Below are 141667 nucleotides of genomic sequence, written 5' to 3'. Positions count from 1 at the left end.
CACAAACATCCCAAAATCCTCTCGGTTTGGGGTCAAAATGTTGTCGCTCATTAAATCCCATAAGAAACGTCTCATCGAATAAATGTGATTGAATTCTCCCCGTCTGGACGAGCGGGATTGAATGGTGCAACTGATTTTGCTGTGCTGTGTTAAATAAGATATTTGCTTTACTGCTTTTGTCTTATTTTGTGAATAGCAAAAAGCATTCAACCCCGTAATACATGTTGTTTTATTGGTCGAGCGTCCATTTTATATCCCATAGCTTAACCACTCATATCTTTGGATTCCTCTCGATGAGGCGAGCAGTACGAATACCACCTTGATGGGTCTGCGACGTTTCCTTCCAGAGTTATTACAAAAAAAACCCACAAACATCCCAGAATCCTCTCGGTTTGGGGTCAAAATGTTGTCGCTCATTAAATCCCATAAGAAACGTCTCATCGAATAAATGTGATTGAATTCTCCCCGTCTGGACGAGCGGGATTGAATGGTGCAACTGATTTTGTTGTGCTGTGTTAAATAAGATATTTGCATGACTGCTTTTGTTTTATTTTGTGAATAGCAAAACGCCTTTAACCCAATAATACATGTTGTTTCATTAGTCGCTCGTCCATTTCATATCCCATAGCTTAACCACTCATATCTTTGGATTCCTCTCGATAAGGCGAGCAGTACGAGTACCAACTTGATGGGTCTGCGACGTTTCCTTCCAGAGTTATTACAAAAAAACCCCAAACATCCCAGAATCCTCTCGGGTTGGGGTCAAAATGTTGTCGCTCATTAAATCCCATAAGAAACGTCTCATCGAATAAATGTGATTGAATTCTCCCCGTCTGGACGAGCGGGATTGAATGGTGCAACTGATTTTGCTGTGCTGTGTTAAATAAGATATTTGCATGACTGCTTTTGTTTTATTTTGTGAATAGCAAAAAGCATTCAACCCAATAATACATGTTGTTTAATTGGTCGCTCGTCCATTTCATATCCCATAGCTTAACCACTCATATCTTTGGATTCCTCTCGATGAGGCGAGCAGTACGAATACCACCTTGATGGGTCTGCGACGTTTCCTTCCAGAGTTATTACAAAAACAACCTCAAACATCCCAGAATCCTCTCGGTTTGGGGTCAAAATGTTGTCGCTCATTAAATCCCATAAGAAACGTCTCATCGAATAAATGTGATAGAATTCTCCCCGTCTGTCCGAGCGGGATTGAATGGTGCAAGTGATTTTGTTGTGCTGTGTTAAATAAGATATTTGCATGACTGCTTTTGTTTTATTTTGTGAATAGCAAAAAGCATTCAACCCCGTAATACATGTTGTTTTATTGGTCGAGCGTCCATTTTATATCCCATAGCTTAACGACTCATATCGTTGGATTCCTCTCGATGAGGCGAGCAGTACGAGCACCAACTTGATGGGTCTGCGACGTTTCCTTCCAGAGTTATTACAAAAAAACCACAAACATCCCAGAATCCTCTCGGTTTGGGGTCAAAATGTTGTCGCTCAATAAATCCCATAAGAAATGTCGCATCGAATGAATGTGATTGAATTCTCCCCGTCTGGACGAGCGGGATTGAATGGTGCAACTGATTTTGCTATGCTGTGTTAAATAAGATATTTGCATGACTGCTTTTGTTTTATTTTGTGAATAGCAAAAAGCATTCAACCCCATAATGCATGTTGTTTTATTGGTCGCTCGTCCATTTCATATCCCATAGCTTAACCACTCATATCTTTGGATTCCTCTCGATGAGGCAAGCAGTAGGAGTACCACCTTGATCGGTCTGCGACGTTTCCTTCCAGAGTTATTACAAAAAAAAAACACAAACATCCCAGAATCCTCTCGGTTTGGGGTCAAAATGTTGTCGCTCAATAAATCCCATAAGAAACGTCGCATCGAAGAAATGTGATTGAATTCTCCCCGTCTGGACGAGCGGGATTGAATGGTGCAACTGATTTTGCTGTGCTGTGTTAAATAAGATATTTGCATGACTGCTTTTGTTTTATTTTGTGAATAGCAAAAAGCATTCAACCCAATAATACATGTTGTTTTATTGGTCGCTCATCCATTTCATATCCCATAGCTTAAATACTCATATCTTTGGATTCCTCTCGATGAGGCGAGCAGTACGAGTACCACCTTGATGGGTCTGCGACGTTTCCTTCCAGAGTTATTACAAAAAAAACCACAAACATCCCAGAATCCTCTCGATTTGGGGTCAAATTGTTCTCGCTCAATAAATCCCAAAAGAAAAGTCGCATAGAATAAATGTGATTGAATTCTCCCCGTCTGGACGAGAGGAATTGAATGGTGCAACTGATTTTGCTGTGCTGTGTTAAATCAGATATTTGCATGATTGCTTTTGTTCTAGTTTGTGAATAGCAAAAAGCATTCAACCCCATAATACATGTTGTTTTATTGGTCGCTCGTCCATTTCATATCCCATAGCTTAACCACTCATATCTTTGGATTCCTCTCGATGAGGCGAGCAGTACGAGTACCACCTTAAGGGTCTGCGACGTTTCCTTCCAGAGTTATTACAAAAAAACCACAAACATCCCAGAATCCTCTCGGTTTGGGGTCAAAATGTTGTCGCTCATTAAATCCCATAAGAAACGTCGCATCGAATAAATGTGATTGAATTCTCCCCGTCTGGACGAGCGGGATTGAATGGTGCAACTGATTTTGTTGTGCTGTGTTAAATAAGATATTTGCATGACTGCTTTTGTTTTATTTTGTGAATAGCAAAAAGCCTTTAACCCAATAATACATGTTGTTTCATTAGTCGCTCGTCAATTTCATATCCCATAGCTTAACCACTCATATCTTTGGATTCCTCTCGATAAGGCGAGCAGTACGAGTACCAACTTGATGGGTCTGCGACGTTTCCTTCCAGAGTTATTACAAAAAAAACCCAAACATCCCAGAATCCTCTCGGGTTGGGGTCAAAATGTTGTCGCTCATTAAATCCCATAAGAAACGTCTCATCGAATAAATGTGATTGAATTCTCCCCGTCTGGACGAGCGGGATTGAATGGTGCAACTGATTTTGCTGTGCTGTGTTAAATAAGATATTTGCATGACTGCTTTTGTTTTATTTTGTGAATAGCAAAAAGCATTCAACCCAATAATACATGTTGTTTAATTGGTCGCTCGTCCATTTCATATCCCATAGCTTAACCACTCATATCTTTGGATTCCTCTCGATGAGGCGAGCAGTACGAATACCACCTTGATGGGTCTGCGACGTTTCCTTCCAGAGTTATTACAAAAAAAACCACAAACATCCCAGAATCCTCTCGGTTTGGGGTCAAAATGTTGTCGCTCATTAAATCCCATAAGAAACGTCTCATCGAATAAATGTGATTGAATTCTCCCCGTCTGGACGAGCGGGATTGAATGGTGCAACTGATTTTGCTGTGCTGTGTTAAATAAGATATTTGCATGACTGCTTTTGTTTTATTTTGTGAATAGCAAAAAGCCTTTAACCCAATAATACATGTTGTTTCATTAGTCGCTCGTCCATTTCATATCCCATAGCTTAACCACTCATATCTTTGGATTCCTCTCTATGAGGCGAGCAGTACGAGTACCACCTTGATGGGTCTGTGACGTTTCCTTCCAGAGTTATTACAAAAAAACCACAAACATCCCAGAATCCTCTCGGTTTGGGGTCAAAATGTTGTCGCTCAATAAATCGCATAAGAAACGTCGCATCGAATGAATGTGATTGAATTCTCCCCGTCTGGACGAGCGGGATTGAATGGTGCAACTGATTTTGCTGTGCTGTGTTAAATAAGATATTTGCATGACTGCTTTTGTTTTATTTTGTGAATAGCAAAAAGCATTCAACCCCATAATGCATGTTGTTTTATTGGTCGCTCGTCCATTTCATATGCCATAGCTTAACCACTCATATCTTTGGATTCCTCTCGATGAGGCAAGCAGTAGGAGTACCACCTTGATGGGTCTCCGACGTTTCCTTCCAGAGTTATTACAAAAAAAAAACACAAACATCCCAGAATCCTCTCGGTTTGGGGTCAAAATGTTGTCGCTCAATAAATCCCATAAGAAACGTCGCATCGAATAAATGTGATTGAATTCTCCCCGTCTGGACGAGCGGGATTGAATGGTGCAACTGATTTTGCTGTGCTGTGTTAAATAAGATATGTGCTTTACTGCTTTTTTATTAATTTTGTGAATAGCAAAAAGCATTCAACCCCATATTACATGTTGTTTTATTGGTCGAGCGTCCATTTTATATCCCATAGCTTAACCACTCATATCTTTGGATTCCTCTCGATGAGGCGAGCAGTACGAGTACCACCTTGATGGGTCTGCGACGTTTCCTTCCAGAGTTATTACAAAAAAACCCACAAACATCCCAGAATCCTCTCGATTTGGGGTCAAATTGTTCTCGCTCAATAAATCCCATAAGAAAAGTCGCATAGAATAAATGTGATTGAATTCTCCCCGTCTGGACGAGCGGGATTGAATGGTGCAACTGATTTTGCTGTGCTGTGTTAAATAAGATATTTGCATGACTGCTTTTGTTTTATTTTGTGAATAGCAAAAAGCATTCAACCCAATAATACATGTTGTTTTATTGGTCGCTCATCCATTTCATATCCCATAGCTTAAATACTCATATCTTTGGATTCATCTCGATGAGGCGAGCAGTACGAGTACCACCTTGATGGGTCTGCGACGTTTCCTTCCAGAGTTATTACAAAAAAAACCACAAACATCCCAGAATCCTCTCGATTTGGGGTCAAATTGTTCTCGCTCAATAAATCCCATAAGAAAAGTCGCATAGAATAAATGTGATTGAATTCTCCCCGTCTGGACGAGAGGAATTGAATGGTGCAACTGATTTTGCTGTGCTGTGTTAAATCAGATATTTGCATGACTGCTTTTGTTCTAGTTTGTGAATAGTGAGTTCAACTGAGTCGCATACGTTCTCTTGGAGGCAACACATTTATTTAACACCAACACACGGTCACCAAAAAAATGCCTTCATGGAACCCAGCTTTCATGTGTGCTCCGCCAGGGCTCAAGTTGGTTCAGTGAAGGTCCGAGGTGGTATCTCTGGCGGCACATCTTCATCCGGGATTGCTGTTGGGCGTAGCTCCTGCATAGGCGAGGTGGTCAATGTCCGCGATGCAGCTTGTAGCAGCGGCCAGAAAGGTCGGTCGGCTCCCGCCTGATGTGCTGCGAGGGGGAGCGGTGGCTGCATCCCTGGGGCTCTAGCTCACTGCGTATCAAGTGGTGGCAGCGGCTGTGGCTCCTGTGTCTCTGTCCGCTGCGTGGCGGTGGAAGACGAAATGTAGCAGTCTTTTGAAATACGTGGTCAACCAGGTTAATGTCTTACTGTGTTGTTGGCCTATTGGTTTTGCGTAACATTTTGTTTGAAGGTTTGTGGAGTTCTCGTCTCTCATCTTCTTGTTGTATTTACCTCCGTGCAGTTTACCGTTCTCTATGTGCGTGATGTCCACCCTATTTGTTCTCTCGCTATGTGTTTTACCCCATGTCCACCTGATGATTATCGCTTGTGTTGCATTCGAAACGTAGTGATATTTTTAAATTTAATTTTATTTAGTTACTTTTTTTATTTGATTTCTACATATGTGACTTTACCGAAATTAACAATGAGTATAGGAATTTGGTGTTGTTCTGGCTTGTCGACCTCGGCTCCTAGAACTGCGGGGATCGGCGGCTGCTCAAGTTGCACAGTATCTACTCCTTTCCCCTCTCTCTCCTCAACGATCGCAGTCAGAAACCAATCAAAGACGCAGTCATGGCGGTCCAGTCTCTTAACTATGTGTTGCTAGTCTTTTTGTCTTAGCGATACTTGTTCCCTAGTCCGTGGCGGGGCCTCCACCTCTTTCGGGAATTTAGCTATCAGTGGGTTCCGGTTCCTGATGGGTTCCAGTTCTCGGGGACCGGGGCACTTAGGGATGACACCTCTTCCTCTATGGGAGCTCCCCTCCGGATCTTTATTCGGGATACGCTAGACTGAATCCCACCACTGCCACCATTTTTTTTTTTTAAGTAGAACCTTTATTTCTATTGAAACGTATTTAGTGCCGAGTGTAATAACCGCCACACTCGTAATTACTATGACTATCTTCAGCCCCGATGGTTTCCACCAAATTGTTTCATGAACAGTCAGTCCCAATGATTTTCATTCAGTTGTTTCTCGAACAGTCATTCCTGACGGTTCAATTTAGTTGTTCTCGAACAGCCGGCCTCAATGTCGTCCACCTTGGCCGTCGATTAGTCCCTGAACAAGTGCCCCGTCGGCGGGCCTCGCTCCTCCTCATATACTTGCTCAGCCCCGCCCCTATCGGACAATGGCCCCTCCACTCGACTGCAACACGTATATTCTTTATTGAATGAGTACAGTGCCTTCCGGCCACCTGTTCCCAATTATCTTAACGTGTGCTTTCTAGCACTTTCTTTGTAAAGTCTTCTACACATCGATAGGTGTGTGTACACTTTCCCATGTATGTGGACGTGGATAGGTTTATGTATGCGTGTGTATTTTTGGATAAGTGCACGTGTGTGTGTGTGTGAGTACATACGCATATATTGTGAGCGTTGTCTACGTAGAGGAGCAGGGTGGTAGAGGGCAGTGGTAACATCTCGTGTGGCCTCACAGCAAGAAGGGGCCTGGGTTCGATTCCCGAATCGTCACACGCAGGGATGGGTGGTCAGCACCACGCCCGGCCGCCTTTGTCTCCCCATTGACGAAGTTTACACAGCACTTGAGGCTAAGTAGATCTAGGGGACGGCTAGGACCGGTTAATATAATCGTGCTAACTGCCCAGGCTATGGTGCAGTTACACAACGAAAACGCAACAAGCAAAAAGTGACAGAATAAGAGCATAGGTAAGGCACCAGAGTTTTATTACAAGTTTAGCAATGCAAATGTGCAGATCAGAAGTTCGTTTCCAATTCCCTTGAAGAAGTTGTGCAACGCCTCTTCGAAACAAACAAAGCCACCGTGGCACTTACTGCGACAGCCATCACTAGTGCAGCCACTCCCAGAACAAGGACTGGAACAGCACTTACCACATAACCACAGGAGACGTGAAGAGAAAGGGAGCGAGTGACGGAATCCATTAAACTACGGATTCCACGTACCGTGTAGATCATGGGGGGCATTTTCCTTGCCTCCTATTTCGTAAACGGGTGCAACAGGCTGTATTCAAAAAGGCTGCTCACCACCAAGGTTAGCCATTGCCAGGAATATACCTCTGGTGGCTGGGTTTGGAGCTCGGCATGGAAACCACTGCATTCCCAAATGTAACCTCCCAAAGCAGGGGAATGCCGAGAGTTGGTAGAAAGAATCGGTTAAGCGTGCTCCTCTGCAGGGGTTCACCCTGGCTACACGTAATAGACCACGAGGAATACAGTCACTGTGGACGGTCTCATCACTCGCGAGCTGTAAAGATGGCAAAAACCCTCCTCCAAACTCCGCTACACACAGGATCGACGCTATGGGGAAACAGGACACTGAAATTGGGGGCTAAGTCATACTATGGACTGCACTTGTTCATCGATTATCTGGCGCGTGATTATCTGCCGGTCCTGGGCCTTTCTGGCGAAACCGGCATTCAATTGAGAAATCACCAGAAAACGTCTCCAAAGGCTCTACCAGTCTGGCGATCCGCACCAATTGCGTGACAAAAAAGTAGCTACGCTTGATTTCAGTGTCAAATATTATCATACAGTACTTTATACACGACATACATACAACCTAAACAATTTAAAACACTGCACGTATATACATTTTTCATTACTAATAACTGAAGCAATACAAACAGGAAATATATATGCAGTGCGATCTGGAGAAAGTGCGTGTATTCACTGGAGTCCAGCGATCGTAAAATGAGATTGTAACAAGAGCATAGTACGTATATTACCCTATTCAGTCTTCGAGATTGCAGTGGTATGATAAAGTAAATACAGTAACTGTTTGCAGTCGGATATTTATTTTTGTCTGCTTGCATGTTTACTAATGTTAATTTCAGTTTTTTTGACACAAAAAATCCACACACCAATAAACATGCCATACACAAATTTGCCAATTGTATTTGTTAAATAACTACGTGAAAATCGGGCGCACCCTTCCCCGTTAAGCCACCGGATATTCTATTGTAGTTGGGACTCTGGGCTGGAAAGGGTTTATGACCTCTTTCATGCAAACGGGAGGGTGGTCTTTTAAAAGCTTGCAGACGCTCTAATATCCCCACTCTCAATTTCAGAGACCTTCAGATTAGAGAAGCCATAAATCAATCAATCGATAAGAGGGGGGCTTTAGTTTATCCAATCATTCACTGTTTTAAGCACTAAAGGGTTAAATATAGACATTTCGAGACATTAGCTCAACGGAGGAGGGGTTTCTGTCATTAGGTTTGGGTCCAAGAAACTGTGGGACATATTTGTGCCCTATGAGATTATACCGCAGAGATATGGACAGATCTGGCGAGCCGCAAGAGTTGGTCCAAGAGCTCTGTCACTTAAAGACTCATTTAGTTTAAATTCACACACGAGCATACTTGACGAATGCGGAAAAAAAATAATTCATGGAGGACTCACCAAGCTGTCCAAGGTGCCCTGGTCACGGAAGAAACATATCCTCAGGCCTTCTGGCTCTGCCTAGATTTTTGCAAAAATCCACCATGAGATCACAAGCTTTTTTTTAATGATCTATGTGGCACAAACATCTCCTCGTCCATAGGAGACACTTTGGGGGTCTAAACGTGGCACGGTAACGGGACCTCAACATTCCCTGCTCCAGACTTTCACATCATAGCACGAAAGACTACATTAGGCAACTGGAAGGCTCACGCCCCCCCCTCCCCCCCCCCCCGTTTATGCACTTATGATTCTGCAGTCTCTCCAGTGTTGCCGCTTGTTCGAAGTGGAGCGACTTGCAAATGAAAACATCACCCCTCGCACTTTCCTGTTTTATCGCCAGCCAGCCCAGGCCTCCCAGCATACTGGAGCTGGCTTCTCATTATTGCTGAGGAGGTCGAATTTAATCCAGGCCCCGTTTTTCCCTTGTGGCGGCTGCGGCAAGTACGTCAATGCAAATTCTATCCAATGCAATGGTTGTAAAGCTTCGTACCACAAACGCTGCACTACTTTAGCTCGCATCCCCAGTTCAAATTCCGGCTGGTTCTGCAAATATTGTATATCATCCACTTCAACAACTCCACCTTGCACAACCACACTAGCACCACCACCTGAACCACAACAAAACGTCCACAACAAAAACGACCTAAAAATCCATCAACTAAACATTAACGGCATCAACAACAAATCTCTTGAAATCAGCATCTTCCTACAACAAAATTCCATTAATATAAACCTCCATCCAAGAAACAAAATTAAAATCCACTTCTTGCCCGCCCAACTTTCAAAATTTCACTTTCCTCGGTCGAGACTGACCAACAGCTGGTGGCGGTCTAGCTTTCCTCATCCATAACTGCATTCAATTTGAAGAAATTAAAATCCCAATGCCTCCTTCTGATATCACCACAGGAGTCTTAAGCATCCGTATCAAATCCCATCTGGCCCACTCACTATAATCAATATCTACATCCCACCGACCAGTTCTTGTCCTCGCAACTATCAGTTCAATATAAATCGACTTTTACCAAACAACGACTCAATTGTTATTGGGGATTTCAACGCCCACAACAAACTTTGGCACTCTTCCCTTTCAGATGCACGTGGCAACCTCATTGCCGATATCTTGAACGGCTCTCTATGTCTATGGGGTACTCAATGAAAAGAAACCAAATTAGAGTTCCATCATCTGGCCCTTCATCCTCACCAGATATCTCAATAGCGTTAGGAAATCTCTTTTCATCAATCGACTGGCAAATCTTTACGGCCTTGCTATCAAAATCTTGCCATCCTTGTCTTACCAGTTTACCTTGGTTTGTCGTCTTGCTCATTGTATTATGCCATGCTGCTACACTACTCTCTCAACCATTCCTAAGTCTTGCTCATGACCTTGTCTCCATTGCATTTCTTTTTTTGTCTTTAGTCTCAGTCTCATCAGTCTTATCTCTAGCATAATTGTTCTCCTCCTGTGCATAACAGTAAAAGATTTGCCATATAGACATCCATGTCACCAAGTGGCCACCTTGATAGAGGGAATATGTGAACGGTTAACTGTACGTCACAAAGCACGGCAAAACACGCTTTCAGTTTATGTAATTCACGCCTGCCAATGTATGCAGCTTTCACAATACTACTCGATGCAAAGATTAGCATCAAACTGCTTTGATTCCAGGTATAGAATAAACGGCACTGTATTACTACAGAAGGTCACTATCCAAGCTGGCCTCCTAAGAGACCAGCGTAGATGTAAGAAAAATATTGCATACAAGGCGAATTAGGACATGGATGGTGTATAACAGCAAAATGTAAGTGGCAGACCTAACCAACATACGAGCTTTGTGCCAGAAAGATGTACAAGTAACCTCAAGTAGTGCACAAGACATGAAAGTGAAACCAAATAACAAATGTGTAGTTGACACCTAATGGGATGTCTGCCCAGGGATCGTGATGCCCATGTGAAGGTGTTTGTGGCAAGAATAATGGAGGTTTTGTGGTACGGTGAATATGGAAAATGATATTACACGTAGAGCAGGGCAGCGTCCGTTTGTACAATAACGGTTAACCTGGGGAAGTTATTTTGGACCCAGGAATGCAACCCCCATGTGGTCTGCCTATCTTAGTTTGGCTGGCAGGTGGTGACGGGTTTCCTATTGAGTCTTACTTGTCGTTAACCTGGCCTGACCCAAACATTTAGAATGCACTAAATCTACTGATTTGTTTGAGCCTTCCTGGAGTACTGGTCCTGAATCCGATTTGAGGACTGCTGATTTCACCAGGACGGCAGGAGGAAGGTCCAGGTGGAGCTACAGGAGATGTGGAAGGGGCTGAATGGACTCGTCTGGGCTTTCACCATCGACTGCCCTGAGAACCTAAGATCGGCGAGGGCCGGAGGTGAGTATCATTGACTCTGCTAATCGGACGTACAGACTTCACTACCTATGACTTAGTGCTATAGAATGGGTCTGCTGGGTCAACGGCTGCCTTTTGTATCGACCTATATCGTTTCTCCTGGTGCTTTTGCTTTTCCTGCAAGTGCGTTTCATGTCCTTGGATTTCACTGTACCAACTTTGCTGTTTGAATCCTTTTCCGATGCAATTTCCCCCAATGGCTGATTGCAATAGTTGCACCATATAAACGCGTATTCCTAATGCACTGCTGATTGGTGCTGCCCCTGGTTCTTGAGGGTTAATTTGACCATGCTTCACCACGCTGCTCCTCGTTGGCAAAGATTGAGTGGCACTGACCTGCACTGCAACGAACTGTGCTGCACTGCCATAGCCTTTTACAGCCAGTGAGCATGGTCTTTGCCTATCTTTGCTGTACACTCAACCCTGTTCCGCTTCCGAGATTGCGTGCATTGCCTGGGTAATTTGGTCATGTGCCAAGTAACACTCATTCACATACTTGACACGTGGCTCAAACGATGACTTATTTAACTACGTGGGGTTTTTGTACGATCACCTGTTGTGCTCCTGCTGTTGTTAGAGATCGCCACGTGCTCTGGTCAAAGCAGGAACTTCCCATGCAACTCTGTGCAGAGTGTCCCGAGCGCGGACGTCTGTGCACAGAGTGGCTGCTGCTACGACACCACTCTACGCCGCTGCTTCTACAGTGAAGCTGGTACGTAGCTGACTCAAAACGGAGGTTAAATAATTCGCTACCTGAACTAGGCTCTATTTATTCTTCGGTCTTTTATTATGTATTTTTTAATTGTTTCCCTTCTACATGGCTTAACCGAAAGAACCAAGAATATGAATCCCTGCAGTCACGAAAGCTTCAGATCAAAATTTAGGCACTTGCTGTGAGTGTCTATGTTGGTGCACAGTAGCATCCTGCTATGCTGGTTTCTTGAACTTGTTGCATCACCACGGGCTACATGGGGCATCTTTCGTGATTCACCGAACTCGCCCATACCCTTTCTCCCACCATGCTCCACCCAGTGTGCACCACAGAAGGGCGCTTTGTGGTGCCTGTGTCTCGGAACCTGACGTCTCCACCGCTGGACCTGAGCACCGTGCACCTGACTGGCGGTAGCGGTGCGCAGTGCAGTCCCGTCCTGGTGTCTGCAGACCTTGCAGTCTTTGACGTGCCCATGGCAGCGTGTGGTGCCACTGTGCAGGTACTGGGCTCCTGGACTCTGCTTTGCCCTGCCCCCATCCTGATGTAGTTAAATGTGTAACTTGTGGTGCTGTGACCATGCTGAAACCCAGCGACCAGTTCACCGCACTCCTAAAACTCTATAGCAATTGACGTACCTTTACGTCAACTGGAGTGGGATTAAATGCATCACATGGGAGTGCTGATGTGCAGTATCACTGGCATGTGCCAAATTGTGCAGTCATTGAGGTTGCTCTTTGAAGCAATGTGCTTTGACCCCGGGACACGGGAGTCGATTCTGACACTTTCGTTAAACAATCCCAACGCGTTCACTCGTGGGCGAGTGGACTTATGCCTGGTGCAGTTGTGTATCTGCTGCCATATTTGCCTTCGTGGCTTGCACATAGTTTGCTTATTGCATAGGATTTGACTTGAGCAAATGAGGTAACGATCAATTCTTGCAAGAAAATTTCAATTTGTTCTGGTTGATGGTCATGCTTCTGGTACACAGGTGACCATTGCAATGGAGCATACATTAATCGAATGACTTCACCTATTAGCCAAAAGGCAATGCACCTCGGCAAGCACTGGACGGACTTGGTTGGATTTTGCAGTACCCATGACGACACGTGCCAAAGCGCTTCGTACACTTTGCAGCTTGTTAATGTTTCTACCGGATGACCTGTAGGATGGAGAATTGCAATAGTCACGCTTTGTCGATACGATGCTGTATGCCACTTGGCTGTGACGACTCAATGATGGTCTAGTATGTTGTAGAGCCCTGATATGCAAATGTTTTTAAGCCCTGACTATATTTTGCATAAGGTGGTCGATTGAACTATTCGAGTTGTATGGTGCCCAAGGCTCTAAAAGAGTAGGCAACAATCTTGGAATCGGCGACTGCCATGCCTGATCATCCCACAAATGTGCTTTCCTATGCCAACCAGCAGAACCTCCGATAGTTTTCTCGATTCATCTGTTTCGTGTACTGCTAGTGTATCTACGATTTTCCTGAGACTCCGTAATTAAAAATATTGACTTCACTGCAATGTATTGTTGGCATACTGATGGCCCTGTCATGCAATAATATAATATTGGCAAACAAAGACCTACGATTAAAAATAGGAGGGTCCCGAGGATGGATCCTTGTCGTACACCAACTAGGTGTGGCGTAGGTGTTGGCCATCCAGCTTGATGAATTGATCGACCATATAGTTATGAGACGATCCACCCAGTGCCATACTGGATGAACCTAACCTTGGGCTGCCCGATTTTAGTAGCTCTCGGTCAATGGTGTCAAAATATCGCGTGTAATCCAGTCATATATGATCTTGTAGAGCACTGGGGCATATTTTAATTTTGATTTAAAGCTTTTGCAGCTGCAGGGATTCATACTTGGTTCTTTCGGTAAAGTCATTATCGTTTTGGTGTGTCCAGTGGAATGGGCAGGAGCTCGTGTACGAGTTACTGTTGGCCTCTGAGCGGGAGCTCTGCGTCGATGGAAACGTCGCAATCACCAAGTCGTCCACATACAAGTAAGCACTGCCACCACCCCTCTGCAAGTGCTCTGCTCATGAGGGTCAAGCATGAGTCTTGCAGAGGAGACCCACCCCCGTCACTGGCCACTGTCCCTGCGACGTTAAATATTTGCAGAACCATGACCAATCTGAGCTTCCGTATTGAAAGATTTAATTTTAAAATTGGGACATTCAACGCACAAGGGCATCTTGTCTGTCACTGGATCTTTAACGTCTCCTGAAGTAGTAGAAATACGGTTTATGGCTAATGTAAACACAGGTGTTAACCAAGGTGGGTCCCTTCACTGGTACATCTGCAAAACGCCCTGCAATCTTTCTGCCGTGAGGGCGTGGTGCATACCTTTGGCGGGTGGTGTCTGTTTTACCAGGATGGTTCTTCAATGCCGCTTCCTTGGAAGTGGCGACCTGCAGCTTGGAGTGCAGGTGAGCACTCTCCCACCGCCACCTCCAGCCACTGCCACTGGACCCCTCTCCCTGCTGCTCCAGGTCTTCACTGGTGAGTGCTGCCCTCTCCCACAACCTGTGCACCTCGGAGCAAACAAATGCACGTTAGGGAACACGGGTTGTGATGTCGCTCTACTCAGGAAAGACTTTGGTCCGTTTTCTCCGTATTAGCTGTGGCTCGAGCTTATTTTATCCATTGCTGAGATGGAGCTCGACCCTGGTTTAATGTCCACCGATTGCAGGCTGCATGAGATTTTTGGATGCATCTGCAGCATTAATCGGCAGGGCTGCTCGACTTGAATTGCAAACCACTGCAACAAACGGATGACATGCTAGGCTGCGCGGCCAGAGTATTGTGAACCTGCTAACAGAGTTCATAGCCACAAGTGAACTAGAACGCCTTGCACATTCTCCATGGTACGACGTGCAACTTTAAATGCTAATTTCTGCTGAGGTTTTGAAGCTAGCAGCTACCAGCTGAAACCATTTTGTTAGTGGAGCCGACATTGAAAGGGATGACGATTCCCTTAATTGCCATGGCACTACCAAATGCGTCTTTTGCACAACCCATCAACCAAAACGGTCTCCTTGAGGGAACTTTGAAGGAGAATTGGACTGCTTTCTTGGCCTCATTTGTCCAGGTCACCTTTGCTTGAACGAATGCTTTTCAATAGCTTAATTAGTTACCAATTGGCTAAAAATGGGACTTGGAGCTTGGCCAACTGTTGCCACCCGATTCCCACCACCTCCGTGTGAAACCGCGTGCCCCTTATAACATCTACAGACATTGAGAGATGCTGTTGTATACACATCATGTAGCCAACCATGCTAAACGGAGATGAGGGTGACAGAGTTTATTCTGAAAATACAAATGAAATGTTAACCACTTTCTATGCCAGGAAAATGTTGCGATAATGTGTGCCAGAGTTACAATTCAAAGTAATGCGCACGTTTTAGAGGGCTTCGTGCTTTTGCCTTGTCCATGTGCTGTAAACAGGACCTTTTACACCACTAATCCACATGCCTTGTGAACCGTCTCCGCACGCTGCCAGACAACTCCTACACCACGCCGTACCAGCCCTGGCAGTACCCGCTGGTGACGCTTCTGGGCACGCCGCTCTACGTGCAGGCGTCACTGCTGCACCGCTCTGACCCCACGCTGGCGCTCTTCCTGAAGGACTGCTGGGCCACGCCCACGGCAGATGACGTCGACCCCACGCAGTGGAAGCTTGTGGCGGATGGGTAAGGCTGGGGGCGGGGTAGTGCTCTCTAAACCCTCTCTCACTGCCACAGCAGGGCCTGCAGAGGCAACCTCGTTCAAGGCATTGGTTAGCTGTTTTTCCCCAACGTATGCAGAGTTGTGCTAATTACGTCCCTTTTCCAATGACAACGGTTCGTGTAATGGCGACCAAGTACTGGCGTCGTTTTAAACAAGATTACAGTGCCATCCCCAAATGTCGATGACCACAATGCTCCTTGGGTTGATGTTCTGGATGTTAACACAGCCACCATCTGCCTCCCAGAGATGGTTGTTTGTACAAGGCCGACCACATGCAGTGATGGTTGCATCGGACATGGTGCACTGCATATTGACATTTGGGCTGCCTTGCTGGTCGTGAGCACGTCCTGACTTTAAAGCTGGCCTTCATCCTCGCGTGCAGATTTTAAATAAAGATGCGCGAATTCCATCCGATGCATGACACTTGCTTGGAATTGAGGGTTTAACGGCACTGTTTCCTGTGCAGCTGCCCCGTGCAGTCTCCTTGTTGCAGTGTGTCCTTCCCTGGTGTCGCTGACCTGCCGCTGCCTTCTCACTACAAGCGCCTGGCGCTCCAGGCCTTCGCCTTCATGAACTCTGACCGCCGCACCACCCGTGACCTCGTGAGTGCCCGATTCTTTCCATCCATTAGAAACCAGGTCCCCATGGAGGGATGAAGACGTGAACTGTATTTTTAATTTCGTTTTTTAAAGCTTTTCATAACTGCAGGGATTCATATTCTTGGTTCTTTTGGTGAAGTCGCATAGAAGGGAAAAAATAAAACCAAAAAATTTCACGACGTTTCGATTACAACACAAGCAATCATAAGGTGTGAAAACCACAGCAAGAGAATTTGGCTAAAACCGACACTTTTTTAAAATTCTTTGGTTTTCACACCTGATTCCTTGTTTTATTTGTATTTCCCTTCTACGTGACTTTACCGAAAGAACCCAGACTATGACGTGTACTTTGTACAATTGGACGGCCAGAAGCACTACCTAAAACATGGGCACATTTAGTTACTGCAGCGATGCATTCTGTCTGCCACAGGTTTACCTCCACTGCTCTATCGTGGTGTGCGACAGCTCCAGCCCCAACTTCGTCACCGAGTGCAATCGGCAGTGTGGGCAGACCAGGCGCTACAGTGAGCACCACCGCGACCTCTATTGAATATCTTGCGCTTGTTTACCTTGAAAAGACTCGCAGAGTAACCCTTTGTCAAGATGAAAGGGGTTTTCATTGCTTGTGGTAATGTTGCTATGTTATTGTTCTTATTTAGATCACATTAGCTGTGACTTTGCAGACTGGTCTTTGACAAGCCGTGGCATGCCATTAATGACCTACACTTTTTTGCTAACTTGACCTGAAGCATATGGCGTCCTTTTGAATGGGTCCGTGGTCATCAACCAATTTCTGTTCTTGTTCCAGAGCGCAACACCGTCTCTGACGCTTCCAGCGTGGTAGGAAAGCACGTGGTGTCGCTGCAGGGCCCCGTGCTCTTTGAAGAAGCTCCTGTTAACGATGCAGCTCTGCTGTTGCTGGAGACTCCCTCCTCATCGTGGGCCAAGGCTGGGACTCTGTCCTTTCTCCTCGTCATTGCCACAGCCGTCGTTGCTCTCCTGTCTGCTGCCATTGCCGTCAGGAGCCGCAGGAGCCGGGCTGTGGCGCTCGACGGGAGTGGCTATTGATCACGACTATTTGTGATTTGCTGGAACTTGCATGTCTTGCTGACCATTGTGGTCAAATAAAATAAAATGCTGAAATTCGCTACTGCTGTTCTGACCTTTCACAAGGATTGTATGTGTGCAGTATTAGTGCTGGATTTGGGCAAGTCCCTCAATAGCGGCAACTTGTACCACCGTTTAGGCTATTGCCTTCTTCAAACAAGAGCACCTTGCCATGCTTAAAGAATCTGAATCCAGATGTATTTTATTAATTAATGAATCGTTCTCCCCTAAAACGTGCAAATGTGGACATGTTACAGAGATTTCTATCACACAAACTATATCAAAGGTACATGAAGAATGTGGGGCAAGGGGTAAAGGTATACTGTTAGCTTTAACTAGCTTTAAGTAAAGGTTAGGTTGTGGCATTACAAAGCATCTGTCCACATTGTCAAAAGTGCTCTTCCCCTGGAAAAGACAACCACCCCACCATGCTATGGAGGCTTGACTAGACATTCTTTGTGGCCTTGTGCAAGAGCGGCTTGGTCCTTCAGACCCCTGGGTGCTGATGCAGTGGCGACGCGTCCGTCTCTAGCTACATTAGGGTGATTGCTGGAGAAACGCTGCCTCAACTCGGTTCCTCAATGATTAATTCCTTGTGCATGGCCACCACAAATGCTGATAGCCAGGATTCTCATGTCTACAACTGCCTGAACTGTTAAACCATCTGCCTGGAAAACTCCGCTGTTATGAAGGCCGCTGCATCAAACACGGCCTGGAAATCATTTGTCCATCTCCCTGGACATGGCCTCCCTTCCTGAAAAGTAAACTTGAACGGCGTTTCTCCTAAACGCCCTCACACTGTATGAAGGACGGACAACCTGAAAATATCATATCTCCTGGCCTTGCTCAATCTTGCATAACTGACATGATAACGAATGAACCAGTACTCTATTTTCATCGGTAATTTCCTGCTAAGTCCTACCTGGTAATATTAGAAATTACACGAACCACAACTTCTTGACCTATAACCTGAAATATTATGGTATAAAATAACGTCCTGAACTGAACGTTTGTAATATAAATGCCTAATGGCACCCATATACACACCCTCTTTGCCTAATGAACATGATTGTCTTCCTTTTTGACGCTTTAAACGAACTGTTGGGTTTACAAAGCCGACAAACTAAAGCCCCCGAATGAACTCGCTATTTGTTTGTATCCTTGGTGCAAGATGAACTAAATACATCAAACTACAATGTATGCTTATTTTAATGAGAACTGAGCCACAGGATGCATCTTGTTGTATATGTGCCTTTTCCAAAATTGATATTAACAATAATATTTGCCGCTATATATCATATTTTTTTAACAAACGAAAAAAATAATCAATAAAACCCGTAAGCCAGGCACACGAAAAACCAGATGTCGGTCATAAACAGGCCATTAATAAATAAAGAAATAATAAAACTCTCGAGGCGAGGATGTTAGCAGCTATCTGCGAAGATCTCCAGATGAACAAGAGTTTGTTGTGCCCTAAGGGAGGTCACGCAGAGGGAAGCCTTCCGCAAGCCAGAAATGAGGACGCCCACGGGTTAAACCATTTTTTTTAAACAACGGTTAAAATTTAAAATGCAATAACAAGAATAAGCTAAAGTTAACGGTCCTCGCGCTCATTCCAATTAAGACCAGGCCACCAGATACATCAGTGAATTATTATCCAATAATTAATTCGCTATCAAATGATTTTCACCTTTAATACTTTGACTGTTAAAACAAAGCTTGGAGACAAAATACAGAGTCACATCAAAGGTTTTCGAGAAGGAATGAGGCAAACGGGCAAACTTACGAAAGAGTTTAAACAATATCCCAAGCAACTCCGACCACCTTTGTCTCTCCCGAAGAGCACGAGAGAGGAATTTCACGCCAGGGCAAACAGATCGTTATCGCAGGAGCCATCTGTACACACACGAACTCGCACACAGACCCTGCCCCCACCTTTTCCACTGCGCAGAGATAATGGTCTTTGAATATAACCGTCAGCCGCATTTTCAAAAGTCAGTGAAGTTAAGTCAAGAGTCAAGACAGATCAGCGAGTCAAGACGTCCACAGGATGAGCAGTCGCATGGAGCGGCTGGCTCTGAGCCTCGCTGAGTAGCGGGATCACTGAGTCGCGATTTATCAACAAAAGTGAGTCATACAGCAGTGGAGGAAACCTGCTGTCAGCGAACCAGCACGGGCGCGTTCGCGCACTTCAACAGAGAGAGCACGTGCGACTCAACTCACTCAACTGAAGAAAAAGCTTGGCCAGCCGCCAACAAAGTATCAGCGAATCAGCGCTGAGAGCGCTTGAGCATCTCCACAAAGAAAGCACGTGCAACGTGGCTCAACCAGCAGCGGAAAAGCACGAGCAGCCGCCAACAACTTCAGCAAACCAGTGACCAAGCGCGTGCGACTTGAATCATACAGCAGTGGAGGAAACCTGCTGTCAGAGAGCCGCCAACAACCTCAACAAAGAGAGCGCGTGCGACTCGGCTCACTCAGCAGAAGAAAATCTTGACCTGTCGCCCGCGAGCGCAGCGTCAGATACTACAGCAGCGGAAAGAGCGCGCTCCGGCGCAGATCATCCAGCAGTGGAGGAAACTGCTGTCAGCGAATCAGCACGGGCGCGTTCGCGCATCTTCAAGGAGAGGGAGCGCGCGCCAACAGCGCGCCACCAGCGCACCACCAGCGTGCCACCAGCACCAGCGCGTGCCAACAGCGTGCCACCAGCGTGCTACAGCGCGCAACTTCGCGTCACCAGGGCTGAGAGGGAAGCGGCCCTGCAACTCAACACCCATCGGCGCGACGACGGCGAGCGTCGTGCTGACTCATCCAGCCAGCGGTGGACAGAAACTGGCAGTCGTTCGTATGCCCCTCCCCCACACTCCTTCCTCACTCCCCCACCGCTACACAACGAACAGACATTTTTTTTGACGAGGAAATCAACCTAGGCGTTTGCTCAACGCAAGAAATCAACAACCCTCCCATTAAAGATACAAGACTTATGATAACTGCGTCAACTATTAGCTGATAACGAAAAACATCGCCACCCATTGAGTTACGTTGATGAGGCAATCAGAATTATTTCAGTCGAACGCTTTAATTGCATAATCGTTGATGAATCAATGAACGAACATTGCCGTGGTACTGTACTGACGATTTCAAGCATAATAATTTCTCATATCAGAATGTGTTAAGGATTGGATACGAATCAAAGACCGAGTGCCGTGTTGTGTAATCATTCAAGAATACGAGTTTGCATATTATAAGGTTAAGGTTTTGATAGAATAGTTCGCTTGTTTTTAATCTCTCTCTCAACAACCGATCAATTGCGTTATGCGTCGGGAATTAACCACAGGTGCCGCTATCGAGGTGAAACAACGCAATCGTGATGGTATCATGTTAACGCTGTGTTGAAATTCCAACATCCCGAGATTGAGTTTTCATATTATCCAAAAATTAAAGTTAGCTAGAAAATAAAATTGATCAAAGCAGAAGGTTTGTATGTGATTCTTCCTGAAATTCTGCTTAATATTGATCTGCGTATGAGATCTGAATCCTGGGGACCTATCATAACCACACTATCACCACACATAATCCATAACACACATAATTCGTAATGTTCAATCGAGAGTAATCGTATCCTTATCGATAATACGGAATTAAAGAGCAGAGTCGAATCGACTCTCTCTCATTCACGCTCCCAACGCCTGCGTCACTGCATACGATTAATTGCGTTATTCCAATTCATAACACAATCCTCGTCACCGAGGCTCGACCTTATAATCCATAACGACCTGCATTATCATAACCAGGCCCACTCGCATAAATTAATACGATTATATCTCGAATCAGCATAATTTATGTGCATAATTACATTGATTAACATAATTTCGGATAAATTATGCAAATCTCAAATTTCATTAAATTTTCATTATTTTCATCAATTTTCATAACACCTATATATACAACAATCTGCACATTCGTGGTTGCCTCGAGCAATACAAACGGTTGCTTGGTGTTGACGGGAGGTTCTGTGGCGCTAAAGACTCGGTGGCCATTTTGTTTACAAAAAATGACTAAAAAAACCTCCCAAACAAAAAGTGGCAGCGTTTGGCGTGAAAAACAAAAGGAGGAGCTGCGGCTCTCAACAGCAACCAAACAATGAAGTTTGGCAGCACGGGCTGAGTGTAAACTGCAGAGCAGCCTGCATCAAGACAAGCCGGAGATAGCACCATTAATGTTGCAAGAGCACAGGCTTAGGACAATCCTGGACAGCATGCAAGGAGACAAGCCAGACTGCACAATTGCCTCTGCAGCACGGGCTAAGAAAACACTTTCTAGCTCATTCTTGGTTCTTTCAGTAAAGTCACGTAGAAGGGAAACAATAAAAATATTGTCATTTTATTTTTTATTATTTTAATGTTTTCTTTCTACGTGACTTTACTGAAAGAACCAAGAATATGAATCCCTGCACTCACAAAAGCTTTATATCAACTTTTTAGCTCGTTTGGAAGGCTTTTTGGTGCTTTGTACCTCGCTTGTCGCTTTCCAACACTTACTTTACTTGGAATGACATCTTTTACAAACAAAATGAGGGTACCCCCATGGGTTCCCCCTTGTCGCCAGTGATACCCAATGTTTTCATGGAGAAATTTGAATTGGACGGCATCCTCAAACCTTCCCTGTGGAAGAGATATGTAGACGACACTTTCGTCATTTGGCCACATGGCCTCCCAGCTTTGAACATTTTCCTACACCACATTAATTCCAGACGCCCTGCCATCAAATTCACCATGGAAGTCGAGAAAGATGGCAAGCAACCATTCTTGGATGTTCTGTTTGAGAGGAGACCTGATGGCTCATTGGGGCATTCTGTTTACAGGAAACCCACCCACACAGATTCCTACAAGAAACCTGATTCCCACCACCACCCAGCCCAAAAGAATTATTTCATCAAAACGTTATACCACATGGCTCATTGCATTTCGGACCAACACCACCTGGCCAGTGAATTAAAACATGTACATCTGGCCCTCAAGAGGAACGGATACTCTGACCGTACCATCCGCCAAGCTGTTTCTCCCTCCATACAGAAACAACCACTTGATACTCCGATCAAAACCATCACACTACCATATATAGCAGGCGTTACTAAAAAGATTTCCAAAATTCTAAACAAACACAAGATCCAGTTCCGGTTCAATAAGTACACAAAATCCGTGTTCTGATCCCATCCGTGAAGGATGTCATTCCTGACTTACAGTACCCCGGGGTTTACAAATTGAGTTGTACCTGCGGTTATTGCTATATCGCAGAGATGAAGCGACATGTCTCTGACCGAATTCGCGAGCACAAATCAGATTTAAAACACGGCAGAACGAATTCTTCTGCCGTAACTGATCAGTGTTACAACGCTGTGGGTCATCACGATATAATTTTCTCCGATACCAAGGTTATTTGCAAACCCACGGGTTTTTATCAGATATTTGTTCACGAGGCAATTCAGATTTACAAATTGACACAATTTCAACCGAGAAGATGGTTTCAAATTAAGCAACCATTGGAAAGATGTTCTAAATCGAACCAAATATTAAACTAATTTTCAATGGTACAGTATATTTTTTCAAGTAGTGGTACCCCAAACTTTCGCAACTTCCCTTTTCTTCCCTTTTCACACCTCCCCCCCTCGCCGGTCTGCACATGTTCACCCTTTCTACACCGTTCATCATGCTAAGTCCGCCAATTAAATGCTAATTTTTATGCTAATTCCTTTGTCAAGGCAGCTTGATTCCTCTCACACAGCTTTAAGGTCGCGGTCTGAGCTTAGCTGTGTTCACTCCAGCTCTGTCCTCGAGACAGTCTGGTCCCTTCACCTGATGAAGGCTGCTTGTGTTGTGGCCGAAACCTCGTGATTTTTGTTTAGTTATTTTTTTACCTACGTGACTTTACTGACTAGAACCAAAGAGTATACCACTTCTAATTTGGTTTGCAAAGTGATCACCTTCCTAAACCTTTTGGCGATTGAAGCAGAACTTTTTGGTCATTTACCTCTCGTTGTGATGCAGTGAAAAAATAATTCTGCAAATTAAAACAAAGACAGCATACAAAGAACATATGAGGGTATGCCCCTACGTACACGATCATCGCACGTATTGTATCGTGTCGCTCAGCCACTCATTTCAATAAATCGAGGACTTACCATACATTATGTCCGCATACGCTGCGAACGGAAGGAGCATTGCCTCGCAACGCTCCTGTTGGCAGTGACGTTATAGCGATACTTTGCGATGTTAAATTTATGGCGACTCTTTGCATGACACTGGCATTTGATGGCCGAGGACTCTGCAGAGGTGCGTTGAATATTTCAGTTTCCACCTGGCTGAGAAGAAAGTGCCTCTGTTTGGGTTCATGTGTCGTGCTGTAATTGGGCTGTGGGCACTTACCTGCAGTGGCATAAAGGGCCCATCAGGAGCAGTACCTTGCACCGGCAGAGTGGTCGCTACGTTCTCCAGCCCAATAGCAGGATGGGGCTGCGGGGTGTTCTGGGATTCCCCGAGACCCCCACCCCCTGGAACTCTCTGGAAGGGAGGCGTGGCCAGAGACGGACACACCTGGGAGGTGTATAAAAGCGGACCTCTCAACGAGTCCTCGGCTAGTCCAAGTCAAAAGCCAGAAGAGCAGCTAGCCAGGACCCTGGGACCCCTAGCCCCGCTGTCTATGTAAGGGCCGGTACTCTGTGGGCCAGTGGTGAGACCCTGGGAACCCCCGGCCCGATGTCCTTGTAAGGGCCGGGTCCAAGTGGGCCAGTGGTCGGGACCTGTACCTTGGCTATGTCGGGTCAAAATAGGCTCCCCTAGGTGACTCTTAGCCGGAGGACCTGAGAGCGGTAGCCCGGTGTTAATACGCGCTAGTCCGGATGCTGTACCTCCCCAGGTAATACATTAAAAGGGCTGAGACTGTTGCTGTTAAGCGTTTATTGAATAAACGCGTTGCCTCTACAAGTCGTCTCCGAGAACTCACTACATATGTACCAGGTGAACAAACGAATACATAAATAATGATAGAAAAAAATACGCAAGTGTGGTTTTTTTTTGCAGATGAAGTTAATTTAGTAAATCTAATCAGTCTCCATACCCCACACCACAGTCCTCCGATTTTGGATAACCTTCATTGTAGGGATGGTCGAGAGGCCAAAATGTTACAAGTCATTTGGATCATGCAAATTCTTATACCCCAGCATATGCCACGACAAATAGGACTTTTTTTTATTTAAAGCTTCCGTGATTGCAGGAATTCATATTATTGGTTCTACGTGACTTTACCGAAAAAAACAAGAACATAGGACTTTAGTTCAGCTTTTTCTAAGTTAATTGAATTGATTTGTCGGATGTGGAGCCGATGAATGTTTCTGGACTGTCGGGGCTGCACATTTGAATGCTTGTCCAGCAATTTATTTGTTTAAGCTGTGGGGTGGACAGCAAACATAGTGAAGCAGAGTGGTGAACCCAACGTGGGGAATAAACTGAAATGCGATGTGAAAGATAGATATTTAAAAACAGTAAGTGCAATCTTAAAATGTATTCTGGACTGAATAGGTAGTCAGTGGAGGGACCGTAAGATGGGTGTAATATAATGACGCTTATGGGTATGAGCAAGTACTCTTACACCTGCATTCTGCACATATATGTGTAGTGAGTTCAACTGAGTCGCATACGTTCTCTTGGAGGCAACACATTTATTTAACACCAACACACGGTCACCAAAAAAATGCCTTCATGGAACCCAGCTTTCATGTGTGCTCCGCCAGGGCTCAAGTTGGTTCAGTGAAGGTCCGAGGTGGTATCTCTGGCGGCACATCTTCATCCGGGATTGCTGTTGGGCGTAGCTCCTGCATAGGCGAGGTGGTCAAGGTCCGCGATGCAGCTTGTAGCAGCGGCCAGAAAGGTCGGTCGGCTCCCGCCTGATGTGCTGCGAGGGGGAGCGGTGGCTGCATCCCTGGGGCTCTAGCTCACTGCGTATCAAGTGGTGGCAGCGGCTGTGGCTCCTGTGTCTCTGTCCGCTGCGTGGCGGTGGAAGACGAAATGTAGCAGTCTTTTGAAATACGTGGTCAACCAGGTTAATGTCTTACTGTGTTGTTGGCCTATTGGTTTTGCGTAACATTTTGTTTGAAGGTTTGTGGAGTTCTCGTCTCTCATCTTCTTGTTGTATTTACCTCCGTGCAGTTTACCGTTCTCTATGTGCGTGATGTCCACCCTATTTGTTCTCTCGCTATGTGTTTTACCCCATGTCCACCTGATGATTATCGCTTGTGTTGCATTCGAAACGTAGTGATATTTTTAAATTTAATTTTATTTAGTTACTTTTTTTATTTGATTTCTACATATGTGACTTTACCGAAATTAACAATGAGTATAGGAATTTGGTGTTGTTCTGGCTTGTCGACCTCGGCTCCTAGAACTGCGGGGATCGGCGGCTGCTCAAGTTGCACAGTATCTACTCCTTTCCCCTCTCTCTCCTCAACGATCGCAGTCAGAAACCAATCAAAGACGCAGTCATGGCGGTCCAGTCTCTTAACTATGTGTTGCTAGTCTTTTTGTCTTAGCGATACTTGTTCCCTAGTCCGTGGCGGGGCCTCCACCTCTTTCGGGAATTTAGCTATCAGTGGGTTCCGGTTCCTGATGGGTTCCAGTTCTCGGGGACCGGGGCACTTAGGGATGACACCTCTTCCTCTATGGGAGCTCCCCTCCGGATCTTTATTCGGGATACGCTAGACTGAATCCCACCACTGCCACCATTTTTTTTTAAAGTAGAACCTTTATTTATATTGAAACGTATTTAGTGCCGAGTGTAATAACCGCCACACTCGTAATTACTATGACTATCTTCAGCCCCGATGGTTTCCACCAAATTGTTTCATGAACAGTCAGTCCCAATGATTTTCATTCAGTTGTTTCTCGAACAGTCATTCCTGACGGTTCAATTTAGTTGTTCTCGAACAGCCGGCCTCAATGTCGTCCACCTTGGCCGTCGATTAGTCCCTGAACAAGTGCCCCGTCGGCGGGCCTCGCTCCTCCTCATATACTTGCTCAGCCCCGCCCCTATCGGACAATGGCCCCTCCACTCGACTGCAACACGTATATCCTTTATTGAATGAGTACAGTGCCTTCCGGCCACCTGTTCCCAATTATCTTAACGTGTGCTTTCTAGCACTTTCTTTGTAAAGTCTTCTACACATCGATAGGTGTGTGTACACTTTCCCATGTATGTGGACGTGGATAGGTTTATGTATGCGTGTGTATTTTTGGATAAGTGCACGTGTGTGTGCGTGTGAGTACATACGCATATATTGTGAGCGTTGTCTACGTAGAGGAGCAGGGTGGTAGAGGGCAGTGGTAACATCTCGTGTGGCCTCACAGCAAGAAGGGGCCTGGGTTCGATTCCCGAATCGTCACACGCAGGGATGGGTGGTCAGCACCACGCCCGGCCGCCTTTGTCTCCCCATTGACGAAGTTTACACAGCACTTGAGGCTAAGTAGATCTAGGGGACGGCTAGGACCGGTTAATATAATCGTGCTAACTGCCCAGGCTATGGTGCAGTTACACAACGAAAACGCAACAAGCAAAAAGTGACAGAATAAGAGCATAGGTAAGGCACCAGAGTTTTATTACAAGTTTAGCAATGCAAATGTGCAGATCAGAAGTTCGTTTCCAATTCCCTTGAAGAAGTTGTGCAACGCCTCTTCGAAACAAACAAAGCCACCGTGGCACTTACTGCGACAGCCATCACTAGTGCAGCCACTCCCAGAACAAGGACTGGAACAGCACTTACCACATAACCACAGGAGACGTGAAGAGAAAGGGAGCGAGTGACGGAATCCATTAAACTACGGCTTCCACGTACCGTGTAGATCATGGGGGGCATTTTCCTTGCCTCCTATTTCGTAAACGGGTGCAACAGGCTGTATTCAAAAAGGCTGCTCACCACCAAGGTTAGCCATTGCCAGGAATATACCTCTGGTGGCTGGGTTTGGAGCTCGGCATGGAAACCACTGCATTCCCAAATGTAACCTCCCAAAGCAGGGGAATGCCGAGAGTTGGGAGAAAGAATCGGTTAAGCGTGCTCCTCTGCAGGGGTTCACCCTGGCTACACGTAATAGGCCACGAGGAATACAGTCACTGTGGACGGTCTCATCACTCGCGAGCTGTAAAGATGGCAAAAACCCTCCTCCAAACTCCGCTACACACAGGATCGACGCTATGGGGAAACAGGACACTGAAATTGGGGGCTAAGTCATACTATGGACTGCACTTGTTCATCGATTATCTGGCGCGTGATTATCTGCCGGTCCTGGGCCTTTCTGGCGAAACCGGCATTCAATTGAGAAATCACCAGAAAACGTCTCCAAAGGCTCTACCAGTCTGGCGATCCGCACCAATTGCGTGACAAAAAAGTAGCTACGCTTGATTTCAGTGTCAAATATTATCATACAGTACTTTATACACGACATACATACAACCTAAACAATTTAAAACACTGCACGTATATACATTTTTCATTACTAATAACTGAAGCAATACAAACAGGAAATATATATGCAGTGCGATCTGGAGAAAGTGCGTGTATTCACTGGAGTCCAGCGATCGTAAAATGAGATTGTAACAAGAGCATAGTACGTATATTACCCTATTCAGTCTTCGAGATTGCAGTGGTATGATAAAGTAAATACAGTAACTGTTTGCAGTCGGATATTTATTTTTGTCTGCTTGCATGTTTACTAATGTTAATTTCAGTTTTTTTGACACAAAAAATCCACACACCAATAAACATGCCATACACAAATTTGCCAATTGTATTTGTTAAATAACTACGTGAAAATCGGGCGCACCCTTCCCCGTTAAGCCACCGGATATTCTATTGTAGTTGGGACTCTGGGCTGGAAAGGGTTTATGACCTCTTTCATGCAAACGGGAGGGTGGTCTTTTAAAAGCTTGCAGACGCTCTAATATCCCCACTCTCAATTTCAGAGACCTTCAGATTAGAGAAGCCATAAATCAATCAATCGATAAGAGGGGGGCTTTAGTTTATCCAATCATTCACTGTTTTAAGCACTAAAGGGTTAAATATAGACATTTCGAGACATTAGCTCAACGGAGGAGGGGTTTCTGTCATTAGGTTTGGGTCCAAGAAACTGTGGGACATATTTGTGCCCTATGAGATTATACCGCAGAGATATGGACAGATCTGGCGAGCCGCAAGAGTTGGTCCAAGAGCTCTGTCACTTAAAGACTCATTTAGTTTAAATTCACACACGAGCATACTTGACGAATGCGGAAAAAAAATAATTCATGGAGGACTCACCAAGCTGTCCAAGGTGCCCTGGTCACGGAAGAAACATATCCTCAGGCCTTCTGGCTCTGCCTAGATTTTTGCAAAAATCCACCATGAGATCACAAGCTTTTTTTTAATGATCTATGTGGCACAAACATCTCCTCGTCCATAGGAGACACTTTGGGGGTCTAAACGTGGCACGGTAACGGGACCTCAACATTCCCTGCTCCAGACTTTCACATCATAGCACGAAAGACTACATTAGGCAACTGGAAGGCTCACGCCCCCCCCTCCCCCCCCCCCCCCGTTTATGCACTTATGATTCTGCAGTCTCTCCAGTGTTGCCGCTTGTTCGAAGTGGAGCGACTTGCAAATGAAAACATCACCCCTCGCACTTTCCTGTTTTATCGCCAGCCAGCCCAGGCCTCCCAGCATACTGGAGCTGGCTTCTCATTATTGCTGAGGAGGTCGAATTTAATCCAGGCCCCGTTTTTCCCTTGTGGCGGCTGCGGCAAGTACGTCAATGCAAATTCTATCCAATGCAATGGTTGTAAAGCTTCGTACCACAAACGCTGCACTACTTTAGCTCGCATCCCCAGTTCAAATTCCGGCTGGTTCTGCAAATATTGTATATCATCCACTTCAACAACTCCACCTTGCACAACCACACTAGCACCACCACCTGAACCACAACAAAACGTCCACAACAAAAACGACCTAAAAATCCATCAACTAAACATTAACGGCATCAACAACAAATCTCTTGAAATCAGCATCTTCCTACAACAAAATTCCATTAATATAAACCTCCATCCAAGAAACAAAATTAAAATCCACTTCTTGCCCGCCCAACTTTCAAAATTTCACTTTCCTCGGTCGAGACTGACCAACAGCTGGTGGCGGTCTAGCTTTCCTCATCCATAACTGCATTCAATTTGAAGAAATTAAAATCCCAATGCCTCCTTCTGATATCACCACAGGAGTCTTAAGCATCCGTATCAAATCCCATCTGGCCCACTCACTATAATCAATATCTACATCCCACCGACCAGTTCTTGTCCTCGCAACTATCAGTTCAATATAAATCGACTTTTACCAAACAACGACTCAATTGTTATTGGGGATTTCAACGCCCACAACAAACTTTGGCACTCTTCCCTTTCAGATGCACGTGGCAACCTCATTGCCGATATCTTGAACGGCTCTCTATGTCTATGGGGTACTCAATGAAAAGAAACCAAATTAGAGTTCCATCATCTGGCCCTTCATCCTCACCAGATATCTCAATAGCGTTAGGAAATCTCTTTTCATCAATCGACTGGCAAATCTTTACGGCCCTTGCATCTGACCACCTACCTCTTGTGTTGATCCTCAATGCCGCCAAGCCTTCACAAACTCCTAAAAACCTCTTGTATTACAACTTTTTAAAAGCCAACTGGCCACTTTTTACATCAAAGCATTAATTGCCCAAAATATCAACCACATATACATATCCGCACATAACTCTGAAAATATTTTCAGAAACATCGCAACTACGACCAAGCACACCATCTCGGCGGGTTGCTGCAAGTAACACCTTCCCTGCCTCCCTAAAGAAGCCTCAACGCTAATAAGCCAAAAAAACACTATTAGCACTAAAAATGACTACACCACAAATCCCAGCCTTCAATATTGAAATCACAAAGCTAATTAATCGAGCCAACACAGAACGCTGGCACGAATTTGTTGAATATTTTGACCACCGTCAAAACTCATCAAAACTTTGGAAGACCATCAAAGCCTTAGACGGCCACTCCAAACCGCCACCGAATTGCGCAATCAATTTCAACAACAAATCCGTCAAATAACAATAACATCGTCCACCACTTCAGCAAAGTTCTCATCAGTCGTCCCACACTCTTCCAATAAATCCGCCCGTCAAAAAATTGGTCATATCAAGGAAATACCTCTAAACGACGCCTCCCAATTTAGATTTGAAGAGGTGAAACGAGCTATCAAAAAAGCCAAATATAATTCCACAATTGGCCCCGCTGGCATAGCTATGCCCCACCTCAAACACCTCGGGCCCCCTTGGCAAAAGGTTTCTCGCCTCCACCATTAACACCTCACTCCAGTGCAACCTCATTCCAGGCCATCTATAAATAATCGACAATCCCTACTTTGCCCATCAATCAAGATTTTAGAGGTCCTCATCCTTCCAATCATCACCACCAACTTGCCCCCATCTCATCAACATGGCTTTCTCCCTGCACACTCAACAGCTCTTCTCAACCTCACCACTCAAATTGCAAACGGTTTCAATGAGAAAAAGCCACCATCCCGCACTATCGTCGCTTCCTTTGACCTTCCAAAGGCTTTCGACACCATTAACCACCTCACGCTCATCAACATCATCTAGAGTTCTATGCTACCATTAGGCCTTGCTTGCTGGCTTGCCAATTACCTAAGGGGCCGCCAATCACACACTCTTGCGTGATATTTAATTATCATCACGAAACATCCATGCAGGAGTACCACAAGGTTCCATAATATCCCTAGCGCTGTTCAACACCTACCTCCACGATTCACGAACTCCTCCAAAATGAGTACAAGTAGTCCGATATTCCGACGACAGTTTACACTTGTAATCAAACTATACCCAAAACGGTAAACTCCATGAACTCCTATTCTTGGTACTTTCGGCAAAGTCACGTAGAACGGAAACAATAAAAAAAAATATAAACCAATAAAATTCTCACGTTTCGACTGCAACACAAGCAATCAGGAGTGAAAACCACAATAATTTTTTTTAAAAAGTGCCGTTTTTTTTACGTTAGCACCATGGATAGCGATTTGACAATTTGCTCAGATGGACGAGTCCATATATCCATATATGTTCGGAAAAGGGGGAGACGAAAAATAATGGACGTGGTCTGAAAGCCACCTTAAGCATGATCACTCAACTAAGACCCGAAATGGTTTATCAAATCCTTCCAATGATTGCTAAGCCAGAATCCATCTTCTCGGTTGAAATCGTCTGTGTTTGTATATGTGGATAGCCTCATGAAAGAATCTCTCATGGTAGCCAGATGGCTTGGAAAGAACCTGTCTTGGAGAAGCCAATGTCACTATTTTATTGTTTCCCTTCTACATGACTTTACCAAAAGAACCAAGAATATGAATCCCTGCAGTCACTTAAGCTTTAAATAAAAATCCATCAACTCCTATCAAAACGGCTCAGCACTTTCCTAGCCAATAAATCGCTTCAACTCTCAACATCCCAATCAAGTCACCCTTTTCACACCTGATCCTCATCAAGCCAACTTACATCCCAACGTCATAATAAACCAACACCTCCAACTATCGAAACCTCCCAAAATTCTAGGTGTAACCTTTGACACCATGTTCAGCTTTGCTCAACACGGCAGAAACGTCCATGCAAAAGTTACCAAACGAAATTACATTTTACGAGCTATAGCCAGCACAACTTGGGGTCAACAAAATGAAACGTTACTCCTAACCTACAAAGCCATTGGACGTCCCATCATCAATTATGCCAGTCCCATTTGGTGCCCAAACCTCTCCTCTGCAGGTTACCAAAAGCTACAAACCACCCAAAACCCCAGGCACTTCACCTAGCCACAGGATGCCACATCATGGCGGCCATTAATCTCCACCAAGAAACCAAAGTTCTTCGATTCAAAAGCACTGCAAGCTTCTCACCGATCAATATCTGGATTCATGCCACTCGACAACGCATCCTTGCAACCTGCTAGGAAAACGAAACACCTTGCTTTCTTTCAGCTCTGCCAACGTGCAATATACTTAAAACGCTCTTCCAAATAACACCACAATCAATTTTGAACCACTTGCACACCGCTGCCACCATGCGCTGCCTTTAACGCCCCCAATTTTGCTCGATGGGGTTGGCTCCCCACCCATAGTAGACCACGAAAAATCCCTGACCCGGGCAACTCGCACAAAACTGGCTGGACTATGTTCAGGTTACTGCTCCATGTGCTAGCCGATCAACAAAATGGAATCGACCCAAACTGCTGCCCTTTGTGCCAAGCAACGCGAGAAAACGTCTCCAATTTTCTCAGTTGCCCAAAACGCGGACCAAAAATGTAATCGATTGATCTGTGGCCAAACCCATTCGAAGTGGCTACAACGCCACCTATAAACATAAAGTCCGAAGAAAGAAACAGCACATGCAGTCCTTGAACATTTGAGTTCTAAGCGTAAGGAAAAGGAGAGGTTCTAGGCCAGGTGGTCCCCTCTTATAGAGCCCGATATGAGCTGGCCGGATTGGGGGAGCCAGGGACCGAAGAGGGGTCTAGCGCCTCAGTGGTAAAGCAGGAGCGCAACACGGAATGGTGTATGGATAGTATAATATGCCCATCAGCTACATGCTTTGATTTTAGGGGCCTCCTTTGCCCACCCCCTTTCCACTCTTCCTTCTCCGCCCTCAGTCTCCCACATTCGGTTCGCTATATTTCCCCTCGCACCCTCCATTTAAAATGCCCATCTACCCCCATCCTATTATTTTGCACGGTTGTTGTACCTTACACATTGCCCGTCTTTGTAATGTACCAACAATGCCCAATTACTGCAACCGTTGTAAACTTCAGGGGCCATTTTATGGCAAAGTGGCATAAGAATGCATTTCTTACGTGAAATTGGTCAACTGCTCCATTGTACATGGCAAAGAATGACTGCCAGTTAGGACAATTGGGAAGGTTTAAAAAAATTGTGCATATTTAGGTACATCCCACTAGTCCTGGCACGCATGAATTGGTGACCACCTAATCGTTTCCATACTCGCCCTCATGAACTGGGGTATAGCGTAGTTACACGAAGTGCTCGCAACACCAAGCAAAGACCCCACAAGACCAGAAGCAGTAATGCACCAGAGTTTTATTATCATAGGTTAAGCAAAGCAACTGAAGATTAGAAGTTCGTTTCCAATCCCTTTGAAGGAGTCGCGTGACGCCTCTTCGAAGCAAACAAAGCCACCGTGGCGCTTGCCGCGACAGCCATCACCAGCGCAGCCACTCCCAGACCAAGGATTGGAGCAGCACCTGTAAAACACCAATTGAGAGAAAGGGCTGGTGGCCAACTGCGGAGCTGTTAAGCTAGGGTTTCCACATGCCGGAGGTTGTGGGGGCATTTGACCTGTCCAAGTATTTTGGTCAAGGAGTGAAAGGCGTGCCGTTCAAATATGTCACTCACCAAGGGTTTGCCATTTAACACTGGTGGATGGGTTGAGTTCAGCATGGTCATACATCTTATGTTATTAAAAACCAATGACAAATATCATATTAGGTCTGTTAAACGGCTTGCCACCTTAAACATATATTTACATTTGACGACCAAAGGACATGGCAATCTGTTGGGCACTGCTGATATATTCGTGTTTTGTTCTTTTTCAACGAGTTATTGGGGAAGGGGATTGTTGTTGGATTTGGATGTCATAGGCCATTACAAAGGAGGAAGCAAGAAATCGAAAAACAAAAATTGCTTCCTCCCCAAATTGCATAAAGTTCCGTATAGAGATTAAGTATTACAGACTGCTAATCCAAGAGGTCAACCTCAGAGAGTCATTGCCTCATGGACATCCTGGTTTAGCCATAATTGAATCAGCTGGTATGTAAAGGTTTTATCCTTTCTGGCAATAAAACAGGTGTTCATATATTTACACCAAATAGATACCTTTAACAAGGAATTAAGTCTGCATTAACCACACGTACTTTTGGTGAACAGTCTTTTTACATAAAGGTATCATCTTTGAAACGAATTGGTCTACAGAGACAACCTTCATGGCCTAATCCGAGTCAAACCAGAAAACCGCAAAAGGCGAACAGTACAAAGACAATCCATGCATCAGAGCATTTAGATCTCTGGGTGAGCAGATACATCACCTTCATGCCAGCATCAAAGTATGAAAACTAATCGCTTTTACCCTGAGACTGGAAAAGTGCCATGAAAAAATCTGGTAGCTTTACCTTTGGATGCAGAAACCCGTGGCTGCTGCCGTTTTGCAGGGCTGCTTGGCTCAGCATTATCTGAGAAGGGCTTGGCAATCACGATGGGGCCCAGCATCACATCTTCAACCGCATACGACGGTCCTGAGTAAGATAATCATATTGGTCATGTGGCGAATGCCCAGGCTTAAGAGCTTGGTTTTTTGTAGTCCATATTACCAGGTTTCAGTCAATGCATTATTGTATATACAGTGTCCAAAAAAAGTGATTCTGCCTATTTCTTTTTCATCACGATTTAATCGGCTTGTAGCACTGGGGCTCATAAATGGTCAGTCACATTCCCCCCCCCGCCTCCCCCAGACTAATTGCTGCTGAAAGTTGTTAAACTAGAATTACTTTGGGGCAATTTAAAGCATACGTTTCCACAGATGGCTGGAGGAAGGGGGGGAAAGAGGTGCCAGGCCTTGATGCGATTTATGAAATTACTTGAAATATAAATTCGAAGGCACACCGAATAAATGATCACAATGGCTGGCCGAAAATCAAAGGAATTCCAGTCCGTGAGAAGATGAGCCGAGGTGGGAGAAATTCGGATAAAATTAAGAAGCCAAATAAGAAAATCAGTCTTGCTACGGCAAGCTCCCGTGCATGGTCCGCGAAAGCAACCATGGATGTGGAGTCTCGCAGAAGAGGGGCGTCGTGTTGCCAAGTGCGGATCTGACAGTATCGCCGAGTTTTATTTTACATTCATCGTGATGTTTGAGTTGCGGACTGCCAACAGTTGTATTGCACCAAGTTCAAAGAGTTGCGAGAAGCTAAGATGGCGTGCAAATACATGTTTAGAAGTCTGCAAATTCAGCGAGGACCTGTGAATAGCAGCCGACAGCGGCAGGAACCCTCCTGAAGGAAGGGTAGTCACGCTAGCCAGCTGCTACTTCGGAGGACCAGCAACGCAACAGCTAATGATTAACCACGCGCGTGCGGACTTGCAAACCCGAGCAGACTCCAGCAAAGGTCGCGTCTACAAGGATCAACAGGGTGTGGTGCCAAGGAGGGGGGGGGGGGCTTTGCAGCCATTGGACGAGCTGCGAGTGCCGACGTCATCACCCACATTTGACGCAGCCCGAGGCAGACCCCATCATCCCTGCCAGCACGAGCATCGTGGCGCCTCAACCACCCAGCAGTTGAGACTGACAAACAGCAGGCGAGGGCGCCGTGTATGACACGCCGACCAGAGGTATTTTCGGTAAAAGGAACGCCTCACCTCGGAAGCTGCCAACTCAATTGGCAAGACGCGCACACAACGGGACTAAGATTGTTACAAAAAGTTCTGCGTTTCAAAGAGGGTTGCCATGCCAAGGTGGTATGTTAAGGATTATCCAATCATGAAGAACATTGTTCCGTCTCATGCGTTACACAAATACGGGTCGTTTAAAAGCATTTTAGCCATGCGTTTCGTTAATTGCATAAGCTTAGGAATCAATTCATTGCCGACGCTAAAACATGTATAAGCATCTATCTTACGAATCTACCACTCATTTGAATACTATGGCGTTGAGGTTCTTCTTTTGATCAGACTCTTGCCCACGGAATCATTGATGCCCCATTAGCCAATTGATAAGCATCTGTTAGCCAAACAGATACACCCATTAGTGTTTCAGGGTATTTCGTCTAGTGCATAATCTTACCAATGAAATCCTTGACTCTAGATTTGAAGCTTGCATGACTGCAAGGATTCACTTTGGTTTTATGCGGTAAAGTTACGTAGGTAAAATTTTTTAAAATAAAACAATTACAACACGACGTTTGAGGCACAAGCTTCAGCGGTTTTTTGCTGTAAATGTTTCCACCTGAAGACGGAAGGTTGTGTTGCCTCCGAAACGGCGCGTTTTAATTGTTTATTTTACCTACGTGACTTTACCGAATAAAACCAAGAGTATGAATTCATTGAGGTTTACTTTTGCCCTTGGGCACATGTTTTTCAGCACGTTCCGTATGAATGGTCATTGTTACAGACATTTACTATTATCACGCTGCTCCGAGGAGTTGCCCAACTGTTATGTTGCTCAGTATTACAAACGTAACCATGATGGTTAATTGTACGGATGTGTAGGACATCTTCAGGAGTACCGTGTTGACAATTCCGATGAGCGTGTTCGCATATTAAAGTGTTCTTAGATATTACGGTTGCTTAGCACAGAAGAGAGTGGTTCCGAAGTGCATGCATAGTAATCTTAATTATCCTGTGGTGAGATCCGAATTCTGGGACGTCAGAATTACTCAAATATAACCAGTTAAAGCGAGAATCATTGTATCATCAAGATTGGTAATACAGGCAAATGAAGCCAAGCCTAACTTTCATGAATTGGCATAATTCGATTACTTTAGACTTTTTTTCCCTCAAGAATATATAGAGCAGCGTTCATTTGGAGTGTAGGAGGGGGCATTGGCACATCCTAATGCGGCTCCACAGAGGAAGTGTTAAGTACTTGCACAGTTTGCAAAGAATCCTACGCGGCAAAGCTTAAGGTTAAAAGCCTTTGTATGCAAGCTATCAAATTCAGACACAAGAAAAAAGTATTACATTCATATCATTTCATAAAGCACCATCGTTTTGCAAAAAATGTCATCCTACTAGGGAAATCCCCACAAATCATATGCCACGCAATTTGCAGTACAGGCGACCCGTAAATGCCGTAGCTTTATATAGTTTGAGCAATCATGCACAATTGCTTTGTATACCAATTTAGCCATTACCGGGGCTTGCGTCAGCCTTCCATGGGTACATTTTTTCCCACATTTCCTGCATCAGCCAATAGAAATGCAGAGCGGACGACAGATGCGAGGCAGGCAGTGACACTTCAACCTTTGCCGTGCAAGCATCTTGCTAATAAAGACCCTTCCGTGTAGCCTATTACATTGTTGGGGCAAGTGCCGTTAGACAGAATTGGACCTGGCCATGTTGGTTTCACTTGGGGCGACATTTTACACATTGCACCAAGTATTCATTTAACAAGGCTTAAATAGACCTTGGGGAGGCCCAAGACCAGTTCGGAGCAGTATTACCTGGTGTTGGGGCGGGGGGGAGGGAGAAGCAGAAAGTGAATTCTGGTTGGAGAGTTTTAAGCATTGTACTACTTCATCCGCACATATAACTGCTTTAGATTGCAAGGACAGTATTACCTGCCATTTATTGTATGGTAATGTTTTTTACAATGTCTATTTAGTTTACGTGTCACATTATAGTACTTATTTCAATGGTGATGCCTCCATTTTTGATTGCCACATACCTCACACCATTATTTAGGCAAGGCTTACATAGTGAAAGTCAGTTTGGCTTTAAATGTCACTTTCCAAGAACTAAATTCCCTTGATATTCAAGGGTCTCCTGTACAAGACTAAAAAATGGCCGATTACGACGGTTGTACTCACCAGTCACTGCTGCCACATCCCTGCGCCTTCTTCCACTTGGGCATGTGGACTCGCAGCAGCTGCACACCGAGTCCAAGCCATCAGCAGAGACCCACCTGCATTGCACACAAACGGCGTCTGTAGTTGCACAGGCAATGCTCACGCGTATCCGTTCACATTTGAGGAAAGTGCCAATCGAGCACCTGTTTAGGGCAAGCAACGTACAGTGGTGTACCATTTGGCCAGCACCACGCTCGACCAGACTGATGGCGAGAATACCACACTCGAGGGGAGCAGTGGCCAGGAATCCAACTCTGGGCGTAGTTTTGTTACTGTATATACAGCACCCGACCTGTAAAGTCAGAGCCTTCAAGGAAAAGTATTGCAAGTATTTGTAGCATCAAGGGGGAGTCTGTGGCTAGCCCAAGTGATTAGCATGAGAAAAATCTACGAAGGCAGATCTCAGTTGATGCTCCTGACGTTAGCCACGAGTGAGATTTGAACTCTGGCTACCAGGCTCCGAGATTTTTAAAAACGAGCTCAAACGAATTACGGACATCGTATGCAGGCTTCTGCACTTGTTGCTAAACTCAAGACAAGTGCAGGCTATGACCAATAACCACCTGAATACATCTAAACAAGAGCAGACCCGCGGGACTACAGGAATTGTTGTGATACCAGTTGCAGCTAGAAACCCAAGTCAGATCTAGGGGATCCTAGTTAAGCACACATGCATGCAATATGGTAGTCCACATGCAAGGCATAGATTGAACTATTGGACGGGAGACGCTAAAAAAAACAGATTTCTGAGCAATGCAAGGAAGTAGACCAACCTGTATGCAGCCGAGGGGCTGTAGGTGCATGCTTTATTGACAGCCGTTGGAGATGTTGCAACATCTGCAACTTTCAGCTGGCAGAAGACAAAAACCTGGACCGAGAAGAGGAAGAGGATTTCTCACTCAACCACACTGCCTACCACGTGGTTGAAAGGTGGTTTCTGTAGAAGCCTGCATGACGGTGGATCACCTGATCGCCATTGTTGGTCAACGTCGCAAGGAAGCGGAAGGAATCTATGAAGAAGCGAAGGACGTTGTCACTTTGCCGGAGCAGGAAGCCAGAAGTAAGGTGAGCATCATACGAGACTTTGCCATCCACCAGACACCTGCACAGACCCCGTAGACGTATGACACGTGGGGCTTTACATAGGGCAGGCTAGCAGAAAGCCAGCGCTAGGAGATGTCGTACTCCTCCACTGTATAATGCTGCACCGAGCCCCACCTCTTCAGGGGCTCCTACCACCCACAAACCAAAGCAGTCAATGACGCACAATACAACATCTCTGATCAGTAGTGTATTGACCGACACCACATGACAAAAAGCATTCACCATATACCTGGGCAGGCTTAACCATCAGCAAGATTCAGCAACATTCCAAGGTCAGGCTCTGTTATATGCTCAAGCAGTGGAATGCCACCTTTACGACAAGGAGCATAAACATTCAGATAGGATTAGGAGAGAGAGAGAAATCTCACCCAGAGTTAGAAATTATTTGGTAGCCGAGGGGAGAGTGCCTGTCTGGAACCGGGGTTGCAAAGCAGCTGACCACGAAGATCCTGAGTGGAACGTGGTTCACCGTCTGCACGCTCGCCTCGACATTCAGAGTCTGGCCCAGCTGGTATACGGTGGAAGGTCGCGCCACACTCCAGTCGTCTAAATAAAAACAAACAATTAGACAACATCAAAACACAACTACCAAGGCCGAGTGCAGACTCAAAGCGCAGCCAGGAAAGTGCTTGCTCACGCCACTGCTTGTGGAAGAATCCCAGATAAATCATGCGATCTTCTGTCAGTACCAAAATATGAGAATAGGTTTTTACCTTTTTTTGGCAACAGGTGTTAAGATGTTAAAACACCAAACTGAAACCTTTTACGAGGAATGATGTCTGCATTAACCACAAAATGTGGTCATAATGGAAATAGAATACTCTGATAACATACGCATTATCTTATAAACCGATTGCTCGAAAGAAAGCTCTGGTTTGCACCGTAGTCTATAATCTCAAAAGAAAGCCGTCTGGTGTGGACCAGTTTTAAAGGCAATGCATTTATTATTTGAATTCTGACCACAAGCATTGTGTTTAAATGCAAACAAGATTCCTTGCAAAACGTTTCAGTTTGGCGTTTTAACATCTTAACACCTGTTTTGTTGGCAGAAAAGAGAAACCTATTCTTAAACCTCAGATAAAGTTTTCGGGACCTCGGGCATATATCTGGCCTATTCTTCAATACCAAGCAAACATCTTGAAGGGTTTATAATCTAAACTGCCATCCTGGTAGCAGCCATGTGCAGAATAGGCAAAGTCCTAACATCACCACTGACCGGTCATGAGCCTCAGCGTGAAGCTCAGCTGCTGCTGCATAACCTTGGCGCTGCTGAAGGGGATCCATGTGGGTTTGATGGCATTGCTGGACACGTTTCCCTTCCTGCAGCGAGGAGAAGATCAGGCATACATTCTCTACAACGAGCAGAGGTGGGTGATTCTCAATAGCACTAATTGTGACCAGATTATTGTGGCAATGCCGTTAACATCTTGCAAAAAATAGACAAGCGAAGATATACATAACCATATTTTCAGAGTATATTTACCATCGCAAAGTGCAAGAAGTATAACCGACGAGGACCAAATAAGAGTAAGTATGAGACTTGGTGCAATGAATGCTATGCAATGGAGTAGAATTAAGGAGACCGTGGTTCACACAGTATGCAATGCATGCACCACTTCAGTCGTGGATACGTGCAAGGCAGGATGTTTTAGGCAGGGCACGACACAGGCGATTGATGTGAACCCATCAGTAATCTTTTCACCAAAAACCATGACAGACTGCACAGGGAGACTTTCCATGCGTGGATTAAATCGCTGTCATTTTGCCTTTATTGCAATTCAGGCCTTGCAAAGCTAAACAATAAGAAAAGGCACGACGTTTTTTAAAGCCAGTGTTAGAATTGCAAGCAGTTTAGCTGGAGATCAAAATTAAGCAATTTTGAACAAGAGACTGTTGGTCAACTCGCCTGGGATAGCGGCAAACGACCGGCACGGCGACGTAGTTTGTGCGGATAATGCCCGTGTTGGACGTGGGGCGGTAGTAGAGGTAGTTCTCGTAAGACAGCAGCTCTGCACTCATCTAAGAAGAGAGGAAGACGTGGGGTTAGTGGAATAAAAGAAAAGCTCAAACAACTTGGTGAAAGACCCAATGCAGCAGTTCCTTGGTTTAACTAATTTACCTAGCTCATGTCCACCATAAAAACCACATCCACACAAACCATGGCAGATGCAGATTCCTGATGTATTAATAATGCAATGATCGATCTACAAATACCAAGGGGACTTCAAAGCAATACACCCCGCTGTTATTGAAGAAGTCTGGCTCGACTCGAATGCGGAATTGTAGTTCTTATGCATGTACACTCGGCCAAAAAAATAAAGCAGTTGGATTGCGAAGATTATGTTACAGCAGCATTAGCAGCCAGTTACCTGGAGGCTGCTGCCACAGCTTTCCAGTGCGTAGAGGAACGTCACCGTCCCAGCAAGGGCGTCGCTCCCAGTGACGGGGCAGGCTGGCACTCCCAGGGACAGGTCATTCGCCTGGGCCAGGTGACCCGTGCCGAACAGGTCCCTGCTCACGGTCAGCGTGAGCGTCGCCTCGTCACACACCACACTCACCGTGGCGGAGGTGGCCACTGTAGCTGGCGGTGCCACACGGGACGAGGCGCGAGAGTTACCCAAACGGTGACACAGGTGGTCAGTGAAGCCGTAGAAAGTCTCAGAAACTCGCAGTCACAATCATCCACACGGAGCTGCGAATACTTGGGTTCGAATTCCCCAGTAGCACCTCAGTAACTTAATACACGCGTTAAGACAGGTTAAGAATACGTTTTGGCAATCCACTATTGGATCAAGTCTTGCACACTGCTGTCATCAGTTTGACCATACAGATCAGTACGGGCTGAATTAGGGCAAAGCCCAGGTCTAGACACCTGTCACCGATGTTAACATTACCGGGACGCAAATTGGTGTTCAGGTATATAGAACAGTGAATCAACCACCACGCCACATTTGCAAACCCATCGTTAGTACGGGTATATTGTGGTGTTCTCATCAGGCAACACGGTAGTTGCCTAGAACGACAAAAAAAGATTGAAAATGCATCTTTCAACCAAACTCCACTTACCAGAGGCAAGACATAACAACCCCAAGACCGCGAACAAAGCCCTCGTGGTCTCCATCGCAAGGCCAACAAAAACCGAGACTTAGCACGGCACCAGCAGAGTCAACGCAGCCACTGTCCCGACTCGTGGCTTTTATCTGCGCGCGGGCTCATTCGGTTTCAGTAATGAGCCAATTAACGCCTCCTGTGTACGTGCAGCGTGATTGCGGTGCAGCTCCCACCCATGCACTTGTGCCGACATCGAGCAAACCTCTACCGATGAGACAATGAGTGAGTGGATCTGCTCTGATAAAATCTCGCCGATGAGACAATGAGTGAGTGGATCTGCTCTGATAAAATCTCGTTGATGAGACAATGAGTGAGTGGATCTGTACTGATAAAATCTCGCTGATGAGACAATGCGTGGGTGGATATGCTCTGATAAAATCTCGCTGATGAGACAATGCGTGGGTGGATCTGATCTAATCGGGATCGCTGAGGGCTCTCCATATAAAAGGGGGTGCCGTGGGCGAAGGGAGGCGACGCAGCCGATTTGTTTAACGATGGCGAACCTGCGAGTTCTTCTACTGCTCCTGACCAGGTGAGGAGGCCGGAGGAGTGTGGTGGTGGGTTTTAGTTAGTGGTGGTGGGTTTTAGTTAGTGGTGGTGGGTTTTAGTTAGTGGTGGTGGGTTTTAGTTAGTGGTGGTGGGTTTTAGTTAGTGGTGGTGGGTTTTAGTTAGTGGTGGTGGGTTTTAGTTAGTGGTGGTGGGTTTTAGTTAGTGGTGGTGGGTTTTAGTTAGTGGTGGTGGGTTTTAGTTGGTGGTGGTGGGTTTTAGTTGGTGGTGGTGGGTTTTAGTTGGTGGTGGTGGGTTTTAGTTGGTGGTGGTGGGTTTTAGTTGGTGGTGGTGGGTTTTAGTTGGTGGTGGGTTTTAGTTGGTGGTGGTGGGTTTTAGTTGGTGGTGGTGGGTTTTAGTTGGTGGTGGTGGGTTTTAGTTGGTGGTGGTGGGTTTTAGTTGGTGGTGGTGGGTTTTAGTTGGTGGTGGTGGTGGTGGTGGGTTTTAGTTGGTGGTGGTGGTGGTGGTGGGTTTTAGTTGGTGGTGGTGGTGGTGGTGGTGGTGGGTTTTAGTTGGTGGTGGTGGTGGTGGTGGTGGTGGGTTTTAGTTGGTGGTGGTGGTGGTGGGTTTTAGTTGGTGGTGGTGGTGGTGGTGGGTTTTAGTTGGTGGTGGTGGTGGTGGTGGGTTTTAGTTGGTGGTGGTGGTGGTGGTGGGTTTTAGTTGGTGGTGGTGGTGGTGGTGGTGGGTTTTAGTTGGTGGTGGTGGTGGTGGTGGTGGTGAGTTTTAGTTGGTGGTGGTGGTGGTGGTGGTGGGTTTTAGTTGGTGGTGGTGGTGGTGGGTTTTAGTTGGTGGTGGTGGTGGTGGTGGTGGGTTTTAGTTGGTGGTGGTGTGGTGGTGGTGGGTTTTAGTTGGTGGTGGTGGTGGTGGTGGTGGGTTTTAGTTGGTGGTGGTGGTGGTGGTGGTGGTGGGTTTTAGTTGGTGGTGGTGGTGGTGGTGGGTTTTAGTTGGTGGTGGTGGTGGTGGTGGTGGGTTTTAGTTGGTGGTGGTGGTGGTGGTGGTGGGTTTTAGTTGGTGGTGGTGGTGGTGGTGGTGGGTTTTAGTTGGTGGTGGTGGTGGTGGTGGTGGGTTTTAGTTGGTGGTGGTGGTGGTGGTGGTGGGTTTTAGTTGGTGGTGGTGGTGGTGGTGGGTTTTAGTTGGTGGTGGTGGTGGTGGTGGTGGTGGGTTTTAGTTGGTGGTGGTGGTGGTGGTGGTGGTGGGTTTTAGTTGGTGGTGGTGGTGGTGGTGGTGGTGGGTTTTAGGTGGTGGTGGTGGTGGTGGGTTTTAGTTGGTGGTGGTGGTGGTGGGTTTTAGTTGGTGGTGGTGGTGGTGGGTTTTAGTTGGTGGTGGTGGTGGTGGGTTTTAGTTGGTGGTGGTGGTGGTGGGTTTTAGTTGGTGGTGGTGGTGGTGGGTTTTAGTTGGTGGTGGTGGTGGTGGGTTTTAGTTGGTGGTGGTGGGTTTTAGTTGGTGGTGGTGGTGGTGGTGGGTTTTAGTTGGTGGTGGTGGTGGTGGTGGTGGGTTTTAGTTGGTGGTGGTGGTGGTGGTGGTGGGTTTTAGTTGGTGGTGGTGGTGGTGGGTTTTAGTTGGTGGTGGTGGTGGTGGTGGTGGGTTTTAGTTGGTGGTGGTGGTGGTGGTGGTGGTGGGTTTTAGGTGGTGGTGGTGGTGGTGGTGGGTTTTAGTTGGTGGTGGTGGTGGTGGTGGGTTTTAGGTGGTGGTGGTGGTGGTGGTGGGTTTTAGGTGGTGGTGGTGGTGGTGGTGGGTTTTAGTTGGTGGTGGTGGTGGTGGGTTTTAGTTGGTGGTGGTGGTGGTGGGTTTTAGTTGGTGGTGGTGGTGGTGGTGGTGGGTTTTAGTTGGTGGTGGTGGTGGTGGGTTTTAGTTGGTGGTGGTGGTGGTGGTGGTGGGTTTTAGTTGGTGGTGGTGGTGGTGGGTTTTAGTTGGTGGTGGTGGTGGTGGTGGTGGTGGGTTTTAGTTGGTGGTGGTGGTGGTGGTGGGTTTTAGTTGGTGGTGGTGGTGGTGGTGGGTTTTAGTTGGTGGTGGTGGTGGTGGTGGTGGTGGTGGGTTTTAGTTGGTGGTGGTGGTGGTGGTGGTGGTGGGTTTTAGTTGGTGGTGGTGGTGGTGGTGGTGGTGGTGGGTTTTAGTTGGTGGTGGTGGTGGTGGTGGGTTTTAGTTGGTGGTGGTGGTGGTGGTGGTGGGTTTTAGTTGGTGGTGGTGGTGGTGGTGGTGGGTTTTAGTTGGTGGTGGTGGTGGTGGTGGGTTTTAGTTGGTGGTGGTGGTGGTGGTGGTGGGTTTTAGTTGGTGGTGGTGGTGGTGGTGGTGGGTTTTAGTTGGTGGTGGTGGTGGTGGTGGTGGTGGGTTTTAGTTGGTGGTGGTGGTGGTGGTGGTGGTGGGTTAAGTTGGTGGTGGTGGTGGTGGTGGTGGTGGGTTTTAGTTGGTGGTGGTGGTGGTGGTGGTGGGTTTTAGTTGGTGGTGGTGGTGGTGGTGGTGGTGGGTTTTAGTTGGTGGTGGTGGTGGTGGTGGTGGTGGTTTTAGTTGGTGGTGGTGGTGGTGGTGGTGGTGGGTTTTAGTTGGTGGTGGTGGTGGTGGGTTTTAGTTGGTGGTGGTGGTGGTGGTGGTGGTGGGTTTTAGTTGGTGGTGGTGGTGGTGGTGGTGGTGGGTTTTAGGTGGTGGTGGTGGTGGTGGTGGTGGGTTTTAGTTGGTGGTGGTGGTGGTGGGTTTTAGTTGGTGGTGGGTTTTAGTTGGTGGTGGTGGTGGTGGGTTTTAGTTGGTGGTGGTGGTGGTGGTGGTGGTGGGTTTTAGTTGGTGGTGGTGGTGGTGGTGGGTTTTAGTTGGTGGTGGTGGTGGTGGTGGTTTTAGTAGGTGGTGGTGGTGGTGGTGGTGGTGGGTTTTAGTTGGTGGTGGTGGTGGTGGGTTTTAGTTGGTGGTGGTGGTGGTGGTTTAGGGTGGTGGTGGTGGTGGGTTTTAGTGGTGGTGGTGTGTGGTGGTGGGTTTTAGTTGGTGGTGGTGGTGGTGGTGGGTTTTAGGTGGTGGTGGTGGTGGTGGTGGGTTTTAGGTGGTGGTGGGTTTTAGTTGGTGGTGGTGGTGGGTTTAGGTGGTGGTGGTGGTGGTGGGTTTTAGTTGGTGGTGGTGGGTTTTAGTTGGTGGTGGTGGGTTTAGTTGGTGGTGGTGGGTTTTAGTTGGTGGTGGTGGTGGTGGGTTTTAGTTGGTGGTGGTGGTTGGTTTTAGTTGGTGGTGGTGGTGGTGGGTTTTAGTTGGTGGTGGTGGGTTTTAGTTGGTGGTGGTGGGTTTTAGTTGGTGGTGGTGGTGGTGGTGGTGGGTTTTAGTTGGTGGTGGTGGTGGTGGTGGTGGTGGGGTTTTAGTTGGTGGTGGTGGTGGGTTTTAGTTGGTGGTGGTGGTGGGTTTTAGTTGGTGGTGGTGGTGGTGGGGGTTTTAGTTGGTGGTGGTGGTGGTGGTGGGTTTTAGTTGGTGGTGGTGTGGTGGTGGTGGTGGGTTTTAGTTGGTGGTGGTGGTGGTGGGTTTTAGTTGGTGGTGGTGGTGGTGGGTTTTAATTGGTGGTGTTGGTGGTGGTGGGTTTTAGGTGGTGGTGGTGGTGGTGTTGGTGGTGGTGGGTTTTAGTTGGTGGTGGTGGTGGTGGTGGGTTTAAGTTGGTGGTGGTGGTGGTGGGTTTTAGTTGGTGGTGGGTTTTAGTTGGTGGTGGTGGTGGTGGGTTTTAGTTGGTGGTGGTGGTGGTGGTGGGTTTTAGTTGGTGGTGGTGGTGGTGGTGGGTTTTAGTTGGTGTTGGTGGTGGTGGTGGGTTTTAGTTGGTGGTGGTGGTGGTGGTGCTGGTGGGTTTTAGTTGGTGGTGGTGGTGCTGGTGGGTTTTAGTTGGTGGTGGTGGTGCTGGTGGGTTTTAGTTGGTGGTGGTGGTGGTGGTGGGTTTTAGTTGGTGGTGGTGGTGGTGGTGGTGGGTTTTAGTTGGTGGTGGTGGTGGTGGTGGTGGGTTTTAGTTGGTGGTGGTGGTGGTGGGTTTTAGTTGGTGGTGGTGGTGGTGGGTTTTAGTTGGTGGTGGTGGTGGGTTTTAGTTGGTGGTGGTGGTGGTGGGTTTTAGTGGTGGTGGTGGTGGTGGGTTTTAGTTGGTGGTGGTGGTGGTGGTGGGTTTTAGTTGGTGGTGGTGGTGGTGGTGGGTTTTAGTTGGTGGTGGTGGTGGGTTTTAGTTGGTGGTGGTGGTGGTGGTGGGTTTTAGTTGCTGGTGGTGGTGGTGGTGGTGGGTTTTAGTTGGTGGTGGTGGTGGTGGTGGGTTTTAGTTGGTGGTGGTGGTGGTGGGTTTTAGTTGGTGGTGGTGGTGGTGGTGGTGGGTTTTAGTTGGTGGTGGTGGTGGTGGTGGTGGGTTTTAGTTGGTGGTGGTGGTGGTGGGTTTTAGTGGTGGTGGTGGTGGTGGGTTTTAGTGGTGGTGGTGGTGGTGGGTTTTAGTTGGTGGTGGTGGTGGTGGTGGTGGGTTTTAGTTGGTGGTGGTGGTGGTGGTGGTGGGTTTTAGTTGGTGGTGGTGGTGGTGGTGGTGGGGGGTTTTTGGTGGTGGTGGTGGTGGGGGTTTTAGGTGGTGGTGGTGGTGGTGGGTTTTAGGTGGTGGTGGTGGTGGTGGGTTTTAGGTGGTGGTGGTGGTGGGTTTTAGTTGGTGGTGGTGGTGGTGGTGGGTTTTAGTTGGTGGTGGTGGTGGTGGTGGTGGGTTTTAGTTGGTGGTGGTGGGTTTTAGTTGGTGGTGGTGGTGGTGGTGGGTTTTAGTTGGTGGTGGTGGTGGTGGTGGTGGTGGTGGGTTTTAGTTGGTGGTGGTGGTGGTGGTGGGTTTTAGTTGGTGGTGGTGGTGGTGGTGGTGGGTTTTAGTTGGTGGTGGTGGTGGTGGTGGTGGGTTTTAGTTGGTGGTGGTGGGGGTGGTGGTGGTTGTGGGTTTTAGTTGGTGGTGGTGGGTTTCTCAATAGCTCTGGTTAATGAAGTCTTGTGTAGGTTTGTAAGAGAGGGCCAAGAGCGTAATTGTAATATATATTGGGGGGGGGGAACACATCTCCCCCCAATATTCAAATATGCTGAAAGTGTCCCCAATATATTGCTGTAGAATAGATTTGTTTATGATTGTGGTTATGGTTGTACTTTATTAATCCCTAATCTCTTCTATTACATACACTGAAACAAGAAATAGTAAAACAAAGCAAAGAGCAATACACTATTAGACAGTATTGTAAATAAATATAAAGTCCATCCAATGTGTTAGTGAATTTTTATATTTTAGGCAGGAAATTCAATTTCAAGTTTAGAGGGGCGATCCCCCCCCCCCCCCGACCTCCTTGAAGATTTGGTCCATCCCCCACCCCCCCCCCCCCCCGACAGCTTCCTCTGCCTGGGCTCCGTCCTCGCTATTATATTATTACATACACTGAAACAACAAATGGTAAAACAAAGCAAAGAAGAGCAATACACTATTATACATTATTGTAAATAAATACAAAGTCCATTCAATGCATTGAGATAAAAATGCGGTCCTGAAATGTCTCGCGTGCACCATTTGTGGGTGGCAGGGGTTCCAAAGGTGGCTTTGCGTGGCGCTGTTCACGCCAACTCCATCGTGCACCGTGCTGGCCTTGAATAATAGGTGCTCCCTAAAATCGCCACTGGCCACTTCATTTTTGGGGAGGCGGGCGGTGTTTGCCTCCCTCCTTCCCATGCGTTCTCTCGTCTTGGCGGTCACGTTTCTCGTGCCCCCCCCACCGCAGCTTCCTCTGCCTGGGCTCCGTCCTCGCGAGGCTTCGCCAGTCGCTGGGACCGCGGACGCTGGGGGAGCCGAGTGGTAAGGGGGCGCTGCTGCTGCTGCCGTAGCCAAGTGACAACCACATCGCCCATTCTCTCAATACCACCTCGTGTGCACAGACACCGCCGTGTGCAAGACTAGAATGGCGGCGTCTCTCGGTGAACTGGAAGGTGCTACCGGCGACATGAGTTGCCCACGAGAGCGCTGCCTGGACGTGGTGGGGGGGGGGGGTTACTTTGTTGTGCGCTGCAGCAGTCACGTGACCCGACGTCACTGCTGCTGGGCACGAGACCGGCACGTGGATGGTTAATAGTCCCCCAGCGCATGGCAAAGGGGTTGTTCGGGGACATTAACGCTCCCGTTGCCCGTTCCTTTTAACGATAATAACGTTTTCGAAAAATGTGGCTTGTGACTGATTGGCACGGCTCTTGCAACTTTACTTAAAATAGTGAATTGTACGACATTTGACTGCACACGACCTATACGTAACACTCTCGTGGCAAAATCATCATGGCCTAGTTCCTTTCCATTGTAGTAACGGTGAACTGTGCACTCGCGTTAATAATTTGCATATATCAGGATTTACCGTGGAAACTTTCCACTACAATTTCAAGAGTCTAATGCGGGGGTCTACGAACAAAACATAAAGAGCCATGTTTTAACCTTCGGCTTAGAAGAAGCAGGTTGACGATCTCTGGTGTGAGGTTCATACTGTCGAATCGTGCACGTGACCTTTTGGAATTTGTGCCAAATTACAACGCAACACCTTATAGGCTTGTGCGCACAGAACAATGAATGCACTGTGCCCAGCCAGCAACCGGCACGGGCTGTTTTTATTTTTTATTTTTCCATAAGGTGTAGTTGACCTGTCCAACTTCTGAACTGCCTCCCCCAGGTCTGCTGAAGCAATGCCTCTCCTCCACTCTGGGTTTCTCTGTGGGATGGAGCAGCTCCTCTGACAGTGATTACCGTGTCTTTGTACGGAGTGAGTCCATGAGCTTTCACTTCAAGCGTGATGACATAATTAACCATTGATCCATTGTATGATGACTCCATATATATCAAGTTTCTCAAGGATACGATAAAATTGATTCGGGGCTGAGATTCTCTGGCCACTTGTTTGGTCCCAACTCCTTTTTCGATGCCTTCTGATCTGCAGTTTTTTTTCTTATACAGTGTCGCTTTTTAGCTTTCTTAGTTCGCTCTGCATTGTGAAATGTAATTCACATGAACAATGGAACATTTAAGAATCTGGGATTCGAAGCATGGTAATGATTTGGCTTCGGGGTTCATTTCAACTAGTCTAATGCAACACGACGATAATTAAAATCTTATTCTTGCATTGGATAACTGCATGTGTTTACAAGATGGGTGAATCCCTTATTAATCAATGCCCCATTGTGCGTGTCTGTCCAATGGGCTCTCCCTTTCATTGGAACATTTCATGCAAGGTGGTGCCTTCCATTGTAAACTGAACCTGACTCCTGTCAGACTCTGGTTCTCTACTCGCATCGTCTGCATTTCCCACCTGTGTCCTCCGTTGACTACTTGGGAGATCTTGTCGCCAAATCTGACACGCAGCCTTATTTACTAGCAACTATTATACGAGTTCGTTGTGCTGATTTTGTGAGTACCGTAATTCCAGCAGCGTATTGAGGATCCTGTTTCCTAGAGACGTTCCTGGGACTGGACACTTCCTATTCGAGCTGACACTGACACCATCCATTGTTTTCCTTGCAGTCACGCTGCCTACATTAACTTGTGGTGTACAAGCCATCCAAACGAAGGTTTTTCTAACTTTGTTCTTGTGTCCAGCGGTGCGGAATGAGGCCGTGGATGTGGAGTCTTTGCAGGGGGCGTGCGGCTTCTCCATCGCGAGGGACGGTGCTGGGCTCCACTTCACCGCTGCTGGTGATGCCTGCCACGTGCGCGTGGAGGTGAACACGAGGAGACCATTGTGACTTGCGTCGATACTAGTACCCGCTGGGGCTGCTATGGTAGTAGCGAAGTTGATGTTTTGCAATCCATAACCGTTCAGCTATCGAATGCCAACGATGTCATCTGGCCTTAATCAAATTGGATTTTGCCTACCGTGGTATTTTCCATTTGCTTGGCTCGTGCATTTTTAAAGTTTGTTTCCAAGATTTAATCTTTTTTTAGCTCTTACCGTCCACTCTGGAATTTGTTTTCAGGTGTGTTTTATTGCCTTTTCTATTTATTCCTACAAGATGTTATTATTTCGATCATCCCTCGGTGGTAGCTACTTTGTTTCTGGTTTATACAGCAGCTCTTTCTCTTGACTGGTATTCCCGTACAATCGATGCCATGCTAATTCCATCTGTCTTGCTATCAAGATCTTTCCATCCTTGTCTTACCAGTTTACCTTTTGGTTTGTCGTCTTGCTCATTGTATTATGCCATGCCGCTACACTCTCTCAACCATTCCTAAGTCTCTTGCTCATGTCCTTGCCTCATTGCATTTCTTTTTTGTCTTTAGTCTCTGTCTCATCAGTCATTTATAGCTTAATTGTTCTCCTCCTGTGCATAACAGTAAAATATTTGCCATCTCGACATCCATGTCACCAAGTGGCCGCCTTGATAGAGGGAATATGTGAAAGGTTAACTGTTTACGTCACAAAGCACGGCAAAACAGGCTTTCAGTTTATGTAATTCACGCCTGCCAATGGATGCAGCTTTCGCAATACTACTCGATGCAAAGATTAGCATCAAACTGCTTTGATTCCAGGTATAGAATAAACGGCACTGTGTTACTACAGAAGGTCACTATCCAAGCTGGCCTCTAAGAGACCAACGTAGATGTAAGAAAAGTATTGCATTCAGGGCGAATTAGGACATGGATGGTGTATACCAGCAAAATGTAAGTGGAAGACCTAACCAACATACGAGCTTTGTGCCAGAAAGATGTACAAGTAACCTCAAGTAGTGTACAAGACATGAAAGTGAAACCAAATAACAAATGTGTAGTTGACACGTAAAGGGCTGTCTGCCCAGGGATCGTGATGCCCGTGTGAAGGGGTGTTTGTGGCAAGAATAATGGAGGTTTTGTGGTATGGTGAATATGGAAAATGTATTACACGTAGAGAGCAGGACGGCGTCCGTTTGTACAATAACAACGGTTAACCTGGGAAAGTGATTTCGGTCCCAGGAATGCAACCCCCGTGTGGTCTGCCTATCTTAGTTTGGCTGGCAGGTGGTGATGGGTTTCCTATTGAGTCTTACTTGTCGTTGGCCTGGCCCAAACATTTAGAATGCACTAAATCTACTGATTTGTTTGAGCCTTCCTGGAGTACTGGTCCTGAATCCGATTTGAGGACTGCTGATTTCACCAGGACGGCAGGAGGAAGGTCCAGGTGGAGCTGCAGGAGATGCGGCAGGGGCTAAATGGACTCGTCTTGGCTTTCACCATCGACTGCCCTGAGAACCTAAGATCGGCGAGGGCCGGAGGTGAGTATCATTGACTCTGCTAATCGGACGTACAGACTGCACTACCTATGACTTGGTGCTATAGAATGGGTCTGCTGGGTCAACGGCTGCCTTTTTGTATCGACCTATATCGTCTCTCCTGGTGCTTTTGCATTTCCTGCAAGTGCGTTTCATGTCCTTGGATTTCACTGTACCAACTTGCTGTTTGAATCCTTTTCCGATGCAGTTTCCCCCAATGGCTGATTGCAATAGTTGCACCATATAAACGCGTATTCCTAATGCACTGCTGATTGGTGCTGCCCCTGGTTCTTGAGGGTTAATTTGACCATGCTTCACCACGCTGCTCCTCGTTGGCAAAGGTTGAGTGGCACTGACCTGCAATGCAAAAAACTGTGCTGCACTGCTATAGCCTTTTACAGCCAGTGAGCACCGTCTTTGCCTATCTTTGCTGTACACTCAACCCTGTTCCGCTTCTGAGATTGCGTGCATTGCCTGGGTAATTTGGTCATGTACCAAGTAACACTCATTCACATACTTGACACGTGGCTCAAACGATGACTTATTTAAGTACGTGGGGTTTTTGTACGATCACCTGTTGTGCTCCTGCTGTTGTTAGAGATCGCCACGTGCTCTGGTCAAAGCAGGAACTTCCCATGCAATGCTGTGCAGAGTGTCCCGAGCGCGGACGTCTGTGCACAGAGTGGCTGCTGCTACGACACCACTCTACGCCGCTGCTTCTACAGTGAAGCTGGTACGTAGCTGACTCAAAACGGAGGTTAAATAATTCGCTACCTGAACTAGGCTCTATTTATTCTTCTGTCTTTTATGTATTTTTTAATTGTTTCCCTTCTACCTGACTTAACCGAAAGAACCAAGAATATGAATCCCTGCAGTTACGAAAGCTTCAGATCAAAATTTAGGCACTTGCTGTGAGTCTGTTGGTGCACAGTAGCATCCTGCTATGCTGGTTTCTTGAACTTGTTGCATCACCACGGGCTACATGGGGCATCTTTCGTGATTCATCGAACTCTCACATACCCTCCCACTATGCACCACCCAGTGTGCACCACAGATGGGCGTTTTGTGGTGCCTGTGTCTCGGAACCTAACGTCTCCACCGCTGGACATGAGCACCGTGCACCTGACTGGCGGTAGCGGTGCGCAGTGCAGCCCCGTGCTGGTGTCTGCAGACCTTGCAGTCTTTGACGTGCCCATGGCAGCGTGTGGTGCCACTGTGCAGGTACTGGGCTCCTGGACTCTGCTTTGCCCTGCCCCCATCCTGATGTAGTTAAATGGGTAAATTGTGGTGCGGTGACCATGATGAAACCCAGCGACCAGTTCACCGCACTCCTAAAACTCTATAGCAATTGACGTACCTTTACGTCAACTGGAGTGGGATTAAATGCATCACATGGGAGTGCTGATGTGCAGTATCACTGGCATGTGCCAAATTGTGCAGTCATTGAGGTTGCTCTTTGAAGCAATGTGCTTTAACTCCGGGATACGGGAGTCGATTCTGACACTTTCGTTAAACAATCCCAACGCGTTCACTCGTGGGCGAGTGGACTTGTGCCTGGTGCAGTTGTATATCTGCTGCCATATTTGCCTTCGTGGCTTGCACAGTTTGCTTATTGCATAGGATTTGACTTGAGCAAATGAGGTAACGATCAATTCTTGCAGGAACATTTTAATTTGTTCTGGTTGATGGTCATGCTTCTGGTAGACACAGGTGAACATCGCAATGGAGCATAAATTAATCGAATGACTTCACCTATTAGCCAAAAGGCAATGCACCTCGGCAAGCACTGGACGGACTTGGTTGGATTTTGCAGTACCCATGACGACACGTGCCAAAGCGCTTCGTACACTTTGCAGCTTGTTAATGTTTCTACCGGATGACCTGTAGGATGGAGAATTGCAATAGTCACGCTTTGTCGATACGATGCTGTATGCCACTTGGCTGTGACGACTCAATGATGGTCTAGTATGGTGTAGAGCCCTGATATGCAAATGTTTTTAAGCCCTGACTATATTTTGCGTAAGGTGGTCGATTGAACTATTCGAGTTGTATGGTGCCCAAGGCTCTAAAAGAGTAGGCAACAATCTTGGAATCGGCGACTGCCATGCCTGATCATCCCACAAATGTGCTTTCCTATGCCAACCAGCAGAACCTCCGATAGTTTTCTCGATTCATCTGTTTCGTGTACTGCTTGTGTATCTACGATATTCCTGAGGCTCCATGTCAACAATATTGACCTCACTGCAGTGTATCGTCGGCATATTGATGGCCCTGTCATGCGATAATATAATATTGGCAAACAAAGACTTACGATTATAAATAGGAGGGGCCCGAGGATGGATCCTTGATGTACACCAACTAGGTGTGGCAAAGGTGATAGCCATCCAGCTTGATGAATTGATCGACCCATATAGGTATGAGACGATCCACCCCAGTGCCTTACTGGATGAACCTAACCTTGGGCTGCCCAATTTTAGTAGCGCTCGATCAATGGTGTCAAAATATCGCATGTGATTCGGTCATTGTAGATATAACTGGGGGATCTTTACATTTTGATTTAAAGCTTTTGTAGCTGCAGGGATTCATACTTGGTTCTTTCGGTAAAGTAATTATCGTTTTGGTGTGTCCAGTGGATTGGGCAGGAGCTCGTGTACGAGTTACTGTTGGCCTCCGATCGGGAGCTCTGCGTCGATGGAAACGTCGCAATCACCAAGTCGTCCACGTACAAGTAAGTACTGCCACCACCCCTCAGCAAGTGCTCTGCTCATGAAGGTCAAGCATGAGTCTTGCAGAGGAGACCCACCCCCGTCACTGGCCACTGTCCCTGCGACATTAAATATTTGCAGAACCATGACCAATCTGAGCTTCCATATTGAACGATTTAATTTTCAAATTGGGACATTCAACGCACAAGGGCATCTTGTCTTTGTCACAGGATCTTTAACGTCTCCCGAAGAAGTAGAAATGTGGTTTATGGCTAATGTAAACACGGTGTTAACCAAGGTGGGTCCCTTCACTGGTACGTCTGCAAAACGCCCTGCAATCTTTCTGCCGTGAGGGCGTGGTGCATGCCTTTGGCGGGTGGTGTCTGTTTACCAGGATGGTTCTTCAATGCCGCTTCCTTGGAAGTGGCGACCTGCAGCTTGGAGTGCAGGTGAGCACTCTCCCACCACCACCTCCAGCCACTGCCACTGGACCCCTCTCCCTGCTGCTCCAGGTCTTCACTGGTGAGTGCTACCCTCTCCCACACCATGCACCTCGGAGCAAACAAATGCCACGTTAGGGAACACAGGTTGTGATGTCGCTCTACCCAGGAAAGACTTGGGTCCGTTTTCTCCGTATTAGCTCTGGCTCGAGCTTATTTTATCCAATGCTGAGATGGAGCTCGACCCTGGTTTAATGTCCACCGATTGCAGGCTGCATGAGATTTTTGGATGCATCTGCAGCATTAATCGGCAGGGCTGCTCGACTTGAATTGCAAACCACTGCAACAAACGGATGACATGCTAGGCTGCGCGGCCAGAGTATTGTGAACCTGCTAACAGAGTTCATAGCCACAAGTGAACTAGAACGCCTTGCACATTCTCCATGGTACGACGTGCAACTTTAAATGCTAATTTCTGCTGAGGGTTTGAATCTAGCAGCTACCAGCCGAAACCATTTTGTTAGTGTGGAGCCGACATTGAAAGGGATGACGATTCCCTTAATTGCCATGGCACTACCAAATGCGTCTTTTCCACAACCCATCAACCAAAACGGTCTCCTTGAGGGAACTTTGAAGGAAAATTGGACTGCTTTCTTGGGCTCATTTGTCCAGGTCACCTTTGCTTGAACGAATGCTTTTCATTAGCTTAATTAGTCACCAATTGGCTAAAAATGGGACTTGGCGCTTGGCCAACTGTTGCCACCCGATTCCCACCACCTCCGTATGAAACCACATGCCCCTTTAAAACATCTACAGACATTGAGAGATGCTGTTGTATACACCATGTAGCCAACCATGCTAATCGGAGGTGAGGATGACAATTTATTCTGAAAATACAAATGAAATGTTAACTCCTTTCTATGCCAGGAAAATGTTGCGATAATGTGTGCCCAAATTACAATTCAAAGTAATGCGCCCGTTTTAGAGCGCTTTGTGCTTTTGCCTTGTCCATGTGCTGTAAACAGGACCTTTTACACCACTAATCCACATGCATTGTGAACCATCTCCGCACGCTGCCAGACAACTCCTACACCACGCCGTACCAGCCCTGGCAGTACCCGCTGGTGACGCTTCTGGGCACGCCGCTCTACGTGCAGGCGTCACTGCTGCACCGCTCTGACCCCACGCTGGCGCTCTTCCTGAAGGACTGCTGGGCCACGCCCACGGCAGTTGACACCGACCCCACGCAGTGGAAGCTTGTGGCGGATGGGTGAGGCTGGGGGAGGGGTAGTGCTCTCTAAACCCTCGCTGCCACAGCAGGGCCTGCAGAGGCAACCTCGTTCGAGGCATTGGTTAGCTGTTTTTATTTCTTCCCCCACGTAAGCAGAGTTGTGCTAATTACGTCCCTTTTTCAATGACAACGATTCGTGTAATGGTGACCAAGTACTGGCATCGTTTTAAACAAGATTACAGTGCCATCCCCAAATGTCGATGACCACAATGCTCCTTGGGTTTATGTTCTGGATGTTAACACAGCCACCATCTGCCTCCCAAAGATGGTGGTTTGTACAAGGCCGACAACATGCAGTGATGGTTGCATCGGACATTGTGCACTGCATATTGACATTTGGGCTACCTTGCTGGTCGTGAGCACGTCCTGACTTTAAAGCTGGCCTTCATCCTCGCGTGTAGATTTTAAATAAAGATGCGTGCATTCAATCCGATGCATGACACTTGCTTAGAATTGAGGGTTTAACGGCACTTTCCTGTGCAGCTGCCCCGTGCAGTCTCCTTGTTGCAGTGTGTTCTTCCCTGGTGTCGCTGACCTGCCACTGCCTTCTCACTACAAGCGCCTGGCGCTCCAGGCCTTCGCCTTCATGAACTCTGACCGCAGCACCACCCGTGACCTCGTGAGTGCCCGATTCTTTCCATCCATTAGAAACCAGGTCCCCATGGAGGGATGAAGACGTGAACTGTACTTTTAATTTCATTTTTTAAAGCTTTTCATAACTGCAGGCATTCATATTCTTGGTTCTTTTGGTGAAGTCGCATAGAAGGGAAACAATAAAGCAAAAAAATCTCACAATGTTTCGATTGAAACAAGCAATCATCAGGTGTGAAGACCACAGCAAGAAAATTTGGCTAAAACCGACACTTTTTTAAAATTATTTCTGTGGTTTTCAGACCTGATCGCTTGTTTTATTTGTATTTCCCTTCTACGTGACTTTACCGAAAGAACTCGGACTATGACGTGTACTTTGTACAATTGGACAGCCAGAAGGACTACCTAAAACATGGAAACCTTTAGTTACTGCAGCGATGCATTCTGTCTGCCGCAGGTGTACCTACACTGCTCTATCGTGGTGTGCGACAGCTCCAGCCCCAACTTTGTCACCGAGTGCAATCGTCAGTGTGGGCAGACCAGGCGCTACAGTGAGTACCACCGCGACCTCTATTGAATATCTTGCGCTTGTTTTACCTAGAAAATACTCACAGTAACTCTTTGTCAAGATGACAACGGGGTTTTCATTGTTGGTGGTAATGTTGCTATGTTATTGTTCTTATTTAGATCACATTAGCTGTGACTGCAGACTGGTCTTTGACAAGCCGTGGCATGCCATTAATGACCTACTCTTTTTTTCTAAGGAACTTTACCTGAAGCATATGGCGTCCTTTTGAATGGGCCAGTGGTCATCAACCAATTTTTGTTATTGTTCCAGAGCGCAACACCGTCTCTGACGCTTCCAGCGTGGTAGGAAAGCACGTGGTGTCGCTGCAGGGCCCCGTGCTCTTTGAAGAAGCTCCTGTTAACGACGCTGCTCTGCTTTTGCTGGAGACTCCCTCCTCATCGTGGGCCAAGGCTGGGACTCTGTCCTTTCTCCTCGTCATTGCCACAGCTGTCGTTGCGCTCCTGTCTGCTGCCATTGCCGTCAGGAGGCGCAGGAGCCGGGCTGTGGCGCTTGACGGGAGTGGCTATTGATCACGACTATTTGTGATTTGCTGGAACTTGCATGTCTTGCTGACCATTGTGGTCTAATAAAATAAAATGCTGAAATTCGCTACTGCTGTTCTGACCTTTCACAAGGATTGTCTGTGCAGAATTAGTGCAGCATTTGGCCAAGTCCCTCAATAGCGGCAACTTGTACCAAGGTTTAGGCAATTGCCTTCTTCAAACATAAGCACCTTGCCATGCTTAATGAATCTGAATCCAGATGTATTTTATTACTTGATGAACCTTTCTCCCCTAAAACATGCAAATGTGGACATTATGTTCCAGGGATATTTCCATCTCGCACCTAACGAACTATATCAAAGGTACATGAAGAATGTGGGGCAAGGGGTAAAGGTATACTGTTAGCTTTAACTAGCTTTAAGTAAAGGTTAGGTTGTGGCATTACAGAGCATCTGCCCACATTGTCAAAAGTGCTCTTCCCCTGGAAAAGACAACCACCCCACCATGCTATGGAGGCTTGACTAGACATTCTTTGTGGCCTTGTGCAAGAGCGGCTTGGTCCTTCAGACCCCTGGGTGCTGATGCAGTGGCGACGCGTCCGTCTCTAGCTACATTAGGGTGATTGCTGGAGAAACGCTGCCTAAACTCGGTTCCTCAATGGTTAACTCCTTGGGCATGGCCACCACAAATGCTGATAGGGAGGAGTCTCCTGTCTGCAACTGCCTGAACTGTGTTAAACCATCTGCCTGAAACTCGGCTGTTATGAAGGCCGTTGCATCAAACACGGCCTGGAAATCATTTGCCCATCTCCCCGGACATGGGCTCCCTTCCTGAAAAGTAAACCTGAACAGCGTTTCTCCTAAACGCCCTCGCACTGTATGAAGGACGGACAACCTGAAAATACCATTTCTCCTGGACTTGCCCAATCTTGCATAATAACTGACATGATGGCGAATGAACCAGTACTCTATTTTTATCGGTGATTTCCTTCTAAGTCCTACCTGTAAATAATAGAAAATACACGAACCACGACTTCTTGGCCTATAGTCTGAAATATGCAGAAATTTGAATCGGACGTCATCCAGACTTTCACCCTCAGACCTTCCCTGTGGAAGAGATATGTAGACGACGCTTTTGTCCTTTGGCCACATGGCTTCCCAGCTTTTAATCTTTTCCTAGACCACATCAATTCCAGACACCCACACCATCAAATTCACCGTGGAAGTGCAGAAAGATGGCAAGCTGCCATTCTTGGATGTTCTGTTTGAGAGGAGACCTGATGGCTCATGGGACATTCTGTCTACAGGAAACCCACCCACACAGATTCCTACTTAAAACCTGATTCCCACCACCACCCGACTCAAAAGAATTATCTCATCAAAACGTTATACCACAGGACTCATTGCATTTCGGACCAACACAACCTGGCCAGTGAATTAAAACATGTACACCTGGCCCTCAAGAGGAACGGATACTCTGACCGTACCATCCGCCAAGCTGTTTCTCCCTCCATACAGAAACAACAACTTGATACTCCAATCAAAACCATCACACTACCATACATACCAGGCGTTACTAAAAATATCTCCAAAATTCTAAACAAACACAAGATCCTGGTCCGGTTCAATACAGTACACAAAATCTGTGACCTGATCCCATCTGTAAAGGATGGCATTCCTGACTTACAGTACCCCGGGGTTTACAAATTGAGCTGCACCTGTGGTGACTGCTATATCGGGGAGACGAAACGACATATCTCTGACCGAATTCGCGAGCACAAATCAGATTTGAAACAAGGCAGAACAAATTCTTCTGCCGTAGCTGATCACTGTTACAACGCTGTGGGTGATCACGATATAGTTTTCTCTGATACCAAGGTTCTCTGTAAACCTACCGGTTTTTATCAGAGATTTGTCCACGAGGCAATTCAGATTTATAAACACAGACACAATTTCAACCAAGAGGATGGTTTCAAATTAAGCAATCACTGGAAAGATGTTCTAAATCAAACCAAAAATTAAACTTATTTCCAATGGTACAGTATATTTTTTTCAAGTAGTGGTATCCCAAACTTTCGCAGCTGCTTATTTTCCCTTCACACAAACATTATGTAAAATCCCCTCCCCCCTCCCCCACCTCGCCGGTCTGAACATGTTCCCTCTACGTCGTCGTGAAACATGCTAATCCCCCAATTACATGCTAATTTTTATGCTACCTCCTTTGTCAAGGCGCTCTGTTTCCTCCCACACAGCTAGAAGGACGCGGTCTGGGCTTGGCTGTGTTCACGCCAGTGCTGTTTTCTGGACAGTCTGGTCCCCTTCACCTGATGAAGGCCACTTGTGTTGTGGCCAAAACGTCGTGATTTTTTGTTATTTTATTTTATACCTACGTGACTTTACCGAATAAAACCAAAGAGTATGGATCCTTGCAGTCGCGAAAGCTTCAAATCTAGAATTGACCAGGAATGGGTAAAATGTAGGCCCACGTTTGACCCAAGCAAGTTGAGACCCCAGATTGAGTGTTTCTGATGTAACATTAAACGTAACAATAATATATTTTGGAATCGCAGTTAAGAGACGGACTACATATATATGAATAAAAATAATTAAACAACATGTTTTCAAACGTAAAATGCTATCAATGGTCTTTAACAGCGGGCAATCAGGCTACTTAAAATACCACGTGCAGTGAGGAAAAGTATCGCAATTTAAAAGTAGTACTTGAACTTCATCAAGCTGGAGGAGTACAGAATGTATTTTTTGACTCATGATAATTTAGAACACATTTTTATCATGTTTAATCTCACGTGTAGACAGGATGTTTACTTTGTCTTCGATCTGTTGAGATTGTATTTATTGTGCTCTTCAAGGTGCTTTGGTGGCGTGAGGTACCTGGCATCTGAGATGTATCACTGCCTTAAAGCACTCTGGTTCTTTCGGTAAAGTCACGTAGGTAAATAAAATAAAAATAAAAGATAAAAATGACTAAAATGAATCAATTAATTTAAATCACGACGTTTCGATTGCCACACAAATCACAGCTAAAATTTGTTTGCTGTGATATTCACGCCTGATGATGATTGCTTGTGTTGCAATCGAAACGTCGTGAATTAATTTCATTGATTTATTTTCATCTTTAATTTTCTTTTTATTTTCTTTACCTACGTGACTTTACCGAAAGAACCAGAGCATTGATCCTTGCAGTCATGACAACTTCAAATCTAGAATGCCTTAAATCAATTATGCATCGCTGTGCAACTCATTGCCAACTTGTGACTATACCAAACACTCAGATACTGCCTTCACTTAAGATGAATGCGTTCAATGCGGCTTAAAATGTACCTTATCATCAATCTAAAGACCAAGGTATTTAAATGCATTAACAATATAATTCTCATTCTTAGCTCTTACGGTAAAGTCACGTTGAAGGGAAACAATAAAATAATATATATTAAACAATAAAAAATCATCACCTGATGACGACCGTTTGTGTTATGGTCGAAACGTCGTGAGAATTTTTTTTGTTTTATATATATTTTATTATTTTATTGTTTCCCTTCAACGTGACTTTACCGAAAGAGCTAAGAATATGAATTACTGCAGTCACGAAAGCTTTAAATCAAAATATAATTCTTCAGCAATTTTTTATGAACACGTTCATGTTATGCCAATTAGAAAAAAAACACATGTATACTGCCTGTATAGCGTTTTATATCAGTTTGACAATTAAGCCAATCGTTAAATGAAGAAAAAATGACTGAAGACATGCTCTACACTCGGCTTTGAAACCTGCAATGATAGCCTGATTCACGAGCCTTAAAGTATTCAAACAAATGTCATGCCTCTTGCCTGTATCACCAGTAAACTGCATAATGTGGTGCATGATTTTAATCGTTATTCCACTGATAAAGGGCAGTCAATATCTCACTGCAAAGTGGCATACCACTTCTAATTTGGTATGAAAAGTGATCACTTTCCTACACTTTTTGGCGATTGAAGCAGAGGCAGAACTTTTTGGTAATTTAGGACTCGTTGTGATGCAGTGAAAAAAATAATTTTGCAAATTAAAACAAAGACAGCATACAAAGAACATATGAGGGTATGCCCCCACGAACACAATCATCACACGTATTGCATCGTGCCGCTCAACCACGCATCTCAATAAATCGAGGACTTACCATACATTATGTTTGCATACACTGTGAACGGAGGGAGCATTGCCTCGCAACACTCCTGCTGGCAGCGACGTTATAGCGATACCTTGCGATGTTAAATGTATGGCGACTTTGTGCATGACACTGGCATTTGATAGCCGAGGACTCTGCAGAGGTGCGTTGAATATTTCAGTTCCATCTGGCTGAGAAGAAAGTGCCTCTGTTTGGGTTCATGTGTCGTGCTGTAAATGGGCTGCGGGCACTTACCTGCAGTGGCATAAAGGGCCCATCAGGGGCAGTACCTTGCACCGACAGCGTGGCCAGAGACGGACACACCTGGGAGGTGTATAAAAGCTGGACCTCTCAACGGGTCCTGGACCAGTCCAAGACAGAAGCCAGAAGACCAGCTAGCCAGGACCCTGGGACCCCTAGCCCCGCTGTCTATGTAAGGGCCGGGACTCTGTGGGCCAGTGGTGAGACCCTGGGAACCCCCGACCGATGTCCTTGTAAGGGCCGGGTCCGAGTGGGCCAGTGGTCGGGACCCGTACCTTGGCTGGGTCGGGTCAGAATAGCCTCCCCTAGGTGACTTATAGCCGGAGGACCTGAGAGTAGTAACCCGGTGTTAATACGCGCTAGTCCGGAGGCTGTACCTCCCCAGGTAATAAATAAAAAGGGCTGAGACTGTTGCTGTTAAGCGTTTATTGAATAAACGCGTTGCCTCTACAAGTGGTCTCGAGAACTCACTACACATGTGCCAGGTGAACAAACGAATACACAAATAACGATAGAAAAAAAATACGCAAGTGTTTTTTTTGCAGATGAAGTTAATTAAGTATATCCAATCAGTCTCAATACCCCAGACACAATGCCGCGATTTTGGATAAAATTCACTGGAGGGGTGGTCGAGTGGCCAAAATGTTACAAGCCAGTTGGATCATGTAAATTCTTATATTCCAGTATATGCCACGACAAATATGACTTTTTGATTTAAAGCTCTCATGACTGCAGGGATTAATATTATTGGTTCTACGTGGCTTTACCAAAAGAACCAAGAAAATAGGACTTTAGTTCAGATTTTTCTAAGTTGATTGAATTGATTTGTCAGATGTGTAGCCAATGAGTGTTTCCGGACTGTGGGGGCTGCACTTTTGAATGCTCGTCCATTTATTTATTATTTTAAGTTTTGGGGTGGACAGCAAACATAGCGAAGCAGAGTGGAGAACCCAACGTGGGGAATACACTGAAATGCGATGTGAAAGATAGATATTTAAAAACAGTAATTGCAATCTAAAAATGTATTCTGGACTGAATAGGTAGTCAGTGGAGGGACTGTAAGATGGGTGTAATATAATGACGCTTATGGGTATGAGCGAGTACTCTTGCAGCTGCATTCTGCACGTATATGTGTAGTGAGTTCAACCGAGTCGCATACGTCCTCTTGGAGGCAACACATTTATTTATTTTAACACACGGTCACCAAAAAAAAATCCTTCATGGAACCCAGCTTTCATGTGTGCTCCGCCAGGGCTCAAGTTGGTTCAGTGAAGGTCCGAGGTGGTATCTCTGGCGGCACATCTTCATTCGGGATTGCTGTTGGGCGTAGCTCCTGCATAGGCGAGGTGGTCAAGGTCCGCGATGCAGCTTTAAGCAGCGGCCAGAAAGGTCGGTCGGCTCCCGCCTGATGTGCTGCGAGGGGGAGCGGTGGCTGCAACCCTGGGGCTCTAGCTCACTGCGTATCAAGTGGTGGCAGCGGCTGTGGCTCCTGGGTCTCTGTCCGCTGCGTGGCGATGGAAGACGAAATTTAGCAGTCTTTTGAAATACGTGGTCAACCAGGTTAATGTCTAACTGTGTTGTTGGCCTATTGGTTTTGCGTAACATTTTGTTTGTAAGGTTTGCTGAGTTCTCGTCTCTCATCCTCTTGTTGTATTTACCTCCGTGCAGTTTACCGTTCTCTATGTGCTATGTGCGTGATGTCCACCCTATTTGTTCCCTCGCTATGTGTTTTACCCCATGTCCACCTGATGATGATCGCTTGTGTTGCATTCGAAACGTAGTGATTTATTTATTTATTTAATTTTATTTAGTTACTTTTTTTTTATTTGATTTCTACATATGTGACTTTACCGAAAAAACCAATGAGTATAGGAATTTGGTGTTGTTCTGGCTTGTCGACCTCGGCTCCTAGAACTGCAGGGATCGGCGGCTGCTCAAGTTGCACAGTATCTACTCCTTTCCCCTCTCTCTCTCCTCAACGATCGCCGTCAGAAACCAATCAAAGGCGGAGTTATGGCGGTCCAGTCTCTTAACTATGTGTTGCTAGTCTTTTTGTCTTGGCGATACTTGTTCCCTAGTCCGTGGCGGGGCCTCCACCTCTTTCGGGAATTTAGCTATCAGTGGGTTCCGGTTCCTGATGGGTTCCAGTTCTCGGGGACCCGGGGCACTTAGGGATGACACCTCTTCCTCTATGGGAGCTCCCCTCCGGATCTTTATTCGGGATACGCTAGACTGAATCCCACCACTGCCACCATTTTTTTTTAAGTAGAACCTTTATTTCTATTGAAACGTATTTAGTGCCGAGCGTAATAACCGCCACACTCGTAATTACTATGACTATCTTCAGCCCCGATGGTTTCCACCAAATTGTTTCATGAACAGTCAGTCCCAATGATTTCCATTCAATTATTTCTCGAACAGTCAGTCCCGACGGTTCAATTTAGTTGTTCTCGAACAGTCGGCCCCAATGTCGTCCACCTTGGCCGTCGATTAGTCCCTGAACAAGTGCCCCGTCGGCGGGCCTCGCTCCTCCTCATATACTTGCTCAGCCCCGCCCTTATCGGACAATGGCCCCTACACTCGACGACAACACGTGTATTACTCTTTGTTTTTTTCTCTAAAGTCACGTAGGTAAAATAAAATAAATAAAAATAAAAGTAAACAATAAAATCATTGGTTAGATTTAAAACTAAAGGCAACCGGCCACCATGGTTTGATCCTTTGATTATAAAGCTCATGAGAACTCGGGACAAGGCTTGGGCATGTGCTCAGAAAAGTAATTTGGCCAATGACTGGCTAGAATGCAGGATTTTAAGGAATAGATGCGTGAGAAAAATACGGCATGCAAAAAATGCCTACTTTTCCTCCACTCTCCTGGAATAACATGGAAATGCCAGGATTTTCTGGAAAACAATCAAATGTATCGAAAAGGCATCCAAAACAGACAATCTGCCCGTTGAGCTTAACCGAAATGGGGAATATTTTTCAGATCCCAAAAAAATATTTGCCAATGTTAACCTAAAATTTTCTGAAGCTGGTAATCTTTTTGATGATGTATTCGGAGTCACCCCTGCTCATGCAAATTCTTACACCCCTGTCCAAACATTAAACGAATTTAGTTTCCAGCCAATCCACGAATGTAATGTTCTGAAACAACCGTCCAATCTCAAAGAGTCCTCCTCTACCGGAGCAGATAGTATTCCCGTTTTTGCTCTACTAACTGTTGGTCACCTAATATACAAACCTATAGCCCATATTTTCAACCTGTCCATCAAAGAAGCATCAGTTCCTCTAGAATTGAAACTTTCCTATGTCCATCCACTTCACAAAGGGGGCCCTAAAGATGATCCAAATAACTACCGACCTATGTCAATTTTGTCCCCGTTGATGAAAATTTTTGAAAAATTATTGAACTTACAAATTAGCAGCTTCCTGTCCACTAACAATCTACTACATCTAAAACAATCTGGGTTCTGAAAATAATACAGCACCACATCTGCTTCATTAGATTCTCCGAATCACATTTACAGTAGCCTTGATAATAAGCAGTACTGTGCCTGTCTTTTTCTTGACCTGTCCGAAGCTTTTGATGCAGGAGACCACAACACCCTGCTTAGTAAGTAAGTTGCCTCGGTTTTTCCGCAAACGCAGTAAAATGGTTACAAATTACTTTTTTTCACGCACCCAAACTGTATTCACAGATGGTTGGAGGTCAAAGAGTGTTAAGATAACAAAAGGGGTTCCACAGGGTTCCATCATCGCCCCCCTTTTGTTCTCTCTTTATGTCAATGACTTGGGCACTGACCTGGATCATTCCAGGGTATTTTTTTTTGCAGATGCCACGATAATGATTACTGCTGGCCGCTCTCCGCATGACGTCATTGCAAAGCTACAGGGTGATTTCAACAAACTACAACATCAGCTAGTTGCTCTTAAACTAGTCCTGAATACCTCCAAAACCAAGGTGCTATTCTTCTCACCAGGGCTAAAGCAGGACGTTATTTTTCCCCAATTACATTCCTTAAATAATAATCAACTAGAGCAAGTCAAGATCTATAAGTATCTTGGGGGTATACCTGGATTTAAAATTGAATTTTGAAGATCACATTGATTATATTGATTAAAAGATAAAAATAGGATTTCTGTATCGACACAAGCACTGCTTCCCCCTATGTTTTGTTTGGAATTGATAAAAGCTACCATACTGCCTCTACTTGACTACTGTGACATCGTGTATAAATCAGCTCCAAGTACTGTACTGAAGAAGCTTGATTCCATCTATCACTCGGCCTTAAGATTTACATTGAACTGCCCATATAGGACTCAGCACTGTGATCTCTACATTGGGTCAAACTTAACATCTCTTAATGTTCGACGGCTTGTGCACCAGATCTTATTTATTCACGATGTACTTACAAAAAAATTCGTAGACTACCTGTTGGATCTTGTCTCTGTTTCAAAGAACAAATTTAACTTCTAGATTTAAAGCTTTCGTGACTGCAAGGATCCATACTCTTTGGTTCTATTGGGTAAAGTCACGTAGGTAAAAAATAAAATAATAAAAATCACGACGTTTCGGCCACAACACAAGCGGCCTTCATCAGGTGAAGGGACATTCTCGTCACTTCACAGTCTCGTCCCTTCACCTGATGAAGGCCGCTTGTGTTGTGGCCGAAACGTCGTGATTTTTGTTATTTTATGTTTTACCTACGTGACTTTACACAATAGAACCAACACATTTGACCTCAGGTCTTCGCTCATTTACCAGCTTCACATTCCATATTGCCGTACAAAACTGGAGGAAGGGCCTTTGCTATTTATGCCCCCAGGGTCTGGAATGCTATTACCAATAAACTGCAACTTGAATCGCTACCAATGAGATCTTCTCTCAAAGCTGCTCTAGTGGAGGTGTACACCCCTAGCTGCCACTGCTATTCATTGGCGTAAAATAAAATAAAATGTTTCACTCCGGATGACGCTGCAAAGTATTATCTGTATTTTCATTTAGCGTGCTGATCTTAAAGGTGCTTTGAAAAATGTGATACTCCGACTGATGCTTCTGTTGTTGTGGTGTAACTCATGCAGCCAGCTATGCTTCTAGGGTTTGGTGTTACATGTTATGTATGTAGTTTATTGTAAAAAAATTCGGTCACAGTCCCTATGGTCACTGATACATTGCAATTATGGCTTTATATTTTGGTGATTTCAAAAACGTTTTTTTGGTTTGGACATGTTTGTTTTGTTGTAGTACGGAGTTAGACTGATGGCCTTAATCTAAGTTTTCTTATGGTTGTTGTTGTTGTTTGACTCGCATCCCACTGGGATATTTGCACACAGCGTTGGTGTACGGTGCTATTTCAGGAATATTTTGTGTTTTTTTTTCATGGTTTTTCTGTTTGCACAATCACATAGTCACTTTAAGATGTATTCTTGTTTCGTGTTTTTTGTTTTTTTTGTTTGTTGTGGTTGCACCCGATTCAAGAGCCGAATGGCTCACAGGGCTATACCAAATATATAAACTGAAACTGAAACGATGTTTACACAGCACTTGAAGCCAAGTAGATCTAGGGGACGGCCAGGACCGGTTAATATTATCGTGATAACTGCCCAGGCTATGGCGCAGGTACACAACGAAAACGCAACAAGCAAACAGTGACAGAATAAGAGCAGAGGTAATGCAACAGAGTTTTATTATAAGTTTAGCAATGCAAACTGTGCAGATCAGAAGTTCGTTTCCAATTCCCTTGAAGGAGTCGATCAACGCCTTAAAAAAAATACCGTGGCACTTACTTCGACAGCCATCACTAGTGCAGCAACTCCCAGAACAAGGACTGGAGCAGCATTTGCCACACAACCACAGGAGACGTGAAGAGAAAGGGAGCGAGTGTCAGTATCCAATAAACTACGGCTTCCACGTACCGTGTAGGTCATGGGGGGCATTTTCCTTGCCTACTATTTCGTAAACGGGTGCAACAGGCTGAATTCAAAAAGGTTGCTCACCACCAAGGTTAGCTCTACCATTGCCAGGAATACACCTCTGGTGGCTGGGTTTGGAGCTCAGCATGGAAACCACTGCATTCCCAAATTTAATTTCCCAAAGCAGGGGAATGCCGAGAGTTGGGAGAAAGAATCGGTTAAGCGTGCACCTCTGCAGGGGTTCATCCTGGTTACACATAATAGATCACGAGGAATACAGCAACTGTGGAAGGTCTCATCACTCGCGAGCTGTAAAGATGGCATAAACCCACCTCCAAACTCCCTTACACAGAGGATCGACGCTATGGGGAAACAGGTCACTGAAATTGGGGGCTAAAGTCATATGATGGACTGCACTTGATCATAGATTATCTGGCGCGTGATTATCTGGCGGTCCTGGGCCTATCTGGCGAAACCGGCATGCAATTGGGAAATCACCAGACAACGTCTCCAAAGTGCCTGCGATCGGCACCATTTGCGTGACAAAAAAGTAGCTACGATTGATTTCAGTGTCAAATATTATCATAGAGTACTTTATACACGACATACATACAACTTAAATAATGAAAAACACTGCACGTATATTCATTTTTCATGACTAATAACTGAAGCAATACAAACAGGAAATATATATGGAGTGCGATCTGGAGAAAAGTGCGTGTATTCACTGGAGCACCAGTCTAAAAAGGCGCATCAGTCCAGCGATCGTCAAATGCAGCTGAAACAAGTGAATAGTATGCATATCACCCTATTCAGTTTTCGAGATTGCAGTGGTATGATACAGTAAATACAGTAACTGTTTACAGTCGGATATTTGTTTTTGTCTGCTTGCATGTTTATTGATGTAAATTTCATAGTATTATTTTTAAACACAAAAAAATCCACACACCAAAAAACATGCCATACAAAAATTTGCCCCAAAACATATATTTTAAATAACTACGTGAAAATCGGGCGCACCCTTTCCTGTGGGATGGAAAGGGTTGACGACCTCTTGCATGCAAACAGGAGGGTGATGTCTTTTAAAAGCTTGCGGACACTATAATATCCCCACTCTCAATTTCAGAGACCTTCAGATTAGAGAAGCTATAAATATATCCATCGATAAGAAGCTGGGGGCTTTAGTTTATGCAATCATTGACTGGTTTTAAGTTATAAAGGGTTAATTACAGACATTTCGAGACTTATTATCTCAAGGGAGGAGGGGTTTCTGTCATTAGGTTTGGGTCCAAGAAATTGTGGGACAGGTTTGTGCCCTATGAGATTATACCGCAGAGATATGGACAGATCTGACGAGCCGAAATAGTTTGTCCAATAGCTCTCTCACTTAAAGACTAATTTAGTTTAAAGTCACACACGAGCAAACTTGACGAATGAGGAAAAAAATAATTCATGGAGGACTCACTAGGCTGTCCAAAGTGCCCTGGTCACGGTAGAAACATATCCCCAGGCCTTCTGACTTTGCGTAGATTTCGCAAAATTCCACCATGAGATCACAAGAATGTTTTAATGATCTATGTGGCACAAACATCTCGTCCGTAGGAGACCCTTAGGAGGGTCTTAACGTGGCACGGTAACGAGACCTCAACATTCCCTGCTCCAGACTTTCACATCATAGCACGAAATACTACATTGGGCAACTGGAAGGATCACGCACCCCCCCCCCCCTCCCCCGTTAATAAAAAGTGGCAAAGAACACTCCAAGCACATGCAGTCTCTCCAGTGTTGCCGCTTGTTCGAAGTGTAGAGAAAAAGTACAAGGAAAGCACTTGCAAATGTAAACATCACCTCTCGCACTTTCTTGTTTTATCGCCAGCCAGCCCAGGCCTCACAGCATACTCGAGCTGGCTTCTCATTATTGCTGAGGTTGTCGAATTGAATCCAGGCCCGTTTTCACTTGTGGTGGCTGCGGCAAAAACGTCAATGGAAATTCTATACAATGCAACGGTTGTAAAGCTTGGTACCACACACGCTGCACTACTTTAGCCCGCATCGCCAGTTCAAATTCCAGCTGGTTCTGCAAATGTTGTACATCATCCACTTCAACAACGTCACCTTGCACAACCACACTCGCACCACCACCTCAACCACAACAAAACGTCCACAACTTAAACGACCTAAAAATCCATTAACTAAACATTAACGGCATCAACAACAAATCTCTTGAACTTAGCACCTTCCGACAACAAAATTCCATTAATATAAGCCGCCATCCAAGAAACAAAATTAAAATTTCACTTTCCTCGGTTGAGACTGACAAACAGCTGGGGGCGGTCTAGCTTTCCACATCCATAACTGCATTCAATTTTAAGAAATTAAAATCCCAATGCCTCCTTCTGATATCACCACAGAAGTCTTAAACGTCCGTATCAAATCCCATCTAGGCCCATTCACTATAATCAATGTCTACATTCCACCGACCGGTTCTTGCCCTCGCAACTATCAGTTCAATATAAATCAACTTTTACCAAACAACGACTCAATTGTTATTGGAGATTTCAACGCCCACAACAAACTTTGGCATTCTCCCCATTCAGATACACGTGGCGACCTCATTGCCGATATCTTGAACGGCTCCCTCTATGGGGTACTCAATGAAAAGAACCAAACCATAATTCCGTCATCTGGCCCTTCATCCTCACCAGATATCTCAATTGCGTTAGGAAACCTCCTTTTATCAATCGACTGGCAAGTCTTTACGGCCCTTGGATCCGACCACCTACCTATTGTGTTGATCCTCAATGCCACCAAGCCTTTACAAACTATTGAAAACCGCTTGTATTACAACTTTTAAAAAGTCAACTGCCCATTTATTACATCAGAAATCAGAAGCATTAATCGCCAAAAATATCAACCATATCTACACATCCGCACATAACTCTGAAACATTTTCAGAAACATCATCGCAACTACCATCAAGCACACCATCCCGGCGGGTTGCTACAAGCAACACCTTCCCTGCCTCCCTAAAGAAGCCTCAACGCTAATAAGCCAACGAAACACTTTTGCTATGTTTTGCAGCGTGATGATTTTGATTGGAGCTTCAGGTGGTTGTTTCTGTATGGTGGGAGAAACAGCTTGGCGGATAGTATGGTCTGAGTATCCGTTCATCTTGAGGGTCAGATGTACATGTTTTAATTTACTGGCCAGGTGGTGTTGGTCAGATATGCAATGAGTCCTGTGGTAAAGTGTTTTGATGAGATAATTATTTTGAGCCGGGTGGTGTTGGGAATCAGGTTTCAAGTAGGAATCTGTGTGGGTGACCTTCCTGTAAACAGAATGTCCCAAAGAGCCCTCAGGCCTCCTCTCAAAAAGAACATACAAGAATGGTTACTTGCCATCTTTCTCCACTTCCATGGTGAATTTGATGGATGGGTGTCTGGAATTGATGTGGTCTAGGAAATGGCTGAATGCTGGGAGGCCATGTGGCCAAATGACGAAAGTATCATCCACATATCTCTTCCACAGGGAAGGACGAAAGGTGGATGTCTGGATGGCGTCGGATTCAAAATTCTCCATGAAAACATTGGCTATCACTGGTGATAAGGGGGGACCCATAGGGGTACCCTCATTTTGTTTGTAGAAGGTACCATTCCAGGTAAAGTAAGTGTTGGTGAGGCAGTGCCTAACAAGCGCAGGTACATCAGGTTTCAGTCCATGTTGGACCAAATCTTCAATTATTGTTATGGTGTCAGGCACGGAGACCTTGGTGACCAAAGAGACCACATCAAAGCTGACGAGGATATCGCCAGGAGACAGTACAATACCCTTGACCATAGAAACCAATTGGGTTGAGTTAAGTACTGCTGAGGTGGTCTTTCCAGTGAAGGGAAGCAGAGCATCCGATAAAAAATAACAAGCTGGCTTGTAGGTAGGAGAGTTGATCGTGGACACGATGGGCCATAGTGGGGTACCTTCTTCATGGATCTTGGGAAGATCATATAATCTGGGAGGTCTTGCAGCCGAGGGTTTTAGGGAGGGACGTTTGGTTGGTTCGATTAGGGAAGTCGAACTAATGATGATCTTGTTGTTTTTTGTCTATAGGCTGTTAGTAGGATCACTTTGAATTTTAGTGTAACTGCCATAATTGAGTTTGTCCTGTATTTTGTTGTTGCTGTATGACTTTTTATCCATGATAACAGTAGCATTGCCCTTGTCGGCCGAGAGGATGACTATATCTTCCCTCTTTTTTCAAATTCGCGAGTTCAGAGCGTTCGTTTTTGCTAATTTTGCTAATGGGTGTCTTAGCATTCTTGATAAAAGTAGCTATTTCAGCCCTCGCAATGTCCGCTTGGATGTGTCCTATGCCTTTGAGGGCTACATCGACCTGAGAGATCATATCCTTTACTGGTATATGTTTAGGGGTGACAGCGAAATTTAGCCCTTTAGCCAGCACCGTTTTCAGATTGTCCGAAATCGGCATGTTACTCAGATTAATAACGATCTTGTTAACATCCAGCTTTTTGATGTGTGGTTCTGGCTTATTCTTTGATTGGAGGTTGAATTTAGCGATCAGGTTAGCTTTGCATTTGGCTGACAGTGAATCAGCAGAGGCAGCAGTCATGTTGTCAACATGATGCTTCTGTGGACAAGATGGCGCCGATGATGGCAGCCTCGGCCAGTTGGTGCGCCCTGTTTTGTCCAGTTTTGTCTTGAGAGGGGCCTACTGTTCAGCACACCCGTGCTGGTGAGAGAGGCCTGCTGTTGAGGGGCCTGCTGTTCAGCACACCCGTGCTGGTGAGAGGGGCCTGCTGTTCATCACATCCGTGTTGGTGGGAGAGGCCTACTGTTGAGGGGCTTGCTGTTCAGCACACCCGTGCTGGTGAGAGAGGCCTGCTGTTGAGGGGCCTGCTGTTCAGCACACCCGTGCTGGTGAGAGAGGCCTCCTGTTCAGCACACCCGTGTTGAGGGGCCTGCTGTTCAGCACACCCGTGCTGGTGAGAGGGGCCTGCTGTTGAGGGGCCTGCTGTTCAGCACACCCGTGCTGGTGAGAGAGGCCTCCTGTTCAGCACACCCGTGTTGAGGGGCCTACTGTTCAGCACACCCGTGCTGGTGAGAGAGGCCTGCTGTTCAGCACACCCGTGCTGGTGAGAGGGGCCTGCTGTTCAGCACACCCGTGCTGGTGAGAGGGGCCTGCTCTTTAATACACCCGTGCTGGTGAGAGAGGCCTACTGTTCATCACACCCGTGCTGGTGAGAGAGTCCTGCTGTTCAGCACACCCGTGCTGGTGCGAAGATGGCGCCGATCATGGTAGCCTCAGCCGGTCGGTGCTCCCTGTTTTGTCTTGTTTTGTCTGTCAATTCAGTGTTTTGCCAAGATTTTCGGAGTTCTCTAACAAGAGACGAACTTTTAAATATCAGGGAAACAACTCCTGTGGATTTAATCCCTACTTTTCTGCTTCCAGCGGCAGAATTAGTAGGCTTTCTAGTCAATGCCGCGCTAGGTTTTGCGCAAGCAGCGAAACGCCGCCCAAGGGGTAAACAGTCGGGGGCTCTAGTACGGCTACGCAGACGCGGGATCCGAACAGTGCTTCCGAGCTTTTTCCTCTCCAACGTACGTTCACTGTACAACAAAATGGATGAACTTCAGCTACTGATGGTAAAAAACAAAGACTTTCTTTCATCTTCTGTTTTGTGCTTCACGGAGACATAGCTGTGTGATTTGATTCCCGACACTTCGCTACAACTAGCAGGATTCCATCTTGTAAGATCGGATCGTGACATAGCACTCTCCGGAAAGACAAAAGGCGGTGGTATTTGTTTTACATTAACAGTGGCTGGTGTATAGATGTCACAGTGATTCTGCAACATTGTTCTCCACTCCTTGAATCAATTTTTATAACTTGTAAACCGTTTGACTCGCCTCGCGAGTTCGCATCACTCATTTTGGTCGGAGTTTATTTGCCGCCTTTTCCTCAGGTTAAAGAGGCCCAACGCATGCTCGCCGATCAGATTCTGAGTGTGGAGCGAGCAAATCCAGATTCGTTGGTTATCGTACATGGCGACTTTAACAAAGGTAATCTCAGCCACAAACTCCCCAAATACATACAATTTATTAATTGCCCAACCAGAGTAGGGAACACTCTGGATCACTGCTACACTACAGTCAGTAGAGCCTACCACGCCGTCCCCCGAGCAGCACTAGGACACTCTGACCATGCCATGGTCCACCTGATTCCTGCATACAGGCAAAAACTAAAACTCTGTAAACCTGCTGTGAGGACATCTAAACAGTGGACGAGTGAGGCTGTGGAAGATTTGCGGGCGTGCTTAGACTGTACTGACTGGGATATATTCACGACTGCTACCAATAGTCTGGATGAACTCACAGAGGCTGTGACGTCCTACATCAGCTTCTGTGAGGACTGCTGTATCCCAACACGTACCAGGGTGAACTTTAACAACAATAAGCCCTGGTTCTCAGCAATGCTCAGAAGGTTGAGGTTGGAGAAGGAGGAAGCGTTTAGGAGTGGAGATAGAGACAGATTCAAGGAGTCGAAGAACAGGTTTAGCAAAGCGGTGAGAGAGGCTAAACGACTGTACTCAGAGAGACTAAAACACCAGTTCTCTACTAACGACGCTGCTTCTGTCTGGAGAGGGCTCAGGCAGATCACCAACTACAAACCCAGAGCCTCCCACACCACTAACGACTCCCACCTAGCCAACGACCTGAACGAGTTCTACTGTAGATTTGAAAGACAATTGAACTGTCCTGAACCACCCCTTCCCAACCAAGAGGCCCCATCCCCCACCCATACTACAGAGACGACTCTCTCCTTTCAGGAGGGAGAAGTTAATAGACTTTTCAAGAGGCAGAATCCACGCAAAGCAGCCGGGCCGGACTCTGTCTCTCCAGCCACCCTCAGGCACTGTGCTGACCAGCTGTCTCCGGTGTTCACCAACATCTTTAACACCTCCCTGGAGACATGCCATGTACCAGCCTGTCTCAAGTCCTCCACCATCATCCCTGTGCCCAAAAAGCAAAGGCCAACAGGACTAAATTATTACAGACCGGTCGCCCTTACATCTGTGGTAATGAAGTCTTTTGAGCGCCTGGTCCTGGCACACCTCAAAGCCATCACAGACCCTCTCCTGGACCCCCTTCAGTTTGCCTACAGAGCCAACAGGTCTGTGGACGACGCAGTTAACATGGCCCTCCACTTCACCCTACAGCATCTGGACGCCCCAGCATCCTACGCCAGGATCCTGTTTGTGGACTTCAGCTCTGCCTTCAACACCATCATCCCTGCCCTGCGTCAGGACAAGCTCTTCCAGCTGAACGTGCCCTACACCACCTGTAAATGGATCACAGACTTCATGTCTGACAGGAAGCAGTGCGTTAAGCTGGGAACACAAGTCTCTGACTCCAGGTCCATCAGCACCGGAACTTCTCAGGGCTGCGTCCTTTCCCCACTGCTCTTCTCCCTGTATACCAACAGCTGCACCTCCAATCATCTGTCCGTCAAACTCTTGAAGTTTGCGGACGCCACCACCCTCATTGGGCTGATCTCTGGTGGGGATGAGTCTGACTATAGGTGGGAAGCTGACAACCTGGTGACCTGGTGTAGCCAGAACAACTTAGAGCTAAATGCTCTAAAGACAGTTGAGATGGTTGTGGACTTCAGGAAGAATACAGCCCCACTCACCCCCATCACGCTGTTAGACTCCCCAGTCAAAATTGTAGAGTCCTTCCGCTTCCTGGGCACTATTCTCTCCCGGGACCTCAAGTGGGAACTGAACATCAGCTCGCTCACCAAGAGATCTCAACAGAGGATGTACTTTCTACGGCATCTGAAGAAATTCAACCTGCCAAAGGCAATGATGGTGCAATTCTATACAGCGATCATTGAATCCATCCTCACCTCCTCCATAACCGTCTGATACGCTGCTGCCACTGCCAAGGACAAGAGCAGACTGCAGCGTATCATCCACACTGCTGAGAAGGTAATTGCCTGCAATCTACCAACCCTCGAGGACCTGCACACGACAAGGACCATGAGGCGAGCGAGGAAGATTATGGCCGATTCCTCCCAACCTGGACATTCTCTGTTTCAGCTACTCCCCTCCGGCAGAAGGCTTCGGTCCATCAGGACCAAAACCTCACGCCATAAAAACAGTTTCTTCCCATCTGCTGCTTACCAGTTAAACAAGGCCAAGGGCTTACACTGATTTTAACATTTTATCTACATAATGACACCTTGCCGATATTAACTATGTTAACCTAAATTTTGATTTAAAGCTTTCGTGACTGCAGTAATTCATATTCATAGTTTTTTCGGTATATATTTTGTTATTTTGTTGTTTCTCTTCAACGTGACTTTACCGAAAAAACTAAGAATATGTTAACCTATTTGTATTTTTTATTTTTAAATTATATCTTAAAGCTATTTTATATTCGATATTTATTCAATTTTATATACTTCAGCCCCTTGGTGTTAGTTAGACTTTTAACCCTTATTATTACAGTAAGACTTATTTAAAACTTATTTAAGATTTTAGATTCCTATATGTTGAATGTATGCACCATCCTGCCAAAGTAAATTCCGTGTCGGTGTGAACTTTCATGGCGAATAAAACCCTTTCTGATTCTGATGGTTCCAATCATTAACATTAAATGTTATTGTATGAGAATCTTGTCTAAACTGTCGAGTTCAAATCGGAGTAATCTTATTCTCTCTGAGACTAGTGAGAGGCTAGCTTTAAACAAAATCCGTTTAGAGTTCGGTGAAGATACAGCAGCAGATGTGAGTGTGAAAGCGATTGGTATTACCTTGTTATCGCGGCATCTCTTGAGTAAGGTAAGCGTCTCGATGAGCTGTGACTTCTTGTCTCGTTGTCTGTTAAAAACTCTAATAGATAAGTGAAATTCCTCCCGGTAAAGGGCATGAAGGATGCTTCTGTTGCCTCCAAAACGTCGTGATTTATTTTTTCTTTTCTTTTATTTACTTTTTACCTACGTGATTTTACCGAAAAAAACAAAGAGTATGAATCCTTGCAGTCACGAAAGCTTCAAATCTAGAATTTTGACCACCGCCAAAACTCATCAAAACTTTGGAAGACCGTCAAAGCCTTAGACGGACACTCCAAACCGCCACCAATTTCAATAACAAATTCGTCAAACAACAATAACATCTCCAATCACTTCAACAAAGTTTTCTCATCAGTCGTCCCACCCTCTTCCAATAAATCTACCAGTCAAAAAAATCCGTCAAATCAAGGAAACCCCTCTAAACGACGCCCACCAATTTAGATTTGACGAGGTGAAACTAGCTATCAAAAATGCCAAATATTATTCCGCAATTGGCCCCGATGGCATAGCTATGCCCCACCTCAAACACCTTGGCCCCCTTAGCATAAGATTTCTCGCCTCCACCATTAACACCTCACTCCAGTACAACCTCATTCCGGCCATCTAGAAATAATCGACAATCATCCCACTTCCAAAACCCAGCAAAGACCATAATCAAGAACATCCTACAGGCCTATTTCCCTACTTTGCCCATCAATCAAGATTTTAGAGGCCCTCATCCTCCCAATCATCACCACCAACTTGCCTCCTTCATCTCATCAACATTTCTTTCTCCCTGCACACTCAACAACAACAGCTCTTCTCAAAATAACCACTCAAATTGCACACGGCTTCAATAAGAAAAAGACACCATCCCGCAATATTGTCGCTTCCCTTGACCTCCCAAAGGCTTTCGACACCGTTAACCATCTCACGCTCATCAACATGATCTAGGGTTCTACGCCACCATCAGGCCTTGCTTGCTGGCTTGCAAATTACCTAAGGGGCCACCAAATCATGCACTCGATTGCGTGATATTTAATCCTCATCACGAAACATTCATGCAGGAGTACCACAAGGTTCCATAATATCCCAAGCACTGTTCACCACCTACCTCCACGATTTACCAACTCCTCCAAAAGGAGTACAAGTAGTCAGCTATGCCAGCGACATCACAGTTTAAACTTCTAATCAAAATATACCCAAAACGGTAAATTCCATCATCTCCTATCTAAAACGGCTCTGCACTTTCCTAGCCAATAGGTCGCTTCAACTCTCAACATCCAAATCAACAACCTTTTCACCCTTGATCCTCATCAAGCCAACTTACATCCCAACGTCATAATAAACCAACGTCTTCCAGTATTAAAAACGCCCCAAATTCTAGGTGTAACCTTTGACACCATGTTCAGCTTCGCTCAACAAGGCAAAACGTCCATGCAAAAGTTAACAAACGAAATAACATCTTACGAGCTATAGCCAGCACATCTTGGGGTCAACAAAAGGAAACTTTAATCCTAACCTACCATAAATTATGCCAGTCCCATTTGGTGCCCAACCCTTTCCTCTGCAGGTTACCAAAAGCTCCAAATCACCCCAAACCAAGCACTTTACCTAGCCAGAGGATGCCACTTCATGGCGCCCATTAATCATCTCCACCAAGAAATCAAAGTTCTTCCAATTAAAAAACACTGCAAGCTTCTCACCGATCAATATCTGGCTTCATGCCACTCGACAACTTATCCTTGCACCTGCTAGAAAAAAACGAAATTCACCTTGCTTTCTTTCAGCTCTACCAACATGCAATCTACTTTAAACGCTCTTCCAGCAAATAACACCACAAAATCAATTTTGAACCACTTGCACACCGCTGCCACCATACACTGCCTAAACGCCTTCAAGCCCCCAATTTTGTGCGAGGGGGTTGGCCCCCACCCATAGGAGACGACGAAAAATCCCTGACCCGGGCAAATCGCACAAAGCTGGCTCGACTATGTTCAGGTTACTGCTCCATGCGCTAGCCGATTACCAAATGGAATCGACCCAAACTGCTTCCCTTTGTTGCAAGCAACGCCAGAAAACGTCTCCAATTTTCTCAGTTGCCAAAAACGCGGACCAAAAATGTAATCGATTGATCTCTGGCTAAACCCTTACAAAGTGGCGACACAACGCCACCTATAAATAGAAAGTGTGAGGAAAATCACAGTACATGCAGTCATTGAATATTTGAGTTCTAAGCGTAAGGAAAAGGAGAGGTTCTAGTCCAGGTGGTCGCCTCTTATACAGAACCCGATACGAGCTGGCCAGATTGGGGGAGCCAGGAGACGGGGACCGAAAAGGAGGGATCTAGCCCCTCAGTGGTAAAGCAGGAGCACAACACCGAATGGTGGAAGGATAGTATAATACTGTATGCCCATCAACCACATGTTTTGATTTTAGGGGCCTTTTTTGCCCACCCCCCTTCCACTCTTCCTTCTCCGCCCTCAGCCTCCCACATTCGGTTTGACTTATTTCCCCTCCCGCCGTCATCCCCTACATTTAAAATGTCCATCTCCCCCCCTGCCCCACCGACGTGGTATCCTCACGTGGTTCAGGCAGCAGCCCCCCTGTACATGGTCCAGTTGCGTTGGGACTGTTCTCTGGGACATGACACTCAGTTACGAGAGTGGAGCTATATCAGGCCCTCGTTTGGTTAAAAACTAAAAACAATGACTTGATGCAAGATAAATATTTGGCCTCATTCAGCTACAATATACTCATTGGTAAATCTGCACATTACGAATAAAATCACCCCATCGTCATCAAGAAACCTAATGACAGTCACTTAACCAGTTGGTTCGTATTCTTGGTTCTTTCGGTAAAGTCATGTAGAAGGGAAACAATAAAATAATACAAATATTATTGTTTTATATTTTTATTATTTCCCTTCTACGTGACTTCAACGAAAGAACCAAGTATGAATCCTGCGGTCACGAAAGCTTTAAATCAAAATTTAACCAGTGGTTCTTAACCTTTACTGCAGCCTTGCACCCCTGTGGTTCCCACTCATTAAAAATGTAAAATTTAATTAAACAAAGTAGTTGTACGCCTTGTGGGGTCACCTGGTCGAGCACCAATTGGGTCGAGGCTCAAAAGGAAGCCGTCCCTTGGTGTGGACCAATCAGTTTCAAGGACAAGGCACATATTATCATAGTATGTTTTTTGTTTGCATTTTGACTGCAGGTATTGTGGTTAATGCAGTCATGAATCCTTGTAAATACGCTTCAGTTTTGTTGCCAATAAAGGGGAAAACCCTATTTTTAAAGTAGTCGTACTTACGTGCCTGTGAATAATTCGTTTGGAAACTTACGTCCTCAAAATAAACTGGCATGTTTCACACCCAGAAAGGGGTATCTTGCAAACCCAGAGGGCGAATGCACCATGGTAACAATCATTGCATCTAACCATCCATAGAGGATGTAACAAAGCCTTTGCAGCACCGTGTTGGAACCTTGACGTTGTAAATTAGACGTTAAAACAGAACCCAAGTCAGTGCTAGATCCACTTGCAGCAATGGGATTTGTAACTTTTAATCTTACCCATGTAAGCAGTTACATTTTAGCAAGGGATTCGACCAACTTCCAAGAATGGGAATTGGTGTATTTATGCCATTTAAACGTGCATACTTTGTATAGTGTAATTGTAGGTTGTTGAAACTTTGACATGCATCCAATGGACAGAGCTTCGGAGCTCAGATTTCTCTAGGATGAATACATATTTTGGTTTAAGGCTCTTGGCACTCTGGAAACAAATTTCCCCATGTAAAATTCCAACTGTCAGCTTACGTACAATATTAAATACTCTTTGGTTCTATTGGGTAAAGTCACGTAGGTGAAAATAAAATAACAAAAAATCACGACGTTTCGGCCATAACACAAGCGGCCTTCATCAGGTGAAGGGACGACACTGTCTGGAGGACAGCGCTGGAGTGAGAGAAGTCACGCTTAGATAAACGACCTTTAAGCTGTGTGAGATGAAAACAAAGCGCCTTGACAAAGGAATTAGCATATAATTTAGCATTGAAATGGCTCATTGAAATAGCTAAGTTAAAGTATACACATCCGCAGAGGTACCCCTTGACAAAGGAATTAGCATAGAATTTAGCATTGAAATAGCCGAGTGATTAGATTGTAACTGGTCACAGAAATAGCTATGTTAAAGTCAGAGCATATACATTCACCGAGGCACCTAGTACTAATCAAACAGGAGAAATTAGCGAAACACAACCACGCTCAGACAGCGGACCTTTAAACTGTGTGTGAGCAAACAAGGTGTTCTGACAACGAAATTAGCATAAAAAATAGCATTTGATTGGCCGATTTTAGGAAAGAGATGGTGTACGTGCCGGTGGACTTGCCGTTTGGCGCGGGGGGGGGGGGGGGGGAGGGAGTTTACCTATTGATGGTGTGAAAAGGGAATTTATAAGAGCTGCGAAAGTTTGGGGTACCACTATTTGAAAAAATATACTGTACCATTGTAATTAGTGTAATGTTTAGTTAGATTTAGATCATCTTTCCAATGGTTGCTTAATTTGAAACCATCTTCTTGGTTGAAATTGTGTCCGTTTGTAGATCTGAATTGCTGCATGAACAAATCTCTGATAAAAGCCCGTGGGTTTGCAATGAACCTTGGTATTGGAGAAAATTATATCGTGATCCCCCACAGCGTTGTAACCGTGATCAGCCACGGCAGAAGAATTCGTTTTGCCGCGTTTCAAATCGGATTTGTGCTCGCGAATTCGGTCAGAGACATGTCGCTTTGTCTCCCCGATATAGCAATCACCGCAGGTACAACTCAATTTGTAAACCCCGGGGTACTGCAAGTCAGGAATGACATCCTTCACGGATGGGATCAGATCACGAATTTTGCGTACTGTATTGAACCGGACCTGGATCTTGTGTTTGTTTAGAATTTTGGAAATCTTTTTAGTAACGCCTGCTATATATGGAAGTGTGATGGTTTTGACCGGAGTATCAAGTGGTTGTTTCTGTATGGAGGGAGAAACAGCTTGACGGATGGTACGGTCAGAGTAACCATTCCTTTTGAGGGCCAGGTGTACATGTTTTAATTCACTGGTCAGGTGGCGTTGGTCGGAAATGCAATGAGCCGTGGTATAAAGTTTTGATGAGAGAATTCTTTTGGGCTGGGTAGTGGTGGGAATCAGGTTTCAAGTAGGAATCTGTGTGGGTGGGTTTCCTGTAGACAGAATGCCCCAATGAGCCATCAGGTCTCCTCTCAAACAGAACATCTAAGATGTTCTGTTTCTTCTGCCATGGCTGATCACTCTGACAACGCTGTGGGGGATCACGATATAATTTTCTCCAATACCAAGGTTCATTGCAAACCCACGGGCTTTTATCAGAGATTTGTTCATGAAGCAATTCAGATCTACGAACAGACACAATTTCAACCAAGAATATGGTTTCAAATTAAGCAACCATTGGAAAGATGTTCTAAATCTAACTAAACATTACACTAATTACAATGGTACAGTATATTTTTTTCAAGTAGTGGTACCCCAAACTTTCGCAGCTCTTAGAAATTCCCTTTTCACACCATCAATAAGCAAACACACCCTCCTCCCAGCGCCAAACGGCAAGTCCACCGGCACGTACACCAACACTTTTCTAAAATCGGCCAATCAAATGCTAATTTCTTCGTCAGAACACCTTGTTTGCTCACACAGTGTAAAGGTCCGCTGTCCGAGCGTGGTTGTGTTTCGCTAATTTCTCCTGTTTGATTAGTACTAGGTGCCTCGGTGAATGTATATGTTCTGACTTTAACATAGCTATTTCTGTGACCAGTTATAAGCTAATCACTCAGCTATTTCAATGCTAAATTTTATGCTTATTCCTTTGTCAAGGCGATTTGTTTTCATCTCGCACAGCTTAAAGGTCGTGATCTAAGCGTGGCTTCTCACTCCAGCGCTGTCCTCCAGACGGACTCGTCCCTTCACCTGATGAAGGCCGCTTGTGTTGTGGCCGAAACGTCGTGATTTTTGTTGTTTTATTTCCACCTACGTGACTTTACCCAATAGAACCAAAGAGTATGGATCCTAGCAGTCACGAAAGCTTTAAATATAGAATTAAATACTACTATTTTTGCATCTTACACATTGCCCGTCTTTGTAATGAACTAACAATGCCCTATTACTGCCACGGTTGTGAACTTCTGGGTCCATTAACTGGCAGATTAAAGTGGCATAGGAATGCATTTTTTTCATGACATTATTCAACTGCTCCATTGTACATGCCAAATAATTCCTGCCAGTTAGGACAATTGGGTAGGTCAAAAAATATTTGCCTATATTAGGTACGTTCCACTAGTCCTGGCACGCATGAATTGGAGACCACCTAATCGTTTCCATACTCACCCTCATGAACTGGGGTATGATGTAGTTACACGAACTGCTCGCAACACCAAGCAAAGACCCCACAAGACCAGAAGCAGTAATGCACCAGAGTTTTATTATCATAGGTTAAGCAAAGCAACTGAAGATTAGAAGTTCGTTTCCAATCCCTTTGAAGGAGTCGCGTGACGCCTCTTCGAAGCAAACAAAGCCACCGTGGCGCTTGCCGCGACAGCCATCACCAGCGCAGCCACTCCCAGACCAAGGATTGGAGCAGCACCTGTAAAACACCAATTGAGAGAAAGGGCTGGTGGGTAACTGCGGAGCTGTTAAGCTAGGGTTTCCACATGCCTGAGGTTATGGGGCATTTGACCCATCGAAGTATTTGGTCAAGGTGTACTGTTAAAAAATGTCACGTCACTCACCAAGGTTTGCCATTTAACACTAGTGGATGGGCTTAGTTCAGCATGTCACACATCTTATGTTATTAAAAACAAACATGATTAGGTCTGTTAAAACACCTTGCCATCTTAAAACATTTACATCTGACGACCAAAGTACATTTAAGGAGGATCATGGCAATATCTGTTGGGCATAGCTTTAGGGCACTGCTACAATATCCGTGTTTTGTACCTTTTCAACTAGTTTTTGGGGAAGGGGGTGGTATTTGGATGGCATAGCCTTTCAAAAGGAGGAAGAAACCAGACCTTCCAAATTCCATAAAGTTCCGTATAGAGATGAATTATAACAAACTGCTAATCTAAGAGGTCAACCAGAGTCATTGCCTCATGGACGTCCTGGTTTAGCCTTAATTTAATCAGCTGTGGCGAAAAGAGGTTCTCCTTTCTGGCAATAAAACAGGTGTTGATATATTCCTTTCACAAGGAATCAAGTCTGTATTAACCGCACGTACTTTCAGTGAACATGCGCCTTTTATATATATAGTCTATGAAACGGATTGGTCTACACCAGAGAGACAACCTTCTTTATGGCCTAGTCCGAGTAAAACCAGAAACCGTCAAACGGTGAACAGTACATAGATAATCCATGCATCGGAGCATTTTTATCCCTGGGTGAGCGGATACATCATGGGACTGTTTTGCCAGTATCAAAGTACGAAAAATAATTGCTTTTACCCCAAGACGGGACAAAATGCGCCAAGAAAGAATCTGGCAGCTTTACCTTCGGTTGCAGATGTAGAAACCCGTGGCTGCTGCCGTTTTGCAGGGCTGCTTGGCTCAGCACCATTTGAGAAGGGCTTGGCAATCACGATGGGGCCCAGCATCACATCTTCCACCGCATACGACGGTCCTGAGTGAGAGGACCACATTTGGAATGTGGCGAATGCCTAGGCTTAAGAGCTTGATCTTTTGTAGCCCATATTACGAGGTAAAATTAAATGCATTAGTGCATATACATGTCCCAAAGAAGCGATTCTGCCTACATGATTTAAATGGGTATGTAGCACTGAGGCACAGAAATGGCAAGTCACCCCCCCTGCCTCCCCCACAGAATAATTGATCCTGAAAGTTGTTAAACTAGAATTACTTTGGGGCAATTTAAAGCATACGTTTCCACAGATGGCTGGAGGAATGGGGGGGGGGGGGGGGATGCCAGGCCTTTGTGATTTAGGAAATAACTTTAAAAAATCGAAGACACACCGAACGGTCACAATGGCTGGCCGAAAATCAAAGGAATTCCAGTCTGTGAGAAGACGAGCCGAGGTGGGAGAATTTCGGATATAATTAAAAAGCGAAACTAGCAAATCAGTCTGGCAACGGCAAGATCCCGTGTATGGTCCGCAAAATCAACCAAGGATTGAGAGTCTTGCAGAAGACGGGCGAATGTGTTGCCAAGTGCCGAGTTCGGCTTTGACAGTATCGCTAAAAGTTTAATTTTACATTCATCGTGATGTTTTGAGTTGAAGACTGCGATAAGTAGTATTGCACCAAGTTAGAGTTGCGAGAAACTAAGGTGGTGGTCAAATACATGTTAGAAGTTTGAGAATTGAGCGAGGAGCTGTGACGAGCAGCTGCCCGCGGCAGGAACCCTCCTGAAGCCCAGGGGCCACCAAGGGTAGTTGTGCATGCCAGCTGCTACTCAGAGGACCAGCAGCGCAGCAGGTAATGATTCACCACGAGCGTGTGGACTTGGAAACCCGAGCACACTACAGCACAGATCACGTCTACAAGGATACAGTGGCTATTTAGTTTACTTGCCATATGACAGTACTTATTTCAAGCGTGATGCCTCCATTTTTGATTACCACATACCCAACACCATTATTTAGGTAAGGCTTACATGGTGAATGTCGCAGTTTGGATTTTCTGACAATTTCCTAGAACGTAACACCCTTGATATTCAAGGGTCTTCTGTACATGACTAAATGGCCGATTACGACGGCTGTACTCACCAGTCACTGCTGCCACATCCCTGCGCCTTCTTCCACTGGGGCACGTGGACTCGCAGCAGCTGCACACCGAGTCCAAGCCATCAGCAGAGACCCACCTGCATTGCACACAAACGGCGTCTGTAGTTGCACAGGCAATGCTCACGCGTATCCGTTCACATTTAAGGAAAGTGCCGATTGAGCAAACGTTTAGGGCAAGCAACCTACAGTGGTGTACCATTTGGCCAACACCACTCGACCAGACCGATGGCGAGAATACCACTCGATGGGAGCAGTGGCCAGGAATACAACTCTGGGCGGAGTTTTGTTTAACTGTATGACATCACCCGACCTGTATGGTCAGAGTCTTCAAAGAAAAGTATTGCAAGTATTGGTAGCATCAAGGGGCAGTCTGTGGTCAGCCCTAGTGATCAGCTTGAGAAAAATCTACGAAGGCGAGGCTCAGTTGAGGCTCCTGACATTAGCCACGAGTGAGATTTGAACTCTGGCTACCAGGCAGAGATTTTTCAAAATGAGCTCAATCCAATTACAGACGTCGTATGCAGGCTTCGACCAATAACCACCTGAATACATCTTAACAAGAGCAGTCCCGTGGGACTGCACAATATTTGTTATAATATGAATTGCAGGTAGAAACCGAAGTTTGGTCTCAGGGATTTTAGTTAGGCACACATGCAAGGCATGGATTAAGCTATTGGATGGAAGACACTGAAAAACTAATTTCTGGGCAATGCAAGGAAGAAGACCAACCTGTATGCAGCCGAGGGGCTGTAGGTGCAAGCTTTATTGACAGTCGTTGGAGATGTTGCAACATCTGCAACCTTCAGCTGGCAGAAGACAAAAACCTGGACCGAGAAGAGGAAGATGGGTTCTCACTCAACCACACTGCCTACTACGTGGCTAAAGGTGGTGTCTGTAGAAGCATGCATGACAGTAGATCACCTGATCGCCATTGTTGGTCAACGTCGCAAGGAAGCGGAAGGAATCTATGAAGAAGCGAAGGACGTTGTCACTTTGTCGGAGCAGGAAGCCAGAAGTAAGGTGAGCATCATACGAGACTTTGCCATCCACCAGACACCTGCACAGACACCGTAGACGTATGACACATGGCTTTACATAGGGCAGGCCAGCAGAATGTCAGCGCTAGGAGATGTCATACTCCTCGTCCACTGTATAATGCTGCACCAAGCCCACCTCTTCAGGGGCTCCTCCCACCCACAAACCAAAGCAGTCACCAATGACGCACAATACAACATCTCTGATCAGTAGTGTATTGACCGACACCACATGACAAAATTAATTCACCATATACCTGGGCAGGCTTAACCATCAGAGCAAGATTCAGCAGCATTCCAAGGTCAGGCTCTGTTATATGCTTAAGCAGTGGAATGCCACTTTTACGACAAGGAGCATGAACATTCAGAAAGGATTAGGAGGGAGAGAGAAATCTCACCCAGAGTTAGAAATTATTTGGTAGCTGAGGGGAGAGTTTCTGTCTGGAACCGGGGTTGCAAAGCAGCTGACCACGAAGATCCTGAGTGGAACGTGGTTCACCGTCTGCACGCTCGCCTCGACATTCAGAGTCTGGCCCAGCTGGTATACGGTGGAAGGTCGCGCCACACTCCAGTCGTCTTGATAAAAAAAAAAAACACAATTAGACAACATCAAAACACAATTGCCAAGGCCGAGTGCAGACTCAAAGTGCAGCCAGGAAAGTGCTTGCTCACGCCACTGCTTGTGGAAGAATCCCAGATAAATCATGGGACCTTCTGTCAGTACCAAAATATGAGAATAGGTTTTTACCTTTTTTTTGGCAACAGGTGTTAAGACGTTAAAACACCAAACTGAAACCTTTAACGAGGAATGAGGTCTGCATTAACCACAAAATGTGGTCATAATGGAAATAAAATACTGATATTATAGGGATTATCTTAAACCGATTGCTCAAAAGAAAGCTGTGGTTTGCACCGGAGTCTCTAGGCTCAAAAGAAAGCCGTCTGGTGTGGACCAGTTTCAAAGGCAATGCATTTATTATTTGAATTATGACCACAAGCATTGTGTTTCTATGCAGAGAAGATTCCTTGCAAAACGCTTCAGTTTGGCGTTTTAACATCTTAACACCGGTTTTGTTGGCAGAAAAGGGGAAACCTATTCTTAAACCGCGGATAAAGTTTTAGGGACCTCGGGCATATATCTGGCCTATTCTTCAATATCAAGCAGACATCTTGAAGGGTTTATAGTCTAAACTGCCATCCTGGTAGCAGCCATGTGCAGAATAGGCAAAGTCCTAACATCACCACTGACCGGTCATGAGCCTCAGCGTGAAGCTCAGCTGCTGCTGCATGACCTTGGCGCTGCTGAAGGGGATCCATGTGGGTTTGATGGCATTGCTGGACACGTTTCCCTTTCTGCAGCGAGGAGAAGATCAGGCATACATTCTCTACAACGAGCAGAGGTGGGTGATTCTCAATAGCACCAATTGTGACCAGATTAGTGTGGCAATGCCGTTAACATCTTGCAAAAATAGACAAGCGAAGATATACAGAACCATATTTTCAGAGTATATTTACCATCGCAAAGTGCAAGACTTATAACCGATGAGGACCAAATAAGAGTAATTATGAGACTTGGTGCAATGAATGCTATGCAATGGAGTATAATTAAGGGGACCGTGGTTCACACAGTATGCAATGCATGCACCACTTCAGGCGTGGATACTTGCAAGGCAGGATGTTTTAGGCAGGGCACGACATACAGGCGATTGATGTGAACCCATCAGTAAATTTTGCACCAAAAACCATGACAGATTGCACAGGAAGACTTTCCATGCGTGGATTAAATCGCTGTCATTTTGGCTTTATTGCAATTCAGGCCTTGCAAAGCTAAACAATAAGACAGGCACGAAGTTTTTAAAGCCATTGTTAGAATTGCAAGCAGTTTAGCTGGAGATCAAAATTAAGCAATTTTCAACAAGAGACTGTTGGTCAACTCGCCTGGGATAGCGGCAAACGACCGGCACGGCGACGTAGTTTGTGCGGATAATGCCCGTGTTGGACGTGGGGCGGTAGTAGAGGTAGTTCTCGTAAGACAGCAGCTCTGCACCCATCTAAAAAGAGAGGCAGAAGTGAGGTTTATTACCCAGTGCGATACTAGTGGAATAAAATAAAAGTTCAAACAACTTGGTGAAAGACCCAATGCAGCAGTTCCTTGGTTTAACTAATTTACCTAGCTCATGTCCACCATATAAACCACATCCACAGAAACCATGGCAGATGCAGATTCCTGATGTATTATGGAAGAATAAAAACGCTTTAATGTACGACTGGTCATCCAGAACAGACCTTAACATAATAATGCAATGACCAATCGATAAATACCAAGGTGAGTTCAAAGCAATACACTCCGCTGTTATTGAAGAAGTCTGGCTCGACTCGAATGCGGAATTGTAGTTCTTATGCATCTACACTCGGCCAAAAAAATAAAGCAGTTGGATTGCGAAGATTATGTTACAGTAGCATTAGCAGCCAGTTACCTGGAGGCTGCTGCCACAGCTTTCCAGTGCGTAGAGGAACGTCACCGTGCCAGCAAGGGCGTCGCTCCCAGTAACCGGGCAGGCTGGCACTCCCAGGGACAGGTCACTCGCCTGGGCCAGGTGACCCGTGCCGAACAGGTCCCTGCTCACGGTCAGCGTGAGCGTCGCCTCGTCACACACCACACTCACCGTGGCGGAGGTGGCCACTGTAGCTGGCGGTGCCACACGGGACGAGACGCGAGAGTTACCCAAACAGTGACACAGGTGGTCAGTGAAGCCGTAGAAAGTCTCAGAAACTCGCAGTCACAATCATCCACACGGAGCTGCGAATACTTTTGTTCGAATTCCCCAGTAGCACCTCAGTAACTTAATACACGCGTTAAGACAGGTTAAGAATACGTTTTGGCAATCCACTATTGGATCAAGTCTTGCACACTGCTGTCGTCAGTTTGACCATACAGATCAGTACGGGCTGAATTAGGGCAAAGCCCAGGTCTAGACACTTGTCGCCGATGTTAACATTACCGGGACGCAAATTGGTGTTCAGGCATATAGAACAGTGAATCAACCACCACGCCACATTAGCAAACCCATCGTTAGTACGGGTACATTATGGTGTTCTTATCAGGCAACACGGTAGTTGCAGAGAACGACAAAAAAAAGATTGAAAATGCATCTTTCAACCAAACTCCACTTACCAGAGGCAAGACATAACAACCCCAAGACCGCGAACAAAGCCCTCGTGGTCTCCATCGCAAGGACAACAAAAACCGAGACTTAGCACGACACCAGCAGAGCCAATGCAGCGCTCTTCCCGACTCGGGGCTTTTATCTGCACGCGGGCTCATTCTGTTTCAGTAATGAGCCAATTAACGCCTCCTGTGTACGTGCAGCGTGATTGCGGTGCAGCTCCCACCCATGCACTTGTGCCGACATCGAGCAAACGTCTACCGATGAGACAATGAGTGAGTGGATCTGCTCTGATAAAATCTCGCCGATGAGTTAATGAGTGAGTGGATCTGCACAGATAAAATCTGGCTGATGAGACAATGCGTGGGTGGATCTGCTCTGATAAAATCTCGCTGATGAGACAATGCGTGGGTGGATCTGATCTAATCTGGATCGGGATCGCTGAGGGCTCTCCATATAAAAGGGGGTGCCGTGGGCGATGGGAGGCGACGCAGCCGATTTATTTAACGATGGCGAACCTGCGAGTTATTTTACTGCTCCTGACCAGGTGAGGAGGCCAGAGGAGCGTGGTGGCGCGTCTTAGTGGTGGCGCGTCTTAGTGGTGGCGCGTCTTAGTGGTGGCGCGTCTTAGTGGTGGCGCGTCTTAGTGGTGGCGCGTCTTAGTGGTGGCGCGTCTTAGTGGTGGCGCGTCTTAGTGGTGGCGCGTCTTAGTGGTGGCGCGTCTTAGTGGTGGCGCGTCTTAGTGGTGGCGCGTCTTAGTGGTGGCGCGTCTTAGTGGTGGCGCGTCTTAGTGGTGGCGCGTCTTAGTGGTGGCGCGTCTTAGTGGTGGCGCGTCTTAGTGGTGGCGCGTCTTAGTGGTGGCGCGTCTTAGTGGTGGCGCGTCTTAGTGGTGGCGCGTCTTAGTGGTGGCGCGTCTTAGTGGTGGCGCGTCTTAGTGGTGGCGCGTCTTAGTGGTGGCGCGTCTTAGTGGTGGCGCGTCTTAGTGGTGGCGCGTCTTAGTGGTGGCGCGTCTTAGTGGTGGCGCGTCTTAGTGGTGGCGCGTCTTAGTGGTGGCGCGTCTTAGTGGTGGCGCGTCTTAGTGGTGGCGCGTCTTAGTGGTGGCGCGTCTTAGTGGTGGCGCGTCTTAGTGGTGGCGCGTCTTAGTGGTGGCGCGTCTTAGTGGTGGCGCGTCTTAGTGGTGGCGCGTCTTAGTGGTGGCGCGTCTTAGTGGTGGCGCGTCTTAGTGGTGGCGCGTCTTAGTGGTGGCGCGTCTTAGTGGTGGCGCGTCTTAGTGGTGGCGCGTCTTAGTGGTGGCGCGTCTTAGTGGTGGCGCGTCTTAGTGGTGGCGCGTCTTAGTGGTGGCGCGTCTTAGTGGTGGCGCGTCTTAGTGGTGGCGCGTCTTAGTGGTGGCGCGTCTTAGTGGTGGCGCGTCTTAGTGGTGGCGCGTCTTAGTGGTGGCGCGTCTGCTCTGGTTAATGAAGTCTTGTGTAGGTTTGTAAGAGAGGGCCAAGAGCGTAATTGTAATATATATTGGGGGGAACACATCTCCCCCCAATATTCAAATATGCTGAAAGTGTCCCCAATATATTGCTGTAAAATAGATTTGTTTATGATTCTGGTTATGGTTGTACTTTAATAATCCCTAATGTCTGCTATTACATACACTGAAACAAGAAATAGTAAAACAAAGCAAAGAGCAATACACTATCAGACAGTATTGTAAATAAATATAAAGTCCATCCAATGTGTTAGTGAATTTTTATATTTTAGGCAGGAAATTCATTTTCAAGTTTTTAGAGGGGGGACCCCCCCCCCCCCCCCGACCTCCTTGAAGATTTGGTTCCCCCCCCCACCCCCGACAGCTTCCTCTGCCTGGGCTCCGTCCTCGCGAGGCTTCGCCAGTCGCTGGGACCGCGGAGGCTGGGGGAGCCGAGTGGTAAGGGGCGCTGCTGCTGTCGCCAGATGACAACCACATCGCGCATTCTCGCAATACCACCTCGTGTGCACAGACACCACCGTGCACAATAATAAAATGGCAGCGTCTCTCGGTGAACTGGAAAACCGTTACCGGCGACATGAGTTGCCCACGAGCGACTGCCTGGACCAGGTGGAGGGGGGGGCTGACTTTGTGCGCTACAGCAGTCGCGTGACGCGACGTCACTGCTGCTGGGCACGAGACCGGCACGTGGATGGTTAATAGTCCCCCAGCGCATGGCAAAGGGGTTGTTCGGGGACATTAACGTTCCCTTTGCCCGTTCCTTTTAACGATAATAACATTTTCGCAAAATGTGGCTTGTGACTGATTGGCGCGGCTCTTGCAACTTTACTTAAAATAGTGAATTGTACGACATTTGACCGCACACGACCTATACGTAACACTCACGTGGCAAAATCATCATGACCTAGTTCCTTTCCATTGTAGTAACGGCGAACTGTGCACTCGCGTTAATAATTTGCATATATCAGGATCTACCGTGAAAACTTTCCACTACAATTTTAAGTGTCTAATGCGGGGGTCTACGAACAAAACATCAAGAGCCATGTTTCAACCTGCGGCTTCGAAGCTGCAGGTTTCGATCTCTGGTGTGAGGTTCATACTGTCGAATCGTGCACGTGACCATTTGAAATTTGTGCCAAATTAGAACAACGCAACACCTTACAGACTTGTGTGCACAGAACAATGAATGCACTGATGTGCGCCCACCCAGCAACCGTCACGGGCTGTATTTTTTTGGCTCCATAAGGTGTAGTTGACGTCTCAATTTCTGAACTGTCTCCCCCAGGTCTGCTGAAGCAATGCCTCTCCTCCACTCTGGGTTTCTCTGTGGGATGGAGCAGCTCCTCTGACAGTGATTACCGTGTCTTTGTACGGAGTGAGTCCATGAGCTTTCACTTCAAGCGTGATGACATAATTAACCATTGATCCATTGTATGATGACTCCATATATATCAAGAATCTCAAGGATACGATAAAATTGATTCGGGGCTGAGATTCTCTGGCCACTTGTTTGGTCCCAACTCCTTTTTTCGATGCCTTCTGACCTGCAGTTTTTTTCTTATACGGTATCGCTTTTTAGGTTTCTTAGTTCGCTCTGCGTTGTGACATGTAATTCACATGAACAATGGTAATTTAAGAATCTGGGATTCGAAGCATGGTAATGATTTGGCTTTGGGGTTCATTTCAACTAGTCTAATGCAACACGACGATAATTAAAACCTTATTCTTCCATTGGATAACTGCACGTGTTTACAAGATGGGTGAATCCCTTATTCATCAATGCCACATTGTGCGTAACTGTGCAATGGGCTCTCCCTTCCTTTCATTGGAACATTTCATGCAAGGTGGTGCCTTCCGTTGTAAACTGAACCTGGTGACTCCTGTCAGACTCTGGTTCTTTACTCGCATCGTCTGCATTTCCCACCCGATTCCTCCGTTGACTACTTGGGAGATCTTGTCGCTGAATCTGACACGCAGCCTTATTTACTAGCCACTATTATACGAGTTCGTTGAGCTGGTTTTGTGAGTACCGTAATTCCAGCAGCGTATTGAGGATCCTGTTTCCTAGAGACGTTCCTGGAACTGGACACTTCCTATTCGAGCTAACACTGACACCATCCTTTGTTCTCCTTGCAGTCACGCTGCCTACATTAACTTGTGGTGTACAAGCCATCCAAACGCAGGTTTTTCTAACTTTGTTCTTGTGTCCAGCGGCACGGAATGAGGCCGTGGATGTGGAGTCTTTGCAGGGGGCGTGCGGCTTCTCCATCGCGAGGGACGGTGCTGGGCTCCACTTCACCGCTGCTGGTGATGCCTGCCACGTGCGCGTGGAGGTGAACACGAGGAGACCATTGTGACTTGCGTCGATACTAGTACCCGCTGGGGCTGCTATGGTAGTAGCGAAATTGATGTTTTGCAATCCATAACCGTTCAGCTATCACGTGCCAACGATGTCGTCTGGCCTTAATCAAATTGGATTTTGCCTACCGTGGCATTTTCTATTTGCTTGGCTCGTGCATTTTTAAAGTTTGTTTCCAAATTTAATCTTTGTTTTAGCTCTTACCGTCCACTCTGGAATTTGTTTTCAGGTGGGTTTTATTGCCTTTTCTATTTATTACGACAAGATGTTATGATTTCGATCATCACTTGGTGGTAGCTACTTTGTTTCTAGTTTATACAGCAGCTCTTTCTCTTGACTGATATTCCCGTACAATCGATGCCATGCTCATTCCATCTGTATTGCTATCAAGATCTTGTCTTACCAGTTTACCTTGGTTTGTCGTCTTGCTCATTGTATTATGCCATGCTGCTACACTACTCTCAACCATTCCCAAATCTCTTCTTGCTCATGTCCTTGCCTCATTGCATTTCTTTTTTGTCTTTAGTCTCTGTCTCATCAGTCATCTATAGCTTAATTGTTCTCCTCCTGTGCATAACAGTAAAAGATTTGCCATCTAGACATGTCACCAAGTGGACACCTTGATAGAGGGAATATGTGAACGGTTAACTGTTTACGTCACAAAGCATGGCAAAACAGGTTTCAGTTTATGTAATTCACGCCTGCCAATGGATGCAGCTTTCGCAATACTACTCGATGCAAAGATTAGCATCAAACTGCTTTGATTCCAGGTATAGAATAAACGGCACTATGTATTACTACAGAAGGTCACTATCCAAGCTGGCCTCTAAGAGACCAACGTAGATGTAAGAAAAATATTGCACACTGGGCGAACTTGGACATGTATGCGTATAACAGCAAAATGTAAGTAGAAGACCTAACCAACATACGAGCTTTGTGCCAGAAAGATGTACAAGTAACCTCAAGTAGTGCACAAGACATGAAAGTGAAACCAAATAACAAATGTGTAGTTGACACCTAATGGGCTGTCTGCCCAGGGATCGTGATGCCCGTGAGAAGGGGTGTTTGTGGCAAGAATAATGGAGGTTTTGTGGTACGGTGAATATGGAAATGTATTACACGTAGAGAGCAGGGCAGCGTCCGTTTGTACAATAACAACGGTTAACCTGGGAAAGTGATTTCGGACCCAGGAATGCAACTCCCGTGTGGTCTGCCTATCTTAGTTTGGCTGGCAGGTGGCGATGGGTTTCCTATTGAGTCCTACTTGTCGTTGGCCTGGCCTGACCCAAACATTTAGAATGCACAATCTACTGAATTGTTTGAGCCTTCCTGGAGTACTGGCCCCAAGTCCGATTTGAGAACTGCTGATTTCACCAGGACGGCAGGAGGAAGGTCCAGGTGGAGCTGCAGGAGATGCGGCAGGGGCTGAATGGACTCGTCTGGGCTTTCACCATCGACTGCCCTGAGAACCTAAGATCGGCGAGGGCCGGAGGTGAGTATCATTGACTCTGCTAATTGGACGTACAGACTGCACTACCTATGACTTGGTGCTATAGAATGGGTCTGCTGGCTCAACGGCTGCCTTTTGTATCGACCTAGATCATCTCTCCTGGTGCTTTTGCATTTCTAGCAAGTGCGTTTCATGTCCTTGGATTTTACTGTACCAACTTGCTGTTTGAATCCTTTTCCGATGCAATTTCCCCCAATGGCTGATTGCAATAGTTGCACCATATAAACGCGTATTCCTAATGCACTGCTGATTGGTGCTGCCCCTGGGTCTTGAGGGTTAATTTGACCATGCTTCACCACGCTGCTCCTCGTTGGCAAATGTTGAGTGGCACTGACCTGCAATGCAACAAACTGTGCTGCACTGCCATAGTCTTTACAGCCAGTGAGCACGGTCTTTGCCTATCTTTGCTGTACACTCAACCCTGCTCCGCTTCCGAGATTGGGTGCATTGCCCGGGTGATTTGGTCATGTGCCAAGTAACACTCATTCACATACTTGACACGTGGCTCAAACGATGACTTATTTAAGTACGTGGGGTTTTTGTACGATCACCTGTTGTGCTCCTGCTGTTGTTAGAGATCGCCACGTGCTCTGGTCAAAGCAGGAACTTCCCATGCAATGCTGTGCAGAGTGTCCCGAGCGCGGACGTCTGTGCACAGAGTGGCTGCTGCTACGACACCACTCTACGCCGCTGCTTCTACAGTGAAGCTGGTACGTAGCTGACTCAAAACGGAGGTTAAATAATTCGCTACCTGAACTAGGCTCTATTTATTCTTCTGTCTTTTATGTATTTTTTAATTGTTTCCCTTCTACCTGACTTAACCGAAAGAAACAAGAATATGAATCCCTGCAGTTACGAAAGCTTCAGATCAAAATTTAGGCTCTTGCTGTGTCTATGTTGGTGCACAGTAGCATCCTGCTATGCTGGTTTCTTTAACTTGTTGCATCACCACGGGCTACATGGGGCATCTTTCGTGATTCACCGAACTCACCCATACCCTTCCTCCCACGATGCTCCACCCAGTGTGCACCACAGATGGGCGCTTTGTGGTGCCTGTGTCTCGGAACCTGACGTCTCCACCGCTGGACCTGAGCACCGTGCACCTGACTGGCGGTAGCGGTGCGCAGTGCAGTCCCGTCCTGGTGTCTGCAGACCTTGCAGTCTTTGACGTGCCCATGGCAGCGTGTGGTGCCACTGTGCAGGTACTGGGCTCCTGGACTCTGCTTTGCCCTGCCCCCATCCTGATGTAGTTAAATGGGTAACTTGTGGTGCGGTGACCATGATGAAACCCAGCGACCAGTTCACCGCACTCCTAAATCTCTATAGCAATTGACGTACCTTTACGTCAACTGGAGTGGGATTAAATGCATCACATGGGAGTGCGGATGTGCAGTATCACTGGCATGTGCCAAATTGTGCAGTCATTAAGGTTGCTCTTTGAAGCAATGTGCTTTGACTCCGGGAAACGGGAGTCGATTCTGACACTTTCGTTAAACAATCCCAACGCGTTCACTCGTGGGCGAGTGGACTTATGCCTGGTGCAGTTGTGTATCTGATGCCATATTTGCCTTCATCGTGGCTTGCACATAGTTTGCTTATTGCATAGGATTTGACTTGAGCAAATGAGGTAACGATCAATTCTTGCACAGAAATTTTAATTTGAGTTCTGGTTGATGGTCATGCTTCTATTAGACACAGGTGACCATCGCAATGGAACATAAATTAATGGAATGACTTCACCTATTAGCCAAAAGGCAATGCACCTCGGCAAGCACTGGACGGACTTGGTTGGATTTTGCAGTACCCATGACGACACGTGCCAAAGCGCTTCGTACACTTTGCAGCTTGTTAATGTTTCTACCGGATGACCTGTAGGATGGAGAATTGCAATAGTCATGCCTTGTCGATACGATGCTGTATGCCACTTGGCTGTGACGACTCAATGATGGTCTAGTATGTTGTAGAGCCCTGATATGCAAATGGTTTTAAGCCCTGACTATTTTGCATGAGGTGGTCGATTGAACTATTCGAGTTGTATGGTGCCCAAGGCTCTAAAAGAGTAGGCAACAATCTTGGAATCGGCGACTGCCACGCCTGATAATCCCACAAATGTGCTTTCCTATGCCAACCAGCAGAACCTCCGATAGTTTTCTCGATTAATCTGTTTCGTGCACTGCTAGTGTATCTACGATATTCCTGAGGCTCCATGTCAACAATATTGACTTCACTGCAGTGTATTGTCAGCATATTGATGGAACTTTGCCATGTGATAATATGCTATTGGCAAACAAAGACCTACGATTAAAAATAGGAGGGTCCCGAGGATGGATCCTTGTCGTACACAAACTAGGTGTGGCATAGGTGATGGCCATCCAGCTTGATGAATTGATCAACCCATATAGGTATGAGACGATCCACCCCAGTGCGATACTGGATGAACCTAACCTTGGGCTGCCCGATTTTAGTAGCTCTCGGTCAATGGTGTCAAAATATCGCGTGTGATTCAGTCATTGTAGATATAACTGGGGGATATTTAAATTTTAATTTAAAGCTTTTGTAGCTGCAGGGGATTCATACTTGGTTCTTTCGGTAAAGTCATTATCGTTTTGGTGTGTCCAGTGGAATGGGCAGGAGCTCGTGTACGAGTTACTGTTGGCCTCCGATCGGGAGCTCTGCGTCGATGGCAACGTCGCAATCACCAAGTCGTCCACATACAAGTAAGCACTGCCACCACCCCTCTGCAAGTGCTCTGCTCATGAGGGTCAAGCATGAGTCTTGCAGAGGAGACCCACCCCCGCCACTGTCCCTGCGACATTAAATATTTGTAGAACCATGACCAATCTGAGCTTCCATATTGAACGATTTAATTTTCAAATTGGGACATTCAACGCACAAGGGCATCTTGTCTTTGTCACAGGATCTTTAACGTCTCCCGAAGAAGTAGAAATGTGGTTTATGGCTAATGTAAACACGGTGTTAACCAAGGTGGGTCCCTTCACTGGTACGTCTGCAAAACGCCCTGCAATCTTTCTGCCGTGAGGGCGTGGTGCATGCCTTTGGCGGGTGGTGTCTGTTTACCAGGATGGTTCTTCAATGCCGCTTCCTTGGAAGTGGCGACCTGCAGCTTGGAGTGCAGGTGAGCACTCTCCCACCACCACCTCCAGCCACTGCCACTGGACCCCTCTCCCTGCTGCTCCAGGTCTTCACTGGTGAGTGCTACCCTCTCCCACACCATGCACCTCGGAGCAAACAAATGCCACCTTAGCGAACACGGGTTGTGATGTCGCTCTACCCAGGAAAGACTTGGGTCGTTTTCTCCGTATTAGCTCTAGCTCGAGCTTATTTTATCCAGTGCTGAGATGGAGCTCAACGCTGGTTTAATGTCCACCGATTGCAGGCTGCATGAGGTTTTTGGATGCATCTGCAGCATTAATCGGCATGGCTGCTCGACTTGAATTGCAAACCACTGCAACAAACGGATGACATGCTAGGCCGTGCTGCCAGAGTATTGTAAACCTGCCAACAGAGTTCACAGCCACAAGTGAACTAGAACGCCTTGCACATTCTCCATGGTACGACGTGCAACTTTAAATGCTAATTTCTGCTGAGGTTTTGAATCTAGCAGCTACCAGCTGAAACCATTTTGTTAGTGTTGGGCCGACCTTGAAAGGGATGACAATTCCCTTAATTGCCATGGTGCTACCAAATGCGTCTTTTGCACAACCCACAAACCAAAACGGTCTCCTTGAGGGCATTGTTTGAAGGAAAATTGGACTGCTTTCTTGGCCTCATTTGTGCAGGTCACCTTTGCTTGAACAAATACTTTTCAATAGCTTAATTAGTTACCAATTGGCTAAAAATGGGACTTGGAGCTTGGCCAACTGTTGCCACCCGATTCCCACCACTTCCGTGTGAAACCACGTGCCCCTTTTAAAACATCTACAGACATTGAGAGATGCTGTTGTATACACGTCATGTAGCCAACCATGCTAATCGGAGGTGAGGGTGACAGAATTTATTCTGAAAATACAAGTTAAATGTTAACCACTTTCTATACCAGGAAAATGTTGCGATAATGTGTGCCCGAGTTACAATTCAAAGTTATGCGCACGTTTTAGAGGGCTTTGTGCTTTTGCCTTGTCCATGTGCTGTAAACAGGACCTTTTACACCACTAATCCACATGCCTTGTGAACCGTCTCCACACGCTGCCAGACAACTCCTACACCACGCCGTACCAGCCATGGCAGTACCCACTGGTGAAGCTTCTGGGCACGCCGCTCTACGTGCAGGCGTCACTGCTGCACCGCTCTGACCCCACGCTGGCGCTCTTCCTGAAGGACTGCTGGGCCACGCCCACGGCAGTTGACGCCGACCCCACGCAGTGGAAGCTTGTGGCGGATGGGTAAGGCTGGGGGCGGGGTAGTGCTCTCTAAACCCTCTCTCACTGCCACAGCAGGGCCTGCAGAGGCAACCTCGTTCAAGGCATTGGTTAGCTGTTTTTTCCCCCACGTAAGCAGAGTTGTGCTAATTACGGCCCTTTTTCAATGACAACGGTTCGTGTAATGGTGACCAAGTACTGGTGTCGTTTTAAACAAGATTACAGTGCCATCCCCAAATGTCGATGACCACAATGCTCCTTGGGTTGATGTTCTGGATGTTAACACGGCCACCATCTGCATCCCAGAGATGGTGGTTTGTACAAGGCCGACTACATGCAGTGATGGTTTCATCGGACATGGTGCAATGCATATTGACAATTGGGCTGCCTTGCTGGTCGTGAGCACGTCCTGACTTTAAAGCTGGCCTTCATCCTCGCGTGCAGATTTTAAATAAAGATGCGTGCATTCAATCCGATACATGACACTTGCTTAGAATTGAGGGTTTAACGGCACTGTTTCCTGTGCAGCTGCCCCGTGCAGTCTCCTTGTTGCAGTGTCTCCTTCCCTGGTGTCGCTGACCTGCCGCTGCCTTCTCACTACAAGCGCCTGGCGCTCCAGGCCTTCGCCTTCATGAACTCTGACCGCAGCACCACCCGTGACCTCGTGAGTGCCCGATTCTTTCCATCCATTAGAAACCAGGTCCCCATGGAGGGATGAAGTCAGGGGCGGAGCCAGGATTTCAGGCCGGGCTGAGATTCAACATTATAGTCTCAAGAATCATCAGAGTCGGATGAACTAGACGCCATCGGTTGGTGACACACTCTGACAATGCAGTTGCACGGAGTACGCCAGACCGAGTGTCGTACACTTATACGTAGAATGTCACCCCTGGCTCCACCCCTGGATGAAGTGTACTTTTAATTTCGTTTTTAAAGCTTTTCATAACTGCAGGGATTCATTCTACGTTCTTTCAGTAAATTCGCGTAGAAGGGAAATAATAAAAATAAAACAAATTCTCACGACGTTTCGATTGCAACAAGCAATCGGTGTGTGAAAACAACAGCAAGAAAATTTGGCTAAAACTGACGCTTTTTCAAAATTGTTACTGATTTCACACCTAATTGCTTGTGTTGCAATCGAAACGTAACTTTATTTTCTTTTATTATTTCCCTTCTACGTGACTACTGAACAAACCCAGAATATGACGTGTACTTTGTACAATTGGACAGCCAGAAGGACTACCTAAAACATGGGAACCTTTACTTACTGGAGCGATGCATTCTGTCTGCCACAGGTTTATCTACACTGCTCTATCGTGGTGTGCGACAGCTCCAGCCCCAACTTTGTCACCGAGTGCAATCGTCAGTGTGGGCAGACCAGGCGCTACAGTGAGTACCACCGCGACCTCTATTAAATATCTTGCGCTTATTTACCCAGCAAAGACTCGCAGAGTAACCCTTTGTCAAGATGACAAAGGGGTTTTCATTGCTTGTGGTAATGTTGCTATGTTCTTATTTAGATCACATTAGCTGTGACTTTGCAGACTCGTTTTCGACAAGCCGTGGCATGCCATTAATGACCTACTCGTTTGAGTTTCTGAGGAACTTGACCTGAAGCATATAGCGTCCTTTTGTATGGGCCAGTGGTCATCAACCAATTTCTGTTTTTGTTCCAGAGCGCAACACCGTCTCTGACGCTTCAAGCGTGGTAGGAAAGCACGTGGTGTCGCTGCAGGGCCCCGTGCTCTTTGAAGAAGCTCATGTTAACGATGCAGCTCTGCTGTTGCTGGAGACTCCCTCCTCATCATGGGCCTCGGCTGGGACTCTGTCCTTTCTCCTCGTCATTGCCACAGCCGTCGTTGCTCTCCTGTCTGCTGCCATTGCCGTCAGGAGGCACAGGAGCCGGGCTGTGGCGCTTGACGGGAGCGGCTATTGATCACGACTATTTGTGATTTGCTGGAACTTGCATGTCTTGCTGACCATTGTGGTCTAATAAAATAAAATGCTGAAATTCGCTACTGCTGTTCTGTCCTTTCACAAGGATTGTATGTGTGCAGAATTAGTGCCACATTTGGCCAAGTCCCTCAATAGTGGCAACTTGTACCAAGGTTTATGCCATTGCCTTCAAACATAAGCACCTTGCCATGCTTAATGAATCTGAATCCAGATGTATTTTATTACTTAATGAATCTTTTTCCCCTAAAACATGCAAATGTGGACCTTATGTTCCAGGGATATTTCCATCGCACACCTAACGAACTATATCAAAGGTCCATGAAGAATGTAGGGCAAGGGGTAAAGGTATGCTGTCAAGTTTAACTAGCTTTAAGTAAAGGTTAGGTTGTGGCATTACAAAGCATCTGTCCACATTGTCAAAAGTGCTTTTCCTCTGGAAAAGACAAGCACCCCACCACGCTATGGAGGCTTGACTAGACAATCTTTGTGGCCTTGTGCAAGAGCGGCTTGGTGCTTCAGACACCTATATGCTGATACAGTGGCGACGTGTCGTCTCTAGCTGCATTAGGGTGATTGCTGGAGAAACTCTGCCTCAACTCGGTTCCTCAATGGTTAACGCTTTGGGCATGGCCACCACAAATGCTGATAGCCAGGAGTCTCATGTCTACAACTGCCTGAACTGTGTTAAACCATCTGCCTGAAACTCGGCTGTTATGAAGGCCGCTGCATCAAATACGGCCTGGAAATCATTTGCCCATCTCCCTGGACATAGCCTCCCTTCCTGAAAAGTAAACCTGAACAGTTTCTCCTAAACGCCCTCACACTGTTTGAAGGACGGACAACCTGAAAATACCATTTCTCCTGGACTTGCTCAATCTTGCATAATAACTGACATGATGACGAATGAACCAGTACTCTATTTTTATCGGTGATTTCCGTCAAGTCCTACCTGTAAATAATAGAAAATACACGAACCACAACTTCTTGACCTATAGCCTGAAATATCATGGTACAAAATAACATTGTCCTGAACTAACATTTGTAAAATAAATGCCTAATGGCACCCATATAAACTCCCTCTTTGCCTAATGAACATGATTGGTCTTCCTTTTTGATGTTTTAAACTGAAACTATTGGGTTTGCACAAAGCCAAACTAAAGCCCCCAAATGAACACTCGCGATTTGTTTGTATCCTTGGTCCAAGATGAACTAAATACATCAAACTGCAATGTATGCTGATTTTAATGAGAACTGAGCCACAGGATGCATCTTGTTGTATATGAGCCTTTTCCAAAATTGATATTAACAATAATATTTGCTGTTATATATATCATATTTTTTAACAAACGAAAACAATAATAATTAATAAAACCCATAAGCCAGGCACACGCAAAACCAGGTGTCGGTCATAAACAGGCCATTAATAAATAAAGAAAAATAATAAAACTCTCGAGGCGAGGATGTTAGCAGCTATCTGCGAAGATCTCCAGATGAACAAGAGTTTGTTGTGCCCTAAGGGAGGTCACGCAGAGGGAAGCCCTCCGCAAGCCAGAAATGAGGACGCCCACGGGTTAAACCATTTTTTTTAAACGGTTAAAATTTAAAATGCAATAACAAGAATAAGCTAAAGTTAACGGTCCTCGCGCTCACTCCAATTAAGACCAGGCCACCAGATACATCAGTGAATTATTATCCAATAATTAATTCACTATCAAATGATTTTCACCTTTAATACTTTGACTGTTAAAACAAAGCTTGGAGACAAAATAGAGTTGCATCAAAGGTTTTCGAGAAGGAATGAGGCAAACGGGCAAACTTACGAAAGAGTTTAAACAATATCCCAAGCAACCCCGACCACCTTTGTCTCTCCCGAAGAGCGCGAAAGAGGAATTTCACGCCAGGGCAAACAGATTGTTATCGCAGGATCCATCTGTACACACACACGAACTCACACACACAGACCCCGCCCCCCCTTTTCCACTGCGCAGAGATAATTGTCTTTGAATATGACGGTCAGCCGCATTTTCAAAAGTCGGTGAAGTTAAGTCAAGAGTCAAGACAGATCAGCGAGTCAAGACGTCCACAGGACGAGCAGTCGCATGGAGCGGCTGGCTCCGAGCCTCGCTGAGTAGCGGGATCGCGGAGTCGCGATGTATCAACAAAAGTGAGTCATACAGCAGTGGAGGAAACCTGCTGTCAGCGAACCAGCACGGGCGCGTTTGCACACTTCAACAGAGAGAGCACGTGCGACTCAACTCGCTCAACTGAAGAAAAAGCTTGGCCAGCCGCCAACAAAGTATCAGCGAATCAGCGCTGAGAGCGCTCGAGCATCTCCACAAAGAAAGCACGTGCAACGTGGCTCAACCAGCAGCGGAAAAGCACGAGCAGCCGCCAACAACTTCAGCAAACCAGTGACCAAGCGCGTGCGACTTGAGTCATACAGCAGTGGAGGAAACCTGCTCTCAGAGAGTCGCCAACAACCTCAACAAAGAGAGCGCGTGCGACTCGGCTCACTCAGCAGAAGAAAATCTTGACCTGTCGCCCGCGAGCGCAGCGTCAGATACTACAGCAGCGGAAAGAGCGCGCACCGGCGCAGCTCATCCAGCAGTGGAGGAAACTGCTGTCAGCGAATCAGCACGGGCGCGTTCGCGCATCTTCAAGGAGAGGGAGCGCGCGCCAACAGCGCGCCACCAGCGTGCCACCAGCACCAGCGCGTGCCAACAGCGTGCCACCAGCGTGCTACAGCGCGCAACTTCGCGTCACCAGGGCTGAGAGGGAAGCGGCCCCGCACTCAACACCCATCGGCGCGACGACGGCGAGCGTCGTGCTGACTCATCCAGCCAGCGGTGGACAGAAACTGGCAGTCGTTCGTATGCCCCTCCCCCACACTCCTTCCTCACTCCCCCACAGCTACACAACGAACAGACATTTTTTTTGACGAGGAAATCAACCTAGGCGTTTGCTCAACGCAAGAAATCAACAACCCTCCCATTAAAGATACAAGACTTATGATAACTGCGTCAACTATTAGCTGATAACGAAAAACATCGCCACCCATTGAGTTACGTTGATGAGGCAATCAGAATTATTTCAGTCGAACGCTTTAATTGCATAATCGTTGATGAATCAATGAACGAACATTGCCGTGGTACTGTACTGACGATTTCAAGCATAATAATTTCTCATATCAGAATGTGTTAAGGATTGGATACGAATCAAAGACCGAGTGCCGTGTTGTGTAATCATTCAAGAATACGAGTTTGCATATTATAAGGTTAAGGTTTTTATAGAATAGTTCGCTTGTTTTTAATCTCTCTCTCAACAACCGATCGATTGCGTTACGCGTCGGGAATTAACCACAGGTGCCGCTATCGAGGTGAAACAACGCAATCGTGATGGTATCATGTTAACACTGTGTTGAAATTCCAACATCCCGAGATTGAGTTTTCATATTATCCAAAAATTAAAGTTAGCTAGAAAATAAAATTGATCAAAGCAGAAGGTTTGTATGTGATTCTTCCTGAAATTCTGCTTAATATTGATCTGCGTATGAGATCTGAATCCTGGGGACCTATCATAACCACACTATCACCACACATAATCCATAACACACATAATTCGCAACGTTCAATCGAGAGTAATCGTATCCTTATCGATAATACGGAATTAAAGAGCAGAGTCGAATCGACTCTCTCTCATTCACGCTCCCAACGCCTGCGTCACTGCATACGATTAATTGCGTTATTCCAATTCATAACACAATCCTCGTCACCGAGGCTCGACCTTATAATCCATAACAACCTGCATTATCATAACCAGGCCCACTCGCAGAAATTAATACGATTATCTCTCGAATCAGCATAATTTATGCGCATAATTACATTGATTAACATAATTTCGGATAAATTATGCAAGTCTCAAATTTCATTAAATTTTCATTATTTTCATCAATTTTCATAACACCTATATATACAACAATCTGCACATGCGTGGTTGCCTCGAGCAATACAAACGGTTGCTTGGTGTTGACGGGAGGTTCTGTGGCGCTAAAGACTCGGTGGCCATTTTGTTTACAAAAAAATGACTAAAAAAACCTCCCAAACAAAAAGTGGCAGCGTTTTGGCGTCAAAAACAAAAGGAGGAGCTGCGGCTCTCAACAGCAACCAAACAATGAAGTTTGGCAGCACGGGCTGAGTGTAAACTGCAGAGCAGCCTGCATCAAGACAAGCCGGAGATAGCACCATTAATGTTGCAAGAGCACAGGCTTAGGACAATCCTGGACAGCATGCAAGGAGACAAGCCAGACTGCACAATTGCCTCTGCAGCACGGGCTAAGAAAACACTTTCTAGCTCATTCTTGGTTCTTTCAGTAAAGTCACGTAGAAGGGAAACTATAAAAATATTGTCATTTTATTTTTTATTATTTTAATGTTTTCTTTCTACGTGACTTTACTGAAAGAACCAAGAATTATGAATCCCTGCACTCACGAAAGCTTTATATCAACTTTTTAGCTCGTTTGGAAAGCTTTTTGGTGCTTTGTACCTCGCCTGTCGCTTTCCAACACTTACTTTACTTGGAATGACATCTTTTACAAACAAAATGAGGGTACCCCCATGGGTTCCCCCTTGTCGCCAGTGATACCCAATGTTTTCATGGAGAAATTTGAATTGGACGGCATCCTCAAACCTTCCCTGTGGAAGAGATATGTAGACGACACTTTCGTCATTTGGCCACATGGCCTCCCAGCTTTGAACATTTACTTACACCACATTAATTCCAGACGCCCTGCCATCAAATTCACCATGGAAGTGGAGAAAGATGGCAAGCAACCATTCTTGGATGTTCTGTTTGAGAGGAGACCTGATGGCTCATTGGGGCATTCTGTTTACAGGAAACCCACCCACACAGATTCCTACAAGAAACCTGATTCCCACCACCACCCAGCCCAAAAGAATTATTTCATCAAAACGTTATACCACATGGCTCATTGCATTTCGGACCAACACCACCTGGCCAGTGAATTAAAACATGTACATCTGGCCCTCAAGAGGAACGGATACTCTGACCGTACCATCCGCCAAGCTGTTTCTCCCTCCATACAGAAACAACCACTTGATACTCCGATCAAAATCATCACACTACCATATATAGCAGGCGTTACTCAAAAGATTTCCAAAATTCTAAACAAACACAAGATCCAGTTCCGGTTCAATAAGTACACAAAATCCGTGTTCTGATCCCATCCGTGAAGGATGTCATTCCTGACTTACAGTACCCCGGGGTTTACAAATTGAGTTGTACCTGCGTTTATTGCTATATCGCAGAGATGAAGCGACATGTCTCTGACCGAATTCGCGAGCACAAATCAGATTTAAAACACGGCAGAACGAATTCTTCTGCCGTAGCTGATCACTGTTACAACGCTGTGGGTCATCACGATATAATTTTCTCCGATACCAAGGTTCTTTGCAAACCCACGGGTTTTTATCAGAGATTTGTTCACGAGGCAATTCAGATTTACAAATTGACACAATTTCAACCGAGAAGATGGTTTCAAATGAAGCAACCATTGGAAAGATGTTCTAAATCGAACCAAATATTAAACTAATTTTCAATGGTACAGTATATTTTTTCAAGTAGTGGTACCCCAAACTTTCGCAGCTTCCCTTTTCTTCCCTTTTCACACCTCCCCCCCTCGCCGGTCTGCACATGTTCACCCTTTCTACACCGTTCATCATGCTAAGTCCGCCAATTAAATGCTAATTTTTATGCTAATTCCTTTGTCAAGGCAGCTTGATTCCTCTCACACAGCTTTAAGGTCGCGGTCTGAGCTTAGCTGTGTTCACTCCAGCTCTGTCCTCGAGACAGTCTGGTCCCTTCACCTAATGAAGGCTGCTTGTGTTGTGGCCGAAACCTCGTGATTTTTGTTTAGTTATGTTTTTACCTACGTGACTTTTTCCGAATAGAACCAAAGAGTATACCACTTCTAATTTGGTTTGCAAAGTGATCACCTTCCTACACTTATTGGCGATTGAAGCAGAAGCAGAACTTTTTGGTCATTTAGCACTCGTTGTGATGCAGTGAAAAAAATAATTCTGCAAATTAAAACAAATACAGCATACAAAGAACATATGAGGGTATGCCCCTACGTACACGATCATCGCACGTATTGTATCGTGTCGCTCAGCCACGCATCTCAATAAATCGAGGACTTACCATACATTATGTCCGCATACACTGCGAACCGAAGGAGCATTGCCTCGCAACGCTCCTGTTGGCAGTGACGTTATAGCGATACTTTGCGATGTTAAATTTATGGCGACTCTTTGCATGACACTGGCATTTGATGGCCGAGGACTCTGCAGAGGTGCGTTGAATATTTCAGTTTCCACCTGGCTGAGAAGAAAGTGCCTCTGTTTGGGTTCACGTGTCGTGCTGTAATTGGGCTGTGGGCACTTACCTGCAGTGGCATAAAGGGCCCATCAGGAGCAGTACCTTGCACCGGCAGAGTGGTCGCTACGTTCTCCAACCCAATAGCAGGATGGGGCTGCGGGGTGTTCTGGGATTCCCCGAGACCCCCACCCCCTGGAACTCTCTGGAAGGGAGGCGTGGCCAGAGACGGACACACTTGGGAGGTGTATAAAAGCGGACCTCTCAACGAGTCCTGGGCCAGTCCAAGACAAAAGCCAGAAGAGCAGCTAGCCGGGACCCTGGGACCCCTAGCCCCGCTGTCTATGTAAGGGCCGGTACTCTGTGGGCCAGTGGTGAGACCCTGGGAACCCCCGGCCCGATGTCCTTGTAAGGGCCGGGTCCAAGTGGGCCAGTGGTCGGGACCTGTACCTTGGCTGGGTCGGGTCAAAATAGCCTCCCCTAGGTGACTCATAGCCGGAGGACCTGAGAGCGGTAGCCCGGTGTTAATACGCGCTAGTCCGGAGGCTGTACCTCCCCAGGTAATACATTAAAAGGGCTGAGACTGTTGCTGTTAAGCGTTTATTGAATAAACGCGTTGCCTCTACAAGTCGTCTCCGAGAACTCACTACACATGTACCAGGTGAACAAACAAATACATAAATAATGATAGAAAAAAATATGCAAGTGTGTTTTTTTTTTGCAGATGAAGTTAATTTAGTAAATCTAATCAGTCTCCATACCCCACACCACAATCCCCCGATTTTGGATAACCTTCATTGTAGAGATGGTCGAGAGGCCAAAATGTTACAAGTCATTTGGATCATGCAAATTCTTATACCCCAGCATATGCCATGACAAATAGGACTTTTTTATTTAAAGCTTCCGTGATTGCAGGAATTCATATTATTGGTTCTACGTGACTTTACCGAAAGAACCAAGAACATAGGACTTTAGTTCAGCTTTTTCTAAGTTGATTGAATTGATTTGTCAGATGTGGAGCCGATGAATGTTTCTGGACTGTCGGGGCTGCACATTTGAATGCTTGTCCAGCAATTTATTTGTTTAAGCTGTGGGGTGGACAGCAAACATAGTGAAGCAGAGTGGAGAACACAACGTGGGGAATAAACTGAAATGCGATGTGAAAGATAGATATTTAAAAACAGTAAGTGCAATCTTAAAATGTATTCTGGACTGAATAGGTAGTCAGTGGAGGGGCCGTAAGATGGGTGTAATATAATGACGCTTACGGGTATGAGCAAGTACTCTTACACCTGCATTCTGCACATATATGTGTAGTGAGTTCAACTGAGTCGCATACGTCCTCTTGGAGGCAACACATTTATTTAACACCAACACACGGTCACCAAAAAAATGCCTTCATGGAACCCAGCTTTCATGTGTGCTCCGCCAGGGCTCAAGTTGGTTCAGTGAAGGTCCGAGGTGGTATCTCTGGCGGCACATCTTCATCCGGGATTGCTGTTGGGCGTAGCTCCTGCATAGGCGAGGTGGTCAAGGTCCGCGATGCAGCTTGTAGCAGCGGCCAGAAAGGTCGGTCGGCTCCCGCCTGATGTGCTGCGAGGGGGAGCGGTGGCTGCATCCCTGGGGCTCTAGCTCACTGCGTATCAAGTGACGGCAGCGGCTGTGGCTCCTGTGTCTCTGTCCGCTGCGTGGCGATGGAAGACGAAATTTAGCAGTCTTTTGAAATACGTGGTCAACCAGGTTAATGTCTAACCGTGTTGTTGGCCTATTAGTTTTGCGTAACATTTTGTTTGTAAGGTTTGTTGAGGTCTCGTCTCTCATCTTGTATTTACCTCCGTGCAGTTTACCGTTCTCTATGTGCTATGTGCGTGATGTCCACCCTATTTGTTCCCTCGCTGTGTGTTTTACCCCATGTCCACCTGATGATGATCGCTTGTGTTGCATTCGAAACGTAGTGATTTTTTTAAATTTAATTTTATTTAGTTACATTTTTTTATTTGATTTCTACATATGTGACTTTACCGAAAAAAACAATGAGTATAGGAATTTGGTGTTGTTCTGGCTTGTCGACCTCGGCTCCTAGAACTGCGGGGATCGGCGGCTGCTCAAGTTGCACAGTATCTACTCCTTTCCCCTCTCTCTCCTCAAAGATCGCCGTCAGAAACCAATCAAAGGCGGAGTTATGGCGGTCCAGTCTCTTAACTATGTGTTGCTAGTCTTTTTGTCTTGGCGATACTTGTTCCCTAGTCCGTGGCGGGGCCTCCACCTCTTTCGGGAATTTAGCTATCAGCGGGTTCCGGTTCCTGATGGGTTCCAGTTCTCGGGGACCCGGGGCACTTAGGGATGACACCTCTTCCTCTATGGGAGCTCCCCTCCGGATCTTTATTGGGGATACGCTAGACTGAATCTCACCACTGCCACCATTTTTTTTTTAAAAGTAGAACCTTTATTTCTATTGAAACGTATTTAGTGCCGAGTGTAATAACCGCCACACTCGTAATTACTATGACTATCTTCAGCCCCGATGGTTTCCACCAAATTGTTTAATGAACAGTCAGTCCCAATGATTTTCTTTCAGTTGTTTCTCGAACAGTCAGTCCCGACGGTTCAATTTAGTTGTTCTCGAACAGCCGGCCCCAATGTCGTCCACCTTGGCCGTCGATTAGTCCCTGAACAAGTGCCCCGTCGGCAGGCATCGCTCCTCCTCATATACTTGCTCAGCCCCGCCCCTATCGGACAATGACCCCTCCACTCGACTGCAACACGTATATTCTTTACTGAATGAGTACAGTGCCTTCCGGCCACCTGTTCCCAATTATCTTAACGTGTGCTTTCTAGCACTTTCTTTGTAAAGTCTTCTACACATCGATAGGTGTGTGTACACATACCCATGTATGTGGACGTGGATAGGTTTATGTATGCGTGTGTATTTTTGGATAAGTGCACGTGTGTGTGCGTGTGAGTATATGCATATATTGTGAGCGTTGTCTACGTAGAGGAGCAGGGTGGTGGAGGGCAGTGGTAACATCTCGTGTGGCCTCACAGCAAGAAGGGGCCTGGGTTCGATTCCCGAATCGTCACACGCAGGGATGGGTGGTCAGCACCACGCCCGGCCGCCTTTGTCTCCCCATTGACGAAGTTTACACAGCACTTGAGGCTAAGTAGATCTAGGGGACGGCTAGGACCGGTTAATACAATCGTGCTAACTGCCCAGGCTATGGTGCAGTTACACAACGAAAACGCAACAAGCAAAAAGTGACAGAATAAGAGCATAGGTAAGGCACCAGAGTTTTATTACAAGTTTAGCAATGCAAATGTGCAGATCAGAAGTTCGTTTCCAATTCCCTTGAAGAAGTTGTGCAACGCCTCTTCGAAACAAACAAAGCCACCGTGGCACTTACTGCGACAGCCATCACCAGTGCAGCCACTCCCAGAACAAGGACTGGAACAGCACTTACCACATAACCACAGGAGATGTGAAGAGAAAGGGAGCGAGTGACTGAATCCATTAAACTACGGCTTCCACGTATCGTGTAGGTCATGGGGGGCATTTTCCTTGCCTTCTATTTCGTAAACGGGTGCAACAGGGTGTATTCAAAAAGGTTGCTCACCACCAAGGTTAGCCATTGCCAGGAATATACCTCTGGTGGCTGGGTTTGGAGCTCGGCATGGAAACCACTGCATTCCCAAATGTAACTTCCCAAAGCAGGGGAATGCCGAGAGTTGGGAGAAATAATTGGTTAAGCGTGTTCCTCTGCAGGGGTTCACCCTGGCTACACGTAATAGACCACTAGGTATACAGTCACTGTGGACGGTCTCATCACTCGCGAGCTGTAAAGATGGCAAAAACCCTCCTCCAAACTCCGCTACACACAGGATCGACGCTATGGGAAAACAGGACACTGAAATTGGGGGCTAAGTCATACTATGGACTGCACTTGTTCATCGATTATCTGGCGCGTGATTATCTGCCGGTCCTGGGCCTTTCTGGCGAAACCGGCATGCAATTGAGAAATCACCAGAAAACGTCTCCAAAGGCTCTACCAGTCTGGCGATCGGCACCAATTGCTTGACAAAAAAGTAGCTACGCTTGATTTCAGTGTCAAATATTATCATACAGTACTTTATACACGACATACATACAACCTAAACAATTTAAAACACTGCACGTATATACATTTTTCATTACTAATAACTGAAGCAATACAAACAGGAAATATATATGTATATATGCAGTGCGATCCGGAGAGAGTGCGTGTATTTACTGGAGTCCAGCAATCGTAAAATGCGATTGAAACAAGAGCATAGTACGTATATTACCCTATTCAGTCTTCGAGATTGCAGTGGTATGATAAAGTAAATACAGTAATTGTTTGCAGTCGGATATTTATTTTTGTCTGCTTGCATGTTTACTGATGTTAATATCAGTTTTTTTTTAACACAAAAAATCCACACACCAATAAACATGCCATACACAAATTTGCCAATTGGATTTGTTAAATAACTACGTGAAAATCGGGCGCACCCTTCTCCGTTAAGCCACCGGATATTCTATTGTAGTTGGGACTCTGGGCTGGAAAGGGTTTATGACCTCTTTCATGCAAACGGGAGGGTGGTCTTTTAAAAGCTTGCAGACGCTCTAATATCCGCACTCAATTTCAGAGACCTTCAGATTAGAGAAGCCATAAATAAATCCATTGATAAGAAGAGGGGGGCTTTAGTTTATCCAATCATTCACTGTTAAGCACTAAAGGGTTAAATATAGACATTTCGAGACATTATCTCAATGGAGGAGGGGTTTCTGTCATTAGGTTTGGGTCCAAGAAACTGTGGGACATTTGTGCCCTATGAGATTATACCGCAGAGATATGGACAGATCTGGCGAGCCGCAAGAGTTGGTCCAAGAGCTCTGTCACTTAAAGACTCATTTAGTTTAAATTCACACGAGCATACTTGACGAATGAGGGAAAAAATAATTCAGGGAGGACTCACCAGGCTGTCCAAGGTGCCCTGGTCACGGAAGAAACATATCCTCAGGCCTTCTGGCTCTGCATAGATTTTGCAAAAATCCACCATGAGATCACAAGCTTTTTTTTAATGATCTATGTGGCACAAACATCTCCTCGTCCATAGGAGACACTTTGGGGGGTCTAAACGTGGCACGGTAACGAGACCTCAACATTCCCTGCTCCAGACTTTCACATCATAGCACGAAAGACTACATTGAGCAACTGGAAGGCTCACGCCCCCCCCTCCCCCCCCCCGTTCATGCATTTATGATTCTGCAGTCTCTCCAGTGTTGCCGCTTGTTCGAAGTGGATAGACTTGCAAATAGAAACATCACCCCTCGCACTTTCCTATTTTATCGCCAGCCAGCCCAGGCCTCCCAGCATTCTCGAGCTGGCTTCTCATTATTGCTGAGGACGTCGAATTTAATCCAGGCCCCGTTTTTCCCTTGTGGCGGCTGCGGCAAGTACGTCAATGCAAATTCTATCCAATGCAACGGTTGTAAAGCTTCGTACCACAAACGCTGCACTACTTTAGCCCGCATCCCCAGTTCAAATTCCGGCTTGTTCTGCAAATATTGTATATCATCCACTTCAACAACTCCACCTTGCACAACCACACTAGCACCACCACCTGAACCACAACAAAACGTCCACAACAAAAACGACCTAAAAATCCATCAACTAAACATTAACGGCATCAACAACAAATCTCTTGAAATCAGCATCTTCCTACAACAAAATTCCATTAATATAAACCTCCATCCAAGAAACAAAATTAAAATCCACTTCTTGCCCGCCCAAATTTCAAAATTTCACTTTCCTCGGTCGAGACTGACCAACAGCTGGTGGCGGTCTAGCTTTCCTCATCCATAACTGCATTCAATTTGAAGAAATTGAAATCCCAATGCCTCCTTCTGATATCACCACAGGAGTCCTAATCATCCGTATCAAATCCCATCTGGCCCACTCACTATAATCAATATCTACATCCCACCGACCAGTTCCTGTCCTCGCAACTATCAGTTCAATATAAATCGACTTTTACCAAACAACGACTCAATTGTTATTGGGGATTTCAACGCCCACAACAAACTTTGGCACTCTTCCCTTTCAGATGCACGTGGCAACCTTATTGCCGATATCTTGAACGGCTCTCTCTATGTCTATGGGGTACTCAATGAAAAGAACCAAATTAGAGTTCCATCATTAAAAAAAAAACAAATCAGCCCGTCAAAAATCCGTCAAATCAAGGAAATACCTCTAAACGACGCCCCCCCCCCCCTACAATTTAAATTTGAAGAGGTGAAACGAGCTATCAAAAAAGCCAAATATTATTCCACATTTGGCCCCGATGGCATACCTATGCCCCACCTCAAACACCTTGGCATAAGGTTTCTCGCCTCTACCATTAACGCCTCACTCCAGTGCAACCTCATTCCAGGCCATCTAGAAATAATCGACAATCATCCCACTTCCAAAACCCGGCAAAGACCAAAATCAAGCAACATCCTACAGGCCGATTTCCCTACTTTGCCCATCAATCAAGATTTTAGAGGCCCTCATCCTTCCAGTCATCACCACCAACTTGCCTCCATCTCATCAACATGGCTTTCTCCCTGCACACTCAACAACAGCTCTTCTCAACCTCACCACTCAAATTGCAAACGGTTTCAATGAGAAAAAGCCACCATTCTGCACTATCGTCGCTTCCTTTGACCTTCCAAAGGCTTTCGACACCGTTAACCACCTCACGCTCATCAACATCATCTAGGGTTCTCTGCTACCATTAGGCCTTGCTTGCTGGCTTGCCAATTACCTAAGGGGCCACCAATCACACACTCTTGCGTGATATTTAATTATCGTCACGAAACATCCATGCAGGAGTACCACAAGGTTCCATAATATCCCTAACGCTGTTCAACACCTACCTCCACGATCCACGAACTCCTCCAAAAGGAGTACAAGTAGTCAGATATTCCGACGACACAGTTTACACTTGTAATCAAAATATACCCAAAACGGTAAACTCCATCAACTCCTATTCTTGGTACTTTCGGCAAAGTCACGTAGAAGGGAAACAATAAAAAAAAATAAACCAATACAATTCTCACGACGTTTCGACTGCAACACAAGCAATCAAGTGTGAAAACCAAAAGAAAATTTAGAAAAAGTGGCGGTTTTTTTACGTTAGCACAACGGATAGCGATTTGACAATTTGTTCAGATGGACGAGTCCATATATCCATATATGTTCGGAAAAGAGGGGGGGGGGGGGGGAGACGAAAGCTAATGGACGTGGTCTGAAAGCCACCTTAAGCGTGATCAATCAATTAAGACCCGAAATGGTGTATCAAATCCTTCCAATGATTGCTACGCCAGAATCCATATTCTCGGTTGAAATCGTCTGTGTTTGTATATGTGGATAGCCTCATGAAATAATCTCTCATGGTAGCCAGATGGCTTGGAAAGAACCTGTCTTGGAGAAACCAATGTCACTATTTTATTGTTTCCCTTCTACGTGACTTTACCGAAAGAACCAAGAATATGAATCCCTCCGGTCACGAAAGATTTAAATCAAAATCCATCAACTCCTAGCAAAACGGCTCGGCACTTTCCTAGCCAATTAATCGCTTCAAATTTCAACATCCAAATCAAGTCACCCTTTTCACACCTGATCCTCATCAAGCCAACTTACATCCCAACGTCATTATAAACCAACACCTCCCACTATCGAAACCTCCCAAAATTCTAGGTGTAACCTTTGACACCATGTTCAGCTTTGCTCAACACGGCAGAAACGTCCATGCAAAAGTTACCAAACGAAATGACATCTTACGAGCTATAGCCAGCACATCTTGGGGTCAACAAAATGAAACGTTACTCCTAACCTACACAGCCATTGGACGTCCCATCATCAATTTTGCCAGTTCCAGTTGGTGTCCAAAACCTCTCCTCTGCAGGTTACCAAAAGCTACAAACCGCCCAAAACCCCAGGCACTTCACCTAGCCACAGGATGCCACATCATGGCGGCCATTAATCTCCACCAAGAAACCAAAGTTCTGATTCAAAAGCACTGCAAGCTTCTCACCGATCAATATCTGGATTCATACCACTCTACAACGCATCCTTGCAACCTGCTAGGAAAACGAAACGCCTTGCATTCTTTCAGCTCTGCCAAAGTGCAATCTATTTTAAACGCTCCACCACCAAATCAAATTTGAACCACTTGCACACCGCTGCCACCATGCACTGCCTAAACACCTACAAGCCCCCAATTTTGTGTGAGGGGGTTGGCCCCCCACCCATAGGAGACCACGAAAAATCCCTGACCCGGGCAACTCGCACAAAACTGGCTCGACTATGTTCAGGTTACTGCTCCATGCGCTAGCCGATCACCAAAATGGAATCGACCCAAACTGCTGCCCTTTGTGCCAAGCAACGCCAGAAAACGGCTCCAATTTTCTCAGTTGCCCAAAACGCGGACCAAAAATGTAATGGATTGACCTGTGGCTAAACCCTTTCGAAGTGGCTACGCCACCTATAAACAGAAAGTGCGAAGAAAGAAACAGCACATGCAGTCCTTGAACATTTGAGTTCTAAGCGTAAGGAAAAGGAGAGGTTCTAGGCCAGGTGGTCCCCTCTTATACAGAGCCCGATACGAGCTGGCCGGATTGGGGGAGCCAGGGACCGAAGAGGGGTCTAGCCCCTCAGTGGTAAATCAGGAGCACAAACGGAATGGTGTACGGATAGTATAATATGCCCATCAGCTACATGCTTTGATTTTAGGGGCCTCATTTGCCCACCCCCCTTCCACTCTTCCTTCTCCGCCCTCAGTCTCCCACATTCGGTTCGCTACATTTCCCCTCACACCCTCCATTTGAAATGCCCATCTACCCCCATGCCCCCCTCCTATTTTTTTGCACGGTTGTTGTACCTTACACATTGCCCGTCTTTGTAATGTACCAACAATGCCCAATTACTGCAACCGTTGTAAACTTCAGGCGCCATTTTATAGCAGAGTAAAGTGGCATAAGAATGCATTTCTTACGTGAAATTGGTCAACTGCTCCATTGTACATGGCAAAGAATGACTGCCAGTTAGGACAATTGGGAAGGTTTAAAAAAAAATTGTCCATACTTAGGTACATCCCACTAGTCCTGGCACGCATGAATTGGAGACCACCTAATCGTTTCCATACTCACCCTCATGAACTGCGGTATGGCGTAGTTACACGAAGTGCTCGCAACACCAAGCAAAGACCCCACAAGACCAGAAGCAGTAATGCACCAGAGTTTTATTATCATATGTTAAGCAAAGCAACTGAAGATTAGAAGCTCGTTTCTAATCCCTTTGAAGGAGTCGCGTGACGCCTCTTCGAAACAAACAAAGCCACCGTGGCGCTTGCCGCGACAGCCATCACCAGCGCAGCCACTCCCAGACCAAGGATGGGAGCAGCACCTGTAAAACACCAATTGAGAGAAAGGGCTGGTGGCTAACTGCGGAGCTGTTAAGCTAGGGTTTCCACATGCCGGAGGTTGTGGGGGAATTTGACCTGTCCAAGTATTTGTCAAGGTGTGAAAGGCGTGCCGTTCAAATATGTCACTCACCAAGGGTTGGCCATTTAACACTGGTGGATGGGTTGAGTTCAGCATGGTCACACATCTTAGCTCATTTAAAAAACAGCTTGCTATCTTAAATATGTTTACAGCTGACGTCCAAAGGACATTTAAGGAGGATCATGGCAATATCTGTTAGGCACTGCTGTAATATCCGTGTTTTGTACCTCGAAAAACAAAATTGCTTCCTCCCCAAATTGCATAAAGTTCCGTATAGAGATTAAGTATTACAGACTGCTAATCCAAGAGGTCAACCAGAGAGTCATTGCCTCATGGACGTCCTGGTATAGCCTTAATTGAATCAGCTGGTATGTAAAAAAGGTTTTATCCTTTCTGGCAATAAAACAGGTGGTCATATATTTACACCAAATAGATACCTTTTACAAGGAATTAAGTCTGGATTAACCACACGTACTTTTGGTGAACAGTCTTTTTACATAAAGGTATCATCTTCGAAACGAATTGGTCTACAGAGACAACCTTCATGGCCTAGTCCGAGTCAAACCAGAAAACCGCAAAAGGCGAACAGTACAAAGACAATCCATGCATCAGAGCATTTAGATCTCTGGGTGAGCAGATACATCACCTTCATGCCAGAATCAAAGTATGAAAACTAATCGCTTTTACCCTGAGACTAGAAAAGTGCCATGAAAAAATCTGGTAGCTTTACCTTTGGATGCAGAAACCCGTGGCTGCTGCTGTTTTGCAGGGCTGCTTGGCTCAGCATTATCTGAGAAGGGCTTGGCAATCACGATGGGGCCCAGCATCACATCTTCAACCGCATACGACGGTCCTGAGTAAGAGAACCACATTGGTCATGTGGCGAATGCCCAGGCTTTAGAGCTTGGTTTTTTGTAGTCCATATTACCAGTGATTTTGCCCATTTCTTTTTCTCATGCTTTAATCGGCTTGTAGCACTGGGGCACAAATGGTCAGTCACATGCCCCCCCCCCCCCCCCCAGACTAATTGCTGCTGAAAGTTGTGAAACTAGAATTACTTTGGGGCAATTTAAAGCATACGTTTCCACAGATGGCTGGAGGAAGGGGGGAAAGAGGTGCCAGGCCTTGATGCGATTTAGGAAATTACTTGAAAAATAAATTCGAAGGCACACCGAACAAACGGTCAGAAAGGCTGGCCGAAAAATCAAAGGAATTCCAGTCCATGAGAAGACGAGCCGAGGTGGGAGAAATTCGGATATAATTAAGCCAAATAAGAAAATCAGTCTTGCAACGGCAAGCTCCCGTGTATGGTCCGCGAAATCAACCATTGATGTGGAGTCTCGCAGAAGAGGGGCGACGTGTTGCCAAGTGCGGCTCTGACAGAGTATCGCTGAAAGTCTTATTTTACTTTCGTCGTGATGTTGAGTTGAGGACTGCCACCAGTTGTATTGCACCAAGTTCAAAGAGTTGCGAGAAGCTAAGATGGCGTGCAAATACATGTTTAGAAGTCCGCAAATTCAGCGAGGACCTGTGAATAGCAGCCGACAGCGGCAGGAACCCTCCTGAAGGAAGGGTAGTCGCGCTAGCCAGCTGCTACTTCTTAGGACCAGCAACGCAGCAGCTAATGATTAACCACGCGCGTGCGGACTCGCAAACCCGAGCAAACTCCAGCAAAGGTCGCGTCTACAAGGATCAACAGGGTCTGGTGCCAAGGAGGGGGGGGGGGGGTGAAGCTTTGCAGCCATTGGATGAGCTGCGAGTGCCGACGTCATCATCACGCACATTGACGCAGCCCGAGGCAGACCCCCATCATCCCTGCCAGCACGGGCACCGATGACAGCATGAGCATCGTGGCGACTCAACCACCGAGCGGTTGAGAGACTGACAAACAGCAGGCGAGGGCGCCGTGTGTGACATGCCGAACCGAGGCATTTTCGGTAGAAAGAACGCCACAACCTCGGAAGCCGCCAACTCAGTTGGCAAGACGCGCATAACGGGACGAAGATTTTGATTTAAAGCTTTCGTGACTGCAGTAATTTATATTCTTAGTTTTTTCGGTAAAATCACGTTGAAGAGAAACAAAATAATAAAATATATATACAACAATAAAAAATTCTCACGACGTTTCTACCATAACTCAAACGGTCATCTTTTTGCGTCCTTTCACTGGAAAGACCACCTCTGCGGTACAAAATTCTACTCACCTGGTATCGACAATCAAGGGTATTTCCCTGTCCCCAGACGACCTGCTTGTCAGTTTTGATGTAGTTTCCTTATTCACCAAGGTTCCTGTACCTGACACCATTGCAATCATTGAAGACTTGGTTCATCAAGGACTAAACACTGAGGTACCCCCCCTGGTGAGACACTGTTTAACCAATACATACTTCACTTGGAATGGAACTTTCTACAAACAAACTGTGGGCACCCCAATGGGCTCCCCCCTTTCTCCAGTTATAGCTAACATTTTCATGGAGAAATTTGAGACTGACGCCATCCAGACTGCAACTCTGCGCCCAACCTTATGGAAGAGGTACGTGGATGACACTTGTCATCTGGCCACATGGCCGGCCTGCTCTAGACCAATTCTTCGACCACATCAATTCCATACACCCAGCCATCAGATTTACCATGGAAGTCGAAATAGATGGCAATATACCTTTTTTGGATGTCCTAATTAAAAAGAGACCTGATGGTTCAATGAGCCACTCTGTCTACAGGAAAGCTACCCATACGGATGCTTATCTGAAACCGGATTCCCACCACCATCCATCACAGAATAATTCTTTCATCAAGACTCTGTATCATAGAGCCCAATGCATATCCGACCAGGAACACATAAGCAGTGAACTCAAGCACGTACACCAAGCTCTTAGGGCCAATGGTTACTCCGACTATACAATCCGCAAAGCTATCACTCAAACCATGAAGAAGAACCCTCTTGAGGAGCCTTTCAAAACCACCACTTTACCCTACATTGCTGGGATCACAAAAAAAGATCTCCAAAATCTTGAATAAACACAAGATCCAGGTCCTTTTCAACACATTACATAAAATCCGTGATCTGGTTCCGTCTGTAAAAGATGCGATTCCGGACATACAATACCTTGGTGTCTACAAACCAAGTTGCCTCTGTGGTAGTAGTTACATTGGAGAAACCAAACGCCATGTCTCGGACCGCATTCATGAACACAAAGCAGACCTTAAACACGGTAGGACCAACACCTCGGCCGTAGCAGATCATTGTTCTAATTCAGTAGGCTCACATGCCATTGACTTTTCCAAGACAGAGGTTCTTTGTAAGCCATCTGGCTTCCATGAGAGATTCGTTCATGAGGCTATCCACATATACAAGCAGAGACAATTTCAACCGAGAAGATGGATTCTATCTTAGCAATCATTGGAAAGATTTGATAAACCATTTCAGTTCTTAATTGATTGTTCACGCTTAGTGGCTTTCAGACAGCATACATTATAAAAAAATTCTCCCCCCCTCCTCTTTTCAAAATATAGATTTCGTGACTGCAGTAATTCATATTCTTAGTTTTTTCGGTAAAGTCACGTTGAAGAGAAACAACAAAATAATATATATATTGTTATTTTGTTGTTTCTCTTCAACGTGACTTTACCGAAAAAACTAAGAATACTTGCAGTTTGCAAAGAATCCTACGCAGCAAAGCTTAATGTTAAAGCCTTTGTATGCAAGCTATCAAATTCAGACGCAAGAAAATTACATTAATGTCCTTTCATAAAGCATCATCGTTTTGCAAAAATAAAGTCATCCTACTAGGGAAATCCCCACAAATCATATGCCACGCAATTTGCAGTACAGGCGACCCGTAAATGCCGTAGCTTTATATAGTTTGAGCAATCATGCACAATTGCTTTGTATACCAATTTAGCCATTACGGGGGCTTGCGTCAGCCTTCCATGGGTATATTTTTTCCCACATTTCCTGCATCATCAGCCAATAGAAATGCAGAGCGGACGACAGATGCGAGGCAGGCAGTGACACTTCAACCTTTGCCGTGTAAGCATCTTGCCTATTACATTGTTGGGGCAAGTGCCGTTAGACAGAATTGGACTTGGCCATGTTGGTTTCACTTGGGGCGACATTTTACACATTGCACCAAGTATTCATTTAACAAGGCTTAAATAGACCTTGGGGAGGCCCAAGACCAGTTCGGAGCAGTATTACCTGGTGTTGGGGCGGGGGGAGGGAGAAGCAGAAATTGAATTCTGGTTGGAGAGTTTTTAGCATTGTACTACTACTTCATCCGCGCATACAATTGCAAGGACAGTATTTACCTGCCATTTATTGTATGGGAATGTTTTTTACAATGTCAATTTAGTTTACTTGGCACATTATAGTACTTATTTCAATGGTGATGCCTCCATTTTTAATTGCCACATACCTAACACCATTATCTAGGTAAGGTTTACATAGTGAAAGTCAGTTTGGCTTTAAATGACACTTTCCAAGAACTACACTCCCTTGATATTCAAGGGTCTCCTGTACAAGACTAAAAATGGCCGATGATGACGGCTGTACTCACCAGTCACTGCTGCCGCATCCCTGCGCCTTCTTCCACTGGGGCACGTGGACTCGCAGCAGCTGCACACCGAGTCCAAGCCATCAGCAGAGACCCACCTGCATTGCACACAAACGGCGTCTGTAGTGGCACAGGCAATGCTCACGCGTATCCGTTCACATTTGAGGAAAGTGCCAATCGAGCACCTGTTTAGGGCAAGCAACGTACAGTGGTGTACCATTTGGCCAGCACCACGCTCGACCAGACTGATGGCGACAATACCACTCGATGGGAGCAGTGGCCAGGAATCCAACTCTGGGCGTAGTTTTGTTAAACTGTATGGACAGCACCCGACCTGTAAAGTCAGAGCCTTCAAGGAAAAGGATTGCAAGTATTTGTAGCATCAAGGGGCAGCCTGTGGCCAGCCCAAGTGATTAGCATGAGAAAAAAATCTACGAAGGCAGATCTCAGTTGATGCTCCTGATATTAGCCACGAGTGAGATTTGAACTCTGGCTACCAGGCTCCGAGATTTTTAAAAAGGAGCTCAAACGAATTACGGACACCGCATGCAGGCTTCTGCACTTGTTGCTAAACTCAAGACAAGTGCAGGCTATGACCAATAACCACCTGAATACATCTAAACAAGAGCAGACCCGCGGGACTACACAGGAATTATGATACCAGTTGCAGCTAGAAACCCAAGTCAGGTCTAGGGGATCCTAGTTAAGCACACATGCATGCAATATGGTAGTCCACATGCAAGGCATGGATTGAGCTATTGGATGGGAGACGCTAAAAAAAAAAACATTTCTGGGCAATGCAAGGAAGCAGACCAACCTGTATGCAGCCGAGGGGCTGTAGGTGCAAGCTTTATTGACAGCTGTTGGAGATGTTGCAACATCTGCAACCTTCAGCTGGCAGAAGACAAAAACCTGGACCGAGAAGAGGAAGAGAGTTTCTCACTCAACCACACTGCCTACCACGTGGTTGAAAGGTGGTTTCTGTAGAAGCCTGCATGACGGTGGATCACCTGATCGCCATTGTTGGTCAACGTCGCAAGGAAGCGGAAGGAATCTATGAAGAAGCGAAGGACGTTGTCACTTTGCCGGAGCAGGAACCCAGAAGTAAGGTGAGCATCATACGAGACTTTGCCATCCACCAGACACCTGCACAGACACCGTAGACGTATGACACGTGGCTTTACATAGGGCAGGCTAGCAGAAAGCCAGGGCTAGGAGATGTCATACTCCTCTTCCACTGTATAATGCTGCACCGAGCCCCACCGCTTCAGGGGCTCCTCCCACCCACAAACCAAAGCAGTCAATGACGCACAATACAACATCTCTGATCAGTAGTGTATTGACCGACACCACATGACAAAAAGCATTCACCATATACCTGGGCAGGCTTAACCATCAGCAAGATTCAGCAACATTCCAAGGTCAGGCTCTGTTGTATGCTCAAGCAGTGGAATGCCACCTTTACGACAAGGAGCATAAACATTCAGACAGGATTAGGAGAGAGAGAGAAATCTCACCCAGAGTTAGAAATTATTTGGTAGCTGAGGGGAGAGTTCCTGTCTGGAACCGGGGTTGCAAAGCAGCTGACCACGAAGATCCTGAGTGGAACGTGGTTCACCGTCTGCACGCTCGCCTCGACATTCAGAGTCTGGCCCAGCTGGTATACGGTGGAAGGTCGCGCCACACTCCAGTCGTCTAAATAAAAACAAACAATTAGACACTATCAAAACACAATTACCAAGGCCGAGTGCAGACTCAAAGCGCAGCTAGGAAAGTGCTTGCTCACGCCACTGCATGTGGAAGAATCCCAGATAAATCATGGGATCTTCTGTCAGTACCAAAATGAGAATAGGTTTACCTTTTTTTGGCAACAGGTGTTAAGATGTCAAAACACCAAACTGAAACCTTTAACGAGGAATGATGGCTGCATTAACCACAAAATGTGGTCATAATGGAAATAGAATACTCTTATAATATATGCATTAACTTATAAACCGATTGCTCGAAAAAAGCTCTGGTTTGCACCGGAGTCTCTAGGCTCAAAAGAAAGCCGTCTGGTGTGGACCAGTTTTAAAGGCAATGCATTTATTATTTGAATTCTGACCACAAGCATTGTGTTTAAATGCAGACAAGATTCCTTGCAAAACGTTTCAGTTTGGCGTTTTAACATCTTAACACCTGTTTTGTTGGCAGAAAAGAGAAACCTATTCTTAAACCTCAAAGTTTTAGGGACCTCGGTCATATATCGGACCTATTCTTTAATACAAAGCAAACATCTTGAAGGGTTTATAATCTAAACTGCCATCCTTTGTAGCAGCCATGTGCAGAATAGGCAAAGTCCTAACATCACCACTGACCGGTCATGAGCCTCAGCGTGAAGCTCAGCTGCTGCTGCATAACCTTGGCGCTGCTGAAGGGGATCCATGTGGGTTTGATGGCATTGCTGGACACGTTTCCCTTCCTGCAGCGAGGAGAAGATCAGGCATACATTCTCTACAACGAGCAGAGGTGGGTGATTCTCAATAGCACTAATTGTGACCAGATTATTGTGGCAATGCCGTTAACATCTTGCAAAAAATAGACAAGCGAAGATATACATAACCATATTTTCAGAGTATATTTACCATCGCAAAGTGCAAGAAGTATAACCGATGAGGACCAAATAAGAGCAAGTACGAGACTTGGTGCAAAGAATGCTATGCAATGGAGTAGAATTAAGGGGACCGTGGTTCACACAGTATGCAATGCATGCACCACTTCAGGCGTGGATACGTGCAAGGCAGGATGTTTTAGGCAGGCCACGACACAGGCGATTGCTGTGTACGCATCAGTAAATTTTGCACCAAAAACCATGACAGACTGCACAGGGAGACTTTCCATGCGTGGATTAAATCGCTGTAATTTTGGCTTTATTGCAATTCAGGCCTTGCAAAGCTAAACAATAAGAAAAAGGCACGGAGTTTTAACGCCAGAGGTAGAATAGCAAGAAGTTTAGCTGGAGATCAAAATTAAGCAATTTTCAACAAGAGACTGTTGGTCAACTCGCCTGGGATAGCGGCAAACGACCGGCACGGCGACGTAGTTTGTGCGGATAATGCCCGTGTTAGACGTGGGGCGGTAGTAGAGGTAGTTCTCGTAAGACAGCAGCTCTGCACTCATCTAAGAAGAGAGGAAGACGTGGGATTTATTACCCAGTGAGATACTATTGGAATAAAATAAAAGTTCAAACAACTTGAAAGACCCAATGCAGCAGTTCCTTGGTTTAAATAATTTACCTAGCTCATGTTCACCATAAAAAAAAACACATCCACACAAACCATGGCAAATGCAGATTCCTGATGTAGAATGGGAGAATAAAAACGCTCTAATGAACGACTGATCATCCAGAACAGACCTTATAATAATACAATGACCGATCTACAAATACCAAGGGGACTTCAAAGCAATACACCCCGCTGTTATTGAAGAAGTCTGGCTCGACTCGAATGCGGAATTGTAGTTCTTATGCATCTACACTCGGCCAAAAAAATAAAGCAGTTGGATTGCGAAGATTATGTTACAGCAGCATTAGCAGCCAGTTACCTGGAGGCTGCTGCCACAGCTTTCCAGTGCGTAGAGGAACGTCACCGTCCCAGCAAGGGCGTCGCTCCCAGTGACGGGGCAGGCTGGCACCCCCAGGGACAGGTCACTCGCCTGGGCCAGGTGACCCGTGCCGAACAGGTCCCTGCTCACGGTCAGCGTGAGCGTCGCCTCGTCACACACCACACTCACCGTGGCGGAGGTGGCCACTGTAGCTGGCAGTGCCACACGGGACGAGGCGCGAGAGTTACCCAAACAGTGACACAGGTGGTCAGTGAAGCCGTAGAAAGTCTCAGAAACTCGCAGTCACAATCATCCACACGGAGCTGCGAATACTAGGGTTCGAATTCCCCAGTAGCACCTCAGTAACTTAATACACGCGTTAAGACAGGTTAAGAATACGTTTTGGCAATCCACTATTGGATCAAGTCTTGCACACTGCTGTCGTCAGTTTGACCATACAGATCAGTACGGGCTGAATTAGGGCAAAGCCCAGGTCTAGACACTTGTCGCCGATGTTAACATTACCGGGACGCAAATTGGTGTTCAGGTATATGGAACAGTGAATTAACCACCACGCCACATTAGCAAACCCATTGTTAGTACGGGTATATTATGGTGTTCTTATCAGGCAACACGGTAGTTGCATAGAACGACAAAAAACAAGTTCGTAAGTGCATATTTCGACCAAACTCCACTTACCAGAGGCAAGACATAACAACCCCAAGACCGCGAACAAAGCCCTCGTAGTCTCCATCGCAAGGACAACAAAAACCGAGACTTAGCACGGCACCAGCAGAGCCAACGCAGCCACTGTCCCGACTCGTGGCTTTTATCTGCGCGCGGGCTCATTCGGTTTCAGTAATGAGCCAATTAACTCCTGCGTACGTGCTGCGTGATTGCGGTGCAGCTCTCACCCATGCACTTGTGCCGACATCGAGCAAACATCTACCGATGTGACAATGAGTGAGTGGATCTGCTCTGATAAAATCTCGCTGATGAGACAATGCGTGGGTGGATATGTTCTGATAAAATTTCGCTGATGAGACAATGCGTGGGTGGATATGTTCTGATAAAATCTCGCTGATGAGACAATGCGTGGGTGGCTCTGATCTAATCTGGATCGGGATCGCTGAGGGCTCTCAATATAAAAGGGGGTGCCGTGGGCGAAGGGAGGCGACGCAGCCGATTTGTTTAACGATGGCGAACCTGCGAGTTCTTCTACTGCTCCTGACCAGGTGAGGAGGCCTGAGGAGCGTGGTGGCGGCTTTTAGTGGTGGCGGCTTTTAGTGGTGGCGGCTTTTAGTGGTGGCGGCTTTTAGTGGTGGCGGCTTTTAGTGGTGGCGGCTTTTAGTGGTGGCGGCTTTTAGTGGTGGCGGCTTTTAGTGGTGGCGGCTTTTAGTGGTGGCGGCTTTTAGTGGTGGCGGCTTTTAGTGGTGGCGGCTTTTAGTGGTGGCGGCTTTTAGTGGTGGCGGCTTTTAGTGGTGGCGGCTTTTAGTGGTGGCGGCTTTTAGTGGTGGCGGCTTTTAGTGGTGGCGGCTTTTAGTGGTGGCGGCTTTTAGTGGTGGCGGCTTTTAGTGGTGGCGGCTTTTAGTGGTGGCGGCTTTTAGTGGTGGCGGCTTTTAGTGGTGGCGGCTTTTAGTGGTGGCGGCTTTTAGTGGTGGCGGCTTTTAGTGGTGGCGGCTTTTAGTGGTGGCGGCTTTTAGTGGTGGCGGCTTTTAGTGGTGGCGGCTTTTAGTGGTGGCGGCTTTTAGTGGTGGCGGCTTTTAGTGGTGGCGGCATTTAGTGGTGGCGGCTTTTAGTGGTGGCGGGTTTTAGTGGTGGCGGGTTTTAGTGGTGGCGGGTTTTAGTGGTGTCTCAACAGCTCTGGTTAATCAAGGCTTGTGTACGTTTTTATAAGAGGGCCAAGGGCGTAGTTGTAATGTATATTGGGGGGGACATATCTCCCCCAATATTCAAATATGCTGAAAATGTCCCCCCCCACCCCATATATTGCTGTAAAATATATTTATGTTTATATGATTGTGGTTATGGTTGCACTTTATTAATCCCTAATCTCTGCTATTACATGCACTGAAACAACAAATGGTAAAACAAAGCAAAGAGCAATACACTATTATACATTATTGTAAATAAATACAAAGTCCATTCAATGCATTAAGATAAAAATGCGGTCCTGAAATGTCTCGCGTGCACCATTTGTGGGTGGCAGGGGTTCCAAAGGTGGCTTTGCGTGGCGCTGTTCACGCCAACTCCATCGTGCACCGTGGTGGCCTTGAATAGGTGCTCCCTAAAATCGCCACTGGCCACTTCATTTTTTGGGGGGGCGGTGTTTGCCTCCCTCCTTCCCCTGCGAGCTCTCGTCTTGGCGGTCACGTTTCTCGTGCCCCCCCCCCCCCCACCGCAGCTTCCTCTGCCTGGGCTCCGTCCTCGCGAGGCTTCGCCAGTCGCTGGGACCGCGGACGCTGGGGGAGCCGAGTGGTAAGGGGGCGCTGCTGCTGCTGCCATAGCCACGTGACAAACCACATCGCCCATTCTCTCAATACCACCTCGTGTGTACAGACACTGCCGTGTGCAAAACTAGAATGGCGGCGTTTCGGTGACTTGGAAGACGCGACCGGTGACATGAGTAGCCCACGAGAGCGCTGCCTGGACGAAGAGGGGGGGGGGGGTGACTTTGTTGTGCGCTGCAGCAGTCACGTGACCCGACGTCACTGCTGCTGGGCACGAGGCCGCCATGGGGATGATTAAGTCCCCCAGTGCATTGGAAAGGGGTTGTTCGGGGACATTAACGCTCCCATGCACGTTCCTTTTAACGATAATAACGCTTTCGAAAAATGTGGCTTGTGACTGATTGGCACGGCTCTTCCAACTTTACTTAAAACAGTCAATTGTACGCCGTTTGACCGCACACGACCTATACGTACCACTCACGTGGCAAAATCGTCATGGCCTAGTTCCTTTCTATTGTAGTAACGGCGAACTGTGCACGCGTGTTGATAATTTGCATATATTAGGATCTACCTTGGAAACTTTCCACTACAATTTCAAGAGTCTAATGCGGGGCGTCCATGAACAAAACATCATGAGCCATGTTTCAACCTGCGGCTTCGAAGCTGCAGGTTGACGATCTCTGGTGTGAGGTTCATACTGTCGGGTCGTGCACGTGACCTTTTGGAATTTGCGCCAAATTAGAACAACGCAGCACCTTACAGACTTGTGTGCACAGACAAGTGAAGGGACTGATGTGCGCCCAGCCAGCAACCGGCACGGGCTGTTTTTTTCAATTTTTCCATAAGGTGTAGTTGACCTGTCCAACTTCTGAACTGCCTCCCCCAGGTCTGCTGAAGCAATGCCTCTCCTCCACTCTGGGTTTCTCTGTGGGATGGAGCAGCTCCTCTGACAACGATTACCGTGTCTTTGTACGGAGTGAGTCCACGAGCGTTCACTTCAATCGTGATGAAATAATTAAGCATCTTGATCCATTGTATGGTGACTTTACATGGAGCTTCTCAAGGATACGATCAAATTGCTTCTGGACTGAAATTATCTGGCCACTTGTTTGGTCCCAACTGCTTTGTTTTCGATGTGCTCTTACCTCTGCAGTTTCTCTTCTATGGTGTCGCTGTTTAGGTTTCTTGGTACATTCTGCGTTGTGAAATGTAATTCACATGAACAATGGAACATTTAAGAATCTGGGATTCGAAGCATGGTAATGATTTGGCTTCGGGGTTCATTTCAAATAGTCTAATGCAGCAGATGACAAGAATCAAATGTTATCTTATTCTTCCATAGGATAATTGCGTGTTTTTACTAGATGGGTTATTCCCTTATTCATCAATGCCACATTGTGCGTGTCTGTGCAATGGGCTCTTCGTTTCATTGGAACATTTCATGCAAGGTGACGACTTTCGTTGTAAACTGAACCTGGTGACTCCTGTCAGATTCTGGTTCTCTACTCGCATCGTCTGCATTTCCCACCTGAGTCCTCAGTTGACTACTTGGGAGATCTTGTCGCGAAATCTGACACGCAGCCTTATTTGCTAGCAACTATTAGACAAGGTCGTTGTGAAGGTTTTGGGAGTACCGTGATTCCAGCAGAGTCTTGAGGATCCTGTGTCCTAAAGACGTTCCTGGTACTGTGGAGACTTCCTATTCGAGCTGACACTGACACCATCCATTGTTCTCCTTGCAGTCACACTGCCTACATTAACTTGTGGTGTACAAGCCATCCAAACGAAGGTTTTTCTAACTTTGTTCTTGTGTCCAGCGGTGCGGAATGAGGCCGTGGATGTGGAGTCTTTGCAGGGGGCGTGCGGCTTCTCCATCGCGAGGGACGGTGCTGGGCTCCACTTCACCGCTGCTGGTGATGCCTGCCACGTGCACGTGGAGGTGAACACGAGGAGACCGTTGTGACTTGCGTCGATACTAGTACCCGCTGGGGCTGATGTGATAGTAGCGAATTTGATGTTTTGCAATCCATAACCGTTCAGCTATCACGTGCCAACGATGTTTTCTGGCCTTAATCAAATTGGATTTTGTCTACCGTGTTATTTTCCCTCCACATTTGCTTGGCTCGTGCATTTTTAAAGTTTCCAAGATTTAATCTTTGTTTTAGCTCGTACCGTCCACTCTGGAATTTGTTTTCAGATGGGTTTTATTGCCTTTTCTATTTTTTCTTAAGATGTTATGAATTCGATCATTCCTCGGTGGTAGCTACTTTGTTTCTGGTTTATACAGCAGCTCTTTCTCTTGACTGGTATTCCCGTACAATCGATGCCATGCTCATTCCATCTGTCTTGTTATCAAGATCTTGCCATCGTCTTTTTACCAGTTTACCTTGGTTTGTCTTCTTGCTCACTGTTATGCCATGTTGCTACATTACTCTCCCAACCATTAGTAAGTATCTTTTATTGCTCATGTCCTAGTTTCATTGCATTGCTTTCTTGTCTTTAGTCTCCGTCCCATCATTATTATCTCTAGCATAAGTGGTCTCCACCTGTGCGTAACGGTAAAGATTTGCCATCCAGACGACCATGTCACCAAGTGGCCACCTTGATAGAGGCACTATGTAAACGGTTAACTGTTGTTTATATCACAATACACGAAAACAATCTTTCAGTGTATTTCACGCCTGCCAATGGATGCAGCTTTCGCAATACTATTCGATGCAAAGAATGGAATCGGACCAGTTTGATGCCAGGTATAGAATAAACGGCACTATGTATTACTACAAAAGGTCACTATCCAAGCTGGCCTCTAAGAGACCAACGTAGATGTAAGAAAAATATTGCACACAGGGCGAACTTGGACATGTATGGTGTATAACAGCAAAATGTAAGTTGAAGACCTAACCAACATACGAGCTTTGTGCAGAAAGATGTGCACTAATTGAGGTTGCTTGCAGAAAACATGAAAGTTAAAATAAATAATAAATGTGTCGTTGACACCTAATGAGCTATCTGCCCAAGGATCGTGATGCCCGTGTGAAGGGTGATAATTTGTGTGCTGTGGTTTGTAGGAAGAGCAATGGAGGTTTTGGGGAAAGGTAAATATGGAAAGTGTATTACACGCGTAGAGAGCAGGGCAGCGTCCGTTTGTACAATAACAACGGTTAACCTGGGAAAGTGATTACGGACCCAGGAATGCAACCCCCACGTGCGGTCTGCCTATCTTTGTCTGGCTGGCAGGTGGTGACGGGTTTCCTATCGACAGTCTTACTTGTCATTAACCTGGCCTCGCACAAACATTTATAATGCACTAACAAATCTACTGACTTGTTTGAGCCTTCGTGGAGCGCTGGCCCCGAGTCCGATTTGAGGGCTGCTGATTTCACCAGGACGGCAGAAGGAAGGTCCAGGTGGAGTTGCGGCAGGGACTAAATGGACACGTCTGGGCTTTCACCATCGACTGCCCTGAGAACCTAAGATCGGCGAGGGCCGGAGGTCAGTATCATTGACTCTGCTAATCGGACGTACAGACTGCACTGCCTATGACTTGGTGCTATAGAATTGGTCTGGGTCAACGGCTGCCTTTTGTATCGACCTAGATCATCTCTCCTGGTGCTTTTGCATTTCCTGCAAGTGCGTTTCATGCCCTTGGCTTTTACTGGACAAACTTGCTGTTTTGAATCCTTTTCGATGCACTTTCCCCCAATGGGCAATTGCAATGGTTGCACCATATGAACGCGTTTGCCTAATGCACTGCTGGTTGGTGCTGCCCCTGGGTCTTGAGGGTTAAATTGACAATGCTTCACGACGCTGCTCCTCGTTGGCAAAGGTTGAGTGGCACTGACCTGCAATGCAACTAACTGTGCTGCACTGCTATAGCCTTTACAGCCAGTGAGCACGGTGTTTGCCTATCTTTGCTATACACAACCCTGCTCCGCTTCCGAGATTGGGTGCATTGCCCGAGTGATTTGGTCATGTGCCAAGTAACACTCATTCACATACTTGACACGTGGCTCAAACGATGACTTATTTAAGTACGTGGGTTTTTGTACGATCACCTGTTGTGCTCCTGCTGTTGTTAGAGATCGCCACGTGCTCTGGTCAGAGCAGGAACTTCCCATGCAACTCTGTGCAGAGTGTGCTGAGCGCGGACGTCTGTGCACAGAGTGGCTGCTGCTACGACACCACTCTACGCCGCTGCTTCTACAGTGAAGCTGGTATGTAGCTTATTCAACGGAAGTTCCATAATTCTTTACCTGAACTATACTCTTGCTGTGAGGTTCTATGTTGGTGCACAGTTGCATCCTGCTGTGCTGGTTTTTGAACTTTTTGCATCACCACGGGTTACATGGGGCATCTTTCGTGATTCACCGAACTCTCCCATACCCTCCCACCATGCTCCACACAGTGTGCACCACAGATGGGCGCTTTGTCGTGCCTGTGTCTCGGAACCTAACGTCTCCACCGCTGGACTTGAGCACCGTGCACCTGACTGGCGGTAGCGGTGCGCAGTGCAGCCCTGTGCTGGTGTCTGCAGACCTTGCAGTCTTTGATGTACCCATGGCAGCGTGTGGTGCCACTGTGCAGGTACTGCGCTCCTGTACTCTGCTTTGCCCTGCCCCCATCCTGATGTAGTTAAATGGGTAACTTGTGGTGCAGTGACCATGATGAAACCCAGCGACTGGTTCGGCATGCCTGAATCTTCATAGCATTGACGTACCTTCATGCCAACTGGGAAATGGGATTAAATGCACCACATGGGAACATGTCGTGTGCCAATTTGTGCAGTCATTAAGGTTGCCCTTTAATGCAATTCATTTCATGACTATGGTATCCGGAATTCGATTCTAAAACCTTCAGTGAACAATCCCAACGCCTTCACTCCTGGTCGAGTTGACTTGTGCCTGATGCAGTAATGTACTCGCTGCCATGTTTTCCTTAGTCGTGGCTTGCACATTTTGCTAATTGCACAGGATTTGACTTGCGCAAATGAGAACAATCAATTCTTGCAGACATAATTTGGTGTTCTGGTTGATGGTCATGCTTCTGGTAGCCACAGGTAAACGTCGCAATAGAGCATAAATTAATCGAATTAAAATTCACTTATTAACCGAAAGGGAGTACAGAACGGCAAGCACTGGAAGGATTTGGTTGGATTTTGCAGTACCATAACTACACGTACCAAAGCGCTTCGTACATTTTTCAGCGTGATAATGTTTCTACCAGATGATCTGTAAGATGGAGAAGTGCAATAGTCACGCCTTGTCGATACGATGCTATATGCCACTTGGCTGTGACGACTCAATGATGGTCTAGTATGTTGTAGAGCCTGATATGAAAAATGTCAGGACCTGACTATATTTTGCATAAGGTGTTAATTGAACTTTTTGGGTTGTATGGTGCCCAAGGCTCTAAAAGAGTATCAAACAATCTTGGAGTTGGCGTCTGCCACGCCTGTTCATCCCACAAATGGTTTTCCAATGTCAACCTGCAGAACCTTTTATAGTTTTCTCGATTCATCTGTTTCGTGCACTGCTAGTGTATCTACAATATTCCTGAGGCTCCATATCAAATATTGACTTCACTGCGGTGTATCGTCGGCATATGGCACTTTGTCATGCGATAATATGATATTGGCAAACAAAGACCTATGCTTTAAAATGGTAGGGGCCCGAGAATTGATTCTTGTAGTCCGCCAACTAAGTAATGGCCGTCATCTAGCTTGATAAATTGATCGACCATATAGTTATGAGACAATCCACCCCAGTGCCGTACTGGATAAACCGAACCTTGGAAGCCTGATTTTAGTAGCCCTCGTGCAATGGTGTCAAAATATCGTGTGATCCAGTCATATAAGATCTTGGAGACCTAACTGGGGCTCTTTAGTTAAGCTACCTCCGTTCTATATAACTTCGGGTAGATCAATAGTGCAATGGGTTGAATCTGCCTGTTGCAGCAACATTGCCAAGAAACTACTTCACATGCACTCTGACCCTCGACTTATCACCTGTGGGATGGGGCACTAGTTGGTGGGATCACTATGGCTCAAGCCAACATTTTAAAGGGGTGTTGCATTCATTATTTTACACTGGTCTGGGAAACAGCCCTCGCCGAACGAAATATTTTCCAGGTGGACAATCCGTTGCACTAGTGTGCGTCCACTTACGATTTGGGAATGGACATGTCGAGATGGTTTTTTTGGCAAGCTTACGAAAAATATCGAAACTTCTACCACCAACGTGGGTCTGGTTTTGCGTTGTGTCCAGGTTCATCAAACTCTGTCGGACCAGGAAAATGTGGTCCCTTCAAGTTAGATGCGGCCATATCAATCATAGCTAATTCATTGCTGAAGACTATCGCAAGTACTTTGCATAGGTCTTGGTACTTTGTAACACTTGTGGGTGTATTGTGAGTAATATGTCGCGTGATACCACTGTAGGGGTATTATGAGTAATGTATAACGTGGTAACACTGTGGGGGTAATTGTGAGTAATATATCACGTGCTAACACTGTATTGGCCTTTAACCCACTTATAGGTAAGGTCGATTTTGGCAACTCGGTAAGGGAATGACGTAGCGAGCCAAAAATAGTCGCTTTGTCCATAGAGTCGCTATCTTAATGGATATGTGTTACGTTAGATTTCCTCAGAACAAATTAGAAATCGAACCAATTCGACATTTTTCAGTATCATTGCTCCAGGAAGTCTTGCAGAATTGTGAACCTGAAAAAGTACATACCTCTCCATGAAAATCACAAACTTATGGAAAGGGAGAACACCTTAACTTTAATATTTTTACCATGCTATCAAAACAAATTAAACACACCGACTTAAAGGAACATTTTTGTATTGAATGTTTGAACCAGCTGGCTTGTTTTCGTAAAAAATGCAGCCCATGTTTGAGCCAGCCAACTGTAGATTACAAACTTGATGTTTTATGATTTATTATCTTACAATAATCAATTTCACGTATTTTAGAAACAATTTCAACGAAACCTAACATACTTACAAGGAACAAATATTTAAACTATTTTCTTAAACTACACATTTTATCAATTGTAGGACATACTTTCTCGAACACTTTTCCATCCAAGCAAGCTATTTAAAACATTGGTGGGCAAATGATCTCCGAGACGAAAGACGCTACAGAATACGTTTGTTAATTGAATGCCATCTATTAAGGTGTGTGCATTTAGAAGCACGTTTATTTGTATATTACACAACACCACGTGCCAGATCAAATGGGTGAACAGACACGATGGCGCGTGCTGCATCAGACCCTTCACGATGCACAACTCCTTGATGTGCAGAGCACAATAATGCACGAGTTTCTAAAGAACAGCAGGGTCCCTTTATGATTGAGTGTCAAATGAATCGAGTGCCAAGCAGAATTTATGGGGATCATAATATCTCATTTTGAGCCATCTCGACTCTTGGATAATACCAGGTATCATGCTTCTGCTTGATCACTCGATGGCATTATCGTTTTGTGTGACCTACTTTTTGTGTCCAGTGGAGTGGGCAAGAGCTCGTGTACGAGTTACTGTTGGCCTCTGAGCGGGAGCTCTGCGTCGATGGAAACGTCGCAATCACCAAGTCGTCCACATACAAGTAAGCACTGCCACCACCCCTCTGCAAGTGCTCTGCTCATGAGGGTCAAGCACGAGTCTTGCAGAGGAGACCCACCCCCGCCACTGTCCCTGCGACATTAAATATTTGCAGAACCATGACCAATCTGAGCTTCCATATTGAACGATTTAATTTTCAAATTGGGACATTCAACGCACAAGGTCATCTTGTCTTTGTCACAGGATCTTTAACGTCTCCCGAAGAAGTAGAAATGTGGTTTATGGCTAATGTAAACACGGTGTTAACCAAGGTGGGTCCCTTCACTGGTACGTCTGCAAAACGCCCTGCAATCTTTCTGCCGTGAGGGCGTGGTGCATGCCTTTGGCGGGTGGTGTCTGTTTACCAGGATGGTTCTTCAATGCCGCTTCCTTGGAAGTGGCGACCTGCAGCTTGGAGTGCAGGTGAGCACTCTCCCACCACCACCTCCAGCCACTGCCACTGGACCCCTCTCCCTGCTGCTCCAGGTCTTCACTGGTGAGTGCTACCCTCTCCCACACCATGCACCTCGGAGCAAACAAATGCCACGTTAGGGAACACAGGTTGTGATGTCGCTCTACCCAGGAAAGACTTGGGTCCGTTTTCTCCGTATTAGCTCTGGCTCGAGCTTATTTTATCCAATGCTGAGATGGAGCTCGACCCTGGTTTAATGTCCACCGATTGCAGGCTGCATGAGATTTTTGGATGCATCTGCAGCATTAATCGGCAGGGCTGCTCGACTTGAATTGCAAACCACTGCAACAAACGGATGACATGCTAGGCTGCGCGGCCAGAGTATTGTGAACCTGCTAACAGAGTTCATAGCCACAAGTGAACTAGAACGCCTTGCACATTCTCCATGGTACGACGTGTAACTTCAAATGCTAATTTCTGCTGAGGTTTTGAATCTAGCAGCTACCAGCTGAAACCATGTTAGTGTGGGGTCAACATTGAAAGGGATGACAAGACCCTTAATTCCCATGGCTCTACCAAATGCGTCTGTTTGCACAAACTATCAACCATAACGGTCTCCTTGAGGGCATTGTTTAAAGCAAAATTGGACTGCTTTTTTGGCCTCATTTGTCCAGGTCACATTTGCATGAACGAATGGTTGCCAATAGCTTCATTGGTTACTAATTGCCTAAATGGGACTAGAACTTGGCCAACTTTTAGCACCTGATTCCCACCCCTCCGTGTGAAACCGTGCCCCTTACAACATCTACAGTCATTTAGAGATGCCGTTGTATACACCGTATTTTGCCAACCATGCTAATCGGAGGTGAGGGTGACAATTTATTTTGAAAATACAAATGAAATATCAACCATGGTTTCTATGCCAGGAAAATGTTGATCTTGTGCCCTGGTTCAATTCAAAAGTAATGCACACGTTTTGGAGGATTTGTGCTTTGCCTTATCTAATGTGCTCTCTAAACAGGACTTTTACGCCTCTAATCCAAATTCCTTGTGAACCATGTCCGCACTCTGCCAGACAACTCCTACACCACGCCGTACCAGCCCTGGCAGTACCCGCTGGTAACGCTTCTGGGAACGCCGCTCTACGTGCAGGCATCACTGCTGCACCGCTCTGACCCCACACTGGTGCTCTTCCTGAAGGACTGCTGGGCCACGCCCACGGCAGTTGACACCGACCCCACGCAGTGGAAGCTTGTGACAGATGGGTGAGGCTGGGCGGGGTAGTTCGCGCTAAACCCTCTCACTGCCACAGCAGGGCCTGCAGAGGTAACCTGGTTCGAGGCATTGGTTGTCTTTTTTTTAATCCCCCACGTAAGCAGAGTTGTGCTAATTACGTCCTTTTTTAAATGACAACGGCTTGTGTACTGGCGTCGTTTAAACAAGATTGCAGTGCCATCCAAAATGTCGATGGCCACAATGCTCCTTGGGTTGATGTTCTGAATGTTAACACAGCCACCCTCTGCCTCCCAGAGCTGGTGGTTTGTACAAGGCCGGCTACATGCAGTGATGGTTGCATCGCACAGATGCACTGCAAATTGGCATTTGGGCTGCCTGGCTCATCGGGAACATGTCTTGACTGTGTAAAGCTGACCTTAATCCTCGCGTGCAGATTTCAATAAAGATACGTGCATTCAATCCAATGCATGACACTTGCGTTGGCTTAAGGGTAAACGGCACTTTTTTGCATGTGCAGCTGCCCCGTGCAGTCTCCTTGTTGCAGTGTGTTCTTCCCTGGTGTCGCTGACCTGCCACTGCCTTCTCACTACAAGCGTCTGGCACTCCAGGCCTTCGCCTTCATGAACTCTGACCGCAGCACCACCCGTGACCTCGTGAGTGCCTGATTATTTCCACTTTAAAACCAGGTTCTCATGGAGGGATAACATGTACTTTATACAACTGAAGAGGGCAGAAGGACTACCTAATACATGTCAAACTTTACTTACTGGCGCGATGCATTCTGTCTGCCACAGGTGTACCTACACTGCTCTATCCTGGTGTGCGACAGCTCCAGCCCCAACTTCATCACCGAGTGCAATCGGCAGTGTGGACAGACCAGGCGCTACAGTGAGCACCAATGCAACCTCTATTTAATATCTTGCGCTTCTTTTCCTAGAAAAGACTCGCAGAGTAACCCTTTGCCAAGATGACAAAGGGGTTTTCATTGTTGGTGGTAATGTTGCTATGTTTTTCTTATTTAGATCACGTTCACTGACTTTGCAGACTAGTTTTTGACAAGCCGTGGCATGCCATTAATAACCTACTCGTTTGATTTTTCTGAGGAACTTCACCTGAAGCAAATGGTGTCCTTTTGTATGGGCCAGTGGTCATCAACCGATTGTTCTTGTTTCTCCAGAGCGCAACGCTGTCTCTGACGCTTCCAGCGTGGTAGGAAAGCACGTGGTGTCGCTGCAGGGCCCCGTGCTCTTTGAAGAAGCTCCTGTTAACGACGCTGCTCTGCTGCTGCTGGAGGCTCCCTCCTCATCGTGGGCCTCGGCTGGGACTCTGTCCGTTCTCCTCGTCATTGGCACAGCAGTCGTTGCGCTCCTGTCTGCTGCCATTGCCGTCAGGAGGCGCAGGAGCCGGGCTGTGGTGCTCGACGGGAGTGGCTATTGATGACGGCTGTGATTGCTGGAACTTGCATAGCTTGCTGACCATTGTCAAATAAAATTCTGACATACGCTACTGCTGTTCTGACCATTTACTAGGATTGAATGCATGCAATATGTAGGAAGTATTAGTGCTGCATTTGGCCACATTTCCTAAAATGAAAGTCCCTCAATGGCAGCAACTTGTACTAACGTTTCGGCCATTGGCTTCTTTAAACAAGAGCACCTTGCGATGCATAAATAATCTGAATCTAGATTTATTGTATTTAATATGTAATAAAAAAAATGCCCTTAAAACATGCAAATGTGGACATTATGTTCCAGGGACCTTTCCCATCACACTAACAAACTATATCAAAGGTCAATCAATAATCTGGGGCAAGGGGGGAGAAACGAAGTCTTAACTTTAACTAGCATCAAGGTTAGGTTGTGACATTACAAAGCATGTCCACATTGTCAAAAGGGCTCGTCTCCTGGAAAAGACGACCACCCCACCACGCTATGGACGCGTGACTAGATATTCTTTGTGGCCGTGCGCAAGCGTGCCTTGGTGCTGATGCAGTGGCGACACGTCCGTCTCTAGCTGCATTAGGGTAATTGCTGGAGAAACTCTGCCTCAACGCGGTTCCTCGTGGTCAATTCCTTGGGCATGGCCACCACAAATGCTAATAGCCAGGAGTCTCCCGTCTACACCTGCCTGAACTCTGGGACCTGTGTTAATCCATCTGCCTGGAAAACTCGGCTGTTAGGAAGACCGTTTGCATCCAAACAGCCTGGAAATCGGACCCCCTCACAGAACATGGCCTCCCTTCCTGAAAAGTAAACCTGAATAGCGTTTCTACAAAACTCCTTCGCACTGTATGAAGAACGGACAACCTGTGAAGACCATTTCTCATGGACTCAATCCTGCATAATAACAGACATGATGACGCATAAACCAGTACTCTATTTTGTCGGGAAGATTTGAATATTCCATCTCGGTGCATTTTTCTAGTAACAGGCATGACTAACTACTTGACCTATTCTTGGTTCCTTCGGTAAAGTCACGTTGAAGGGAAATAATAATATATATAAAATGCTCACGACGTTTCGGCTAACACACAGTTTGCTACAGTCGAAACGTCGTGATAATTTTATTGTTTCATATATTTTATTTCCCTGCAACGTGACTTTACCGAAAGAACCAAGAATATTAATTACTGCAGTCACGAAAGCTTTAAATCAAAATACTTGCCCTATAGCTTGAAATATCATGGTATTCAATTACTTTATCCTGAACTGATAATATTTGTAATATTAATGCCTGGCACACATATACGCACTCCTCTGCCTGTGAACGTCATTTTGTCTGCCTTGTAACGCTTTAAAATGAAACTGGGTTTACATTGCAATAAGGTACACTAAGCCAACAAATTAAGCCCCCGAATGAACACTCGCTGTTAGTTTGTATTGGACCAAGGATATAAACAAAGTAATTCAAAATACAATGTACGCTGATCTTGATGATAACTGAGCCACGACGCATCAGCACATGCGTGGTTTCCTCGAGCAATGCAAACGGTTGTTTAGTGTTGACGGGAGGTTCTGGCGCTAAAGACTCGGTGGTCATTTTGTTAACAAAAAATGCCAAGAAAAAAACCTCGACAAACGAGTGGAAGCATTGTGACGTGCAAAACGAGGAGGAGTTGCCGCGCTCAACAGCAACCAAACAATGAAGGCATTTCGACAGCACGCGCTTTGTAAACAGCAGAGCAGCCTGCATCAAGACAAGCCAGAGACTGCACCATTAATGTTGCAAGAGCACGCGCTGAGGATAATCCTGGACGGCGTGCATGGAGACAAGCCAGACTGCACAAAATCTTCTGCAGCACAGGCTAAGAAAACACTTTAGCTCGTTGGAAGGCTTTTTGGTGCTGTGTGCATCGCCTGTCGCCCCCACTGATGTCCTCTTCCCACCCCCACTCCCCCCGTTGAAATGTGTAGTTACTGCTATCGTCGGTAGAAACTACTATAGTTACTAGACCTCTCTCTTGGCTGTCCATCGAAAAAGACGACGATTGCTCCTTGTGGGTGGGTTGCACTTTCGGCGTTTGTGCCACGTCATGTGGCTGTGGATGCCGATGCGACAACCGCACACTATGCTGCAGATCGGACACGTGTGTTGGATTTCGGATGGCCTTATCCCAGTTGTGCGTTGGTGTCTGGGAGTGTCTCTGGGTGCATCTCTCGCATCTCCACAGTGACATGGCATCTTCCATGTGCTGAACCCCTTTGGCACAGGTGGACCACCAGGTGAACCTGTCCAGCGCCAGAGGTTCCAGGCTGGAGGGATTGATGTTACAGCACTTCAGCAGGTCCTTGCTGTTGTCCTCGAAGCACTTATTCTGTCCTTTAGTTGAGCGTTTGGCTGAGGTGAGTTGTCGTTAGAGAATGCGACGGGGGAGCAGGTGATCAGGCATGCGGATCACATGGTCAAGCAAGTGGAGATGTCATGTAGCCATGCTTACCTCAATGCAGGAAGACTTGGTGCAC

The 141667-nt window shown here is 46.1% G+C and overlaps 9 protein-coding genes across 9 annotated transcripts; 4 read left to right on the top strand and 5 right to left on the bottom strand.

The window, feature by feature from the left end:
- Positions 1–10905: 10905 nt before the first annotated feature.
- On the top strand, positions 10906–17249 carry LOC142907441 (zona pellucida sperm-binding protein 4-like). Its single transcript, XM_076056935.1, has 9 exons — positions 10906–11035; positions 11631–11765; positions 12086–12264; positions 13680–13777; positions 14149–14276; positions 15277–15466; positions 15970–16105; positions 16533–16626; positions 16911–17249. Exons 1-9 carry the CDS (start codon positions 10957–10959, stop codon positions 17168–17170), a joined length of 1299 nt encoding a protein of 432 aa, XP_075913050.1. The 5' UTR covers positions 10906–10956; the 3' UTR covers positions 17171–17249.
- A 16152-nt stretch (positions 17250–33401) lies between these two features.
- LOC116938038 (zona pellucida sperm-binding protein 3-like) lies at positions 33402–40406 on the bottom strand. The gene is made up of 7 exons (XM_032945203.2): positions 40275–40406; positions 39427–39604; positions 38921–39056; positions 38728–38822; positions 37916–38010; positions 34505–34627; positions 33402–33580 (listed from the first exon to the last, which is right to left on the bottom strand). The coding sequence occupies exons 1-7, from the start codon at positions 40312–40314 to the stop codon at positions 33450–33452; spliced, it is 798 nt and encodes a 265-aa protein (XP_032801094.2). The 5' UTR covers positions 40315–40406; the 3' UTR covers positions 33402–33449.
- A 390-nt stretch (positions 40407–40796) lies between these two features.
- On the bottom strand, positions 40797–42242 carry LOC142907440 (zona pellucida sperm-binding protein 3-like). Its single transcript, XM_076056933.1, has 3 exons — positions 42125–42242; positions 41428–41639; positions 40797–41077 (listed from the first exon to the last, which is right to left on the bottom strand). The coding sequence occupies exons 1-3, from the start codon at positions 42177–42179 to the stop codon at positions 40910–40912; spliced, it is 435 nt and encodes a 144-aa protein (XP_075913048.1). The 5' UTR covers positions 42180–42242; the 3' UTR covers positions 40797–40909.
- A 393-nt stretch (positions 42243–42635) lies between these two features.
- LOC116938037 (zona pellucida sperm-binding protein 4-like) lies at positions 42636–58128 on the top strand. Its single transcript, XM_032945202.2, has 13 exons — positions 42636–42701; positions 48430–48503; positions 49360–49449; positions 50280–50401; positions 51814–51928; positions 52524–52658; positions 52968–53146; positions 54556–54653; positions 55025–55152; positions 56151–56340; positions 56845–56980; positions 57410–57503; positions 57791–58128. Exons 1-13 carry the CDS (start codon positions 42664–42666, stop codon positions 58048–58050), a joined length of 1659 nt encoding a protein of 552 aa, XP_032801093.2. The 5' UTR covers positions 42636–42663; the 3' UTR covers positions 58051–58128.
- A 25573-nt stretch (positions 58129–83701) lies between these two features.
- Positions 83702–90362, bottom strand: LOC142907439 (zona pellucida sperm-binding protein 3-like). Its single transcript, XM_076056932.1, has 10 exons — positions 90241–90362; positions 89543–89754; positions 89004–89116; positions 88315–88418; positions 87464–87641; positions 86953–87088; positions 86761–86855; positions 86014–86108; positions 84783–84911; positions 83702–83880 (listed from the first exon to the last, which is right to left on the bottom strand). The coding sequence occupies exons 1-10, from the start codon at positions 90293–90295 to the stop codon at positions 83750–83752; spliced, it is 1248 nt and encodes a 415-aa protein (XP_075913047.1). The 5' UTR covers positions 90296–90362; the 3' UTR covers positions 83702–83749.
- Positions 90363–90673: 311 nt separating this feature from the next.
- On the top strand, positions 90674–101972 carry LOC142907438 (zona pellucida sperm-binding protein 4-like). The gene is made up of 13 exons (XM_076056931.1): positions 90674–90779; positions 92074–92147; positions 92995–93084; positions 93921–94042; positions 95446–95560; positions 96154–96288; positions 96602–96780; positions 98198–98295; positions 98660–98787; positions 99792–99981; positions 100486–100621; positions 101253–101346; positions 101634–101972. Exons 1-13 carry the CDS (start codon positions 90742–90744, stop codon positions 101891–101893), a joined length of 1659 nt encoding a protein of 552 aa, XP_075913046.1. The 5' UTR covers positions 90674–90741; the 3' UTR covers positions 101894–101972.
- A 15620-nt stretch (positions 101973–117592) lies between these two features.
- Positions 117593–124913, bottom strand: LOC142907436 (zona pellucida sperm-binding protein 3-like). Its single transcript, XM_076056929.1, has 7 exons — positions 124780–124913; positions 123940–124117; positions 123433–123568; positions 123240–123334; positions 122426–122520; positions 118600–118722; positions 117593–117771 (listed from the first exon to the last, which is right to left on the bottom strand). Exons 1-7 carry the CDS (start codon positions 124817–124819, stop codon positions 117641–117643), a joined length of 798 nt encoding a protein of 265 aa, XP_075913044.1. The 5' UTR covers positions 124820–124913; the 3' UTR covers positions 117593–117640.
- A 401-nt stretch (positions 124914–125314) lies between these two features.
- LOC142907437 (zona pellucida sperm-binding protein 3-like) lies at positions 125315–126836 on the bottom strand. The gene is made up of 3 exons (XM_076056930.1): positions 126704–126836; positions 126005–126216; positions 125315–125581 (listed from the first exon to the last, which is right to left on the bottom strand). Exons 1-3 carry the CDS (start codon positions 126756–126758, stop codon positions 125414–125416), a joined length of 435 nt encoding a protein of 144 aa, XP_075913045.1. The 5' UTR covers positions 126759–126836; the 3' UTR covers positions 125315–125413.
- Positions 126837–128375: 1539 nt separating this feature from the next.
- LOC142907435 (zona pellucida sperm-binding protein 4-like) lies at positions 128376–139211 on the top strand. Its single transcript, XM_076056928.1, has 12 exons — positions 128376–128482; positions 129341–129430; positions 130272–130393; positions 131841–131946; positions 132534–132668; positions 132860–133038; positions 135964–136061; positions 136426–136553; positions 137545–137734; positions 138223–138358; positions 138500–138593; positions 138883–139211. The coding sequence occupies exons 6-12, from the start codon at positions 133012–133014 to the stop codon at positions 139140–139142; spliced, it is 933 nt and encodes a 310-aa protein (XP_075913043.1). The 5' UTR covers positions 128376–128482; positions 129341–129430; positions 130272–130393; positions 131841–131946; positions 132534–132668; positions 132860–133011; the 3' UTR covers positions 139143–139211.
- The last annotated feature ends 2456 nt before the right edge of the window (positions 139212–141667 follow it).

The sequence above is a fragment of the Petromyzon marinus genome, chromosome 79, assembly GCF_048934315.1.
Source record: "Petromyzon marinus isolate PM22_M1 ecotype Great Lakes invasive population chromosome 79, UKy_Petmar_22M1.pri1.0, whole genome shotgun sequence".
Lineage (NCBI taxonomy): Eukaryota > Metazoa > Chordata > Hyperoartia > Petromyzontiformes > Petromyzontidae > Petromyzon > Petromyzon marinus.
This window is presented reverse-complemented; position numbering and strand designations above follow the sequence as displayed.

What these genes read in the sequence shown, in the direction of transcription:
- LOC142907441 (XM_076056935.1), top strand. Translation starts at nt 10,957, where the DNA reads ATGTGGAAGGGGCTGAATGGACTCGTCTGGGCTTTCACCATCGACTGC. An exon ending in AAGATCGGCGAGGGCCGGAG is followed by an intron (nt 11,036 to 11,630) that starts GTGAGTATCATT and finishes TGCTGTTGTTAG; the next exon opens with AGATCGCCACGTGCTCTGGT. An exon ending in ACCAAGTCGTCCACATACAA is followed by an intron (nt 13,778 to 14,148) that starts GTAAGCACTGCC and finishes CTGTTTTACCAG; the next exon opens with GATGGTTCTTCAATGCCGCT.
- LOC116938038 (XM_032945203.2), bottom strand. Translation starts at nt 40,314, where the DNA reads ATGCAGCAGCAGCTGAGCTTCACGCTGAGGCTCATGACCG. An exon ending in CAAATAATTTCTAACTCTGG is followed by an intron (nt 39,057 to 39,426) that starts GTGAGATTTCTC and finishes GGGTCTGTGCAG; the next exon opens with GTGTCTGGTGGATGGCAAAG. An exon ending in AGCCCCTCGGCTGCATACAG is followed by an intron (nt 38,011 to 38,727) that starts GTTGGTCTACTT and finishes TGTGCAATGCAG; the next exon opens with GTGGGTCTCTGCTGATGGCT.
- LOC142907440 (XM_076056933.1), bottom strand. Translation starts at nt 42,179, where the DNA reads ATGGAGACCACGAGGGCTTTGTTCGCGGTCTTGGGGTTGTTATGTCTT. An exon ending in GTTGTTATGTCTTGCCTCTG is followed by an intron (nt 41,640 to 42,124) that starts GTAAGTGGAGTT and finishes TGGCACCGCCAG; the next exon opens with CTACAGTGGCCACCTCCGCC. An exon ending in GCTGTGGCAGCAGCCTCCAG is followed by an intron (nt 41,078 to 41,427) that starts GTAACTGGCTGC and finishes CTCTCTTCTTAG; the next exon opens with ATGAGTGCAGAGCTGCTGTC.
- LOC116938037 (XM_032945202.2), top strand. Translation starts at nt 42,664, where the DNA reads ATGGCGAACCTGCGAGTTCTTCTACTGCTCCTGACCAG. An exon ending in AAGATCGGCGAGGGCCGGAG is followed by an intron (nt 51,929 to 52,523) that starts GTGAGTATCATT and finishes TGCTGTTGTTAG; the next exon opens with AGATCGCCACGTGCTCTGGT. An exon ending in CGTGTGGTGCCACTGTGCAG is followed by an intron (nt 53,147 to 54,555) that starts GTACTGGGCTCC and finishes TGGTGTGTCCAG; the next exon opens with TGGATTGGGCAGGAGCTCGT.
- LOC142907439 (XM_076056932.1), bottom strand. Translation starts at nt 90,295, where the DNA reads ATGGAGACCACGAGGGCTTTGTTCGCGGTCTTGGGGTTGTTATGTCTT. An exon ending in GTTGTTATGTCTTGCCTCTG is followed by an intron (nt 89,755 to 90,240) that starts GTAAGTGGAGTT and finishes TGGCACCGCCAG; the next exon opens with CTACAGTGGCCACCTCCGCC. An exon ending in TGACCAACAATGGCGATCAG is followed by an intron (nt 86,856 to 86,952) that starts GTGATCTACTGT and finishes TTCTCGGTCCAG; the next exon opens with GTTTTTGTCTTCTGCCAGCT.
- LOC142907438 (XM_076056931.1), top strand. Translation starts at nt 90,742, where the DNA reads ATGGCGAACCTGCGAGTTATTTTACTGCTCCTGACCAG. An exon ending in GAGGCTGGGGGAGCCGAGTG is followed by an intron (nt 92,148 to 92,994) that starts GTAAGGGGCGCT and finishes TGTCTCCCCCAG; the next exon opens with GTCTGCTGAAGCAATGCCTC. An exon ending in TTACCGTGTCTTTGTACGGA is followed by an intron (nt 93,085 to 93,920) that starts GTGAGTCCATGA and finishes TCTTGTGTCCAG; the next exon opens with CGGCACGGAATGAGGCCGTG.
- LOC142907436 (XM_076056929.1), bottom strand. Translation starts at nt 124,819, where the DNA reads ATGCAGCAGCAGCTGAGCTTCACGCTGAGGCTCATGACCG. An exon ending in CAAATAATTTCTAACTCTGG is followed by an intron (nt 123,569 to 123,939) that starts GTGAGATTTCTC and finishes GTGTCTGTGCAG; the next exon opens with GTGTCTGGTGGATGGCAAAG. An exon ending in TGACCAACAATGGCGATCAG is followed by an intron (nt 123,335 to 123,432) that starts GTGATCCACCGT and finishes TTCTCGGTCCAG; the next exon opens with GTTTTTGTCTTCTGCCAGCT.
- LOC142907437 (XM_076056930.1), bottom strand. Translation starts at nt 126,758, where the DNA reads ATGGAGACTACGAGGGCTTTGTTCGCGGTCTTGGGGTTGTTATGTCTT. An exon ending in GTTGTTATGTCTTGCCTCTG is followed by an intron (nt 126,217 to 126,703) that starts GTAAGTGGAGTT and finishes TGGCACTGCCAG; the next exon opens with CTACAGTGGCCACCTCCGCC. An exon ending in GCTGTGGCAGCAGCCTCCAG is followed by an intron (nt 125,582 to 126,004) that starts GTAACTGGCTGC and finishes CTCTCTTCTTAG; the next exon opens with ATGAGTGCAGAGCTGCTGTC.
- LOC142907435 (XM_076056928.1), top strand. Translation starts at nt 133,012, where the DNA reads ATGGCAGCGTGTGGTGCCACTGTGCAG. An exon ending in GCTGCTCCAGGTCTTCACTG is followed by an intron (nt 136,554 to 137,544) that starts GTGAGTGCTACC and finishes GCACTCTGCCAG; the next exon opens with ACAACTCCTACACCACGCCG. An exon ending in TGGAAGCTTGTGACAGATGG is followed by an intron (nt 137,735 to 138,222) that starts GTGAGGCTGGGC and finishes TTGCATGTGCAG; the next exon opens with CTGCCCCGTGCAGTCTCCTT.